We start from the raw sequence: 144179 nt of genomic DNA, 5'->3' as shown, positions 1-144179 counted from the left end.
ATTCAAAGTGAGCTTTGGGGGACATATGTTGCCACTTAGCTAGTTATCCTGTGGATAGGCACTGTTTAATCTTTAGCCAGAACAAAAATGAGGAGTTTGTGAGCTGGTCTATTAAAGCTTTAAGTGTGCTTCATTCACAGTGAAATCTTAAAAATCTGAAGGGCTATTGCTGGCCAGAGTTGTATGGGGTGTGTCCTCAAGGAGCAGCAATGCTGAGGCTGGCGAGATGGGTAAGAGCTCTAGTCTGTCTTTGCTGTTAGGTAGCAACAAAACTTTGGGTCCCTCTCATATCATCTGTCAGATGAGGAGATGTCTAACATGCTTGATTCTCTGTTTATTTGTACTGTGTACAGATCTCACATCTGTACTGTGAGATCAGAATTCTTATGGCAAAATGTATTGATACATGTAAGTAAGGATGTTTTCAAAATATATCTACATTTGGGTGAGTATGAGCCTAAAAGTGAATTTTCCTGGTGACATTCACATCCTCTGCTTCATCAGATAACAGTGTCAAAATGCACTGTGGTATTTTGGATGAAGTTTCACCCTTTGAAGCCAGGACTCCTATCTGTTCATCTTGCCTCAACTGTAAGGCCGTAGCGGCCATCTCAGTTTTTGGTTTTTTCCTTCACTGTCTCAGGATCCATGCCTTGTTCTGGTAACAGCACCATGATGCTTTGGGGGCGACAATCTGCCCTCTGCTCTCAGTCTATTTCCAACAGAGGTTATATGAACCCCGGATTGGTGGATCAGAGCATTATGCTTCTCAGGCCATGGTGACTGGTTCAGGGCCCAGCACAAGATCCTGTTAGAACCAACTGCACTCAATCTTTTTTTTTAAAACTATTGGAAAGGTAGTTTCTATTTTTGTTGGAGTTGTTGGGGACACTGGACATAAGTCTGGAGTTGTAGACAGCCATTGTAACAGTGTCAGGAGAGCTAGACTGATGCTGAAGTGATCATAAAGGAAAAAGCAGGCTGAAATTTCATGAGATAACAAGTTCTGAAGGTTCCACCTGATCTAGCTGTGTGTGAAGTTGGTTATCCATGAACTTCAGTTCCATGAAGTCCTGAATTTTCTTTTCTGCTAAAGCTAATTTGAAGTGGATGTGTTTTTTTTTTAATTTTTGTTTATTTTTTAAAAAATTAATTAATTAATTAATTTTACTTTGCAATATTGCATTGGTTTTGCCATACATTGACTTGAATCCTCCACGGGTGTACACGTGTTCCCCATCCTGAACCCCTTCCCACCTCCCTCCCCATCCCATCCCTCTGGGTCATCCCAGTGCACCAGCCCCGAGCACCCTGTATCATGCATGGTCTGGCAATTCGTCTCACATATGATATGAAGTGGATGTTGTTTCTTGAAATGGACAGAATCTTGATATAAAGATTCTTATCTTCTCCACTTTAACTGACTAAGCAATCAAAATGAAGTCTTCTAAATGAGAAGTCCCACAATAGCAGGAGTATTGCCTGGCCCATAGTACGTGCTCAACAGATATCTGTTACAGTAATTACAGTGATGAGGCCCATTAACCAGTTCAGCTTTTCAAATATCTCTTTTTCTTATTATAGTAGTAAATGTTTGTTATAGAAACTTTATTTAGAAAGATAAAAAGAAATAACTATCAGTTATTGCTTTACCCCTCAGAGATAAGCATGGTTAACTTTAGCCATGATTGTGGTATATATTTCAGTCATAGATCATATATTTTTCAAAATGATATTGTAGTTCATATACTGTTTTGTTCACGAATTTTCCAGTTAATGTATAACAAACCAGTTTACAAGCCACTACATAGTCTTTCGCAGCATACTTTTTTTTTTCCATTTACTTTTATTAGTTGGAGGCTAATTACTTTACAGTATTGTAGTGGTTTTTGTCATACATTGACATGAATCAGCCATGGATTTACAATGTATTCCCCATCCCGATCCCCCCTCCCACCTCCCTCTCTACCCGATCCCTCTGGGTCTTCCCAGTGCACCAGGCCCGAGCACTTGTCTCATGCATCCAGCCTGGGCTGGTGATCTGTTTCACCCTTGATAATATACATGTTTCGATGCTGTTCTCTCTAAACATCCCTTCTTCTGAAACATCCTGTTCTTCAAAACATCTCTCCTTCTCCCACTGTAGCATACTTTTAAATGGCTACATGGTGTTTCAGTGTATGGATAAACTAAAAGTTATTTAAGAAATTTCTAAGTAGGACTTTTGGGTTACTTCCAATTTTGAATAAAATAAACAAAAAGTATTTACAAATATCAATTACTATTTCTTTAACATCGTTTCCTAGAGATAGAATTTCTGAGCCAAGAGTATGACAGTTTCAAACTTCTGATTTAAATTGCCCAATGGGTCTTCACCCTCACTAATCCGAGTATTAAAAAACTTTTTAAATCTTTGAAAAATTGATAGGTAAGAAATATTATCTTTCTATTTATTTTGCTTTGTTGTTAGTACAGTTTATGTGTGTGTGTATGGTGTGTGTGTGTATGTATGTGTGCGTATGTGTCTGACTCTCTGCAACCCCATGGACTGTAGCCTGCCAGCGTCCACTGTCCATGGGATTCTCCAGGCAAGAATACTGGAGAGGGTGGCCATTTCCTTCTCCAAGGGATCTTTCTGACCCAGGGATCAAACCCATGTCTCTTAAGTCTCCCGAATTGTCAGACAGGTTCTTTATCAACTAGCGCCACCTGGGAAGCCCCATGTATATATATATATATATATATATACATGCTGTGTGCTTAGTCACTCAGCCGTGTCCAACTCTTTACGACTCCATGGATTGTAGCCCTCCAGGCTCCTCTGTCCCTGGGGATTCTCTAGGCAAAACACTGGAGTGGGTTGCCATGCCCTCCTCCAGGAGAACTTCCCAACCCAGGGATTGAACCCAGGTCTCCCACACTGCAAATGGATTCATTACCATCTGAACCACCAGGGAAGCCCAAGAATACTGGAGTGGGTAGCCTATCCCTTCTCCGGGGGATCATACACACACACACACACACACACACACACACACACGCATATATTTTGCCATGTGTAAAATAGGAGATTTTATTTTCTGAATATTTAGCAGTTTATTTCATATTCTACATGAAACCTTCTGTTCCAGTCTGTAATGTCACGAGAGGCGTGCCTGTAAGAGTCCAAATACAGTCTTACTAGTAACCGAAGGCAAACATTCTGAGTCCAGAGTATGATGCACACTTTTTTAAACTATCCTCATTGTGCTCTCTTAGCCTGTCTGAGTCAGCTTTAGCCCCCTTCTCCCCTTCCCCCTCTGGACATTCTCCCTCCTCCTTTCTTTTTTTACTCCTCTACCCACCCCATATGCTCAGAGCTGGGGAAACCACTGTTCTGAGGTTTATTCTGGAAGGCAATAAGGAATCAGTATTGGTGGCAATGAGGTTTATATTTTTAAAAAATTTTATAGGTCACTGATATGTCCTTTTTTGTGAATTCTAGGATAGTTCTTTATTTAACCATCTGTTTCTTAATACATTTCTTGTGCTTTATGTTTGAAGATGCTTGCATAATTCCTGTTTTCCCAACAGGGAGTGGATCCATGGCCTTTCCATGAATAGCCATGTCAGCCTTTCAGAAGACCAGTCGCTGTGGACTTTTGTCTTTTAGTTCCATGAACAGTAAAAACATTTTTGGTCCCACTGAGATGCTCATACTGACAGTTCTGCTTGATTTAATCACTTCAAAGTTCTCTTTGCTTATCTAGACCATCAGTGTCAGTAGCATCACTAGCTGTTTCTATTTCTGTTGTTTGAGCCATCATCCCCTTACACCAAATTATTGCAATAGTCTCCTAAAGGTTCTTCCTTCCTTCTTCTCCTTCCTGGGCTAATCTTTCCCCTGCCTTCTTGCCTGGAAAATAAAAACACAATCAACCAAAAAAAAAAAAAAAAAAATCATAGCTTTTATGGCTTTACTGCCTACAATCCTTCAATGATTCCTTAGTGCTTTCTGAGTACAGCCCGAGCTTCTTGTGCTCAAGGCTTATTGTACTAAAGGCCTTTCATGATTGGGTCCCAGCTCACCTTTCCATTCTGATTCTGCGTTACTCTCATAACTCACAAACCTGCCCCATCACCCAATCTGAATTGTCTCTATGCCTTTATTCACACTGTTTTCTTTTCCTTGAATGCCCTTCAAGCTCACCTCTAATTGTCAGAATCCTTGAAGGTACAGTCTGTGTGCCCCTCACCCCTACTGTGAAGTCATCTCCACTTCCTCAGTCAGGAAAGTCTCCCTCTTCTGTGCCTCAAACCCATATTACATATAAATCTTAGAGAACTTACCTCCCCCTGTTGCCTCCTGCAGCTATTTTTATAGATGACTTGTCTTCCTTAACGGGAGGGAGAACACTCATCTAAATATATAGCTCTGAAAGGTTTAAGGGAAATATCAGTCAGAATATTTAAGAGGCCTCTGTTTTTTTTCCCCTTACATGATGAATCTTGTCCCCTATGTTTCCTGGGCTCGTGTGTCAGCGTCCATCTTGACCTAGTCACTTGATTGTTTCGGTAGCTATGACTGCCCCTAATTTTGTGCCTGAAATTTGCACAGTTTTCTGAAATGCACTTCAGGACTCTACTTTGTTTTTCCTCTGTGTTTAGGAGGAAGGGAGGCAGGGGGTTGGTAAACACAGCTTGAACAGCTTCCCCAAACAGGCAGCTAGATACTTTGATCATGAGTTCTGTTAAGTGTCTTCCTTTCTGCCGCCTCATGAGGATCTATTTTCCAGGCCTGTTTGGTGGAAGCGGGAGTGGTCACTCCCCCATAATCAGGGAGCCGCGGGGCTGTTTAATATGATGTTTGTTTCTTGTAAATTTAATTACTTATAGTCAAAATTCTACAGTCTAGAATAGGAGTTACTCTTTCCCTTTGACACTCAGATTGGGTTAACTGGGCAGAGGGCCTAAGCTTCTTATCCATGGTGCCATATGGTTGTGAATCCCCTGATCACCCTGATCTTAAAATGATCATGATTTCACTTGGCACTGTCCTGGTGGAAATCCTGTCTTATGTCACATCGATTTCAAGATTGCTAAAATAAATACTCCTAGAATCACCACACCATGTTGACACAGTAAGAGAGTTAAAGACATTCCATTTCTCCAACCTTCCCCTCAATCCCCTTTTTAACTCACCAAGGCTCACACTGGCAAGATATGGTGAGTGGTTGAAAACAAATTTAATTTCCCACATGGCGCCAAATATGTTTGGTTCTAGCATGGGAAGGCTTGGCTTAAGCTGACATCCAAGTCCTTGGCTTGTGAGGGGAGTCCACAGGGGGTGTGCTCAGGAGCCAGGCATAGGCATCGGCTTCCAAGTGGAAGGTTCCACAGCACACCAGCCCTCACCAAGGAACCTCTGTTAGTGTTTGCTGTCTGTTGTCCACCTGTCCTGGTCTTCCCCACGCTCCCCATCACTTTCCTAACACCTGCATTTCTGTCCACCATTTCTGTTCTGTGGCTGCCATGTCAGTGCCTGGCACTGGGATCCTGACCTGTTGAGGAAACCCTTGGGCCCTACACACAGAACCGCTTGGTGTGAGCATCACTGCCAACTGGGCTTCAGGCCCAGGCAGAAGCTGGGGTGAGTGTTCACTGAGTATCTCCCACCTGGGCACTGAAGCAGAAGGAGGGAAAAACAGACTTCTGTCGTTTAATATTTAAGGAGCCCAGGCCCAAGGATGTGACATCATCTTGACCAAGGGACACCTTTACATCACTTTGAACAGAATGTATATTGTCAGTTAAGCTTACAGATTTGCTCTTTTACCTCTGAAAGGGCTGAGCCAGCTATTCCATCAGAAACTTCTGGTGTCTCACTCCATTGCTTAAGGAACTGCTGATGGTTCCGTGACCATGCCCTGTCATTCATTCACTCATTCATCTTCATTTATCAATCTCTGTGCAACACCCTGGACTCATCACTGTGAAGGAAACACATGAAAATAGTAAATCTCTTCCATTTTTTGATTGGGTTGTTTGGTTGTGATCTTCTTAGAAATCAATATAACAATATGTATTAAGAAGGCTCAAATTTTTTCTTCTTGAGTCAGGAAATTTATTCTAGGGAAGTAATGAAAAGAAGAAAAATATGCTGAAGAGGTACTTTTGAACATTGTTTATAGTCCTGAAAAAGTGAAAACAATATCCTTATGGCCTAAACATTCCACAAATATTATATTTGAACATCCTGGTAAAATAAATATTATGATGGTAAAATGGAAGTATGAAGTATTAAGATTATGTAAAAATGAAGAGAAATATTTATATGTTAAGTGAGAGAACCATGTGTGTGTTAAGTCGCTCAGTCATGTCTGACTCTTTATGACCCGTGGACTGTAGACCTCCAGTCTCCTCTGTCCATGGAATTCTACAGGCAAGAATACTAGAGTGGGTAGCCATTCCCTTCTCCAGGGGATTTTCCCAACCCAGGTATTGAATGCAGGTCTCCCACTTTTGGGGTGAATTCTTTACCATCTGAGCCACCAGGGAAGCCCAAGAATACTGGAGTGGGTGCCCTACCCCTTCTCCAGGGGATCTTCCTGACCCAGGAATCAAACTGGGGTTACTTGTATTGCAGGCAGACTCTTTACCAGCTGAGCTAGAGAGAACCATATGAAACATAAAATTAAAACAAACAAAACATGAAAATAGATGCCTAAATATGGACATTATGGAGTGGGCTTTTTATTTACATTAAAAAAATCAAAGTTAGTATAATATTGTTTTCACAATAAATGCATTTTATGTTAAAATTTACTACCAAATAAAGTATATCCTACTGTCAAAAAAAGTGCCTCAACTATAAAATACCTGATTTTGAAGACTCAATATGAAAAGAAAAGTAAAATGTCTCACTGGTAATGTTCTCAATATTGATTAGATGCTAAAATGGTAATTTTTTGAATACACTAAGTAAAATATAATGTTAAAGTTAAAAAAATTCTTCATGCTTGCTTTCAAGGAACTTCTAGACTAGTAGCAAAGATAACCATTATACTGCCAACCATGAGAGAAAGTCATAGAAAATTAGTATTTATTAGTGGTGTATAATACAATGGGATCCCAGGAGAAGAAGAATTAATTGTACTTGGCGATCTCTGTGGTTGTCTTACAGAGAGGTGAGACTTCACCTGAGTCTTAGAGGATGAGTTGGGTTTTGGTAGATGAAGAACAAAGAGGGCAACCTAGGTTGAAAAAATGGAGTGAACATGGTAATGAGGCTTGAAAATGCAATATACTTGGCTCTTGGTCACTTGAGCTGGGACTTTGGGGCTAGAGTTAAGGTGTTGAGGTAGGGAAACAAGGTCAGTGTGGAGCTTTGGAATATCTTGAATGCTATATACAAGGTCATTGGAGCTTTTATTCTGCAGGTGAGAGAAAACCATTAAAGTTTTCTGAGGAGGACAGTGGCCTGAACTAAGTTGTGTTTTACAGATACCATCCTGGCAGCAGTATAAAGGATGAATTGAAGGGAAGACATTGTGGGCAGAGGAATCAGGTAAGGAGCTTATCCAAACAAGAGATAAGGAGAGCCTAAACAAGGACAATAAAAGGACTTGACTATTTATCAACCTCATCTACTCAATTCTTCCTGTAGTTTAAAAGTGGTTAATTGCCAGAAACACTTGCAGAATGAGGGTAATAATATAATTTTTAAAAAAGCAAACAGAGAGAACACATTTCTAAATTCTATGTTAGACTGTTACTATCTAGACACATTTATTGAACTCCTAAAGTTTGCAAGTCTGCCTAAGGGATACATGGAAGGAAAAAAGACTTTAAAAAAACCACAATTCATGTTGAAGAACCAGACATAGAATCGTAGGAAAATAATCAAGTATATAAAGCACCACATATAGTTAAGGGTTTAGAAAATAGAAAGCACAGGAGCGTGGTTTCCCTGCATCTGTTTTTTTTTTAATAAGAATTCTGTTAATTTTATTTATTCTGATGGCATCAGCAAGTCATGGCTGGATGCCAGAGGCAGGAGAGGTGGTTGGATGTTTCCTGGGGTCCTTGATTGGAAGGTGAGAGTTTGCCATATCTAAAGCCTTTGTTGTGATAAAAAAAAATTGAATATGGACACTCTTTAGTAATACATAGTTTATTCAATTAAATTCAACTAACCTTCATGAGGTAGCTATTATGTGTAAGCTGCTGCTCAAGAGGACAAAGATGGACAAAGAATAATCCTGTCTGCCTGCATGTGGCTGAGGTGTGTCCTCCCACAACCGTATTTGATTCAAACCCTTCTCATTGACGTATTGCGGATGAGATAAAGACCGAGTGAGGGTCAAATGACATAATGCAGTGGGCTATTGTCTTTGTCTTCTTTTTTCTTACGTTGTGGGAGACTTGGCTGAATTTTTGGGCTAATCACTCTGTAGAGTTTATTTAGTCCCTGTTTATTTTCCTCATCCGTGATATATGAGTCATAATTACAAATGTGAACGTGCTCAGGTCTGGACCCTGGGTACTTTATTTTCTTTCCTTTCTCTGTTGGACCTGATTTCTCAGCATCAGCAGTTCACCTCTTTCTCAGATGAACCTATTACCTCTTCCATGGTCATTTCGTCTCCCTCTTTCCTCTTCTGGTCCCTCTTTCTCCTCCCCGGGATGCTTTCTTTCTCTCGGACTCTCTCCTCTCTCAGTTGACCAGCTGCTTATCTGTTCCTGGGCTTCTTGATACCCAGCGTCTATCTCCTGGGACTCTAAGAGGGAAAGAATTTCCCATTTTAAGAGTACATTGTGTTTACCACAGAAACTCTTAAATTTTTTATTCTAAACATAAAAACTGGTGAATTTAATGTTTCTTATTTCTTTCAGGCAAACAAGGAGGTACCTTTTACTTTACTTACTTTTGTCTTTTCTCATTCTCCGTGGAGAGGTGACCCAGGATAGGAGGTCTGGTAAAGATAAGAATTGCCCTCGTAAATTTTCTAAATGGTTTAATCTGTGTCTGAGTATTGTTTAATGTAATTGGCCAGGCCATCTTTGACCAAGGTACCTGACCATTCAGGTTTAACTGTCCCAGTACACACAGGCAGCCAGATTTCAGATCAGCTATTCTGCGCAAAGCTGAGCTCCGGAATAAATTTTGAAACTTCAATTCAATGAAGTGGCTTTGCCTCTGCCTTCCAAGAGCCTGTTTTCTCTGGTTTGGAGAGGCGAACTCGTCTCAGTGGATTTAAAGTGAATCCCTGGAAGTCTATGTCTGTTTCTCTTGCTTTACGTGGAGGATAGTAGCGTTCATTTTTTCATGTATAATGTGTGTCTACATTTAGCCTGTCCCAGCTTCTGTGCTAAATGCTTTATGTTGAACCCTATTTAGTGGTATAGTTCTGTTTTACAGATGAGGAAACTGGGGCTTGGAGATTAATGTTACCATGAGCAGTTCTCTTGAGATTTAGGCCCAACTCTGTGTGACAGCTCCTTGCCTCCACGCTAGGTATGTTGTGCTTAATTTACTTTAACTTCTACAACTAGCAGAAATAAAGATTATTAACCTGTTTCACAGTTGAGGACCCTGGAATAATGGCTTGAACTTAAACCCGGAAGAGAGTACTGTTTTGAGATCGAGTGGAAGGTAAGATTAGGAAGAGAGATCAGGGGCCAGTTTATGGACTTTGAATACTAAATGAAATACTAAGACTTTATCTAAGGGGTAACTGTGAACCCTGAACTTTTTTTGTTTTTATTTTTCAACTTTATTCTTGTATGATAAGTCATATTTCCCAGACTTAATGGAGACCAACAGACTTAAAAAAGTAATTTTATTTATTTTTTTGGTTGTCCTGGGTCTTCAGTACTGTGTGGGCTTTCTCTAGTTGCAGCGAGCAGGTGCTGCTCTTAGTTATGGTGTGTGGGCTTCTCATTGCAGCGGCTTCTCTTCTTGCAGAGCATGGGCTCTTGAGCACGCAGGCTGCATCATTACGGCAAGTGAACTCAGTAGTTGTGGCTCCCAGGGTCTAGAGCACAGGTCCAATAGTCGTGGTGCATGGGCCTAGTTGCTCTGCAGCTTGTGGAATTTTCCTGGACCAGGGATCGAACCCATGCCTTCTGCATTGGCAGGTGGATTCTTTACCACTGAGCCACCAGGGAAGCCTTCTCCACTTTTAAAGCTTAAAAATTATTAAAAAATAAGTGAGTATGTAAGGTTGGATATTTCTCTAAAAACCTTCAGTTGTTCACAGAAAGGAAACTTGTTAAATTAAGAACATCACTAAATTCTAATATTTAAAAAACATGAAAGACATTATTTTGTTGGAATTTATAAATAGAATAAATGAGAAACTGGCTGTATAGACTGATGAAGATTAAAGTCACAGTAAAAAACAAATTGTCAGGAAAAATCAAAAGGAATGCTCAGCAGATATAAAAGGAAAATAAATCTGCTCCACTTAAGGAGGTTTCACTAGAACCAGGGTCAAGGATACCTACACAGTCAGAGTTGAGAATGATGAAGAAGTCTCATGTGATTGAAATTTTACTCTAATCTGAAGACATTTTATTTAATTGGATGCTGTGGGTTCCAAATTCATGAAGTTTACCTTTGTATTTATGATAGAAGGATTGCCAAATAATTTAACAGTCTAAACAAGATGTCATGAAGATATTTAAAGTGCTTGAGACTACAAATCATAATTAAGCACCTCCAAGTGTTTCAGAAAAGCATTTTATGTACAATTTATATACTGCCAACAAATTATTTTTATTATCTGCTAAAATAGTTTCCTAAGGTCATCTTCTAAGCCTTATTTTAGTTTGGCTTTAGTATTTATTTGAAGGTGAAAAGTGGACGTATTAGTTACTTAGTTGTGTCTGACTCTGTGACCCCATGGACTGTAGCCCTCCAGGCTCCTCTGTCCATGGAATTCTCCAGGCAAGAATACTAGAGTGGGTTGCCATGCCCCTCTCCAGGGGATCTTCCTGACCCAGGCATTGAACCTGGATCTTCTGCACTTTAGGCAGATTCTTTTCCACTTGAGCCACCTGGTAAATGTACGTATATAAAATCTTTAAAAATATTAGTTTGTACAAAGTAGAAGGCTTTTCTTCAAAATATACCTTTACTTTTAGCAGGGAGGCTACCTGGTGGCTCAGATGGTAAAGAATCTGCCTGCAATGCAGGGGACCTGGGTTTGATCCCTGGGTCCAGAAGACACCTTGGAAGAGGGCATGGCAACCCACTCCAGAATTCTTGCCTGAAGAAAATCCCCTTGACAGAGGAGTCTGGGGGGCCATAGTCCATGGGGTTGCAAAGAGTTGGGCAAGACTGAGTGACTAACACACTTTAGTGTATTATATCAAATAAACAGGTGAGTTTCAAAAATGCTGGAAAGGTTATGTAAGCCAAGCACATTCATTTGAATAGATTGGCAGAGCCATTACTCAACTTTAGACTTGCAGCCTACTGATCAGAACTAGAAACTTCCTTTTACCAGTGATATTTAGAATATTTTGGAAGGTAAAGGGTCAGAATCTTATTTCATTAAATTTGTTGTATACAATTACATATTGCATATGAAAACAGTTATTTTTATTTTGGCATAGAACTAGGGAATACTGTGATCCAGGCTGAAAATATCCAAAAGGAATGGTGTGATATATGCAGCTGACTTTGACCTTCATTCTTTTTCTTTTGTAAAGCTTTATATATGTAAGATGGAATGGGAATCTGAGGCTATTATTCTAAATAAATAAAACCCTTCATTATTCATTCATTATCTTAAATTATTTTCATATTTTAGGTAGAAGAAATTTTTATTTGCCTATAATTTCCAGATACTTATGTAAATTCTCAATTCATATTTCAGGGATACTTCCTTCCTTCCTTTTGATTTTGAAACTGTTTTCAGACTAGCTCTGGTATTCTCAAGAGTAAAGAACATGTGTTTTACGTACTTTGTATTTCCCCAAGTGCCTTGTACAGTGTTCTGCACATGCTAAAAGCTTAATAAAAGGGCTTTAACTGATGGTGGTATTATGATTGATAGTGATGATATGATGGTGGTGGTGGTGAAGATGATAAAGATGGTTCTACATTGGGCATGTAGCAATCTCAAAATGGCAAAAACATAACAAAGTCCCATTGCAACATGAAGCCAGTCAGTGGGCTGTTTAAAAATGGTTAAACCTTAAATATATTTAGAAAGCATACTCATTTAAAAAATATATAGCATATAGGGCAAGAGTGAGACTCTGGAGTTGAACTGACTGAGTTAAAATTCTTGCTACTCTGCTTATTGGCTCTGCAACTTTTTGCAATTTCCTTAATTGCTCTGTGCCTCAGTTTCTCATTTGTAAAATGGGGATAGTAATAGTATTTATTTTTTAGAATTTTTTATTTTTAGGGTTTTTAAGATAATGTTTATAGGATTAAATGTTAGAAGGTGGAATATTACATATTGATTTAGAAGAGTGCCTGCTATATAGTAACTACTTGATAAGTGATATTATTATTAAATAAAGTTTTAAAATAAAACTTTCTATTGCACATTATAGAAAATTTAGGAAGTACAAAAACAGAAAGAAAAATCACCCAGTGTCCTATCCCCTAGAACAGCTATTAATATTTTGATATATTTTATTTATCTTTGGGCTTCCCTGGTGGCTCAGATGGTAAAGAATCTGTTTGCAATACAGGAGACCCAAGTTTGATCTGTGGGTTGGGAAGATCCACTGGAGAAAGGAATGGCAACCCACTCCAGTATTCCTGCTTGGAGAATTCCATGGACAGAGGAGCCTGGTGGGCTGTAGTCCAGGGGTCACAAAGAGTCAGACAAGACCAAATGACTAACAACATATTTATCTTTATTGTATATTAAGTTAAGCAATTAAGCAGCATAGTCTTAGAATAGATAAGATATATAGCTGACATTACTGATGACAAAATTAGATGAATTTTAGGTAAAAGTATTGTGCAGTCAGCATAAAATGAAATGTTAAGACTATGTGGAAACATGTGAAAATGTTTAGCATAGTTTTAAGTGGAAAAAGACAAAAGTAAAATTAATGTGTATGTGCAGTGTATTCAATTTTGTAAAATTAAATATGCAAAATATAATTAATATTAGTGGGGTAGGGTTATATGTGATTTATTATAATCATCATTATTAGACTTAATATTAGTGTTGTTGTTGTTACTTTAATCTTTCTGTGTCAAAATTTGTTTTTAAAAATATGGTGCCTGCTTGAATTGTAATTATTCCATAGTTGAGTCGTCAGATGATAGTGTGAACTCTGCTGTCTCTTTGAAGCTTGGACCTGGAAGGGATGTGTAGAGGGGGTACTTGCTTGGTACAGGGTGGTACTCACAAGAGACCAACGTGCTGGGTTAGTTTGAAAAGTTATATAGCCTGATGTTGTTCAGATCAACAGCATCAGTTAGATGTGGTGTCGTGGTGATGTGGGGACAAGCATTCCAATGCAGAAAAGTACACTTGTGTATGTGTGTGTGTGTGTGTGTGTTGTGGGAAAGGAGGGAGAAGAAAAGATAAAAGTAGGTGCAGAAGTAACAAGTGAGGGAAGTGACACCTAAGAGAGAAGTTAAAGAGGGAAAAGTTACTTTAGCTGGAATTTGTAGAAAACAGACAGCTATGAATTACATATCTTTTAAAAAATTTATTAATTTTTTTAATTGGATAATTGCTTTACAGACTTTTGTTTTCTGTCAAATCTCACATGAATCAGCCATAGGTATACATATATCCCTCCCTTTTGAATCTCCCTCCCATCTCCCTCCCCATCCCACCCCTCTAGGTTGATACAGGGCCCCTGTTTGAGTTTCCAGAGCCATACAGCAGATTCCCCTTGGCTGTCTATTTTACATACGGTAATGTAAGTTTCCATGTTACTCCTTCCATACATCTCACCCTCTCCTCCCCTCTCCCCATGTCCGTAAGTCTGTTCTCTATGTCTGTTTCTCCACTGCTGCCCTGTAAATAAATTCTTCAGTACCATTCTTCTAGATTCCGTATATATGCGTTAGAATATGATATTTATCTTTCTCTTTCTTACTTCACTCTGTATAATAGTTCTAGGTTCATCCATTTCATTAGAACTGACTCAAATGTGTGCCTTTTTATGGCTGAGTAATATTTCACTGTGTATATACACCACAACTTTCTTATCCATTCATCTGTCAATGGGCCTCTATGTTGCTTCCATGTTCTAGCTATTGTAAACACTGCTGCAGTGAACAATGGGATACATGTGTCTTTTTCAATTTTGGTTTCCTCAAGGTATATGCCTAGGAGCGGGATTGCTGGGTCCATATGGCGGTTTTATTCCTAGTTTTTAAAGGAATCTCCATACTGTCTTCCATAGTGGCTGTATCAATTTGCATTCCCACCAACAGTGCAAGAGTGTTCCCTTTTCTCCACACCCTTTCCAGCAATTATTGTTTGCAGACTATTTGATGATGGCCACTCTGACAGGTGTGAGGTGATATACCATTGTAGTTGTGGTTTCCATTTCTCTAATAATGAGTGATGTTGAGCATCTTTTCATGTGTTTGTTAGTCATCTGTATGTATTCTTTGGAGAAATGTGCTGTTTAGGTCTTTTCCCCACTTTTTGATTGGCTTGTTTGTTTTTCTGGTATTGAGTTGTATGAGCTGCTTGTATATTTTGGAAATTAATCCTTTGTCAGTTGTTTCATTTGCTATTATTTTCTCCCATTCTGAGGGTTGTCTTTTCACCTTGCATATAGTTTCCTTTGCTGTGAAAAAGCTTTTAAGTTTATTAGGTTCCACTTGTTTACTTTTGTTTTTATTTCCATTATCTAGTAGGTGAGTCATAGAGGATCTTGCTTTGATTTCTGTCATTGGGTGTTCTGCCTATGTTTTTCTCTAAGAGTTTTATAGTTTCTGGTCTTACATTTAGGTCTTTCATCCATTTTGAGTTTATCTTTGTGTATGGTGTTAGGAAGTGTTCTAATTTCATTCTTTTACATGTATCTGTCCAGTTTTCCCAGCACCATTTACTGAAGAGGCTGTCTTTTCCCCATTGTATATTCTTGCCTCCTTTGTCAAAAATAAGGTACCCATAGGTGCATGGGTTTATTTCTGGGCTGTCTATCTTGTTCCATTGGTCTAAATTTCTGTTTTTGTGCCAGTACCATACTGTCTTGATGACTGTAGCTTCGTCGTATAATCTGAACTCAGGAAGACTGATTCCTCAAACTCCATTCTTCTTTCTCAAAACTATTTGGCTATTTGGAGTCTTTTGTGTTTCCATGTGAATTGTAAAATTTTTTGTTCTAGTTCTGTGAAAAATGCCATTGGTAATTTGATAGGGGTTGCATTGAACCTATAGACTGCATTTGGTAGTATAGTCATTTTTTACAGTATTGGTTCTTCCTACCCAGGAACACGGAATATCTCTCCATCTTTGTGTCATCTTTGATTTCTTTCATTAGTGTCTTATAATTCTCTGTGTACAGTTCTTTTGTCTCCTTAGGTAAGTTTATTCCTAGATATTTTGTTCTTTTTGTTGCAATGATGAATAGGATTGATTCCTTAATTTCTCTTTCTAATTTTTCATTGTTAGTATATAGAAGTACAAGTGATTTCTTTGTATTGATTTTATATCCTGAAACATTGTCAAATTTACTGATTAGCTCTAGTAATTTTCTGTTACTATCTTTAGGGTTTTCTATGTCCAGTATCATGTCATCTGCAAACAGTGAGAGCTTTACTTCTTCTTTGCTGATCTGGATTCCTTTTATTTCTTTCATTTCTGTGATTGCTGTAGCTAGGACTTCCAGAACTATGTTGAATAATAGTGGTGAAAGTGCACACCCTTGTCTTGTTCCTGATCTTAGGGGGAATGCTTTCAGTTTTTCAGCATTGAGAATAATGTTTGCTGTAGGTTTATCATATATGACCTTTACTATGTTGAGGTAGGTTCCTTCTATGCCCACTTTTTTGAAGAGTTTTAATCATAAATGGGTGTTGAATTTTGTCAAAGGCTTTTTCTGCATCTATTGAGATGATCATATGGTTTTTATCTTTAAATTTGTTAATATGGTGTTTAATAAATACAGTATGGTATATTAATAAATACACCATTGATTGATTTGCATATTTTGAAGAATCTTTGCATCCCTGGAATAAACCCAACTTAATCATGGTGTATGAGCTTTTTGATGTGTTGCTGAATTTTGTTTGCTAAAATTTTGTTGAGGATTTTTGCATCTATGTTCATCAGTGACATCGGCTTGTACTTTTCTTTTTTTGTGTTGTCTTTGTTTGGTTTTGGTATCAGGGTGATGGTGGTCTTATAGAATGAGTTTGGAAGTTCCTTCCTCTGCAATTTTTTGAAGGAGTTTTAGAAGAATAAGCATTAGCTCTTCTCTAAATGTTTGATAGAATTCTCCTGTGAAGCCATCTGGTCCTGGCCTTTTGTTTTTTGGGGAGATATTTTATCATAGCTTCAATTTCAGTGCTTGTAATTGGGTTGTTCATAATTTCTATTTCTTCCTGGTTCAGTCTTGGAAGATTGAACTTTTCTAAGAATTTATCCATTTCTTCCAGGTTATCCATTTTATTGCCATATAGTTGTTCATAATCAGTTCATTTCAGTTCAGTCACTCAGTTGTGTTCAACTCTTTGCGACCCCATGAATTGCAGCACGCCAGGCCTCCCTGTCCATCATCAACTCCTGGAATTTACTCAAACTCATGTCTATCGAGTCGGTGATGCCATCCAGCCATCTCATTCTCTGTCATCCCCTTCTCCTCCTGCCCCCAATCCCTCTCAGCATCAAGGTCTTTCTTTTCCAAAATAGTCTCTTATAATTCTTTGTGTTTCTGCATTGTCTCTTGTAACCTCTCCTTTTTCATTTCTAATTTTGTTGATTTGATTCTTCTCTCTTTTTTTCTTGATGAGTAAGGGTAAAGGTTTGTCAATTTTGCTTATCTTCTCAAAGAACCAGCTTTCAGTTTTATTAATATTTACTATTGTTTCTTTCATTTCTTTTCAGTTATTTCTGCTCTGAACTTTATGATTTATTCCCTTCTAATAATTTTGGGTTTTTTTTTTTTTGTTCTTTCTTTTCCCAGTTGTTTTAGGTGTAAAGTTAGCTTGTCTCTTTGATGTTTTTTTTTGTTTCTTTGAGGTAGGATTGTATTGCTATAAACTTCCCTCTTAGAACTGCTTTCACTGCATCCCATAGGTTTTGAGTTGTTTTGTTTTCATTGTTATTTGTTTCTAGGCATTTTTTGATTTCCCTTTGTATTTCTTCAGTAACCTGTTGGTTATTTAGAAATGTATTGCTTAATCTCCATGTGTTTGTGTTTCTTACAGTTTTTTTTTTCTTTTAATTAACATGTAATCTCATAGCACTGTGGTTGGAGAAGATGCTTGATATGATTTCAATTTTCTTAAATTTACTGAGGTTTGATTTGTGACCCAAGATGTGGTCTGTCCTGGAGAATGTTCCATGTACACTTGAGAAGGTATATTCTTCTGCATTTGAAGGGAATGTCCTGAAGATATCAGTGAGATCCATCTCATCTAATGTATCATTTAAGACTTGTGTTTCCTTATTAATTTTCTGTCTTGATGATCTGTCCATAGGTGTGAGTGGGGTGTTAAAGTCTCCTATTATTATCGTGTTGCTGTCGATTTCTCCTTTTATGTCTGTTAGTGTTTGTCTTATGTATTGTGGTGCTCCTATGTTGGGTGCATAGGTATTTACAATTGTTATGTCTTCCTTTTGAATTGATCCCTTGATCATTATGTAGTGTCCTTCCTCATATCTTGTTTTAAATGATAATTAAAGCATCTCAATGTCTGTATTTCCTTTGCCACCATTTTTTTTTTGATATTTAAATAAACAGGCAGTATTTGAGTTGATATTTGAGGTGGTGTTATATGCCATCTCTATTAGGAATCCTGAGGGGTAAGTGGCATCACCATTTGGCAGAGTGGATTGGGTGGGACATTTGTAAAATCTATAAAAATGTCACAGGACAAATGTCTTTGTTTAAACCACCTGAAGTTTGCTGCTCTGCCAGTGGTAAATTGACCCCTTGCCCAGGGTGAATCTCGGTATTTTCCAGGTTTCAGTGAATTAATACTTCTCATTTATTGTGATTTTGAGAGGGGGAAGTGAGAGGTGCGGCTGGTGAATTTTGCCTTAGGGTGTTCAGAAATACTTATTTGTTGAACTCATTTTAGAAGCATCTCTTAATATAGAAAAATGAGGTGCCTAATTGCTCAGAATGGCTGCCTGCTGCCAGATCAGAATTTTTTCCAAGAAACTTCTCCTTCTGAATAGGGTAGCAACAAGCAAGTAACTCAGACACATTGAGTTTCTCTCAATTAAAAGAAGACCTTTATTTAAAATCAAAAGGACATTTAAATTTTATTAATACTTCTCAGGGTAAAAGAAAATAATAACAATATATATCTTCCCATTTTGCATAGCTTTATGAAACTTTATCTTTGGGACTTTTGTTCTACTTTTAGCTCAGGGAGGGTTACAGTTTCAGGTTTGCAAAGGGCTTCTTTTGGATGTGGTAGCTGAAACTGCCTGGAACCAATGTTTTATTAAAAGTGACATCAAAATGCAGAGAATCATCTCTGTGAGAAGAAGTAGAAAGTGGTTCGTGCTATGACACTCACAGAAATACAAGAGCAGTGAAAATTTAAGACTCAGAAGCAAAAACAGGAAGAGCAAGAAATTCAGTTTCAGGGAGAGCTGGAGGACTTTGGAGGACTTCCTCCCGTAATCCTATCTTCTCTCCACGTGTTTGTGTAACTAATACCTGCCATCTGCGCAAACAGATCAAGGGACATGAGTCTTTTGGGGGTGTTTCTCCGGGAGGCCTTTTCTATCTCTGGGTTGAGGTGGAGAACTTTGGCACTAATTGATTCCACCTTAAAAGCAGAATGGCTAGTTAACGAACATGGTTTCCTTAGCACATTTCAGAATAAATCTGCACAAAGTTACAGGGAAAAAAAAAAGAGTTGAACGTTTGAGGTTTTCTAGCCTGTTAAATTTTCCAGCAGTTTAATCAGGAACCAAATACATATCAGCAAGTTTAAAATCCAGTAATACCAGGCAAATGAGCTTTTGGGCAACTCTGTGGGGACCAAAGGATATAGGGAACTGATTTGAATATTCCACATCCCTTTGGGTGAGTGAGGTGTTGATAGGGCTAGGATAGGTATGTGTCTCCCTGCATATATATATATACATATAGATATATATATATATCTCCTATGACCTGACGATTCCACTTCTGGGTATACCCCCAACAGAAGTAGTGTATATATCCACAAAAATATGTACAATAATATGACATGACAGCTTTATAATTGCCCCCAAATTGAAGCATCCCAAATATCTGTTCACAGAATGGATAAATGGTGCATTCATAAAATAGAATACCACATAGAAGAGTGCATGCTTCTTGATTCCATTTATATACAATTTAAAAATAGGCAAATTATTGAGGGTGGGATGTTTCAAAAGAACAGCATGTATACTATCTATGGTGAAACAGATCACCAGCCCAGGTGGGATGCATGAGACAAGTGCTCCGGCCTGGTGCACTGGGAAGACCCAGAGGAATCGGGTGGAGAGGGAGATGGGAGGGGGGATCGGGATGGGGAATAAGTGTAAATCTATGGCTGATTCATATCAATGTATGACAAAACCCACTGAAATGTTGTGAAGTAATTAGCCTCCAACTAATAAAAAAATTAAAAAAAAAAAAATCATAAGCAATGTGCCCTTACAGTAGAGGATTAATAATAAAATAATTTCCTTAAGGAAAGACTAAAAAAAAAAAAAAAATAGGCAAATTAATCTAGTGATTTGAGGTTAGAATAGTAGTTACCTTTGGGTGGCAAAGTGTTGACTGGGAGCAGGGTAAAGAGAACATGAGGAGCTGCTGGAATGTTTGATGTCTTGATCTGGGTGGTGGCGACAGGTCATACACATATGTAAAAATTAGTCAAGCTATACACTTAAGATTGGTGTGCTTGGTTGTATGCAAGTTGTATCTCAATAAAATAATTTTACAGAATGATTGTGTTAAATCCAGAAAAGAGTGATGTGAAAACGTAGGGGACCATTGACTTTTCCTGAGGGAATGAGATGCACATGTGAGGGACATTTGGCCTACTGTGTTGAGGGTGTTTGGCCCTTCTGGTCAAGGTTTCAAGGATTTGGACATGGGTCAAGAGGCAGTGTTTGTAGTCCAGAGAGAAAGATGCTGCTGCTGCTGCTGCTAAGTCGCTTCAGTCGTGTCCAACTCTGTACAACCCCATAGACGGCAGCCCACCAGGCTCTCCCGTCCCTGAGATTCTCCAGGCAAGAACACTGGAGTGGGTTGCCATTTCCTTCTCCAATACATGAAAGTGAAAAGTGAAAGTGAAGTCACTCAGTCGTGTCCGACTCTTAGTGACCCCATGGACTGCAGCCCACCAGGCTCCTCCATCCATGGGATTTTCCAGGCAAGAGTACTGGAGTGGGGTGCCATTGCCTTTTCTGGAGAGAAAGATGATTGGAACCAAAAGTTGGGCACTGGGAATGGAGGGAGGCAGAGGTGAGGGCATTTCAGAGGTGGAATGAGAAAGGGTCTCAAGTGATTAAAACTGCATGTGTGCATGAAGCAGATGGGGAGAGGGTAAAGGAGAGGGTGAAGATAAGAATGGCTCAGTGTGTTCTCCTTTGGATATCTGGGTTCCCGATGCCATTGCTAACAGAGAAAGGTTGGAGAAAAAAACACATTTGGAAATATCTTAAATCATATGACCAGTTGGTTTGACTTGGCCCCAGTCAGAACCAACATTTGAGTTAATTAATAGCACCTGTTATATGAATTCAAATTCTCCTTTTTCTCTTCTACAAATACAATCTCAAAGCATGGATCCCTTACACTATGTCTGTGTGATGTAGATCCTTTTCAGTAACCTGAAGAGAAGTCTTAAAATGTTTAATCATGGTGATACTCATAAATTGGTATATTTTGGCACATTCAGCACTTAGCTCTCTTCTGTTTCTAAACTCAGGCTTGTTTGGGAGTATTGTTAAATTTTGCAAAGAAATGCAAACAGAATAAGCTGTGGGTGCACTCCCATACCAAGTCCAGGAGGCCACAGTACAGGAATTCATGTGGAAGCATGGACTAGTTTCTCAAGTGACTCAGTGGTAAAAGAATCTACCTGCCAATGCAGGAGCTTCAGGAGACACGGGTTTAATCCGTGTGTTGGGAAGATCCCCTGGAGGAGAAAATGGCTACCCACTCCAGTATTCTCTTATAACTGTTACATTTGCTCGGGGACACTATAACTCGTCTCACTGTTTCTTCTCATTTTGAGTTTTTGCAGCTGAGTGCTATGGGGATGTTCTCCCAGAGGATTTGTCCTGTGTGCTTGGTCGCTTAGTCCTGTCCGACTCTTTGTGACCTCATGGACTGTAGCCCGCCAGGCTCCTCTGTCCATGGAGATTCTCCAGGCATAAATACTGCAGTGGGTTGCCATGCTGTCCTCCAGGGGATCTTTCCAACCCAGGGGTCGAACCCAGGTCTCCCGTATTGCAGGCAGATTCTTTACTGACTGAGCCACCAGAAGATTTTTGGGCCCAGCAAAAGACTTCTGCTGACAGAAGGTAGCTTATCTTTTGCTTGTTCACTGCCACTTGACAAAACTGTCTTCCCTTTTGTTTAAAGCCTAGTAAATGTGCTTTGAGCAACATTCATTTTCATCTCCTCAGTATTAAAGCTGAACGGATGTTATTTGGCTGTCAGGGAGAGTTATAGTGGATTTCAGGTGTCTGCTACCTAGCAGCCCAGGCCTGCAGAACGAGCCATCTTGTTGCCTGGGCTGAGTCAGTGTAACTGATGAGGCTCCTCCCACTGCTTTTCCTGCTCTGGGGCGGGGTAAGAATGGCTGGCAGAGAGCTTCCTGTTTCCTGTTTGCCTCTAGGAGAGCACAATTTGAAATGGCCCCAGTTCGTTGCCTTTGGAAAGGCAATTGTCCTCTGCTGTTAATCAACCCTCCTGGGAAGTCACCTGTGATTCTTTGGAGGACCTAGTCTTCTAGAGATAACACTGTTGTTAAGAATTCCTCACTTGCTGCTTGTTAGAAGAAAAAGTGAAAATAGTAAAATTGCCGATAAATTACGGCTATTGTTATAGCTAATTTGAGGAAGATATTCTGGAATGAAAATATTATGAATTAATCCTTTGAATATTTCTGTATTTTTTTTTAAAATTTTGAGTGTGTAAGAAATTGTCTTTAGTCTGCAAATTCTTAGAATAAATTTTTGATTTTGATTTTTAAAAATAAAAAAATTATTTTTCTAGGTCAATCTGTTAGATTGTGTATTTGAACAGATTAATTTTATGCCTCATGAAATCAATGGGGATGTTCAGTTAAGTATTTTACTCTGTGAAATATGTAAGAAGACCATCAAATTCATATTTGAAGACAAAACTTTACCTGTGATACAACACTTCACTCCAGGCGCTCGATGCTCTTGATTCTATCTGTGCTGTTTTGCTCTAGAAATTCTCTGTCCTCATGAAGTCCATCTACTCATGAATCCTCTGCACCTGCTTTGCCTTTTTCCACACTCTTGGGCAGTATCTCACAATGGTTTAGTATACATTAGAATTACCTGGAGGGCTTGCTATAACATAGATTGCTGGGCCTCACCAGAGTTTCTGATCCAGTAGATCTGGGGTAAGGGCTGAGAATTTGTGTTTCCAACAAACTACCGGCTGATACTGATGCTGTTGGTTCCAGACCACTTCGTCTGGTACAGAATAATGGACTTCCGAGTATGTCTACACCCCAGTCCCCAGAGCCTGCGAATATGTAAGTAACACAACAAAAGCTCTGGGAGGTGGTGGAGGACGCCTGGGGAAGGTGAGGACACAGGGCAAGCCTGCCGTGCTGCAGTCCTTGGGGTCTCAAAGAGTCGGACACAAGTGAGTGACTGAACAACAACAAACACACAGCAAAGGAGACTTTATGCTGTGGTCAAGGCTCTTAAAATGGGGAGATGATACTGGATTATTCAGCTGTGCCCAGTGATCACAGCAGTCCTTGTGAGATGGAAGCAAGAGGATCAAAGGCAGAAAAAGGAGATTTGATGAAAGAAGCAGAGGTTCAAGGGACGCACTCTGAAGGTGAAGGAAGGGGCCACAAACCAAGGAATTCAGGTGACCTTTAGAAGATGAAAAGGGCAAGGAAACATTCTCTTTTGGAGGCTATATAAAGAACAAATCTCTGCAAAAATAATGATTTTAGCCCTGTAAGACTCATCTCAGACTTCTGACCTCAGAGCTATAATATTTAAAAAAACTCATGTTGTTTTAAGCTGCTAGGTTTGTGGCAATTGATTTCAGCAGCTAGAGACAAATATGGGCTTCCCTGATGGCTCAGATGGTATAGAATCTTCCTGCAATGCAGGAGACCTGGGTTCGATCCCTGGGTTGGAAAGATCCCCTGGAGGAGGGCATGGCAACCCACTCCAGTATTCTTGCCTGGAGAATCCCATGGACAGAGGAGCCTGGTGGGTACAGTCCATGGGGTCATAAGGAGTCAGACACGACTGAGTGACTAAGCACAGCACAGCATAGAGACTAATGCAGCATCCTACTCCATATCACAGACTACCTAAGTTCTAGCCACTCTGGCTCAAATGTTAAAACAGAGGTTTACATCAACCTGCATCTTCATGATGTTTTTACATAATGGTTTCAGTCCAAATTTTTCTGTCTTTCTGTGAATTCCTGGAGCATTTATTGTCTTGACCAGTGGTATAAATTTAAAAGACCTCATTCATTTAACAGTTTGCTATGTTGTAGACCTTCGGCTGAGGCTGACAGTGAGAAGTCAGAATTCCTGCCCATAAGGGGTCAATTATTCAGAGTTAATCGGTCAGGATGCTGCTAGTAAACTGAATTGCAGATTAATTCTTCAAATGACAACAATTATAAATGATGGATAAAAATTTTTTAAATGCATATTGAAAGGCATCTGAGAGTTACCAAGACTGAGGTTGAGGGGCCAAGATGCTAGAAAGAAGAGAAACATAAAAATGAACCCAACTTTTGTTGCCAGTTTCTCTCTTAAGACATTGGGTGATTCATAAATGGAGGATGAAACATGAAAAAGCTGAATGGAAAATGGTGGCTAAGAGGCTAAATTTCTACCAGTGTTATAGCTGAAGAAACAATATTGGAATCTAGGGCCTATCAAGAAGGTGGGACTCTTGTGAACGAAATATTCCAGGCTTTCAAAGGATCCCCAAAAGATTGTGTCCTAGCATTATGGATGAAATAAAAGTAGGCAACCTTAACAAAAAGCAAAATCCTTTATCATGCCAGCTCGGTTGGATTAAAATAATCTGTTCTACTCAGAATACCTGGTAGAAGCAAAAGTAAATAATCTCTGGAGGACTGTGATATCACCCAGAGCCTCAAATTAGCTCTATACCTTATCTCCAATTTCTGGTAACTTACCAGGCATACTAGCAGGCAAAACCAATCATCAAAAATCAAGGGGAATAAACCCCAGACAATATATATAGACTGAAAAAATTTCTTGATAGGTGAAGTAGCAGACAAAGGGTTTAAAATAATATATTAAATAGATTAGATTAAAAGGTGGAAAATTTCCATAGAGAACTGGAAACTGTGAGAGAAAGCTATACAGTAGTTTTACAACTGAAATGTCAATAATTGAAATTAAGAATTCAATAGATGGGTTTAAAAGTACATTAGAGCAAGAAAATAAAAGATCAGAAGAAAATAACGGATTAAGAAATCAAAATAAGAAATAATGGAAAATACAAAATTGAATGTAGGAAATACAGTTGTGTTAGTTGTTCAGTCCTGTCCAACTCTTTGTTACCCCATGGACTGTAGCCAGCTAGGTTCCTCTGTACATGGGATTTTCCAGGCAAGAATATTGGAGTGGGTAGCCATTCCCTTCTCCAGGGGATCTTCCCAACCTAGGAATCAACTTGGGTCTCCCACATTTCAGGCAGATTCTTTACTGTCTGAGCTACCAGGGAAAGAAAGCATTAGTCGTTCAGTCCTATCTGACTCTTTGTGACCCCATGGACTGTAGACCACCAGGCTCCTGTGTCCATGGAATTCTCCAGGAAAGAATACTGGAGTGGGTTGCCATTCCCTTCTCCAGGGGATCTTCCTGACCCAGCAATAAAACCAGGTATCCTGCATTGCAGGCAGATTCTTTACTGCCTGAGACACCAGGGAACAACCCCAGAAATACAAAGAATTAATGAAAAGAGATAACATGTTTATGATTATAAATATACATGTATAATACAGAAGTACAGAGATATAATGAAAAGAGAAAACATGTATATGATTGAACTGTCAGGTGAGGACTTCCCTGGTGACTCAGACGGTAAAGCGGCTGCCTGCAATGTGGGAGACCTGGGTTTGATCCCTGGGTCAGGAAGATCCCCTGGAGAAGGAAATGGCAACCCACTCCAGTACTCTTGCCTGGAAAATTCCATGGATGAAGGAGCCTGGTAAGCTACAGTCCATGGTGTCACAAAGAGCTGGACACAACTGAGCAACTTCATTGTTTCACTGGTCAGGTGAGGAAAGAGATAATAGAGCAAGCTCAATATTTAAATAATAATCAGAGTTTCTAAAATAGATGGAAGATGTCAAGCTGCTGTTACAGGAGTTCTATGGACCCCAAGCAGGATAAATATAAAGTTTCACTCTGGGGCCTAGCTTATCAGAATTAGTTACGCTGGCACTCTGCTTGTTTTCCCAGCTAAAATATTACAGTTTCCACCTGAGCTGTAAGCAAAAGGTGTTGATTAGAATTGCCAGAAAAATCCCTTAATAAAATCAGAAACTGTCACCCTTCCTTTGTCCTTGCCCACTTCCTCTTTCCTGCTTCTTGGAATGAGGCATGATGGCTGAGTTTCAGCACCTGCATTACTTCCTTATGCCAATGTAGTGGTTAGTTTTATGTGTCAACTTTTTGAGTATTCTTCCCTTTTCTTCTAAGTTTTATGTTTTACATGTAAGTCCCTGATTGATTTTGAGTTGCTTTTTGATAAAAGTTAGGAGACTTAGGTCAAGATCTCTTTCTTTTCTTTTTTTTCTTTCTTTTCCTTTTTTCTCTTTCTTTCTCCCTTCCCCCCTTCCCTTCTCTCCCCTCCCCTCTTTTCCCTCTCCTTCCTTCCCTTCCTCCCTCTCATCTTCCTGTCCTTCCTTCCTTGAGATGTCCAATTTATCCAGCATCTTGAAAAGGTTATCTTTCCTCAATTGAGTAGTTTTGCACCTTTGTCAAAGACCAATTGAGCATATTAGTGTAGATCTCTGAGCTCTTTATTCTGTTGTGTTGATGTTGATCTATATGTCTGTCTCAGTCTGAGACAGTACCTCTGTCTCTCTCTGTCTGTCTGTCTCTCTGACAGTACCTCACAGTTTTTTACTACAATAGCTATGTCGTGTCTTGAAGTTGAGTAGACTATACCGCCCCCTTTGCTGCCTCTCCCAAGTGTTCAGTAATCACTGTGGCGACTGCCAGAGGACATGGGCAGAAGCCCCTCACCTTAGATTTTCCAGGTGGCTCCGTGGTAAAGAATCTGGCTGCCAGTGTAGGTGATGCAGGAGACAGAGGATTGATCCCTGAGTCAGGAAGATCCCCCGGAAGAGGAAATGGCAATCCACTCCAGTATTCTTGCCTGGAAAATTCCATGGACAGAGGAAACTGGTGGGGTCGCAGAGCTGGACACGACTGAATGAACTACATATGCATACCTCCTACTTTATTCTTCTTTATCAATATGTTTTAGCTATTCTTGTTCCTTTGCTTTTCCATACAGATTTAAAAATAATCTGTATATGCAAATCAATCTTGATGGGATTTTGCTAGGAATTTAATTAAGAAGGTATATTAATTTGGAGAAAATTGTGATCTTGACATTCAGTTCAGTTCAGTTGCTCAGTTGTGTCCGACTCTTTGCGACCCCATGAATCGCAGCACACACGCCAGGCCTCCCTGTCCATCACCAACTCCGGGAGTTTACTCAAACTCATGTCCATCAAGTCGGTGATGCCGTCCAGCCATCTCATCCTCTGTTGTCCCCTTCTCCTCCTGCCCCCAATCCCTCCCAGCATCAGGGTCTTTTCCAATGAGTCAACTCTTTGCATGAGGTGGCCAAAGTATTGGAGTTTCAGCTTCAACATCAGTCCTTCCAATGAACACCCGGGACTGATCTCCTTTGGGATGGACTGATTGGATCTCCTTGCAGTCCAAGGGACTCTCAAGAGTCTTCTCCAACACCACAGCTCAAAAGCATCAACTTTTCAGCGCTCAGCTTTCTTCACAGTCCAGCTTTCACGTCCATACATGACCACTGGAAAAACCATAGCCTGACTAGACAGACATTTGTTGGCAAAGTAGTGTCTTTGCTTTTTAATATGCTATCTAGGTTGGTTGTAGTGGTCTTCTAATCCTTGAGCATGGTATGTTTGTTTATTTAGATCTTTCTTTCATCAGTGTTATGTAGTTTTTATCATGCAAGTTTTGTACATGTTTTGTTAGATTTATACCTAAGCATCTCATTTCATTTGAGTGATTGTAAATGGAGCTATATTTTTAACATCTTAGTGTGTTTATTGGTAGTATACAGAAGTATGATTGAACATAGTTTGCATATCTTGTATCCTGTGACTTGCTGAGCCCACTTATTAGGTCTGGGATATTTTTTGTAGACTCCTTATAGTTTATAGTAAGGCAATGGCACCCCACTCCAGTACTCTTGCCTGGAAAATCTCCTTATAGTTTATAGTAAGGCAATGGCACCCCACTCCAGTACTCTTGCCTGGAAAATCCCATGGATGGAGGAGCCTGGTAGGCTGCAGTCCACGGGGTCGCTAAGAGTCGGACACGACTGAGCGACTTCACTTTCACTTCACTTATAGTTTTTCTATGTTGACAATTATGTCATATGAAAATAGGGGCAGTTTTATTTCTTCCTTTATTGCCTGTTTTATCTTTTATTTCCTTTTCATGCCTTACTGCACTGGCTAGAATTTCCACCGCAATGTTAAATAAAAGTGCAAAGAGTGGACGTCCTGCCTCGTTTCTGATCTTAGAGGAAAAACTTTGTCTTTTATCATTAAGTATAATGTTAACTGCAAGTTTTGGTAGAGGAAGCTGAAGAAATTTCTATTGTTTTTCTGAGAGTGTTTAACATGAATATATTGAATTTTGTCTGATGTTTTTTTGTATTGATTTGATCGTGTGATTTTTCTTCCTCATTTTGTTAATTTGATGAATTTTCAAGTATTGAACTGGCTTTCATCCCTGAAATAAATCCCACTTGGACATGATATATAAGTCTTTTTATATATCATTCAATTACTGATGTTTTGTTAATTATTTTTGCTTTTATTCATGATGGATATTGGTCTATGTGTTAGGTTGCTTTAGTTGTGTCTGACTCTTTGCTGCCCCATGGACTGTATCCCTCCAGGCTCCTCTGTCCATGGGATTCTCCAGGCAAGAATCCTGGAGTGGGTTGCCGTGCCCTTCTCCAGGGGATCTTCCCAACCCAGGGGTCGAACCCACGTCTCTTATGTCTCCTGCATTGGCAGGCAGGTTCTTTACCACTAGTGCCACGTGGGAAAGTGAAAGAAAGTGAAGTTGTCAGTCGTGTCTGACTCTTTGTGACCCCATGGACTGTAGCCCTACCAGGCTCCTCCGTCCATGGAATTTCCCAGGCAAGAGTACTGGAGTGGGTTGCCATTTCCTTCTCCAGGGGATCTTCCTGATCCAGGGATTGAATCCAGGTCTCCCGCATTGCAGGCAGACGCTTTACCTTCTGAACCACCAGGGTTTTTTGCAGTCTTCCCTTATTCTTCTTTCGGTGTCTGCAGATTTTGTAGTGATAACCCTTTATCATTTCTGATCCTTATATTGGCATTTTTGGGTTTCTTTTTTCTTCGTTAGTCTTTCTTTTTTTTTTTCTTTGTTAGTCTTTCTAGAGGTTTGTCATTACTGATATTTTTCAAAGCATTAGTTCTCTGTTTTCTTGATTCTCTCTGCTGTTTTTTTTTTTTTCCATTTTCAATTTCATCGACTTTTACTCTTTTTCTTCCTCCCCATGGACTTCTGCTCTTAACTTTATTATTTCCTTCCTTTCTTTCAATCTGCCTTCTATCCACCTTTCAGACTTTTAATATGTTTTCTACATAATTTCTGTATTTTTAGATATAATTAATGGGAGGGGTAGGGAAAAGTATTTCTACTCCATCTTCCCAGACTTTGCATTTTGCTTTTGTATGGATAATGTCCTTGGATTTTACTGACCTTTAGGTCAAGTTTAACCTTATTCTTTTCTGTATTACAGGACAACTTTTGAAATATGGGCATGCTGGAAAATCGGGTTTTTTTGGTGATGATTTTTCATTATTATTATGGATGTTTAGTAAGTAATTAATGAAAGTAGAGAAGACATAACTCAGGGCAGGGGTGATCTAATATTTACAGTAGATCTGAAACTTTTCCCACACTTTTGCTAGATGGCTGCCACCATCAGGTAGTTGTCACTAAGCTGTGTCTGACTCTTTGTGACCTCATGGATTGTAGCACTCCAGGGTCCTCTGTCCTCTGCTATCTCCCGGAGTTTGCTCAAATCCATGGCCATTGAGTTGGTGATGCTAACTAATCATCTCATCTTCTGCCACTCCCTTATCCTTTTGCCTTCAATCTTTCCCAGCATCTAGGTCTGTTCCAATGAGTCAGCTCTTTGCATCAGGTGGCCAAAGAATTGGAGATAGGCTTCAGCTGCCGTCAGGACTTCTCCTAAATAGTTGACGTCTTGGTAGGAAGGGGAAGGAGCAGCAGGCTCAGAAACCTTGCTGTCAACTTCTTTTTTTCCCTCCTTCTTCCTTTGCTTCAAAATGATCTCACATCTGGAAAGAGAGAAGAAACACCATTTCATGGTAGAGATAACAATCGTGTTTGGCTTTATAGTATATGTATATTTCAGCAGTTTAATTGTATTCATTTAAGGTCTTAACTGTGGGTCTGTTTCATGCTGCAATGGCTTTTACTTTTTGGTTACCCTTTATCATTCTGATGTGAAAATCATGTTGCAGGGGAAATTGTTTTTGCATATAATGAGTATAACTTGCATCCTAGGGGCCTTGAAATTCAGTTTACTAAACTAAATACAAAAGACAACAGTCTAAACATAGATTTCTCCATAGTCAAGCTCTTCCTGTGAAGGCTTAAAAAAAAACAACAAACAAACCCAAAACCTAGGGAATTGTCACACTTCCCATTGTTATTCACATGCTTGTTTGGGAGCTAATGGTGGCAGCTGCTGAAGTCCTGACACTTCAGCAGGGAGAGAAGCAGGACGATAAAGTCAGAAATCTCTGGGTCTGAGTGACACTTTTAAATTTCTTGAAAATGTGGTAATGGTTGAAGAATTTGGATAAATGATTCCTAGAGTAAAACACATTCAGTTACCTAACAACATGTATGAACATTACAGAACACAGGATTAAAATTTCACAGAATCCTATTAGTTGCTTTAAACTCTGCTCCTTAAATGGCTTGCTAGCCAAGTCTGCAAGTACTGTTTATCAAGAAATGCCCATGTGCTAGGCATAGGGGCTGTTGGGGATATGAAAATGAACAAGCCCCATTTCTTGAATTTGAGTGACTCATCTAGAGGGGAAATAAAAATGTATACAAATGACTGCTATAATATGTTTGAAATGAGGCTTTCTGAAGGAGTTGCCATTTTAACTGAATCTTAAAGGATTGTTTAGTGGCTGCAAGCAGCAGAGATGGACTGTGTGTGGCTAGTTGAAAAGGGAAGTGGGAAAGGAAGAGAGGGGAATCTGTTGGGGATTGTGGGAGTAGCTCCTGAATTAAAATAAAAATTAAAATAAGGGAACAGGCATTGTGGGATGATGTGTGGAGATTGGTGGCCGATGTGTTTTTTTGGAGCATGGTCTGTATGATGAGTTACCTCCAACACTGTTGGATTGAGTCACTCCTCTTAAGGTACAAATTTCAAGGTAACAAGGCCTAGTAGGTGTAACTTGGATCCTGTATCCACCTCTTGGCCAGTGCAATGCCAGGGGAGTCATTCCTTAAAGGAAGATCGTGAGCTCTGAGCTCTGATCAAAGATGCAGGGAGCTCAACCCAGTGCTCTTTGACAACCTAGAGGGGTCTGATGAGGTGAGGGGTGGAAGGGAGTTTCAAGAGGGAGGGGACATATGTATACCTGTGGCTGATTTATGTTGATGTATGACAGAAACCAACACAACATTGTAAAGCAATTTTCCTCTAATTAAAAAGAAAAATAAAAAGGCCAATGGCTTAGATGTTGGGTGGCACAAACCACAGACAGGTGGATAGAATGGCTGAGATGCAGAGGTCAGGGAATAAAGAGCATGTTTGAGCATTGCAGAGAATCTGGTCTGTTGGGAGCATCAGGTCAAGGAGGGACTGAAGGTGGAAGAGTTGAGAAAGGAGAGGCTGATTGGAAGTGGTCAGTGGAAGGCCTGGGTCACCATGCTTGAAATTGGAGGTAGAATGGCTGGGAGTGGGAAGAGCAGATCTGGTAAGACCTCTTCTTTAAGAACAGTTTTCTGGAAACAGATTTGGGTTGTGAAAAGAGAAGACTGGCTTAAGAAAGATCAAAAAGGAGGTTGCTTAAGTGAAAAGAAAGCAAGAAGGCTTATAATTATAATTATATTATATTTCACCTACCGTTAAGCCACATCAACGAGGCTTCCCTATGGCTCAGGGGTAAAGAATCCGCCTGCAGTGCATGAGACGTAGGTTCAAGCTGAATCTCCAACACGTTGGCCACCTGATGCTAAGAGCTGACTCATTGGAAAAGACCCTGATACTGGGAAAGATTGAAGGCAGGAGGAGAAGGGGACGACAGAGGATGAGATGGTTGGATGGCCTCATCCACTCAATGGACTAGTTTGAGCCAACTCCAGGAGATAGTGGAGGACAGAGAAACTTGGCGTGCTGCAGTTCATGGGGTTGCAAAGAGTCAGACACGACTAAGTGACTGAACGACAAACTATATTAACAATGAAAACTTTCACAATTTTATTTTTACCCAGCAAAGAAGACAGGGCATGCATTATTTACCCCCTTTACTACCAGAAGCTGGAGAAGCTAAGGACCTGTTCTAGATCCCGTGATGGGTAAGGGGGAGACAGGGCTCACCTTCAGGGCATCTGCTGGGACTCCTCTGGCATGTGAGACCCTGTAGGCACATCTAGCCCACTTTGCTTTACTGCACTGCAGGCCGTGTCTCCTTTTTTCCCATCACCAGGATGATACCCTTTTGAGGCTGTTGCCCTTGAATAAACAGCTCAAGTCCATCTGAATCTTCACTTGTGCCTGACATGCTTATGTGGCCTGAATGGGGTTTTTCTTCTTCCTCTTTGAGAGAGGATTTCCCAAGAGGAGTTTCAAATATAACCTGTGGTCATATTGAACCTGTGCTCAGCAGCTGAGTGACCGGATGATGATAGCGTGGGAGGAAGCAGAACAGTGGTAAGAATGTTAGGTTGTGGAGAGTCCGGGTGCTTTGATAAAAATCCCTGCTCTGCTTCTATCTAGCCATGCAGACTTGGTCAAGAGAGTCGCCTCTCTGAAGCTCAGTTTCTTCATTTGTCACATAGAATTAATAAAAGATAGACCTCATGGAGTTGCTCTGAGGATTAAATGAGATAATGCTTGTAGAAGCATGTGCTGTGCTGAGCTAAGTCACTTCAGCCGTGTCTGACTCTTTGCGACCCGACGGATTGTAGCCCGCCAGGCTCCTCTGTCCATGGGATTCTCCAGGCAAGAATACTGGAGTGGGTTGCCATGCCCTCCTCCAGGGGATCTTCCCAACCCAGGGATTGGACCCACGTCCCCTGTGTCTCCTGCATTGGCAGGCAGGGGTTCTTTATCACTAGTGCTACCTGAGAAGCCCTTGTAGAGGCATAGTAAGTGGTTAACAATGCTGCTACTATGTTGTCATTATCTTAATTAAAATATGGCTGGAGGATTCCAGTTTTGTGACATTTGAGCTTCAGTGCCATCTAGCGGCCAGGACGTTTCAGAATGTGCAATGGGCGTGAGTGTTGCACCCATAGCTGACAAAAGAGCCTCCTGTTATTCTGTGGCTGAATGAGTTGCTGCTAACTGCTTTCAAAGGTGAGTCTTGGGCATGCACACCAGAACTGGGAACCTTGTGTGACCTTATTGCTTGCCAGAATTGCATCTAGAGGATAGTTTGGTCTCTGTAGACAGCAAAGGAAGGCAGAGCTTGGAGCCTCTCTTGCCTTGCCTTCCTTGGACTGACCGCACAAGGGAACTCTGTTTCCCGCAGGTGTAGCAGCCTCTTGGGGCATGCAGACTCCAGACTGACTTGCTGGTGGAGTGGTGAGGAATGTGATGATGGTGGTCATGTGGTCTGTGACACATAAGCAGAATGACATCAGTAAGTTCCTTAACCTCTTTAAGCTTCTAGGGCTGTGGTGGGAAATAGTACCTACCTCACAGGGTCTCCTGGGAACACATGTCTGTGCTTAGCGCAGGGCCTGATGCAGAGAAGGTGCTCAGTCAATATTAGCCATGCCTAGTTTTCAGTTTTTTAAACTGAGGTATAGTTGATTACAATATTTTTTTAATTGAGGTATAGCTGATTACAGGTGTATAATGTAGTGATTCATAATTTTTAAAGGTGATGAGTATTTGTGATTATTATAAAACATCGGCTGTATCCCCTGTGTTGTGCAAATATATGTATGAATATATCCTTATTTATTTTATATATAATAGTTTGTACCTCTTAATTCCCACCCCTATCTTGCCCCTCCTCCTTCTCTCTCTCCGCTGGTCACCACTAGTTTGTTCTCTGTATCTGTGAGTCTATTTTTTGGTTATGTTCACTAGTTGGTTTTATCTTTCAGGTTTTACATATAAGTGATATCATATGTATTTATCTTTCTCTGACTTATTTCATTTAGCACGTACCCTCCACATCCATCCATGTTGTTGCAGTTGGCAAAACTTCATTCTTTTTAATGGTTGAGTAGTATTCCATCGTATAAATACCCCACATCTTTATCCGTTCATCTGTTGGTGGACACTTAGGTTGCCTCCATATCGTAGCTATTGTAAACGGTGCCGTCATGAATATTGGAGTGCATATATCCTTTTGAATTAGTGGGTTTTTTTGGGGGGGGGAGTGGATTTTTTTTTTTCCCCAGAAGTGGAATTGCTGGGTCATATGGTCGTTCTACTTTCAGTTCTTTAAGAAACCTCTACATTGTTTTCCACAGCAGCTGCACCAATGTACATTTTCCTTAGGTTTTACTTTTTTAGTAGATTCTTGTGTTAAAGGGGGACCTTTCATTTACTCATTCATTCATTCAATCGATATCAAGTCATTCAATTCAATATTAAGAACCTATTATGTACCTGGAACTGAGCTAGATGAAGCCATACATAAAACAGACACAGCTCCTCATGGTTGGGGTGATGGACATTAAACAAGTGATTCCCAGGGGAGCTGTGTGTCATTGCACTTGAGTTGTAGACTGAAAAAAGTACCTTCTGTGTTGCGTCATTCACATCATAGACATCGTAGATTTGTGCAGATTTAAGTAGATCAGTCCTGGGTGTTCATTGGAAGGACTGATGCTGAAGCTGAAACTCCAGTACTTTGGCCACCTCATGCGAAGAGTTGACTCTTTGGAAAAGACCCTGATTCTAGGAGGGATTGGGGGCAGGAGGAGAAGGGGACGACAGAGGATGAGATGGCTGGATGGCATCACCGACTTGATGGGCATGAGTTTGAGTAAACTCAGGAGTTGGTGATGGACAGGGAGGCCTGGCGTGCTGCAATTCATGGGGTCGCAAAGAGTCAGACACGACTGAACGACTGAACTGAACTGACTGATGAGATGCTTTTTAGGTAGATGGGAATTGTTTCTTTTAAAAAAAAAATCAGTATAGTACAATGATTTTTCAGAATATGAAAGTAAAGTGCTTTTAGGAAGGGCTGTGCTCTCCTAATTTGTCTAAAGGCACTGTGTGGGCTGGTAGTGGGCCTGGCAATTACATTAAAATATACTTGGATTCACCCATTATTAAGACTTTGGTGGCTTAGGTGAACACTTTCATTTTGTTGAGGGGATAAAGAGCAGCCTATGTATTTTTTTACCTGTCCATATAACTAATCTAACCCTCTTCCCCCTTTCCTCCAACTTATTCCCACATTAGCCATGTTTCTGGATATTTTCTGCCTTCAGTTCACAGGAATTTAGCAAGCTCCTGAAGCCCTACTGCTTTCAGAAACCACTCTGCAATATGTATTAGAAATGGAATAGTTCTCCTAGTCTGAGTTCTAAAGCAGTGATTTTTATGAAGGACTTAGTGAGAGGCACTAGGGAAAGGAGAAAATAGCTATGTATACTTGGGAAATCATATTCAGTTTGAAAATGTATTAGGTAATATATTAAGCCGTATAAGACTTGTATACATGAAAGATTCTGTGTTATAATGAACAATAGAAAATGTGGATTCTTTTTAATTATATAATCAACAGAAAAGTAAACCTCGACAAAATTTTCCTGCCTGGAAAATAGATAGGCTCTTTAGGAATTCTTAGGGCTCTTCCCTTAGAGGGGAACATACTACACTCTAGTTGAGTCAGCAAGGTAATATTTTTTCCATTTATTGAAATGGAACATGATTAAAACAAAATTGGCAAAAAAATAAAAATCCCAAAGATTGGAAAATATCTCCTTATCTGGTTTCAATTATCTTCTAACTGGACATTGCTTGGGAATTCCCAAAAATATAGCAACAACCATGACAGTTATGACACTGATTTTTGTGCCAGATTCTGTGCCAGGGACATACCACAGTTCGTTTACTCCCTACCTTGTCAAGGAGGAAGGTAAAAATGTTTTTGTGGTAAGACTGCTACTTTTGATATTTCAGCCAGTGACTTTCCTGGGGCCAGTTACTCTTGTCTTTCTGGGTCCTGCTTGCCTGCTTTGCTGCTGCTTGCTTCCTGAATAGCAAACACCTTCCTTTTTCCTACTTGGCAGCCTTTTTCATAAATTCATTTCCCTTCATTATAGTGTATTCTGAAGCCCCTCGAGGATAATTGAAAAGTTAATTTTATGATAGTTAATATTAGTGTAGCTCTTCAAGGTCAGAATTTTCTACCAAAATCCCACTTCTTTTTTATTTCTTTTTTAGCTTCCATTTGTCGAGAGGTTCTGCAAAAAAGATTTCTGTTTACACAGTGCTGGCAGGGAGAGAGTGGAATCTTTCCTAGGTTGTTGTTCTTTGACTTTAAAAAATTTGGCTTAAAAATGTGTTTTTGTGGGATCTTCTTTTTCATTTTGTTTTATGGAACTGATTTGTTGCTACTGAACAAGTTTTGCCTACAAGTTACTATTACTGAATAGGATATCCAGTAGCTCTTAGACTGAGATGACAAACTTAGAATTATTTTTAGGCAGTTAAATTAGGGAAAAAATAGCCATATAATTAAAATAAAGGAATTCAAGTGTTGGTCTTTAGCTTGTGTTCTCCAAAGCATGATTGTCTGAAATCTCACTCCTATTTGTGCTCTAAATGGGGACCTTCAGTTGCATCAAATGGCATATGCTCTATCTACCATCCTGAGCTCTTGTTTCTTGATACTGTGTTATATCATCTCTTTATTCTGTAAAGGCTGGTGTTTTAAAGGACTGTATTTGAATCTATTTCTTGGTGGTGGAGGTGGGAGTAGTTAATGTTCCTACTTCCCCTGATGGCTTACACAGGAAGCTTAAGGCATAATCAGACTATAAAATCCCTACCAGAGGCGAGATCGTAATTTCAGCTACAGACTAAGCAGATAACAGACGATGGCTATTCACTAATCAGAAAGATAAGGGAATGAGTTTGATTCCTCATTAAAAGCTTCATGGTTTAAGTCTTTAAAAAAAGAAAGCTCTGGGTCTTTGCTTATTAAGTTACATAAACAGAGTGAAGTGCATGGGGGAGAATGGAAATTCTCGGTGTGACCTATAATTAGAAAATTTCCACACAGAGAATAAAAACAGAGGCTCTGTGCCACTTCCTGACCCCACTCACCCATAGAAGCTGAGCCATTGGTGGGAGACAGATAAGAAAACACCAAGGAAAGGAAACCTGAGTAGTCAGTCGGCCAGCTTACAGTGATGTGAGTCGGCCTGAGGTCTGTGCATGGAACATGCCCTTGTAGTTTAAATCACCTCCAGGGCAACAGTAAGAAGAAAGGCTTCCCAATGCCGAGCTCTCCCCTCGGGAAGAGCAGTTATTGTGTGATTCCTGGATGCAAGGCAGGGAGTTGGAATCCTGCTCACCCACTTACTCGTTTTGCGACTTTGGGAAAATACGTTCACTTTTCTGAGCTTCCATTTCTGCCCATGTATCTGCCCCCTAGGTATCACCCTAGATCCTGGAGTGGCACAAGGACAGAGATGATTGCCTCCCAAGCAAATAACACAGTGGCTGACATGTAAATATTTAATCAATATTAACTGAATAAAAATATATTTTAAAAAATCCTAGTGTGTGTGGAGAAAAGGGAACTTGTTGTGCCTTGGTGGTGGGAATGCAACTGGTGCAGTTCCTGTGGAAAACAGTGTGGAGATTCCTCAAAAAATTAAAAATAGAACTATCATACGATCCAGCAGTTCCACTTCTGGGTATTTATCTGAAGAAAACAATAATGCTAACTTGAAAAAACACCTGGAGCCCTATGTTCATGGCAGCATTATTTACATTAGCCAAGGTGTGGAAGCAACTGAGTATCCATCAATTGATGGATTGATAATGAAGATGTGGTATATATGTATACATACAATGGAGTATTACTCGGCCATAAAAGGAATGAAATCTTGCCATTTGCAACAACATGGGTAGGCCTAGAGAGTTTATGCTAAGTGAAATAAGTCAGACAGAGAATGACAAATACTGTATGATTTCACTTATATGTGGAATCTAAAAAGAATGAACAAACATAATTAAGTGCAAACAGAGTTATAAATGCAGAGAACAAATAAGTGGCTGCCAGAGGAGAGGAGGTTGGGAGGAAGAGAGAAATAGGTGAGCGAGATCAAGGCACAAAGCTTTAATTACAAAAGAAATGAGTCACAAGTGTGAAATATACAATGTGGCGAGTATAGTCAATGATTATATAATATCTTTCTATGATGACAAATGACAGCAAGATTTAGCATAGTAATAATTTTGAAATGTATAGAAATATTGAATCACTATGTTGTGTACTAGGAACTAACATAGTGTTGTAGGTTAATTATACTTCAAAATTAAGCAGACTCATACAAAAAGAGATCAGAGGCTGGGGTTGGGGAGAGGGGAATTAGATGAAGGTAGTCAAAAAGTGCAAACTTGCAGTTATAAGATGAATAATTATTAAGGATGTAATGTACAACATAATAAAATAATTAACACCGCTGTACATTATATGTGAAAGTTATTAAGAGTAAATCCTAATAGTTCTCATCACAAGGAACAACAATTTTTTTTTCTATTTTTTTAATAGTGTATCTTATGAGATGATAGATGTCCACTAAACTTATTCATGGTAATCATTTCATGATGTATAAATCAAATCATTATGCTCCATTCCTTAAATTTGTACAGTGATAGTAAAGAATCCACCTGCCAATGTAGGAGACTCAGGCTTGATTCCTGGATCGGGAAGATCCCCTGGAGAAGGAAATGGCAACCCACTGCAGTGTTCTTGCATGGGAAATCCCATGGATAAGGAAGTCTGGTGGGCTACAGTCCATGGGGTCACAAAAAAGTCAGACACGACTTAGTGACTAAAATAATAACAATAATGTCAATTATATCTCAGTAAAACCGAAAAAAAAAATAATCATAGTGTCATGAGTGGTGCTGGTTAGAATTTTGGTCCTATTTCCCCATACCTTTTTCTTTTTCCTTAAAAAAATATGTCATTAATTAACTAAATGACCTTAAATAGGTTTCATAACCTGTCTGGGCCTGATTCTTCATCTGTAAAAAGGAATTAGATTTAAAAATCAAACCTACTTCCCACAGAGGCCAGTTTGTCTCTGATAGAGAAATTGTGGCTTTGGAGCTTAGCTTAAAAGCAGTTGGCGTGACAGAGAAAAGCCATCACGTTTTAACTGACAAACTTTTGTATGAAAAGTTCTCTATTCCACCTTAGATAGTCTTGGTTTCTCCTTATCCCATCAAGTTAGTGCACTTTCCACTCTCAAAAGTGTTCAGGTTTAGAAGAGAAAGTCACAGGACGATGAATGATGAGTGAACCTGGCCGCCTGGCACATGAGTGGGCGCCTAAGCTCCCTGGCAGGAAGAGAGGCATGACCTCCCGTACTCTATACCAGCCCGGCAGCTGTCCTGGACATGCTGTCTGGTTCTTTGAGGTTCAGAGAAGCTCCAGCATATTTGGAGGTTTCTAGAACTGTGTTCTATGGCGAACACCATTAGGCACTTGGGATGCTTAGCTTAGAGAAAGCTCTCGTGTGACAGCTGACTTTAAGTGCTTTAAAACCACTAAGACTCTTCCAAGTGGCACCAGAAGGCCAAACAAGGGCCAGGGAGGGGCCCATTGATGAGAAATCGATTAGATTAATCATGACCCGTCCACACAGTGCTGTCAATTCTTGTGTCAGGATATGGGACTACATCTATAATACACTGCTGACTTTTTAAAAAGCTGGTGGCAGAACTATGTATAGAGTTTGATCTTATTTACATAAAAATGTATACCTATATAACTGTGTATACATAGACAATGTCTGAGTAAGTAGAATGGAAAAACCATTGTTAAGAGGAGATACTTTTGGAGAGTAGAGTTTGGCAGAATGTAGTGGGAGAAGCTTCAGTGTAGAATTTGGCAGAGTGTAGTGGGAGAGTTTTTCTTTATAAACTTTTGTAATGTTTTATATTACAGACTGCTGTGTTGTTTGAATTATCATGAATTTTTTTAAAAGAACAAATGAGGGGAAAGTAGTAAGGAGAGGAAGTAATGCATAATGTAAGGAAGAGGATTAGAATCATCAGAACTCGAAAAAAGAACATCATTTGCCTTTGTTAGTGGCGAGTTCCCCTTCTCTGGAGATAAACAAGGTTTACTTTAATGGTTACACTTAAAACCTTTTTAAACCATAACTCTGGGCCCCAAAGCAGGCTTTAGGCTAATACTCTTACTCCCTATTACAAGATTTCCTCTGCTGATGCTTTGTTACTCTCTCTGGCTGTAGTATTATTGTGGGGGTATTTCCTGAACAACTACTATGCTGTAGACATCATATTTTACAAATGCAGTCTCACTGAATTTTCACAATAATGCACCATAGCATGATTAGTATTTCCATTTTATGGATGAGGAAACTGAGGCCGAGAGAGGTAAAGCAACTTGCTCAATGTCACAGAGCTAGGAGTGTGGTGAAGACTTGGGGTGTCAGCCCTTTAACGTCCATTTTTTAAAGCATCTTTGACCTCTCCCCAGTTATATCCAAAAATGTGGCCTTGGTAATTACCTTCTCTCTAAAGACAGTTTCTGATTAGTCTAAGCCAGCAATTGTAATAAAACATTTTAATTAACATTTTTCCTCCTCCTCATAGCTGGTATGATGATTGGGAACTTCTTCATGTGCTTTTTAATGCTCATCTTTCTGAGGAAATAACCTTGACCCTGGTGGGACAAGCAGGAGATTCATCTGCCTTGGTGGGTGGGGGGGAAAAACACCAGGGGAGGGTGTGGATTAGAAATCTTACATAAAAAAATATAAAGACAAAGGTGCAAGTAGCAATCCCTCCTGACGTTGCAAATAAAAGATATCTGTTGTTTTGAGGAGGGCTTTTTTAAATTTCATTCCCCCCCTAAAATACTCAAAGGAAAAGGCCTTGCTTTCTTGACTAGGGGTGAGAAAGCCTGGTTAGTAACTCTGCCATACAACATGCATTCGTGCTAAATTGCTTCAGTCATGTCCAGCTCTTTGCAACCCTAAGGACTGTAGCCCTCTGTCCATGGGATTCTCCAGGCAAGAATACTGGAGTGGGTTGCCATGTCCTTCCTCCACCAGGGGATCTTCCCGACTCAGGGATCGTACGCACATCTCTGGCGTCTTCTGCATTGGTAGGTGAGTTCTTTCCCACCAATGCCACTTGGGATGCCCCTGTCACAGGACACTGGGTTGTAAATGAATATCCCACTCCTTTCCAGCCCCAAGGAGTGACAGGAAGAAGAGAAATGGGCGGAGAGGAAAGGAAGAGAGTAGAGAGGAGAGAAACAGGAACCTGTCCCACTCTGGGCTGAAGCTTCTGTGGGAGGATATATGTTAAATTCAGCCAGAGGAGTTTTAGGGCGTCTGAGGGCTGGGGCCCTGCCATGGTTTGTGAGCACAGCCTGAGACCATTGTAGTCTGCCGAGAGAGAGTTTGCAGAGAGACTACAGTTTCGTCTCCTCAGTGCCTCAGACTCTGGAAAACCTGGGCAGCCTTCGGACTTAAGATCTGGGGGAGGCTCTGGTGGAACAGGGCTCCCACTGAGTCTGGAGTGGTGGGAAGTCCAGAAAGTTCCATGGACCTGGACTGCAGAGTAGGTCACGGAAGGCGGTTAACTGAGACGCTAGCAGGCTTCCTCCTGAGCCCTCTCAGGCCTCCTCATGGGCTGGAGGATCGTGTCAGTGGAAGGAACAGAGGCTCGGCCTCCGTAGGACTCTGAAATCAGGAAGGTGAGTTGGGGGGATGTTTGTATGAGCATTTGATGGCTGCTGAGGGACCCCACAGTCGACACAGCCTGGGCTCACTGAAGACCAGCTCCAGGTCACAGGCCTGGAGGAGGAGAAGTCACACCCCTTGCTCCATACACGCAGACCACCTTGAAACCTCACCCAGACCCTGTCCAGTCAGGGAGGCGCTGAATGACTGAGAACTCTGAGCCTGAACATTGTCTGGAGTGGCACCGTTCAACAGAACATTCTGCAGTGATGCAGACATTCTAAATGTCCAGTATGGCTGCCATGAGCCACATGTGGCTATTAAACACTTGAAGTGTGGCTAGAGACTCTGAGGAAATGAATTTTTTTTTCAATTCTAACCATTATTTTTATTGTTAAAAAAAACAACAATATAAATGGAGAACTTAAAATAGGTAACAGTATGATTTAAAATCCTTATACCCGAACATAAAGTTATTTGTGTATAATCCTTGAATCTTTATTATTTTGTTTATTTTTTTAGCTTCCCTGGTGGCTTAGCAGAGAAGAATCCACCTGAAATGCAGGAGACAAAGGTCCGATTCCTGGGTCGGGTAGGTCCTCTGGAGAAGGAAATGGCAACCCACTCCAGTATTTTTGCCTGGAAATCTCATGGACAGAGGAGCCTGGCGGTCTACAGTCCATGGGGTTGCAAAAGAGAAACAACTTAGTGACTAAACAACAATGTATCTAGTTTTACATTTTAAAAATCATTGAACACATACAAGATAAAAATCAGCTTTTAATTATTTTATCTCTAAGGATGTCTGGGAAGAAAGCCAAAATATTTCTGAGTAAAGGGCAGTGAAAATAAACCTTATTTTGTAGTTTTGTGAGAATTATTTTAAAGAATTAAAAGGGAAATCAAATCATACAGTGGTGTGGGTGACTGAATTTTAAATATGAGTTAATTAACACTTAAAATTATGCAGCCACCCATGGCTAGTGACTACCATACTGGACCATGAGTATATTGAAGAGGCTATTTAATGTACTGAATGAACTATATTTTAAAGTAGAAAGGATGAAAAGGTAATGTTTCTCTTCTAATAAGTGGTTATTTTAAAGAATTAGTTACAGATCGAATAAGGAAATTACCTCTTCTCTGTATATCTAAAGGCTATGAGGTACATTTCTGACCCTGCTTTATATTGTTGTTAATGAATGTGTCCTCATTATTGAAATATCTGGAAAATACAAATGATCTAAAAGGGAAAATTGACATCTAGGTTCCCACTTCTTCCCTTTTTAATAAATATCTGTCCAGTCTGGTCACATGTGCGTGTGTAGGTGTATATATCTGTGCATGTAGAATTATTTTTGAGTGGAATTACAATGTCCTATTCTATAATTTGCTTTCCCCCTGAATTATTCCACAAGTAATCCCCGTATGAAAATACTGGGGTGTGTTTCCCGGTCATGAGCAAAGCCTTGGTAAATGTCCTGGTGGCTAAGTCTTTGAGAACAGCCATAGCTGTCTTCTTGATTACTGCTTTCCTGATCCCATGTCCTCCTGACTTCTGTGAAATCCTCATGGCACATCCATTGTCCCCTTCCTTTCAACCCACCAATCCACCCTATTCTGTCTCTCCCCTGGTTGCCCCACAGTGAAGGAAGTGAAGGGGTGTTATTTACCTCACTTGAATCTAGTTGAGTATTTACCAGGCTAAGCCAGACGGAAGAAGTCAAGTCCTCTCTCCTGATTGGAAGTGGGGTTCTCGGCTTGTCTCCACATAAGATTTAAGAGGTAAAGAGGCCATACGGTTGTTTCCTGTTTATGGAAACCTCATCTTTCTTCACCTGTCTTTCCTGTTCCCTTCTTCCTGTCTTTGCCTTCATGTACCCCCCACGATTTCCTGCTCTGTGACCTGCCGTGAGGTTTCTCTGAACTCATAGTGAGCTTGTTTGAGAGAATCCCCACCAGGTGGATTATTGTGAATTTCACTTACTAGGCAGTAAATTAGTAATAAACCCCCCTTTCTAATTTGACTGACTTCCACACTTTAAAAATATTTCCCAGCCTGACACCATTCTGTTAGTAGCAAACCATGGCTCTCCTGTCACCTCTCTGACAGATTCTTTAAATTGCTAAATAATGACAAGAGGGAAAGGAATAGGAGTCAGTCATCACTGATGATTGTCTTCATGTTGTATGAATCATCTGTCCCTAACTGTAAGCCAGGGTGATTAAAAAGTTGCTGTAAAGAATTACTGTAAAAATTTACTTTATTTGTTTTATTCTGAAAAAGCCATACATGCCCAAGGCATGAAATTAAGAAAACATGAAAAGGCATAGAGTGAAAATTAATTTTCCCTTTCACCCCCATTCCCAGAGAGGTTCTTCTTTCCTAGAGGTAACTGTTGTTGTTATCAGGTGATTTGGGAGGTAACTATACCTGCAATGTCCATAAGGACATGCTGCTGTGTGGGTCAGTGTGTGTGTAGCTGTGCTGAGCGCAGGAAAGGTGGCTAGTCCGTGTGTTTAAGGGTAGAACCCACGCCACGATTTAGACTTAAAAAGAGAGCATGCAAAATACCTCATATATAATTTTTGTATTGAGTGCATTTTGAAGTGATCATATTTTGGACATTCTTAAGTGCATTTTACCTGTTCCTTTTTACTTTGTAGCAACTAGAAAATTTTAAATTAACATATATGGCTCACATTTGCAGCTTGCATTATATTTCAGCCCTAAAGTGGTGGACACTTGGGTTGTTTCAAGTTTTTTCCCCCAGTTTCTACAGATGATGCCATAATAAGTAGCCTTTTATATTACCACACTGATGCAATTGGATAAGCTAGATCAAAGCATCTTTATTTGCATTTTTAATTTTGACAAATGTCATTTGTCTCCTCATAATGTGACTATTTATACACCCATAAACTTGCTCATGCTCCTTACCTCCCCAATATATGTAATATCAAACATTTGGATCTTTGTCAGTCTGATAATTGGCAAACTACATGCTTAGGTTAGACTACCTGGTCAAGTATCTTTGTTTAAAATATATCTAAGAATAATAATTACTAATGTTATATAGCAAGTTATCATTTCCAAGGCATTTTTGTATATTTTCTCATTAAAATCTTACAATAGCCTGGTGATGTAAGCATTTTACCTAGAAGCAAACTAAAGTTGGGAGCTTTCCCAGTGGCTCAGCAGAAAAGAATCTGCCTGCAATGCAGGAGATACAGGAGATGTAGGTTTGATCCCTGGGTCAGGTAGAGCCCCTGAAGGAGGGCAAGGCAACCCACTCCAGTATTCTTGCCTGGAGAATCCCATGAACAGAGGAGCCTGGTAGGCCACAGTCCACAGTGCTGCAAAGAGCTGGACGTGACTGCAGCATGCACAGAAACTAAAGCAGAGGTGGGGAGAAATGCACCTCTGTGTATGGTGAATACTTTATACACACAAATTCCTTTCATTCTCAACTCAATACGGAAGCAGATTTTATATGCCTTATTATTCCCATTTTACAGATGAGGATGCTGAGGTTCAGCATGGTTGGGTGACTCACAGAAGTCACACCACAAATAGAGGGGTTGGTGGTGCAACTTTGCTATCAGACAAGTGTGAGTCAGCTGCTTTACTGTGTGAACTTAGACAAGTGTGTTACTATGTAAAGCGGGGAGGATAAAAGTGCCTACCCGATGGGGGGATGTAAAAATTAATTGGGATGGCATATATCTCAAGCCCTTAAGCAAGTGTGTGTTTGTGTGCATGTGTGTATATGTATGTGTGTGCGCGCGTGCATGCCAGGATTCAAACCCAGGTTCTTGGTTTCCTGAGCCCCCACCTCTTCTTTTTTCCCCTCCCAGTGACTCAGTCCCTCCGGACAGTGAGACTTAGTTTTCTGACCCAGTTATTATCTTCGTGTGAGTCGGGGGAAGGGCAGGAGCAGAGAGGTGGGGAGGCATTTCCAGGTTTTCATGGGCCTGCCACCTCCTTTTCAGTCAACAGAGAGGTTGACCCTTTGTGTACCTGATTATCTTCCTCATCAAATGGGTCAGGGGGTTGTATTGATAACGTGAAGTCTCTTACAAGCTTTCTTTGACGTCTTGGAGCAAAATCAGTTGTAAGCCACATGAACTTGTGAATTTTTGAAAAGGTGATACTTGTATCAGGCATTCGTGTGGCAGTTGACCGTGGCTCAGACACTGTTGATTAGGGTAGGCTAGTATTGGTGTGTTTAGATGGCCAAATCAAGTAAATAATTATAATCCAATGAACTATAATTATGAAATTGAGCAGAATCCTCTGATTTTAGAAGGGGCTTTATTCTTTCCCTTCTGAAAAAAAAAAAAAAAAAAGACGGGAAGTAAGTGATCAGGAAGTAAGGGAACAATAGCCTTTTCCTGGAAGAGTGGCTCTGAAGTGATGACTAAACGTTCAGACGCGCTGGGCTTACCCGGCAGAGGCCAGGCCATGGCCACGGTGGAAAGAGGGGCCAGAGGTGACTTAGGAGAGATGGACAGTTCAGCTGAAGGGTATTACTAACCACTCCCTATCTGGTGAAAATAAGTGAGCGATTAGCGCAGTTACATTGGACCTGGAGACCATCAAGTTGTTAATTGGTGAAAACTGCTGCCTGACTTGAAGCCTTTAAGGAGTTCTTAGTATCAGAGAGAATGCTTTCATCCGTTTTGGTGAAGGCAACATCCTGGAGGTTTTTGAAACATCTTAAAAATGATAGCAGACAGCGAAGGTCTGTTGACCTGTTGGTCTTCCATCTTTTAATCCTCTGAATTCTGTGTTTTGAAAGACTTTGTATGACTAGCAACATTTATTCAGCCAAGAGTTGTTTTTATAATTAATCATAATTTGTAAAGAATAAAACGACCCCTCTGAATATCTCATCAGCCTGATGTAATCAGTGTTATCACGCTGAATTAGTATAATTTGGGGCGGAAGCAGAGACACACGATGCTTAAGCTATACTAAGCTGCCTTCCTACTGGCAAATGCATAATTTTTCCTGGACTTTGTGACATGTTTGACCAACTCCTCTGGAGCCCCTCTTTCTAGCTCCTCAGACCCTTCAGAGAACCAGAAGCCTTAGCATCTGTTTTGCAGTGTTCCCATATGAAAGGAGGAAGTTCCTTTCCAATGGAGCAATAGATTCAGGTAACATTAATGGTTTTATTTCTTTGAAAAATATTTAAAGACGATAAAAAATTACTCATATTCTGACCACTTAAACAAACTCTAAGAAGAATGTCTTCTTCAGCTTTCTCAGTCCATGTCCCTGGGGTAACATTGTCAAGAAAAAAGTTGTATATTCCTCTCATTTGTTTTGTTAAGTGTGCAATTACACACACACACACACACACACATCTACTTTGTTAAACAGAACAGGATGTAATTTGCTGTTTTTTAACTCGATTTTCTATATCAGCACTTGGAATTATTCTTTTTTTAAAAAAGAAAGGTTACAAAGTGACATTTAGCAAATTTTATTGTTTATTTATTGTTTTATGAGTATTTATTCTTCTAAGCATTTTCAAGAATTAACTATAATCCTCACAACAAGCTCTGGGGTAACCACTTATTCCCATTTTATGGAGGGAGGAGCCTGAGGCCTTGAGAAGCTGTGTGATGTGCCCAGGTTCATAAACATTAGTGCATCCAGGACCCCAGCTCAGGCAAGTCAGCTCAGATCCCCGCTCAATTTGCAGCCACTGTGCCATTGATGGACCATGACTTGTCGGCCTTTCTGATTTTTTACTTCTTTGTAATTTCAACACTTAATGAGCCCTTCTGTGTTCATCTTTATGAACCTACATCTTTATGTCCTTTTGCTTTTCTATCTGAAGCTTATCTCCTACAAGTGGATTGCTGGGTCAGAGAATAGTGTATGTCAGATTTCAATTAAATTTATTTTCTGAGCACTTAGAAGTTGGTAGCATATTTTCCCTTTCACCATCATATTGAACCTTTACAGCAACCTCATGCATGGGTATCATAGTTGTCCTCATAACCGGTAAACGTTGGGAGATGTGTCCTGAGTCCCACGGCTAATCAGTACTTGAAATTCCTGGATCCATATCTTGTATGAATCCCACTGCACACTAACTTTCAGTGCTGTGATTGCAATGGCTTTGTGTGTGCATGTGGTTTCTTCTCGGGAGTCAGAATTTAAGCTTAAATCACCAGGCCAGTCACGTCATGGGGTCTCTGTTCGGTCTCAGATAAGAGAGGGATTTGTGCTCCTAGGAAAAAACCCAGTATTTCTTTGGAATTCAGTGTAACTAGAATATGCTGATCCTGAAAAATGATTCCTATAGGATTTTTTCTTCTAGTCTTTGCTGTTTAGTCACTAAGTTGAGCCTGACTGTTTTGTGACCCCGTGGACTACAGTCCGCCAGGGTCCTCTGTCCATGGGACTTCCGAGGCAAGAATGATGGAGTGGGTTGCCATTTCCTTCTCCAGGGGATCTTCCCAACTCAGGGATCAAACCTATGTCTCCTGCATGGGCAGGTGAATTCTTTACCGTTGAGCTACCAGGGTAACCCTTCTAGTTTTATTGAGATATAACTGACATATGGTACTATATAAGTTTAAGATGTACAGCATAATGATTTGACTTACATATATCATGAAATGATTACTACATGTTTAGTGAGTATCCATCATCTCATAGATACGAAATAAAAGAATAAGAAAAACAATTTTTTTCCTCATGATGAGAACTTTGAGGATTTTCTCACCTAAGACTTCCATATGTCATATAGAGCAGTGTTAATCATATTAACCACATTGTACATTACAGCCCTAGTATTTATTTATCTTAAAACTGAGAGTTTTTACCTTTTGACCACCTTTATCTAATCCCCCCTATAGTTTTACTTATTCCTAATGTTTTAATAAGACTTACATCAAAGAATACAGTCTATACAATATTTTATCAAGTATTTGCTTAGTGGACATTCTAAGAGGATCATAACTGTACTTAAAAATATAATCACAGTCTGATCATGGAACAACCAATTACGTAATACATAGATTTTCTAGGTTTCTGCTTTCTTCTCTCCATTTTTGTGTATTGTTACTGCCCTCTCACTTGTTAATAGATTAACCTTGGGCAAGTTAAGAAAATTTCCTCATCTGGAAAATGGGGATAACAAAAGTGTCCCATTCTGTGGAATTACTGTGAGGATCAAACCAAATAATTCATGCCCCGCATCTGACACTGTGCCTGGCACACAGGAGGCCTGAGTCAGTATCGGTGGGGGCAGTGGCCCCGCACAGACCAGGACAGAGACGGGACAGTGTGTTGGCAATTAAATCGGCTCCATGTCCAAAGGCTTCCAAAAGAGAGCAAGGAGAAGGCTTCTAAATGATTAAACAAGGTTGTCTGGCCCTTGGAGTGAATGGAGTAAGGAGAATCTTAACGTGAAATAACACTGACCACTAAGTGGGACTCCACAGGCAACCCTTCTGCGTTGCCTTCCGCTGGAAAATCCCGTTCACATCCCATGCAGCATCTCTGGCCAGTGGGCTCCTCTGCATCCTCCTGCCTCAAGTTTCTCTCTTCTGCCTTTGCCATTTCTCATCTACCGCCTCTCCCTGATGGTCAGTTTATGCTTTGGTGGTTACAGAAACTTGGGAAATAATTAAGGCCAGAGGAGAAAGGAGTGATTTTCTATTATAAGGATGGGAGGAAAGAGGGTTGGGAATGTAGGAGATGGGGGTAGGGCAGGAAGGAATTCAGTTTAAAATGTCACCCTTTGGACTTGATTTTCACTATTGGCTTTTTGAGTCTCGGTTAATTGAGTCTTTTTGCCAAAATGATAAAGTGCTCCCCTTTTGCATTGGGGGTAAGTTGATAGGAATTAATCAGACTCTGTGAAGTGTGTCGAGGAGTGGATGACTTATCTAGGTATGTGTGGGAGCAGTTCCACCAGATGCGAAAGTCAAATTAGTCAGTGCGGTTGCTCCCTGCAGCTGGGGTGAAGGTCCATCTGGGAAAGAGGCTGAGGCTGTTGGCTAAAACAAGACTTTGGGTTTTATCCATGGTTTCTCATATTCTATGCATTTAATAATAAAGAGTTGGCTCTGTATGAGTAATGTGGAAGCCTCAGAATTAATATGTGGGAGTTTGGGTGAATAATGTTTTGATGCTTATTATTACCTGGAGATAACTTTTGGGTCTGTAAGACTAGCCAGGAAATCTTAGGCAAAGAGTTCTTTGGTTGATATATTGGCTCTCATTTTATTATATTTGGTGCAGTGATCTAATGAAAATAATAATTTTTACTTTTCTGGTTTATTTGTGGGTTGGACTAAGAAGCTAAGGAACTCAATATTTGAGAGAGGGACCAGAGGAAAAATGAATTAATGAAACCTCTCCAAGCCCTGAATGTTATAGAGACCATCTGTGGTCCGCCTGCCCAGTGCACTTTTTCTACAGAGTGTCCATCTCCTTCTTCAAGGAAATCACATGTCCCCGACCCTGCTCTTATGGTTTGGATGGAAAAGACACAACCCTCTGGCTTTGGTGGGAACTCAGATCCAACCAATGAGAACACTGCATCCCTCGGCCACGGTAACTAATACTGAGGTTGACCCTTGACTGATGCCAGAGCAAACAGAGACAGCCCTGGACCTCTTGCTAAGATGCTTGGGAGAGAGATCGTTTCTCTCTGCTAGGATTGCTAAGCTGGCGGCACGCACGCCCAGAGCTGCTGGAAGTCATCTTGCTACCACGGGAGGAGAGCCTGCCAGAGAAGACATCCAACATAAAGGAGAACAGAGCCAGGGATGGACGGATACTAATTCCTGATGACACCACACAAGTATCGGGATCCAGCCGCACTTAAAGCCAGAACTACTTGGATGTTTGTTATATGAACAAACAAAAAGTCTTCTGTTGTTGTCCAAGTCAGTAATAAGTTGAATTCTAAGGATGCTATACCCGGAAAGGAAGACTACCCACATACAAATTTATAGCCTAGAGAAATAAAGTGTCAGAATATTCTGTTAATTTTCATAGTGTTGAAAAAAGGAAAATATCTCAACGATGAGACTGTTTCCCTATTGGCTTGTTTCCAAAATGTGTCAGGATGAGGAAACTTATTATTTTTTTCTGGCCCCCAAATCTGTTTCTGACAGGCACGTGGTGTTCAGATAGCCAGCATTCGTGTAGAAATCCCCTGTCTGTCCAGCCTTATCATGTTTAGCGGATCTCTGTTTTGCAGAGACTAGGTGTCCCTTCTCCCTCTTTTGTCTTTGCTCAACACATCCTAGGTCTTATCTGGAGCTCTGTGGAAGCCAAGTTTCTCTTTTCAGATGAGTACCTCCCCACGTTAGCACATGAATCATGCTGACAGTACAGAATAGCCTTTACCCCTCCCAGTTCTGAGGAAAAGAGAAGGCCTGGAAGGCTTACGTATCTGTATGGTGACAGTCTACAGAGAGAGAAATAAGACTGCCGAGCCCACACATGCAAAAGGAGGTTGACTTTAGCCCTATGTTAGAGGAATACTTTTCCCCAGAGAGCAGAGTTAGTGCCATGCATCTGTTGCCAGGAGCCATCCCCTAGACTCTTGATGTGGGATTGTAAAATAGAGTTGGCCTAATGACAAAGGGGCACAGAAATTGGAACTTCCTCACTCCAAATGTCTGCTATATAATATTTCCTACTATATAGTAGTAGGAAACTATGCCCAATTGGTAAGAAAGTATTTCATATTCTGCTTGTTGTTGTTCAGTCGCTAAGTCATACCCAACCTTTGTGACCTCACTGACGGTAGCATGCCAGGCTTCTCTGTCCTCCACCCTCTCCCGGAGTTTGCTCAAATTCACGTGATGCCACGTAACCATATCATCCTCTACTGCCCTCTTCTCCTTTTGCCTTCAATCTGTCCCAGCATCAGGTCTCTCCCAACCAGTCAGCTTATATTCTGCACCAGTTTGCAATGGTCACTAGTACCATGAAACAGTACTGGCCTGAGCATCTCTAGGTTAAGGATTGGGAACTCAAATGCCTACAGGTGCCAGGCAGCTGGCAGAGCTGGGTGAAGTGGACTGGGAAGGACCTGAGTACTAGCTTGCATGATTCAAGGAAACTGTCACTCTTCAGCCCCACTGGAGGGCCATGAGCACATGCAGCATGGGCTTTGTGCTGTTGGATCTTATGTGCTTCACCAGAGGGCCTGGAACGCAGAGTCATCCGTTTGTAACCGCTGACTTGATAATAACATAGGTGACAGTTCCAGGTGGCTGGGACTTGGGTTGTGTTTAAACCTAATTTAGTTCACTTTGAATAGAACCCAAAGTGTCATGGTTTACAGCACAGAATCTGGTGTCGGCTGACATAGGTTTGCGGCCTCACTTTGACACTTACTAATATCATGAACTTAGCCAAGGAATTTAACATCTTAGAGATTCAGTTTCCACATTTGTAAAGTGGAGTTGCATCTAGCTTGTGGGTAGGCTTAGGGGATGCAGACTTTGAGGTTAAGTGACATGACACTCTTAAAGCTCCTACTCAGCAGTTTTGTAAAAGTGTGAGGCTTTCATAAGTGCTAGCAATTCTGTGACTAGAGCTGATAGAAATTAAAGTGAGATGTTTTATGTTCTCCAGAAGCATAAAGTCAGAGAAACAATATTGGGTGGTGGTTAAGAGTGGTACAACCCCTAGAGTCAAATCTTGCTCTTTCTAGCCATGAGTCTTTAGCCTCAGTTTTCTCATCTGTAAAATGGAGATATAAAGTTGTCTATCTCCACAGCTTCTGAGGATGACATGATTTGAAACTTATAACTGAGTTAGCATTCCTGAAACATTTAGAATAGAGTCTGACACACAGTAAGTGCTGTGGGAATGAAAGTTTACGATACTATGACTACAATGAAGTTTTAACAGCTCATAACTGTCATTTGAGTAAGACTGTATACATATCCTGGAACTTGTGGTTTACACTATGCTAACTTTAATAACACCTGATGCAATTATTTTTAACTCAAAGAGCTGCAAAAGTTTACTTACTATTGTAAAGGTCACTTCAAATCCACAGTGAAAGGATAGAAGTGTAGAGTATAAAAAATGAATGCAATTATGTCACGTTCTTTAAAAGCAGGTTTTACAAAACTCATCTAGGTAAGAGTCACATAGCTTTGAAACAAATAATTTGTTGAGAGCCTGTTTTGTGCCACGCACGTGGTGAAGCCTAGAAGCAAAGCTGAAACAATAAATGCAGAAAGGTAAACACTTCTTCCATCTCACGTCCATGTCCACACACACTAGCATATGGTCAGCATGGGGGCATTCCCTGAGGTCCTTTTCTACCCTCAGAGGTTACCTGGCAGCGCTGGTGTTCAGGGGATAAAAATCAGAGGTGAGTGCTGAAGTCACGCAGACTTCAAGAGATTTTGATCTGAATTTCGTGGATGTCTGAAAGTAGGCAAGACTGACATCTGTCCTGACTGGGAACTCGAGCAAGAGGCCCGGGAGAAGCGGAGTGATGGGGTGGCTGGGAGACTAGGCTGGTGGAGGAGTTTTCATCTCCAACGAGGGCCACAGGGTCCAGTTCTCCGAGCCTGGGCCCCCAGCTGCCTGGGCATCGCAAAAGCCACATGGGAGAGGTGCGTTTCCTGGACCGCAGTGGCACTCTGCCGAGATCAGACCAGGCTTTACACGCCCGCCTGGGGCCCCCTGGCAGAACTTGCCCTTGGCACCTCCCATTGAGGCGTCCACAAGGCCCTAGCAGCCCTCCACCCTGCTGGCCCACGAGAGGGGATGGCCACGCCGCCGTGCATCGGCAGGGCTGCCCTCTGCGCCCCAACACCACGCCCTGGGTTACCCTTCACTGCCTGTTCTGGGAAGGAAGGGAGCTAGCCGAAATGAGACTTCATTAACTAAAAGGGGGTGAGACATTAGGGAACTGGACTGAGATGTGATTAAAGGACATGCTTCGTAGCTGGGAAAGGGGGTGGAGGTAGTTGTCCGCAGAGCAGTTGGTGACAGTTATTTGGAAAGGTTGAAAACATTTCATGTACGTGTGCTTCTGATGAACTGAGTTACACAGGCACAGGCGGGGTGGCTTTAGCAGCTCAGCAAGCCCTGGTGGTGGTTCCAGCCAGCCCGTTTACACGGGGGCGACCTCAGGGGAGCAGCCATTTAACTTCCCTGAGACTCAGGTTTCTTCTTCATTAATGTGAGGCGGTAATGACCTCTTAATCACCTCACAGGGCTCTGTAGGGGCAAGTGAGGCAATTTCTGAGTGAAAGTTCCTAATAATCAACTATTGCTTATATAAACCTTAGCTATTATTAAATGAATTTCAAATGCACTTCTGCATGTGCTGTCTGATTCATCTCATGATTTAGGGTATAACTGCTTAAAGTGGAGAGTTGAGTATTCAGCTCAATTTCATAAATATTTATTGAATGACTCCTGTTGTAAGGAGCTGTCTGTAGGATTTGATCAGTGTGGACAGCTGGTCTGAATAACATGAGCCTCCTTTACGACTGTGTCAGTGATTTTTGGGAGGGTTGGGTATATAGTTTACTACCACATCATCTTCAACTGTTCAGTTCATTTTCTCTATGATTGCTTGTTGACCTTCCATTTTTTCTGTAGAAAATGGCTGTTAGAATGATGAATAATTGGCTTTGTTTCCATGTTACTTCCTATATCTAATTTAACCTTATTTAGAACTGTAATTAAACATTATTAAATGGTTTAATGTGAGGCTTCACAGTTCAGCTCAAACTGACTTTGTTCAAGGGGGAGAATACAATTTTATTATTGATGTTATTTCAGGTTAGATTATTTTCAAATAGTTGAATAAAGTTAAAGATATTAAATATGTACTTGAAAACTCTAGAGAGAAAGAAAAATAAAACCTTCCCCAAACAATTAAATAACAGTTTGGAGGAGAAAGAAAGCCCAACGTTGTATTTTAAGATAAAGAAGTATACTTTATCTAGAATAATTTATAATTTAAAGGACTGAGCCTGTAGCTTGAGATCTACATGATAATCTCATTGCAATGATCAAATCCAAAGAACTGTTTTCTTTCTGAAGGAAGTCTGATTGTGTGTATTGTTTCCGCATTGTTTTAAAAGTGTAATCATGTATTGCCTCATATTACTTCATTTTATTGCCTAAGTATTATTCTAACAGGAAGGTCAGTCCTTAGAGCAGAGAGATCATGTACTTCTTATGCCCCTCCCCTCAGGGTCCTTCACAGAACTAAGCCTAAAATAATTTTGTGATATATATATTTCTTAAATCTGAATTTGGCAATAAGGAGTTCATAATCCGAGCCACAGTCAGCTCCCAGTCTTGTTTTTGCTGACTGTATAGAGCTTCTCCATCTTTGGCGGCAAAGAATATAATCAATCTGATTTCGGTGTTGACCATCTGGTGATGTCCATGTGTAGAGTCTTCTCTTGTGTTGCTATAAGAGGGTGTTTGCTATGACCAGTGCGTTCTCTTGGCAAAACTCTGTTAGCCTTTGACCTGCTTTGTTTTGTACTCCAAGGTCAAATTTGCCTGTCACTCCAGGTAGCTCTTGACTTCCTACTTTTGCATTCCAGTCCCCTATAATGAAAAGGACATCTTTTTTGGGTGTTAGTTCTAGAAGGTCTTATAGGTCTTCATAGAACTGTTCAACTTCAGCTTCTGCAGCATTACTGGTCAGGGCATAGCCTTGGATTACTGTGATATTGAATGGTCTGCCTTGGAAACGAACAGAGATTATTCTGTCTTTTTGAGATTGCACCCAAGAACTGCATTTTGGACTCTTTTGTTGACTATGAGGGCCACTCCATTTCTTCTAAGATCATGGCATCTGGTCCCATCACTTCATGGCAAATAGATGGGGAAACAATGGAAACAGTGAGAAACTTTATTTACTTGGGCTCCAAAATCACTGCAGATGGTGACTGCAGCCATGAAATTAAAAGACGCTTGCTCCTTGGAAGAAAAGCTATGACCAACCTAAACAGCTTATTAAAAAGCAGAGACATTACTTTACCAACAAAGGTCTATCTAGTCCAAGCTATGGTTTTTCCAGTAGTCATGTATGGATGTGAGAGTAGGAGTCTAAAGAAAGCTGAGCACCAAAGAATTGATGCTTTTGAACTGTGGTGTTGGAGAAGACTCTTGAGAGTCCCTTGGACAGAAAGAAGATCCAACCAGTCCATCCTAAAGGAGACCAGTCCTGGGTGTTCATTGGAAGGACTGATGTTGAAGCTGAAACTCCAATACTTTGGCCGCCTGATGCGAAGAACCGACTCATTAGAAAACACCCTGATGCTGGGAAAGACTGAAGATGGGAGGAGAAGGGGACGACAGAGAATGAGATGGTTGGATGGCATCACCGATGCGGTGGACCTGATGTCCACCGTCCATGGCCATCACCATGGACATGTTTGAGTAGGCTCCAGGAGTTGATGAGGGACAGGGAAGCCTGGCATGCTGCAGTCCATGGGGTCGCAAAGAGTTGGACAGAAAGAGTAACTGAACTGAACTGAACTGAATATATATATCTCTGGCCTTCCCAGGTGGTGCTACTGGTAAAGAAGACACCTGCCAATGCAGGAGACAAAAGAGACTCAGATTCTATCCCTGGGTTGGGAAGATCCCCTGGAGAAGGAAATGGCAATCCACTCCAGTATTCTTGCCTAGAGAATCCCATGCACAGAGGAGCCTGGTGAGCTATAGTCCATGGGGCTGTAAAGGAGTCAGACATGACTGAGCAACTAAACAACAAGAACAACCAATATATATATCTTCGACTCATTTAATTGTCCAGATGCTTTTGTTATGCTGTGATTTTTTTCTTTCGGGCCAGATATTGTTATCTCTAATTGAGCTAAACACTCCATTGTCAATGTATACTTTTTATAAAGTTAAACCTCTCATCAATTACCTTGGGCTGTCAGGCTTCTGTAACAATATCAAGGTGGTTATCATTTCCCCTTTTTTAATCTAGAGAAGATTAAGAAAATAAAGTCTCTTGGTTCAGAATGGCGCTCATTATGAGCAACTTTGAAGAAATAAAGCTGGAGAAATGCCTTACAACCTTGCCCAGATAACACATCCACTGTCCTCTGCTTTGGGTTTTGGTTTGATGATCTTAGAAAGTCATCTCCTTAAAGGGAGAGCCATGTTGGATGATATTTGGCCTCTGGTTTCAGTCTAAGGAAGTGGCGGGGAGGAGTAAGAATGATGCTTCTTTCATCACCGATCACTTTGGTGACATCAAAGGATTAAGGGAAGTGTTTTCCCTAGGCCTCTCACCTGTTTCTTTTGTCCCTTCCTCTTCACTCTCCATAAAGCTTATCTTGGAAGCCAGGCAGCATTCGCCATGCGACAGTAAGGTGTGTGTAATACTTGCTTTGATGGGATTGTGTTTATGACATAAATACATGGAGTTGTCATTGAGGCAGGAATTGTTTGCTATCAGGAGGTACATCCTGATTGGGAATTACCAAGGCTGGCCTGTGGTCAGATCATCATCTTCACATAGCTTTCTCTCTCCCTTCATATCTAAACCCTTAGTTTTGTTGCCTTTGTTTTTCATTTTATTTTCTAATCTCAGCCTTTCTATGCATAAACTTTTGTTTCATCCTGAGGAAAAAAAAAATCTCTTCCAATTTCAGTGGGGTAGAGGTGAAAACAAAATGAAACGGAAAGCTGTTCAGATAACCCAGGAGGATTTTAAGACCCCTTTGTTATAACAATCCTTTCATGTCTGAAATATTTATTGGGCCTCTTCCTGGTCACAGTCGGAAGGGAAACCTGAATTGGTGCCCTCTAAGTTGCTCGGGCAGACAGAAGAGTCCGTGTTTACAGTCAAGATGGTGCTTGATCTTGGAACGACAGGAAATGATTTTGCAAATCCAGATAAACTATTTTATCCTAGAAAGCATGAATGCCAAACAAAGTTTAAAGTAAACACATAAGAAGCCTTGCGTTGTGCCCCATGGGTAGGGTGTTGGGAGAAGCTAGCACTTCTCCAGATTAAGGATAATTTGATGTGACAGTTGTTTCTAAGTGACTTGTTTAGCCTGTGGTCCTCCTGTGGGTATAAATTTTGGATTTCCATAATGTAGCAATGCATAGCAAAATAGCAGAATTTGTTTGAACTAATGAATGGGATAGCTCTTCTTTCCCCAACAACTTCTGGAGTTTGCATTCCATGCCAAAAGTTGAGGGTGCCTTCAAGTAGAAGTAGATAGACTTGATCTCCACTCTTGGTAATAGTTTTGTACTGTTTGGTACTAGTTCTTTTCCAGACAGGGTGAAGCTGGCATCTTAGTTCTGTTCTTCTGTCCAAAATTATTTTTAAAATGTTTAAATTTTCATAGATGAATATTACAGAATAATATTGTTTTAAAGTTTCTATAGGTAAATACTATGTAAATAATCACTGAGAAAGTTTGAAAAAAAAGATTAGGGAGAGGGACTTGCACCACCAAATTAGAAAATTTGCTGTAAAGGTAATAATGAAACAATACAGTATTCATATATAATTGATGGAGCACAGAGAATCTGGAACAGACCCAAGTGTATACTTCATACTCCATATGTATACTTCATATGTTTACTTCATATTGCTAAAATGGGCATTTTTAATTGAAAAAATTGTTTAGTAGATGGTGGCAGGATTTTTCAACTGGGTCAGTTAACAGCTAATGTTTAGTGAGCACTTACTATGTGCCAGATACTAGTCTAAGATATTTTCATGTATTAACTCGGTCCTCAATACAAGCTTTTGAGGTAGAAACTGTTTTTTATCCCCTCTTGAATTAAAAAAAAAAAGAAACATAGAGGCGTTTAGTAATTGGTCCAAAGTCACGCAGCTAATAGAGTGTGGTAGAGTCAGGATTTGAACCCAGGCCATAAAATCAGATCATTACCTGGTTTATGCTATAGTATGAAAACTGACATTCCAGATGGATTAAGTCTATCTGTATAAAAGAGCATCTTTGTAACATCATTACACTGTAAAAATATAATCCAGAGGAATAATTAGTCTATTAGAGAGACTTTTGTAAGCAAGATAGAAATTCCAGAAAAAAATAAAGAAAAACATTCATTTGACAATATTAAAAACAAAACCAAAATTTTCTGTTGACAGGATATCACAAGTAAAATAAAAAATGCAGTGTTTACCAAAGAGGAAATATATTCAATACATTTGACAGAAAAAGCATTTGTATCTGTACTATACAAAGAACTTTTAGAAAATGACATTTGTTTTTTAAAAAGTCAGCTTGAATAGGATATGTACTGGCTATTCACAGAAGATAAAATGCAAATGAACAATAAATAGATAACAGTGGCAACATGTATGGTGCGAATAGGCTTTTAGGGAAATCCCAGTTGTTTTGTTTGGTTCTGCTTTGGTCAGGGAACTATGGTTTTCCTTTGTCTTCCTCCCCACCCCACTTTCTTTTCTCCACCATCCCACCTTCCACCCCATTACCTCTCATGATGTTAAAGTTCCTCCTGACCCTCTGTTCAGAGAGCCCAAGACTGCTGGGTGGAGGGTTGTCAGCAACTGGGGACTGAGATGTTGTGAGAAAGCAAACACTTGAGAGCTACCTGGCAGCGATTCCCTGCTGCTCTATTTCCTGGTCCTCTTAGCAAAAGATATTTCCCCTTTCTACTTTGTGATCTGGAATCTTTTCCATCTCTTTCTCTGCCCCCAATTAGGATGGATCTTCTGCCTCCAATTTCCATCTTCATGCCAGAGCCTTTGGGAGAGGAAAAGCAGGCATTAAACTCTTCCTGTTCTGCAGTTGGGCCTGAGGCATCTTGGAGCCTTTGTTTCAGTTTAGAGTGTGGTAGGGGGTGGGGTGATAGAAAAATAACCATCCGAGATCAAAGGTACCAGTGAGAGAACATGGAAAACGCTTTGATTAACATTTTGATATATTATCTTGCCAGAGGCCTGTGTTTTTTAACTTCTCCAGTACTCAAGAAATGGAAATAAGAATGAAATGGCCTTTTTTTTTTTAACCCATTAAATTGGTCAAAGCTTAAAATATTGATAACATCCAATATAGGCCAAAGCTGGGGAGGGGGAAGGGAAGATACCCTTATATGTTGTTGTAAGATGAATTGCTGAAATTTCTAGGAATGTTAAAACATGTCTGTACTCATTAAACATTTAAATTGACATGTTATGACCTAGCAGTACGCAGCTATGCACTGAACCCAAAGAAACCAAAGCGCCAGATGTATGGATGTGCTGACAAGGTGACATATTGGAGAATTATTTACCTAGAGGCTGTAGACAACCCACATGCCTATCGAGGAATAACTGAATAAATTATAGCACATTCATAGAATAGAATATGATTGTTATTGTTTAGTTGCTAAGTCATGTCTAACTCTTCTGTGACTCCGTCGACTATCGCCCACCAGGCTCCTTCTGTCTGTGGAATTTCCCAGGCAAGAATACTGGAGTGGGTTGCATTTCCTTCTCCAGGGAATCTTCCCCACCCAGGGATCGAGCCTGCATCTCCCGCATTGGCAGGTGGAATCTTTACCAGTGAGTCACCAGGGAAGCCCATAGAATATGATACAGCACCTAAAAAGAATATCTTAACTCCATGATCCCTTTTATTTTGTAGAAGAACAATATTAAGAGCTTTAAATATGGTAAATATGTTTATATTATGTAAGTGTAAAAGTATGAAGGATATACACCATTACTATTAGTTTAAGGTGAGCATCATAAACGTAAGTGACCTCAGGGGCCAGGCAGAAAGTATTAAATGCAACAGAGTGGACAATGAAACATCTGTAGGGGTAAGATCAAGGTAATTCTCAAAATCCTTCAAGCTAGGCTTCAGCAGTATGTGAACTGAGAACTTCCAGATGTACAAGCTGGGTTTAGAAAAGGCAGAGGAACCAGAGATCAAGCTGCCAACATCTGTTGGATCATAGAAAAAGCAAGGGAATCCCAGAAAAACATCTGCTTCATTGACTATGCTAAAGCCTTTGACTGTGTGAATCACAACAAACTGTGGAAAATTCTTCAAAAGATGGGAATACCAGACCACCTTACTTGCCTCCTGAGAAATCTGTATGCAGGTCAAGAAGCAACAGTTAGAACAAGACGTGGAACAACGGACCGGTTCCCAGTTGGGAAAGGAATACGTCAAGGCTGTATATTGTCACCCTGCTTATTTAACTTCTATGCAGAGTATATCTTGCGAAATGCTGGGCTGGATGAAGCCGAAGCTGGAATCAAAATTGCCGAGAGAATTATCAATAACCTTATATATGCAGATGACACCACCCTTATGGCAGAAAGTGAAGAGAGAGTAAAGAGCCTCTTGATGAAGGTGAAAGAGGAGAGTGAAAAAGCTGGCTTAAAATTCAACATTCAAAAAACTAAGATCATGGCATCTGGTCCCATCGCTTCATGCAAATAGATGAGGAAACAATGGAAACAGTGACAGACTTTATTTTCTTGGGCTCCAAAATCACTGTGAATGGTGACACTAGCCATGAAATTAAAAGATGCTTGCTCCTTGGAAGGAAAGCTATGACAAACATAGACAGCATGAAAAAGCAGAGGCATTACTTTGCCAACAAAGGTCCGTCTGGTCAAGGCTATGGTTTTTCCAGTGGTCATGTATGGATGTGAGAGTTGGACTATAAGGAAGCACACAGAGGCCTGTGTTTTTTAACTTATCTAGTACTGAAGTACTAGAGTGCTGAAGAATTGACGCTTTTGAACTGTGGTGCTGGAGAGTCCCTTGGACAGTAAGGAGATCACAGCAGTCCACCCAAAAGGAAATCAACCCTGAATATTCACTGGAATGACTGATGCTGAAGTTGAAGCTCCAATACTTTGGTCACCTGATGTAAAAAACTGACTCATTTGAAAAGACCCTGAGGCTGGGCAAGATTGAGGACAGGAGGAGAGGGGGTAACAGAAGATGAGATGGTTGGATGGCATCATTGACTCAGTGGACATGTTTGAGCAAACTCCAGGAGATAGTGAAGGACAGGGAAGCCTGGCATGCTGCAGTCCATGAGGTTGAAAGAGTCAGACACAGCTGAGCTACCGAACAATAAATTGTTAGTATTAAGGTCCTAAGAAAGTGGCAGAGGATGGGTTCCAAAGCATAGAAGAAGAGATCATTTTGGGGTCAGAAGAAACAAAAATAGGATAGGAAAAGATGTATGTAGGTTGGCATGGTAAATAATGGGAGATGAGGCATTCCAACTGATCACTTTTTCCCCCCTATAGTGTTGGAATAAAGGGTTCCAAGGAAGGCTTAGAGAAAGTTTCCTTGTATTCTTGCCTGGAGAATCCCATGAATTTCCCTAGAAGGAAAGAAAGAACTGAACAGCCAGTGTTGAGTGATGTTTTATCACCAGCTTCAAAGGTTTGGCCATTGTACTCTCTTTAAAAATTAAGGAGCTTCAATTAATTTCCTGAGAGTTATGTTTAACTATGTAAATTAGTTAGTTTTATAGAGACCTCCTTTAAAGAGTTTTGTTCCTCCTAAAAAAATCCCAGCTTGGTGATATGGTTGGGTGATGGTGTGGTTAGGTGACAGTGTGGCCAGGTGATGTTATGACCAGGTGATGGCTGGATATGAAGTGAATTATTCTGCAGAGGACCTGGGCAACCTGATGAGGCAGAATGATAGGTCCAGAACATAGAGATGAACAGGATGTCATTGTCAGCTAATCCCATGTGCAGGTGACTGCCCCTGGACAGAAAAAAAGGGGCAAGGGTCAGGAAACATGTGGACCCTGAGGAGAGCAGAGAAAGTACTGAATCTAAACCACTTTTCCTGATTTTATTCAAGCCAAGAGGAAAGCAAAGGGCTGCGTCATCTAACTTTCTCTGAACTGGTGCTTCAGCAGAACGGGCTGAGCCTCTCCCACTTACCTCCTGATCTCACGCACAAAGTTCATGGCCATCCAGCCGCCCTGTTTGAGTTCCAGCAGGCGAAGGAGGAGAAAGGCCACTTGGATGTCCGGACGTCTTCAATCTTGCTCAAGGCTGGCAGCTGTCACAGAATGTCACCAACTAGGCTAGCATCATAGCCACATGCTTCCCACTTCTTAAACCCTTACGTTGTTCTGTGGTTAGTTCTTTTCTGAAAACACGTGCTTTTTCAGCTATAGGATTCAAGCTTATGAGGCTTTGAACTATTAAATAGCACCCGAAAATCAAATATTCATCCATCTATCCATCAGATTTACTTGAGGAAGATCTAATTTTCTGTGAGGGAATGACCAACACACTGAAATAAAAAAAAATCTGTGTGTAGTGACCATTCTTCATGCCTGATGGTTCATTTTTATGGACCCTTTTGTTAATATTCTGCCTCACTTTGAGTGGATGTCTCTAGCTCATTCATTTGCAAAGCAGAATATCTGAAAAACAAAAATGTCAATATTATATATGTACATGTAGATTAATTAAACTATTTTAAAAGTATAATTGTGATACACTTTAAAAAAACTTCACCAGCACAGAAAATAATAAATAAAAACAAAAGTCAGCTACTGATGTCACAGTTATCACATTATTGACGATTTCTCGCATTGCCTCCTAGAATTGGTTGGAGGATGAGGGGCAGTCATGAGGTAACAGGTGTCCTTTTTTGTTTTAACTAAGTGGAATCATATGAGACATTACTGCTTGGCAGTTTTATCTTCTCTATTTGCAATATGTTAAAATCCTCCTTGTTGATGGATACTAAGGTTGTTTTCAAAATCTTTTAATCGTCTAACATTGCAATGAATATCCTTGTTATAGGCAGCTTTGCAGATTTGTGTATATATGTCTTCAAATCATTACAGTTTGGTAGTCATTACCAAAGTTTTCAAAAGCAAAGTTTTGAAAACTAGAAAGAGAGCCTGGAGGCAAAAATAAATGGTATGACATGTCCCTATATTTATCTCTTTGGTCTCTATCCTCAACTGCTACAGATAATTGAAAGCTGACTATAGGAAGAGAAGAGGAGCAGAAAAGTATATCTATGAAACAGGGACAGGGATTTTCTTGGGTGTCATCTAGTTCGGCTCTTAGGAGAGATGTGACTTGGTAATTTTTATCCTGGTAAACTATTTAGAAGAAAGTGATTTCATTTGTCACAAAATAAATTATGTTTTTCTTCTTCAAGTCTTAGCATCACTGAGGTTTTCCTATCCTTTCCAGCCGTCAGTTTTTGTTCCAAGAAATGCCTGTGATATTTGCTGCTTGTCTTGTAAATTTGACATGCTCATGTACTTAACCTCACAGATTTATTTTCTAATGTATGTACTGTGACTTGATTGTAATCTTATAAACCCCTTCAAAGCAAGCTTGGTCCTATGTCCCTTATAGCACCTCTGAAGCAAAATGCAATGCTTTGAAAATGGTAGTGAATACTTAGTCACTTTATAAATTGATTTCTCTAGAGTCCTGCCTTATTTTTTCTATCCAGCACCATCTGATGAGTAAGGGAAATATTTTTTCCTCTGCCCCTTCCTAAGGTGGCCCAGTGCTTGGCATCTCATATCCCAATCTGTGTTTCCAAGGTCTGGTTGGACCAAAACACGACGTTTCGGTAGACAATGACCATGAACCCTTGTTTTGTTTCCTTTCATGGGTCAGGTGGCCTCAGCTGGCACATAAGTAGAAACAGATGTCGAAAAGGGTAAGGAGGTATGCGGTGCCAATGTCTCAATTCTGGGAAAAGGAAACACTTCGCAGAGAATAGGTGCCACCTGTAGAGGTTATAGTTTGCCAAGTGAAACCAGTTTGGCTAAAGATAGCTAAAAATAATTCCCAAGGGTATAAGGTAATGTTTGTTTATATGTGAGACGGAATGAGGGTGTGTGTGTGTGCATGTCTGTGACTGTGTATGTACCTGGTGCTCGACTCCAGCCAAGCTTGTTGACCCATTTATGAATTCCAATTACTGAAATCATATTTTGATTTAATATTTGACCTGTTCAGAAGAATAGAGTTTTTAAATTGGTTTCTAACAGGCATAGATGAAAGAGTTTTAAATTTCCTTGTTTTCAACTATCTCACTGAGATTTGTTAAGCTATCCAGAAAGGATTTGGGGCTTTGAAGAACTGTGCAACTTTACACAATGATTAAACATTATTTAAATTTTCCTCCTAGCAGAATTTAATTATAGTTGGGGATTCATTATAGTCAAGGCCATTAGATGGAATGTAAAACCCCCTGGAGAAGGAAATGGCAGCCCACTCCAGTATTCTTGCCTGGGAAATCCCATGGACGGAGGAGCCTGGTGGGCTATAGTCTATGGGGTCACAGAGTCAGACAGGTCTCAACAACAAGTACAAAAGCCATGTCTCTTTGGACAAGTTACTGAACTTCTTTGTGCTTAAGTTTCCTTGTCTGTAAAATGGGTATAATAATTGTACCTATCTTGTGGGGTTATTGAGAAGAGTGAATGTTCTAAGAAAGTCAGAGTAAACGGCACACGAGAAGTCATCTATTACTGCTATACTTTACTACAACTACTAATGCTATTATGACGCCAGCCATCACTACTCCAGTCTTTCATCTTTTTCTGTCCACCTTTTCTCCTTTAATTCACAAAGATTGTCAATAATTTAATGTAATCATGAAAGTCCACTGAAATTTGTGAAATATTTCCTAAATATAGGAATCTATAATTTTCCTTGATGTTGGAATTTAAACCATGAGGCTAGATGTCTTAGGAAGGTCACCATGTTTGGAGTTCAATGCCTTGGATTTTCTAGTTCTGTCACTTACTAGCTTAGTGACCTTGGGAAAGTTGCCACATTTTTCTGGACTTTCTGTTTATTCAGCTGTGAAATGGAGGTGGTGAATGAATGAGATGATTTCTAAGGTTTCTTCTGGAAGAAGCTTGGGAAGACTTAACTCTGAAACCAAGATATAGAAAAAAAACACTGTAATATTTTATACTACCAGTTGAACTTAAGTAAGTAAGTAAGTAAAGTCGCTCAGTCGTGTCCGACTTATTGTGACCCCATGGAGGCTCCTCTGTCCATGGAATTTTCCAGGCAAGAGTACTGGAGTGGGTTGCCATTTCCTTCTCCAGGGGATCTTCCTAACCCAGGGATCAAAACCAGCTCTCCTGCATTGCAGGCAGATGTTTTACCATCTGAGCCACCACTTAACTGTTAATTTAATTTACCAAGACAAATTTAAAAGCAGTCTACTATAAATGAAAAGCTTAGGTAACAATTGAACAAAATAGTTATAAAATTTATAAACAGGTTTAAGGATAAGGATACTGGACTATAAAACTTCAATGGCAGGGACAGTGCATTAATATGTATCCTTGTATCTCCAGAGGCTAGCAGAAGACCTGGTACATGGTTAATATTCAAAGTTTGCCAAAATGGAACAAACAAAATTTAGAGTCATTGAGGCTTGTGATCTAAATAATATTCTACTTGGATTGGACTCAGGGTTTAAACTGTGAGAAAATTGGAATTTCTGAAATCTGAGGCTTTATATTAAAGGAGAAGTTCTCTTGTGGTTGTTGGGTCAACATCATCATTATCACCCAGGAACTTGTTAGAAATGCAGATTTGGGGGCTCTCCGCCACGTCTATTGCATGAGAAGTTCTCAGGATAGAGTCTAACAACCTGTGTTTTTGGTTTTGGTTTTTAATTAGAATTTATTTCCTTAGAGCGGTTTAAGGTTCACCACACAACTGGGCAGAAAGTACAGAGAGTTGCTATATATCCCTGTCTATCCAGCCTACTCCTCTATCAATAGCCCCCACCAGAGTGGTACATGTGTTAGAGTCAGTGAAACTGCATTGACTCATCATTATCACCCAAGGTCCCTAGTTTACATTAGTCTCATTCTTGGTGCTGTATACTCCACGGTTTTTGACAAATGTGTGACATGGATCCACCATGACAGTGTCACATAGAATAGTTTCACTGCCTTAAACAGTCTGTATTTTAAGAAGCCCTCTAGGTGATTCTCATGTACATTAGATTTCGAAACCATTGCATTACAGGATAGAATTTTTCAAAGCTAAATGGGAGAAACAGCCAAGAAATTAAGACTTTTAAATCCTACTTCTAAACTGAAGCTGTAATTGATTTATCCTACTCTCCTCTTAGCGCACATTTGGATGTTCATGATCAGTACAGTCTTTATAGGACTTGGGAACTCTCAGTGTCTGAGTTTCTGCTTCACTCTTTGCTGAAACTGTGGGGGCACCCTTTTGTATAGCATACTCATTGGAAAGTGGGGGAGAGCTGTGGAAAGGACACATTTATTTCTAAGAGAAAATATTTTATTATTGAAAATTTCAAACATATACAGAGGAGCACAGTTTAATAAATCCTTACATACCTGTTGCTAAGCTTCAGTAATTATCAACTCCTAGCCTGTCTCATTTTATCCATATTCACATTCATCCCTCCCTTCCTTCCAAATTACTTTTAAGCAAATCCAAGATAATGGTATCATTTCACCTATAAATATTTATGGTCCAGAAAAATAGAAGAGAAGGGAACACTTCTCAACTAATTTTATGAAGCTACCATTACCATGATTAAAGAAAAAAAAAAAAAACAAGAAACACCCAGAAACTGTCATTACAAGCAAAGTAAACTATAGACAAATATCCCTCCTAAAAATGGATTTTAAAATATCCTTATTATCAAACCAAATCTAGCAAAATATGGAAAAGGTAACACATCATGTCCAAGTGAATGCAAGGAATTGCATTTTTATCCAAGGAATCCAAGGAATGTTGGTTCAACATTCAAAAAAAATCCATAAATGCAATTTACCAGAACAACCATAGGATTGTCTCAAGAGATTCAGAAAAAGCATTTGACAGCATTCAGCATTCATATTAATTTCTAATAAATTAGGACTAGAAGGAAACTTCTTCAGCCTGATGAAAGGAATCTATGCAAAACTTACAATTTCATAGTAATGGTGAGGGACTGCTTGCTTTCTTCTCAAGCATGGACTTGAGGCAAGAATGTATACCCTCATCACTTCTATTTGACAGTATATTGGAGATTCTAGCCTATATAAGAAGCCAACAAATTAAAAGCATACAGATTAAAAAGGAAAAACACAAAATTGTTTTTACTCACAGAAATATGATTATCTACAAGGAAAAAGAAAGTCCCAAAGAATCTACCAAAAAAGCTACTTAGAACTTCTGTGTGAGTCTAGCAAGGGCACAGGTTACTAGGACAATACAAAAAATTAATTGTATTTTTATATAGTGGCAAAAACCAATTGGAAGTTAGAACTTAAAATGGCATCAATGAATATGAAATGCTTTGGGGAAAATCTGTTAAGATATAGTCAAGATTTGAATGCTGAAAATGATGCAACACTAACAAGAGAAATTATAGCCAAATTCTTAATGATCCCCAATGACCCCTGTCTCCTGTATTTAATCCCTGGGCATTAATGGCCTCAGACTGTGAATAAGGCTGAACTGCTTAATAGAATATTGTGGACGTGATCATGTATGACTTTAAGATCCAGGTCATGGTAGACTCCGGGACTTCCACCTTGCTATCTTGGATCACTTGCTCTAGGAAAGCCAATCTCCTTGTCTGAGGACACAAGTAGCCCTATGGAGACTCCCAATTTTCAGTGAGGATCTGAATCCTTAGCTACAGTCATGTGAATTTTTTTATCCCCAGTTAAACCTTCGCATGACTGCATCCCAGGCCGACATCTTGCCTGTAACCTTATGAGTGACCTGAAACTAGAACAACCGGGCTAAATTAACCCATACTGCTGAACCACAAAAACTCTGCAATAATAAATGACTATTGTTTGAAGCCATTAGGCTTTGGGATAATTGGTTATGTGGTAACAGAAAACTAGCGTAGCTCTTGGTACCTGGAAGTGCGGTGTTGCCACAACAAACATTTAAAAATGTGGGAGTGGCTTTCAAATGTGGTGGCTGGAAGAGGCTGTCAGGATTTTGAGAAACTTGTTAGTGAAAACCTAAGGAATATTGAAGAAATTATCTTGTGATTTTCATCCTTCATTCTGTTAATGTGGTGATCACATTAATTGATTTTCATATGTTGAGCCATCCATGCATCTGAGGGATAAATCCCACTTGGTTCTGTATGATCCTTTTGATGTGCTGTTGAGTTGAGTTTCCTAGTGTTTTGTTGAGGATTTGTGCATCAATGTTCATCAGGGATACTGTCCTGCAGTTTTCTTTTCTTTTTTGGTCTGACTTTGGTATCAGAGTTAGGCTGACTTCACAAAATAAGTTTGGAAATGTTCCCTTCTCTACATCTTTTGGGGAAAAGTTTAGAAGGATTAGTGCTAATGCTTCTGTAAGTGTTTGGCAGTATTAAGTTTAAGTTATGCAAGATGAATAAATTCTAGAGATCTGCTGTAAGCATTGTGCCTGTAGATAATAGTACCATATTCTATAATGAAGAGGATAGAGCTCATGTTAAGTGTTCTTACCACAATAACATTTTTAAAATAGAATAAAATTTGAAAAAGAAAATTGGGGTTGAGCACGGTTAAAATTGCTCACGTAGCAGAGCTGAGATTCTAATCTTGGTTCATCTGGCACCAAAGCTCCCCCTCCTCCACTACATCATTGTACTTCCCCTTCAAACAAATATGGGAAACTGGAAAAGGAAAATATCTTTGGAACAAGCCCTTTGAAACTAAATACAGTATGTTACTCCATAGGAAACTGATGAAAAGAAACAATGGCAGCCTTTACACGTAAGGTATTATTATATATATTATATATATGTTCATGAAAAATCACCTATTGTATTTTAAGGAGTCTCCTCCTTCACAGTTATGGGAGATGTATTTTGAAGGATTTCCCCCTTTTCAGTCCTGGGGATCGTTATTTAGGAGCTTGTTATGAGGAAAGGACCTAGGCTGAAGAATTGAACAGGGATCAAAACTTGCAATCAGTCAATGTAAAACTTTTAAAAAGTAATATGGACCAAACCTAGTATCTTGAAACTTTTCCACAAAATAGATTTTTAAACTATTACAATATGTATGTATGGGAGGAATTATCTATGTAAAAAATAATATTGAAGTTGCTAGCAAAAGCATGATGACATTTGAGAAGCCTGCTGGTGTGGGCTAGAAGGAAAATGTCACTGGACACCGGAGGTAGCAAGTTTAGCAGAAAGGCCAAAGGTGTTCAGGATTATTCAGTCAAACAGTTGAATTTCTAAGAAACTTGGGGCCGTTGCCCCCCAGCCATGTCAGCAGAAGCCCAAGGTAGAGAAACACTTGCCTCAAAGAGATCTGTGGTTGTGGGCTTTGACTGATGGAGTCAAGGAGTTGTAGGAGAACTACAAAGTTTTAAGGAGGGTTATATTAGCAGAAATGTTACCAACTTTGGCGGAAATCCACTTACTGTTCAAATTTCCTGATTGTCTCACAATTTTAATTTCTCTCCATTTTAGGACACTGGTTTGTGAAGCCAGAAAGGTGTAAATTTATACTTTTTATTTATTTATCCACTTATTTTTATTTTTGGCTGCCCTGGGTCTTTGTTGCTGCACAGACTTTTCTGTCGTTGTGAACAGCAGGGACTGTTTCTCATTGTGGTGCATGGGTTTCTCATTGCGGGGGCTTCTCTTGTTGCGGAGCGTGGACTCTGGGGTGTGTGGGCTTCAGTAGTTGTGGTTCTCGGGCTCTAGAGCACAGGTTTAATAGTTGCGGTGCATGGGCTTAGTTGCTCCACAGCATGTGGGATCTTCCCAGACCAGGGATCAAACTCATGTCTCTTGCACTGGCAGGCAGATTCTTTACCACTGAGCCACCAGGAAGGCCCAGAAAGATAGAGATTTAAATCCTGGCTCTTCCATTTACTAATGGTGTGGGCTGTCAAAGATACCTAAAATTTCTGAGTCTCACAGGATTGTTTTGAAGAGAAAATGTGATAATGTGTAAGAAACATTTTGTATAGCAGGTACTTAATACATTTGAGCTCTTAAAATGAATTATTATTGATAAATTAGGGCTTCTCTGAGATCAAGTTCCTGCTTTGGCACCTCCATGAAACCCACAAGGAAGCAGGGAATATTCCAGGAGAATTGCTCCATGCCCTCTAAGCAGGAGAGAGAAGGGTAAGCACTTCTCTTCATATTCTCTTATCCACCTGGGCAAAGGAGATGTTAACAAAGACACTTCCAAATTACAGAGGATGAGGATGGCCTTTAAGAGCTTTCTAAGAACCCAACACTTGTTATGTTTATTATTATTTAAATTGTGATTCTAAATTATCAACAAAAATACTAAAACATACAAAAGAGGATAGAGTAATACATGTAACTGCTTCTATCTACCATTCCCATCCTCGTCCTCAGGAGTAATTATTTTTAAGTTTCATATGTGTCCTTCATCAGTTTTCTTTTCTGCATATGTGAGTAAAAAGTACTCTGTGATTCTTGAAGATCATTTAAGTTCTCCATATTTTTTCTTGAATAACCTCTGTTAAATTCAGACATTTTCCAACATTTTCATACATTTTCCAACTTTTTGAGTTTGCTAAGAATAATTTTGTTCTCCTAAAGCACAAGCTGGAATCAAGACTGCAGGGAAAATTATCAATAACCTCAGATATGCAGATGACACCACCCTTATGACAGAAAGGGAAGAGGAACTAAAGAGACTCTTGAAGTAAGTGAAAGAGGTGAGTGAAAAAGCTGGCTTAAAACTCAACATTCAAAAACCTAAGATCATGGCATCTGGTCCCATCACTTCATGGCAAATAGATGGGGAAACACTGGACACAGTGGCAGACTTTATTTTTGGGGGCTCCAAAATCACTGCAGATGGTGATTACAGCCATGAAATTAAAAGATGCGTGCTCCTTGGAAGAAAAGCTATGACCAACCTAGACAGCATATTAAAAAGCAGAGACTTTACTTTTCCAAAAAAGGTCCATCTAGTCAAAGCTATGGTTTTGCCAGCAGTCATGTGTGGATGTGAGAGTTGGACTATAAAGAAAGTTGAGCACCGAAGAATTGATGCTTTTGAACTGTGGTGTTGGAGAAGACTCTTGAGAATTCCTTGGACTGCAAGGAGATCCAACCAGTCTATCCTAAAAGAAATCAGTCCTGAATATTCATTGGAAGGATTGATGCTGCGGCTGAAACTCCAATACTTTGGCCACCTGATGCGAAGAGTTGACTCATTGGAAAAGACCCTGATGCTGGGAAAGATTGAAGGCAGGAGGAGAAGGGGATGATAGAGAATGAGATGGTTGGATGGCATCACTGACTTGATGGACATAAATTTAAGTAAGCTCCGGGAGTTGGTGATGGATAGGGAAGCCTGGGGTGCTGCAGTCCATGGGGTCGCAAACAGTCAGACACAACTGAATGAGTGAACTGACCTGAACTGAAAGCTCCTGAAGAATTTTAGAGATGTTTGTAGTCCAGGGTCCTCATTGTAGACCCTGAAGAATTCTTGTAACTGGTTATCAGAGCTAGTGTTCCATATTACTCCAATTTATTGGAATCTAGCTTATGATTTTAGGAGTTAAAGAAGAGTTAAAATGATGTCACAAATTGCATTGTGTTCAATAGTGTTTCTAAATCAGAGAAAGTGATTTAGATAATTCATCTTTCTTGAAACTAAATTTTGGTGTCTTCCTCATTTCTAACCTCCCCCAAGCAGTTCTTTCTCTCAGAATACCACTTATCAAAAAACATAACTCAGAAAGAATGGAAGAATTGCCTCAATAAGCATAAAAATCTTGTCTTCTGTTTAAAGCTATAATTCTTTGTATCAAAATGAATGGTTGTTGCCATACTGTTGACTTCAGACTCTTTTACTTCCTTGATATTTTCTTCAGCAGTAGATAAGAATATTTCAAGCTGTAAATACTGAATTCTAATTTGAAATACTCTATTAAGGAGGATTTAAGGTCTCTTTATGTTGTAAATGCTCTTACTTTTGGAAGATGCACCTGGAATCATGGCAAATACATTCAAAGTTACTGCCATCTCACATTAGATGTTTTTGGTTGAAAAATATTTAAAAGTCTTAATAATTTTGAATTTGCTAAGAATAATTTCATTCTTTATGAGTTATACTTTTAAACTTTCTCACAAATCTTTATACTCTTTGGAAAGCTCACTATGACTATAGTACCCAGTGCATGAAATAGTCCTGGAGTCCTGTAATTAATGTGTTAATTTCAAAGTTTGGGGATCTTTTCTGTTCTCATGAACAAGAATTTAACATGATGTTTCTGTACTCTGGCTACATATTAGAATCACATTAAAACACACAAAAAATCGGTTGGTCAGGTTTTATTCCCAGAGATTCTGACTGGACTGATGTAAGATGATTCTAGGTACTGGTAGTTTTTCAAAGCTTCCCAGACCCAGGATATTCTAATGTGTAGTCAGATTGAGAACCACTGTTTTGTTGTTAATAAGTAAATTTTCTAATAAATAAAAATGTAATTTAAATAATTTAAAAGCAAAACTAAAGTAAGAACTATACAATAAAGCCTCTAATAAAAAACATGAACTGTATATCTAGTTCAATTACTTTAAAAAAGTCTAAAATTCTGGTGTTTGCCTATATATGTCATAATTCCCTTGCTATGAAAAAGGAAGTGAATAATTTGCTGAGTGAATAGGGATTTCCCAGAAGCCTGCCATCTGTACTCAAGGAGCAGACCTCTGGTACAGTGGGTTTCTGGGTACACGGTGTGAGGTGAGACCTTATTGAGACCTTCTGGTGTTGACATCTTGGGAAGACTCTGTCACTATTACATGATAGAAAAGATTCTGTGCTGCTGAGTGTGGTTATAGAGAATCTTTTCAATACTTCTTCAAGAGAGAAATAATCAAGACCTGTCTTTAGTGGCTCATGGCTCTTGACTGAAGACAGGAGACTGAGTTAAATAATCTAATAAGGGCCCCTGTAATTCTGAGTTCCATTTCATGGGAGGGACAGCATCAAGGAGTTAGTTGACAGGCAGTCTCATAAGAATTATTGTCAGAAGCAACTCCAAATATAACCCAACATCAGTTCCTCATGCTACATGATTATGAGGTAGCATTTTACACTACATGCTACATGATAATGAGAAAAACATTAGCTATTTGATATTGGAGATCAAATCAGGAAGAAGAGTGTAGAGACTAGGAGGATAGTTTGGGGTCAACACACGAGACTGATTTTCAAATATATTATTCTAAAAGTTGAGGCAAGAAATGGTTAGAACTTGATGGTCAGCTTAATATAAGAGTAAATTAGGAAGCACCAATATGTTAGGAAAGGAGAATTGGCAATACTGAGTGATACTTGGAAAGGGAGGGCCGAAAGACAAGAAGTGGCTTTTTAGTGACTTTTATCAAGAGGTGTGTTTTACTGAGAGGTGAACTAGCACAAATCTGCTTTATTAACTTTTGAAAAAATATTTATTTATTTATTTGGCCGCATCGGGTCTGAGTTGCGTCATGTGTAGCCTTTCATTGCAGTGCATGGGCTCTCTAGTTGCGGCTTGCAGCCTTGGTAGTTGCAGCCTGCTCGAACTTAGTTGCTCCATGGCTTAGTTCTCCATGTTCTTAGTTCTCAGTTCTCCAAACAGTGATCGAACTCAAGTCCACTGCATTGCAAAGTGGATTCTTAACCGCTGGACCACCCCATGAATCTGCTTTAGAGTACAGCTTTAGATTCATCCTGCCTTTGCTCATATCCTGGCTCCACCACACGCAAACTATGTGGCAATGGGCAGGTTCCTTAACCTCTCTGAGTCTTAGTTTCCACATCTATGAAGTGAAGATAATAATAGTGCCTACTTTGTAAGACACTAGTGACGATTAAGGGAGTCAACACATGTAAAGTGTACACAAGAAGACCTGATTTAATAAATTTTTATTAGTTATATTTATGATACATTTTGATGATAACATTGGAAGACGGTGGAATGTTTCAGAGGAGGACTAAAAAGGCTTGTCTTCAATTAATTGGAAGGTTAGAGAAAATAGCTATGAAAACTACATTGAACTTGTCCTCAGTCTCACAATTAAATGAAGACAGATACAGACCCACTAAATATGATATAAAGCAGGGTATCACATGTGCTACAACAGATATAGAATAATGGGTTTTTGGAGTATGGAGGATATAGCAGTCCTTAGTTGGTTGTCTCCTTAACGTTCACATCCCCTTACTTTCTACAAAAACCTTTAGATTTTTCTTTGAGAAATAGTTCCTACCCCATTCCAGTGTTGTGCTTTTGACATTATCGACCCCCCACCCCTTAATTGCATGGGCTTCCCTGATGGCTCGGATGGTGAAGAAGAATCTGCCTGCAATGCAGGAGACCCAGGTTTGATTCCTGGATTGGGAAGATCCCCTGGAGAAGGGAATGGTTACCCAATCCAGTATTCTCGTCTGGAAAATTCCATGGACAGAGGAGCTTGGTGGGCTACAGTCCTTGGGGTTGCAGAGAATCAGACATGACTGAGCGACCCACACACTAGCGCCACCAGACTCTGATTAACGTCACCCTGTTGGCGTCCTTCCTGGTCTGAATGTTTGTGTCTCTCCTCCCCAAATTAATATTTTGAAATCATAACCCCCAAAGATGATGTATGAGTAGATGGAGCCTTTGATAGGTGATTAGGTCATGAGAGTAGAGCCCTCATGAATGGGATTAGTGTTCTTTCCAAAGAAACCTCACAGAACTCCCCAGCCTTTTCTGCCCTGTGAGGATACAGGGAGAAACCTGCAACCCCAAAAAGGGTCCTCACCCTTATCTCTGACCTCTAGCCTCCAGAGTTATAAGAAACAAATTTCTGTTGTTGGAATGCTACCCAGCCTTTGGTGTCTTATTATAGAAATCCAAATGTACTAAGATACTGCCTCCTTGTAACTGCTATGCTACTGCTAAGTCGCTTTAGTCGTGTCCAACTCTGTGCGACCCCATAGACAGCAGCCCACCAGGCTCCCCTGTCCCTGGGATTCTCCAGGCAAGAACACTGGAGCGGGTTGCCATTTCCTTCTCCAATGCATGAAAGTGAAAAGTGAAAGTGAAGTCACTCAGTTGGGTCCGACTCTTAGCGACCCCATGGACCGCAGCCTACCAGCCTCCTCCATCCATGGGTTTTTCCAGGCAAGAGTACTGGAGTGGGGTGCCATTGCCTTCTCCACTGTAACTGCTGTAGGGATGAGCAAATGAGATGCAAGAAGATGTTTGCTGAAGATAAAGAGTCTTTCTCATTTTTTTTTTCTCAAGAGCTCCTGGCAAAGAATTTTTTGTGTATACTGTGGTATGAAGATGTACAGCTATTTTTTTTTAACAGTAAGGAGAGCCTGATGGCAGAATTGAGCAAATTACACAGAAAAATAGCAGGATGACACCCTGAGATTCTGGATAAAATTACCTGAAATCAGCTCATAACTTAGAGCAACATGATCTGATACATTTAATCCAGATTGAGTTGGTTTATTTCTATTGCCTACAATCCAAGGGGGCTTCCCTGGTGGCTCAGCCATAAAGAATCCTCCTGCTACTAGAGGAGACATGGGTTTGATCCCTGGGTCAAGAAGATCCCCTGGAGGAGGAAAAGGCAACTGACTCTAATATTCTTGCCTGGGAAATCCCATGGACAGAGGGACCTGGCAGGCTACAGTCCACAAGGTTGGAAAGAGTTGGACACGACTTAGTGACTAAACAACAATGTATATACAGTCCAAGGACTTCTGACTACTGCAGGTGGGGAACGAATAATTCAGTTAGATGGGGGTACAGCAGTGGGAGTTGAGGAGACTTCTTAGTGCCTGGTTTTGAAGGGAGGCCAGTCTCCTATAGGCAGATTTTGAAATAAAGTATATTCTAAGCAAAGAGAATTAACATTGGGCAAAAGCCTGGAGACCAGAGAGTATAATGCATTTTTTTTGTAAGTGATCAGTGAACTCTATGGCTGGATATAGAGTATGTCTATGGTATACTAGAAGATAAGCTGGAAAAACAGGAAGTAGGCAAAGAATGAAGCTTTGAGCACCAGGCTTAGTATTTGGGACTTTATGTTGTATGCAAGTGCCAACAGTCAAAGATAAAGGACAGATGAACCTGGTGTTTTAGGAAGATAACTTTGACAGCAGAGTGATGGATGGATTGGAAAATTCCAGAACAAAGGCAAATGGTCATGAATCAGGGCAGTTTGTGAAGCAAAATAGGGCTTAGATATGAGAGATATAAAGAAAGTAGACAAGATTGGTTTGGGTGGAAGAAAAAAGGCAGGGGAGTAGCAAGGCTGCAAGGTATGGAGTACAAGCATTTAGATGGACTCTGTGCTTGAGAAGCCTGCATGAGGCAATGCAGGAGTGCAGAGACAAGTGTTCAGTTTCATACACTTTTTTTTTTTTTAATTTTTTTATTAGTTGGAGGCTAATTACTTCACAAAAGATTGGTGGGACATACACATGGATATATCCAGGACAGACTGGAATTAGAGTCTGGAGCTAGAGTAGATGTCAGAGCTGGAAAGCACAGCTTTACATGCTATCCCCATAAAGAGAGGTGAAGGCACAAGGGAAAATGAGATTCCTGAGAAATTCATGGGAGAAGAAAAGGGATGATCACCCAGAATTATTTGGGAAGTCTCTATATCTAGAGTTGAGCAAGGGCTTCCCTCGTAGCTCAGTTGGTAAAGAATCTGCCAGCAGTGCAGGAGACCTAGGTTCAATCCCTGGGTTGGGAAGATCCCCTGGAGAAGGAAATGGCAACCCACTTCAGGAACCTTGCCTGGAAAATCCCATGGACAAAGGAGCCAGCTGGGCTGCAGTCCATGGGGTGGCAAAGAGTTGGGCATGACTGAGCGACTAACATTTCACTTCAGAGTTGAGCAAAGGAGCTTAAGCTGATGAAAGGCATTGGCTGGAGAGGTAGGCACGCATAGTGGAATGAGAATCAAGCCAACACAGAGCTTCAAGATGGGCTTGACCATGGACAGACGTGGTCGAGGTGCTGAGCAGAGCCAAGTCTGAGAAGAAGCTACTGTGTTTGAGAAGGGAAGATGAGGGATGGCCTTTCTCTTTCCAGAACTTTTAGATGAGGAAAGGTAAAAGCAACCAACAACCAAGTAGCCTTAGGGAGACTCAAGGTCAAGGTCCTTAGGATAAGGAAATGTAAGTGTTTTTGTGTACAATCCAAAGATCATTTTGTCTAATATTTTCGATGTGTTGCTTTGTTACTAGACTCATTTTCTCCACATCTGGAACTTCTATTTATATTATGTGGTCAGATGCGTGAAATGACTCCCTTATGGCCTTTCATCTGCCTATAACCAGCCTGACCAATTTGGGGATGATTATCAGTTAGATCTGAAGTTGTACTTTTTATTTTATTTAAAACTTTCCCTCTGTGTGAGGTGTTCCTTGCTGAGTTGTTCCACTTGGTTTTATTACGTACACCAAACAGTGACGTGTGAGAAATGAATGTTCAGAAACACACGGAAAGAAAATTGTTATTTGTGCCTCAAGGGATTCCTCATCAGTGTTTTGGAAACTCTGGAAACTAAATTTATATACAAAGAACGTAAAACTTTTCTGCTTTTATTGATTAGCTCTCATTGTTGGTGAAGCAACATTACTGGGAAATGCTGTCTTTATTCTGTAGAAATGTGAAAAGCACTGAAAACTAATATAACTAATCTGGAAGTGGGTATATTCTTCCTGTGAGGGATGAGTGACTTATAATTATTCTCTAGGAGATAAAGCATTTGTTTTTGCACTATTTAGTTCTTTGAAAGCTCGATAAGTTTTTAAGAGGGGAGATGGCATTAATTCACTGGAAAATGGTTACAATCTGCAAAGGGCACAGATATGAAATTTGGGTTACATATCTTTTGTATAGCACATGCAAATCTTATAATGCTTTTTTTGTTACTCAAAATAAAAAACAAAACTCCATTATTCACTGATTAATAAATTAAGAACTTTTTCACTCTGTGTCTGTTGATGTTGTTTAGTTCTACTTATTCCAGTAAGTTGCTTTCTGTAAAGGTCATGGTGATGGATACCCAAGAGACACATGTTCTGAGGAGGGAAAAAAGTGAAGAAACAAAGAAGAGCAGAAAACAAAATAATAAAATTAGTTTGAGCTTCATCAGTGTATTAAGGAAGGATACACAGAGATTGTGCTAGGTGTTGAAAATACAAAATAGATTTGACTTGATTCCTACTTTTGAGGGAGAAACATTCACACCAACATAGTCATATTATCATATACTATGTAAGTGCTTTGTGTATATAAGAAAAAGAAAGTAATTTCTTAGCTCTGTGCATAACAAAATAATACAAACTAACTTGTTCTAGGGTAAAGTATAAATTCAGCATAGCTTTGGATATATTTATGTTTTTATATGACTATTATATAAGTGTGAATTTAAGAATGATTTGTAAGGTACATTTTATATAGCTAGCACATATAATTTGAACCCCACAGTATTTTTGACAATAGCTCTATTTAATCAGACATACCATGATAAGTATGTAATGTTCAGGGTACATTTTATTAAATAAGCATCAACATCATGCATTTCATCATTCTTATTATACCTTAATAACCATCCTGCTAAACTCAGCTACCAGCTCAGGTAAGATTTAACCTCTGCCTATTTCTTTGGGGAAGATCTCAGTTGAAGAAGGCAGTTGAATAAAAAACGAAACCATTACTTGGGAAGGTCATTTGAACTGGGTATTGAAGGACAAATAGAAGTCCTGGAAACTAAAGAACCCCCAAAAAACCATGGTAGAAAACAAATGCTCCAAATGGGCAAGTAATTATGTACACAGGAGTACCTGCTTTTCTTTGAAGGGTAAAGTGAAGATCCAGTTGGGATGGGGTTTCTGGAGTGGGAGATGGAGAGATCTAGTGATGTGTCCTTAATTCTGCCTTGATTGTTCACCCAGAGTGATTCTCCTAGTCACCCTTGGCCTTCTATCCACCCAGCAAAACAGAAGCCATCATCATGGAGAGGCTGAGGAAGCCAATGACACCTACTGACTCAGCCTTATCCCCTGAAGGAGACAAGTCCTTCAAGAAACTGTATGTATTTGGAAGAGTGCTTCTTGTATATTTACTGCCTGTCTGCTTTGAAGTCCTGATTCCACCACTTAATAGTTGTAAGACTTTGGAAAATTTCTTAAACATGCAAATCTCTTGCCCTCACTCCCATATGAAAATAATTATAGTATCTTCTCCACTGAGTTATTGTAAACATTACAATAAGATAATTCAAGGGAAAATACCTGGCACATATAAAGTGCTCCAAAAGTTGACTTATTATTATTGTTATTATTTTTATTTTTAAAAAGCAATGAGTCTCTTGGCTTTTAGCCAATCATTAACTAATTGTAAGAAAAACTATGCGTGGATTGTTTGCCGAGAGATGGAACAACTTCTGTCTTGGAAGACTTTGAGGAAGGCAAAGGAACATTGATTTAAGGATGGTGATTTCTCATCACTCTTCTTCACTGCGGATGGCTAACAGTGCTTGCTGCCTTCACGGGATGTTGCAGCAATGACGTGAGCGACGCAGTGAAGCGCCCACAGCGGCGCCTGCTCACAGAGTGTACACAGTGACTGCTGGCTGCTATTATTATCTTCTAACATCCTTCTCCGGTGCCATGTGGATTTTCAGTTGATTATTTAAATTCTCTGCATGCTTTCCACTTTTTAAAATTGTTATATTGATCCTTGAGTGATATAACAAGAAAGTATATGGGTGAGCTTGGGGAAGGCACATAGGCATGCATATTTATAGTAATTGAGATTTTTCCTATGCAGGTGGCAAGTAGTGAGGTCTGTTTCATAAATATATTGCAAACTCCCCAAAAGGATGGGGAGTTTGCAATATATTTATCGAAATGTGAGACTTTATGAATGAAACCAAACACTGATAGAAATATCCAAGGCAAGCCTGGCTTTGTGGTAAACATCTTCTTTTCCTTGAACATACAAATAGGTTTTAAATTTAAGTTAAAAATAAGTCACATAGAGAGTAAAATACACATGGGTGTGTAAGGAAGACGGATAAGGAGAGATAAAGGGTGCTTGTGATCTCCCAGTGCATGAGTGTCATGAGGACAATGGGCTGTGAAGTCCAGCCAACATCTGGCAAGGTAGTCAGGGCTCTGGTAGGTTAGAGCAAAAGCAAATGTTGGAAACAAATTAAGTGAAGTAAACAGGGGCAAGTGACATGCAAATATGTGATCAACAAATGGCGATAGCTGAAAAATTCAACAGCTGCGAGAAGAGAGATCTTGATTTATATATTTTGTTTGTACAAGTCACACTTTCTCATTTTGACAGAATGTTGTAGAAATATATGAATTAAAAAGTGCAAGTTCCCATCCATCTGCTTCTCTTCTCCAACCTTTTCCCAGAGGTAATGTCAAGATAACTGACTGTGGAAGAGTCAGTGGTATTATACAAGACCAGGCAGTACTTTGATTATAGTTACTTAAAACAGATTTTTTTTAATAATGGAAGATTTTAAATGTGTAAATGTGGAGAGAATAGTAAAATGAACCCTTTTTTACTCATCATCCAGCTTCCACAGTTATTAATCTTTTGCTAGCCTTCATACTTTCTAAGACATAAAGTCCAAAATACTGGTGGTGATGGAACCAAAGTTGGCCCCATGGAGTGTAACTGATGCATTATGCTTTGGTGCTATGAACCATTTATATTCTTTGTGCACAAAGTCCAATGAAACAGCTGGAGATGCAGAGCACACTGTGATTAAGTTAAATTTGCCCTGAGTGGAGCTAGTGTGGACTGCTCACTTCTGTTCATGTTGTCTGTATCTTTACCTTCTGTACCCTAGTTCCTCATGTAGTATCTAGCACATAGTAGGTGATGAGAAATTGTTGTTGAAGAAATAAGCCTGATTTACCATTCAGATCTTAGCAACATGAAAGAGACTGGGCATTGTAGTGTAATTAACCTTTGCAGAATGCTTTCTAATGGGCATTGGGTGCTTATTATGTGCTAGGTACTTGTACTTACTAGGTGTTAAGTCATGCTTTATTACAGTAACTCATTCAACTCCTGCAAAAACCCTTGGCAAAAGGTACTATCATCATCTTTTAGTTTCTTAGATATGCAACCAGTGAGTTGGTCAAGATCATGTGAATAGTGAGAGGTAGACCTGGGAGGTAAGGCATCCAGCAGCCCATGTGTACTTAGCACCACTCTTGGTTCCTAAAGATGTTTGAACACCATTTATGGGAAGCTGAACACACTTGCGTACTTCGAAAGGTAGTGATCTTACCTTCCTGCCTGATTAACTCACAAACCACTCCTTTGCAGCAGTGCCAGATAATGGGAGGGTATTGCACGTGGAACAGACTTAAAAAAGAAAAAAACAGACTTTGTCATTTTTCATGAACACAAGGCACTTCTTTGTGCTGTGTGGGAGGGAATGTGGTAGACTGATTTCATTGAGACCCTGCCAAATTCTGGTCTTGTGGCCATCAAAGACGCATCATTTCCTCTAAGACTTCTAAGGGGGCTATTACCATGGGCCTGCAGGTTCTGGTTTGCATTCAGAGGAGACACTATCTTCTAAAGTGAGACGTGGAAGAGGAAGTGTCACGAATTGTAAATAAAGTTGAGAGAGAAGAATTGTTTGGAGATGGAGAAAAATTGCCTGCTCCAAACCAGGTTCCATCTCCCTCCCCCTTATCCAACTTTGCCAGAGCGCATCCTGTTTTCCTTGCTAAGTTTACTTTCAGGAAGAGAAGAGTTTCTTTTAAGTATACCTCTGGCCCTGACAAATAGCTCCTAGATTAAATATTAGTGTATTTATATAGTGCAACACCATGCCACTATGAAAAAGAACAAGAAGGTGCCTTAAGTCTTGATGTAGAATGATCTCCAAGTTTTTTTTAAAGTGAAAAAAGTCAATACTCAAATGGTATTTATTCCAAGGCTACCCTTTGGAAGGAGGATCATGATATACCTTTATTTGCTTCGAAAAATAGGAAAGGTAAAAATGCTTGCCTCTGGGACTTCCCGGTGGCTCTGTGGTAAAGAATCCGCCTATCAATGCAGGAGACAGGGGTTCAATCCTTGGGCCAAGAAGATCCCACATGCCTGAAGCAACTAAGCCTGTGTGCCACAACTACTGCAACCTTTGTGCCTAGAGCCTGTGCTCTGCAACAAGAGAAGCCACGGCAATGAGGAACCTGCACACTGCAACTCGAGAGCAGTCTTTCTACCCTCTGCTCACCGCAACTAGAGGAAGCCCACACTCAGCAACCAAGACCCAGTGCTGCCAAAAATAAATAAATAAAAATTAAAAAAATATGCTTGCCTCTGCTGAAGGAAAGACTTTTCATTCTAAAACTTCCCATATGAAAAATAATTTTAACCATATACATGCATGACATTTCAAAGTTAAAGTATTTCAGTTGTCAACCTGGCGAAGTCGAAGAGTAGATACAGTAAGGGCTTCCCTGGTGGTTAAGACAATTGGATCCCTCGGTTGGGAAGGTCCCCTGGAGGAGGGCATGGCAACCCACTCCAGTATTCTTGCCTGGAGAATCCCCAGGGACAGAGGAGCCCGGTGGGCTGCAGTCCCTGGGGTCGCAGAGAGTGGGACATGACTGAGCACAGATATAGTAAGCATAAAAAAAATAGAAGAAAAGGAAGACTTTACATTAACTGTGTATTTCAGGAGGAGGAGCTTGGATTAGATGTAGAAATGAAACATTTCTACCTCTCCATCTTCCTGAAAGATGGTCCTTTAAGTTGTGTGTGGTGCACTGGGAAGACCCAGAGGGATGGGATGGAGAGGGAGGCAGGAGGGGGGATCGGGATGGGGAACACATGTAAATCCATGGCTGATTCATGTCAATATATGGCAAAAACCACTACAATATTGTAAAGTAATTAGCCTCCAAAGAATAAAAATAAATGGGAAAAAAATAATAAAGGCACCAGGGAAGTGAGAAGTTGCTGTGTAGCACTGGGGGCCCAGTCTAGCTCTGTGATGACCTGGAGGGATGTGATGGGGGGAGGGAGGGAGGCTAGGGAGGGAGGGAATGGATGTATAATTACGACTGATTTGCATTGTTGTATGGCAGAAACCAACACAATATTGTAAAAAAAATTTATTTAATTAGAAAAAATAGGACAAAGGAAAAAGCTCCTGGAAAGTAAGAGATGGAGGGATGTAGAAGATTCTATTTAATGAAGTTAGAGGACATGTGCTGTCACATTTGGGGAGAAATGGAGAGAAAAGAATACATGTGGTTAGAAAGGAATCCGAGTTCTCCTCTAACAGAGCCGCGAGGAGTCTACACCTGCCCAGAGGGTCGAGAGGTTTGGCACAGACCGTTCCGGGTGCCCAGGGTCGGGAGCTTTGCTTCATTGCCCCTGCAGTGAAGCCCGCCGCTGCCGGCCTCCTTCCCCTCCGCCTAAGGGGATCCTGTCTGGAAGCTGTGCTCTTGAGAAGGCCTGAGAAGCGTCACGCTAGGGACTCCTGGTCAGGCCACACGGTGGCCAAAAGCTCCTTTTCAAGGAGACACTCACACACGCCCAAGGTACGCCAGAGCCCTGGGTACCTCTGGCTCCCGGGAGGCCCGAGGTAGGTTTTTGGTGAAAGGTAGGTACAGGGGGGAGGGTCTCAGATTTAAATGCTTTAGGGGGCGAGACAGGTAACTTAAGAACGTTCGAAGCCATCAGGTGTAAGAGGAAATCGTGGGAACTTTGGAGAACTGGGCAAGTGAATATTCGGACTAGAGGCATTCAGATTCAGATTTTTACAACCGTGCTGGCCAAGCAAAACACTCTGGAGTCTGCCTGGAGTCACCACCAGGTTGCGATCCTGCGTTCGCCTCGGCTCAGCATCCGATTCTTCCGGGTTGCTTCAACCTGCCGCTGAGCCTCGGCCCGTCCCCCAGCCACTTCGGGCGCGCGCGGAGCCGACTGTCCCACACTTTGGCGCGCCTCCTGACGGCGCAGTGTCCCCTCGCCGCGCTCCCGGTGTTGCTCCCCAATATCTAGGGGTTCTGGGGGAGGCAGTGGCCAACCAAATCTTGGAGTGCCTCAGAACCCGCTGCGGGCTACATTTTCTTTCTGCCAGATATGGGGTTGTTGCACCCGGGACGTTCTCCCTTGGGCCACTCTGGGCCAGACGCAGTTTTGGGCAAGTGGGGGAGATGCAGAGATGGAGTGGGCGTGGGAAAGCAGCGATCCACGCACCGAACCCGGCTGAGGGGCGGCGCTGGTCTCGAAGGGAAGCCCCGCCCTGCATAGCCCCGCCTCCGCGCTCTAGAGTTTCGGCTCTGGCTCCCACCCAGCACTGAGTCCCGGGACTCCGAGAAAGCCGGAGGTGTATGGTAGCGTTTCCTCTGCCCGCGCGAGGCATCACTTGCGCGCCACGGAAAGCCAGGAGCTGTCCGGCAGCCGGGATCATCCTCTCCGACTGGCACCGCAGACGCTCCTGCAGCCGCGGCGGGACCTGGGGCACCCTCGCCCTGAGCGCCCCGAAGCCCTGCGCGGCTGCGCACGTTCCATCTCCGCGCCTTTTTCGCGGAGCAGAACCAGAAAGAGAACGGGCGCCTGATTCCTGGGCATTGCGCCCGGCGCGAGGTGCGGGATGGAGAGCAAGGCGCTGCTGGCCCTTGCTCTGTGGCTCTGCGTGGAGACTCGGGCTGCCTCTGTGGGTAAGGAGCCCGCTTCCTAGAGAGAAAACAGAGATCGGGTGCGGGCGGAGAGATAGGGATGAGGAAGCAGGACCTCATCGGGACTGATAGAGCGGAGAGGTGAAAGTGACTTGACACTGTGTTCTTTCATTTACCAAAGAGGAAACTGAAGCTCAGTGACTGACCCAAGTTTACCCAGAAAGTTGGTAGTCTCTTGAGCCTAGTTCCATCTCCACGACTCTGTTTTCCGACAGGGACCTGGGCTGGAGAGTGTCCTGCAGAAGCCGATACACCCTCGGGCTCTTGGGAGGCGGGAGTGGGAAGGCGCCCCGGGCTGGCAGGCAGGAGGTGCTCCCGCAGGCGGGAACAGGCGGTGAAACCTTGTCCGGTTGCGCGCAGCATCCTCGCCCGAGCGCCGGGAAGGAAGCCGTCTGGGAGCCAGGAGCCAGCTTGGCCGGAGGGCACCCTGCGCTCAGCTCTGCCTGACCCCGGTCTGATGGTCGGATGTTCCTTTTTGGTTCGAGCTCATCTATACACACCCACTGTATGAGGTGGGGTCCAGGGGAGAGCGAAACTTTTCCTTCTTCCTGGTGCAGGACGCCACTCTCTTCGCGGAGAGAAAGGGGAATGGGGCCTTGGACCCGGGGCTGTGACAGCTTCCCAAGGTGTCTCCAAGTAATAGACACCTTCTTATTGTAAAACAGTTTAACATCTTTCAGACCGCTTTGGTCTTTTGGGTAAGCACATGGTCAGAAGTTCATGTTCTGAAAACTCTCTGAGCGATTTGGTACTTAGATTGGGTGCCACTCGCCACTCTCCTTGCCGTCTAAAATTGCTCTCCTTCAAGGTTAGGAACACACATGCCCTTGTTGCAATAAATTTCCTCTCTCTCTCTCTCCCTCCTTTCTCCCCCTTTTCCCCTACCCCGCCTTTCTCTCTCATCTCTCTGTAGCCAGTTTGCTGGTTTCCAGATTTTCACTCTTCGGAGGGCCAGAAGGAAGAGGGTGAAAAAGCAAAAAAAAAAAAAAAAAGCATAGTTCAGGGGAAAAGTCTTATAAAATTAAAATTCCGTATAAATTAAAGTATCACCTGTCTTTTTTTTTTTTTAGGACACTCACATGCATATACAGTAACAGGATCATCTGTCTGTAGTTACTGAATTTTCTTAATAATGACTTGGTTCATACATGCCAGCTCTACCAGGGACACTCATTTGTCCCTGACAGGACCTCTCTCTGTCTCCCTTTAGGGGGAGAGAGTGAAGTTCTGGAACTTGTGGTTTGTTCTGCATTCCCCAAAGATGTGAGTTGTTTTTAAGCCCAGGGTGTTCCATAGCACAGCAGTAGGAACTGTAATCTGGTTGCCCTGAATATAATGATGAGGTTGCCCTTTTGGAGTGTGTGACATGCTTAATTGGATTGGGCTATAATTGATGCCATCAAATTTTAGAGACAGAGGCACTGTTGTTTTTCCTTCCTGTCTTTGAGCTGGAAGGGTAATAGTGCACAAATGAATTAATTTTGGTTATGGGATTTGAACATAGAAGAGCTTTTTATTGAGTAGCAGTGTACGTACTTCTTAGAGTTATTTCTTTAGAACTTTCTGAAAAGCAGAACTCAAACCTGCCAATGAAAATGAATGAAGCTTATTGGAGCAAAAAGAAATTGAGCGTTGGTGTACATGTATGAGTTTGAAGTTACCATTATTGATAGCCTTGTAGAATAGTTTTTTGTTGGAAATATGTCTCTAGAATAGTATGATGTTGTTTTGATTCCCTATGAACGGAGAACTTTTTTTTTTTTTTTTGACATAGGAAAGTGTGTCCAGAGTGTGTGATAATCTGTGGAGGTGATTTACAAGAGATTTTCAGGAATGTTTTATTTTGGTGATGGTGGGAGCATAGCTTATTTAGAGCTTACTCTTTACTACCATTTTTTTCTCTTGTGAATGTGCACAAATAATAGATTGTTTCTCATTTGGGTCATCATCTGAATTGTGTTAAGTTACTGTTTTTGACACAATTCTCAGCTGAGTGTTTCTCAGTCACACTTGATGTCTGTGCTCATCCAAATGAATTGTTTTCATTTTCCTTTTCTTACATGCAGCAGGGCTCGATTATTGGAAGACTTTTCTTTTGCTTTTAAACATTTTGCTTTACTGTTTGCCTTCTTTGGGGGTGGTTATTTCCTTCATGTTGGAAAGTGCTCTGCTGATTAACTGAACGCCACCCCCCAGACCACAGGTATCCAAGAGTGGCCGATCGACCATGTATGCCTGCCTCACCTGAAATGCTTGTTAAAAGGCACATTTGTAGGCCTCGTCATATTCTGATACATGCTAAACTTTAAGACTGCTGCCCCTGAAACATGTCAGGTCCAGTGCCTATTAGCTTCTGAGATTTATTGATATAACAATTTCCAGTTTTTAAAATAAATTTTGATATTGAGCAACAAATCTACTAACAACGTATTTTGCACATCTGAATGAGTGTATGAGAACAGTGTGATCAGTTTTGCCTGCAGCTGTTCACGCTGGGGTCCACAGAGTTAGTGCTCTGCACATTTACACTAAATATTGGTTCATTCTTGTTTATTCATACTTTTTCATATTTGCTAATACCCTTTTATTTGCTCAACAATTTGAATCCCAGTGTAGGCCTATAGAGTCATTTGTTCTTAGTGGATGTGAGTTAAGGGTCATATGAAGCTTGGGTGCTTACCTAGGATCAATCACTTTTTAAGGTGATGTTTTGAAAACCTGGATATCAATTAAGACCCTAGCATGGTGGACAGTTTTTCTTTTTCTGATGCCTTTTTAAACACCTGGTAGCTCTTTGCATTTAGTTGGCAGAGAACTCAACTTTCTTGCTGTGGAGTGACCCATGGCAAGGAAACTGTGTGGCGTATTTAGGTAGACACTTTTCCTGTGTTGCAAGCTTGGTGTCAGGACAAGCTCAACACTTTGATCAATAAGTTGAGATTCCCCAGTTGCAGTTCATTAGCATTATCCTTTTTAAAGTCCTGTTCCCTGAGGAAAAGTACATGCATGTTATATGACATTGGAAAATGTTTCTTTTCTCAATTCCTCTCACCTAGTTTTAATGTACGATTGTTCAACCTTGGCAGTTCAGTTACCAGAGTAAGTGCATTAGAAAATCGATAAAGGAGAATAAGACAAGGTCATGGACATCTGCGCCCCCACCAAAGTACATCGATGGACTAGGTAGAACTCGCTGTATGTAGTACTCATTAATCAGCAGTTTGGTCAAATGTGTGCATCCTATGTTTTATAAAAAAATGTCCGTGGGTCCTTTCCCAAAGGAGTGAGGTCATCCGATGAAGGTTCATTTGGTTTCAATGTCCCATATCCTTTTGTAAGACCTTGAAGTTGGCAGTGCAGGAAAACAGGAACTCCACCCTCGCTCCATGAATTGCAGAACTGTTGTGTTGGTTTATGACCATCTGCCCATTCTTCCTGTTATGACACAGCTTGTGAACTTTTACTGGGAATGGTGAAAAGTAAATTCACAAGTTTTGCACAATGAACTGCTGAAGAGGCCTTTTAAAGTATAGAGTGTGCATTGTTTATGGAAGGTGTTTCCTATTGGCCCTGACTCAGTGGCAATTACATTCATTTATTTAATTTGTTTCTAGGTTTTTCTAGTGTTTCCCTGGATCCACCCAGGCTCAGCATCCAAAAAGACATACTTAGAATTATGGCTAACACAACGCTTCAGATCACTTGCAGGTAAGGATGCCTTTTAGATTCAGATTTCCTGTGTCAAATATCTCATTGTTTATTAAAGAAAAAATAATTTTCGTACAGCAGAATTGTAATAGAGTCGTTGTAATTGTTTATAAGTAGTGAGGTTTCTAAGAACTAATGTAGTAATGAAAACATGAGAAAGGTTTTCTCCCCAAAATTCTGTGCAATTTTGCTGATATTTTTTTCCCCTACTATCCTCTACCAACACACACACACCCTACTAACCATTATTGATAGCACCTGGCTTGTGGTATGTTATACCAAGGATGTACCCTTGGAGTTAAAGAAGTTTTGGGACATATTTGTTATTCTCAGCATGGCTCTTGGACATCTTGTTTAACATTTTTCTTTATTTTATGATAAATTCTGACTGTGGTAGCAATTTGATATTCGGTCATTAATATTACTGAGTGAATCTCATGCTCTGGCTTGAGGTTCTGACATGTCTGTCACTCACCAGCTAGCAAGAAGTCATGCTCTTGATTCTTACTCACTGGGAAACTAGGTCTTCTTGACAAGAAAAAGAGGCTTTTAAATTTTGCCTTCCAGCCCCTACTGCAGGAAGAAAAGTAAGAGACCTTAGGGTTTAATGTAGTGATTATGCTTGTCAGACCCAGAGGCTTCTCGGGACCAGGGTGGCTTTGGCAGAAATGATGGGTGGAGGCGACCTTGCCCTCTGAGAAGAGTGCTGAGGGTCCACAAAGAACCTTGGGGCGCTTGTGGCCATTGTTTCTGCATGATGACGTGAAGTGTTCAGCACGGTGACCCCGATCTATTTTAGCTTGCCGAGTGTAAAGGATACTCTAGTCCCCTTACCAAGGGTAAGTCACCAATACCCAGCCTTTGGGGAAAAAACATAGGAAGAGGTGCTATTGGCCTAGCTTTGCTACTTCAAGATGCATTTCTCCATAGATTTTCCTCTTAACCACCCTTGACAAGAAAGGTTACTTAAAACCCCTGAGATTCTGTATTCGCTTTATGTCGTGAAAAAAATGATGGGAGTATGTTAAAAGTAACTTCATTAATGTCGCTGCAACTTGATGTCAAGTTCGCTAAAGAAGGATCAGCAATATTACATTTGTCTTCACGTTGACCGTCTTCTTTGGGGCTTTGCAGAGAAATTCTGCAATGAAAGTAGTTTGTGCTTTAATGCTGTCCTTTCAACGTCCTGTGAGGCCCTGAGACAGTTGCATTCCCTTCCATCCTAGCCTCACGTCTTACTCTCCCGACTGCCCACTCTTCTGTAGCTACTCTGGGCTCCTTGCCATTCTCCTAACACTCCAGTTAGAAATCCACCCCAGGGCCTTGACGTTGCTGTTCCCTTTGCCTGAAACTCTGTCCCCCTCAATGTACCTACGGCCCACTTCACCAAGTTGCCTCCCTCCAGAACTAACTCTTCACTTGTTTCTTTGCATCTTCTAAATTTTCCTCATAGTACTTATCACTACCTTTTATACATTTTATTCACTTTTTGAACATTTTAGCTTTATTGAAGTTTATTTACTTTTTTTTTTTTTTGCCAGTGTCTTTCAGTTAGACTGAGGTTCCATGAAGGCACTGATTTTAGTTTGGTTTCTTCACTGCTGTATTCTCAGTCTTTACCAATGTTTGGCGCTTAACACATGCTTAATAAATATTTGTTGAATGAATGAATGAATGAGTTAATTTCTGAAATTAAGGCTCTGCCTTTTTGTCATTTTGTCCATAATATCCTGTCATCACAGGTAAAAGGCTGTGAATCGGTTTGTTGAGGAGTTTGTATAAGTTGGAGAACTAAACCTTCAATTTTCTTAGAAACAGCCTGATACGCATTTCACTTAAATACTTGTTTGAAATGAATTTTTCAGGGGTCAGAGGGAGTTGGACTGGCTCTGGCCCAACAATCAGAGTGGCTCTGAGAGAAGAGTGGAGGTCACAGATTGCAGTGACAGCTTCTTCTGTAAGATGCTCACAATTCCAGAAGTGATTGGAAATGATACTGGAGCCTACAAGTGCTTCTACCGGGACACTGACATGGCCTCCGTTGTTTATGTGTATGTTCAAGGTAAGTGGTTAAATGCCGTTCACTTCTCAAAGTGAGTTACCAGTTATAAAGCGCAATAGGTGCACAGGATTGAGGACAACAACGGCTCACTCTGAAGGCTGTCGGCCAACAGGAGTCCATAGAATTCTTCTCTCCCAAGGCCTCCTCTGAGGACAGGATTCAGTGATTTGTTCTGCAGCTTGGGCCCTGTTACACCTCTTTTACCCAATTAGTTCAGTTCTGATCTTTGTTTCTAAGGGAGGTCTGTGTTCACAACTGGCAATGGAGATTTATAGGAAGCCTTCTGATGTTTGAGGAAAAAAACCCTGAAATCCTTGAAAAGGAAGATTCAGGGATGAATTATGGAGCAGTTTCTGTGGAGAGATAGGTTATCTACAGCAGATTCAGAGATTTCCCCAAGAATGCACAGGGAATCAGCCAAGGGCTCTGGAGCTTTTTGTTCATAAGAACTTTTTTCCCCCTTCTTACACTTTATAAAAAACAAGTTTCCATACACTCACGCATATGAAGACACTGACTCAAAGAGCCTTTTGAAGACAGGATTTCTTTCCTTTGCTTGTGTGGTCTGAGATCTTGGATGACGTGCCCTGTTATCCTAGAGTCTGCAATTTGGAATTTACACTGTGGAGGCCAGCTTACCATCCACGTAGGGTAAAATACATGTCACGTGTATTTAGTATTTATAATCTGAATTATTCTTTCCTTTGTGTTTCAAAAATCTTATATTAACTTAATTTTCCTGGGAAAACTGACTTAACTAGTGAGATACCAATCATGTAACTTTGGTGAATGTTAATTGTATAGTGTAGTACTTTGCTTAGGTATACTAAATATTTTTCTTTTCAGTAAAGATGAGCTAAATTTTATTTATACATTTGTATACCTCTGTACATCCCAGAGAATCTGAAGCAGGTGAAGATGGCTTAGACTTTTTTCCAGAAGCATCTTTTACAGAACAGGGATTTCATCAGCTTTGGGAAGCACACTTGCATATTTCCATTTACATTTCAATAGTGCAATATGGTCAGTGCAGTGGAGAACCATCAAATAATGTATGTCACTCCTGGATTGCACAATATTTGAGAATTACTTTTGTGCCGGGTAAGCACAATCCAGGATAGATTCTGTGTCCTCCTCCCTTCTGCAGAAGCTGAGAGACAAGGCTCAGATCTCTGAGAATTTCTGGCTCCTTTTGATCTGGCAGTCTTGGGAGATCAGGCTTTCTCAGAAGATTGCAAGGATTTCCTGCTTTCAGGCTGTCTGGAAATACTACTAGATGAACCTCTCCCATAATATCTCGTTATTTCCTTCTCCCCAAGTCAGGAAACCTGGAGACATGCGAAAATTCATTTCATGAGTTCCAGTAAATATTTTATTTTGAGAGGATGGGTGGTTGTTTGGGTTTCTTTTGTTTATTTCCTTTTTGGGGGGTACTGAAATAGAATTGATGTACTGAATAGCTTTAGTCTTACGTCAAGGGGTTAATTTAGCTTTCAAAGACTTGCTGTGTAAGCAAGCTATGTAATATTTCATAGCATGTAGCTGAAAGATAGGTAATACTAAGAAGTAGCCATCTCCAGCACTGTTTATTTGTACACTGCCTGTCTTTGAGAATACCATCAAATTCTACTTCCTTTCTAAGCCTAGTGTTGTAGGAGGTGAGTTGTCCAAGATTTAGGTCATGAAGTTTAACAATGGAAAAGAAAACATTGAAGTATTCCCTATGGATAGTCCTTTAATATCCCCTCTGGTCCCCACCTTACTTCCTTAGTCTTCTGACCCCATTCCCTCCAGCAATGATGGAGCCAGGAAGTGGGTCTTGGCCTCGTAAGATAATGGCTGTGGCATGTGGTGGCCTGGATTGGCTGCCTTTCTGTGTTTTCCAGCTGGGAAGGAAATCAAACTTCTGCTGTTGCAGGGAATTAGCTGCTTTTCCCCCTTTGGTTTAATTAACTCTTTCTTCACTTGGACCAGCGACCCTGAAGAGCTCTGAAAATGCCTGGTCAGGTGTGTTGGGGGTATTGGTATGACCCATTATCTCTCAGGGATTTCAAGCATGACTTTACCCCAACTCTGTCCCTGGGGAAAGGAGTGATTTCCCAGCAGCATGCTAACATCATATGATCAATGTTTGAACAGCATTAAAGTCTCTTTTGTCTTTTTCTCAGTCTTTGCCATGATGGTCTTTCGTGTTTTGGTCACTGAAAATATTAATGACTACTGAATCTTAAACTAAGTGCAATAACTATTAAACATTACCTTATACAGGATCTTATATTTACTCTTCACAATTTTAAAATACATAAGCTTTCTCCTGAATTAAAAATGGTCAGTTATTTCTTTATTTTAAAGATCCTTTGGGAGCCATGAATCTGCTTTCATGACACATTATTTGCTTAAAGAGAAAGAACATGAATTTTTTTTTAATATTAATAAAACTTGATAGGCAAACTATACAGATTTAACTTTAAATTTACTTTAAAATTTATGTATATGAGAGATATATAATGTATATGAAAATGTTTATGAAAATAAAGACATGCACTCTTTCACTTTGAAAGAACTGTAGTGATCACCCTGCCAGGTTTCTACCAGACGACCTACCTCCAGATTCCCTCGCCTAGTGAGAAATGTCTTTCCCAGTCATTCATTTCTCTGGTTAGGGTTTATGAACCTGAAAGATGACCAGCTTTTCTAGTAAATGCCATTAACGAATGAAATTACATTCTCATCTAGATTACAGGTCTCCGTTTATTGCTTCTGTTAGCGACCAACATGAAGTTGTATACATCACTGAGAACAAAAACAAAACTGTGGTGATTCCATGTTTGGGGACTGTTTCAAACCTCAATGTGTCACTTTGTGCAGTAAGTTACATCTTCCTCCATCATCTCTTACCTTTAATTTTTAGCTAATATTAAGATGATTAGCCTGTTGTTTATATTGTAATTATATATATTACATATAGTATATATTATATAATATTAAAATCAACAATGAATTTTAAAGGAAACTTTAGGAAGGGTCAACATGACAATAAATAAAACCAATTTGTAATCTTAAAATAAGATAAATTCTTTAGTGTTCATGGTTTTCACTTTTGGATAATACAATTAAATATTTGATATTGCTTTTTCTACACAGAGGTATCCAGAAAAAAGATTTGTTCCTGATGGTAACAGAATTTTCTGGGACAGCAAGAAAGGCTTCAGTATTCCCAGCTATATGATCAGTTATGCTGGCGTGGTATTCTGCGAAGCAAAAATCAATGATGAAAGCTACCAGTCTATTATGTACATAATTGTGGTTATAGGTAAGAGGACAATTCCTTTTTAATCTTTAATATTAGATAATAAAAATTAGCTTCTTATATTAAGATCCTAGAAGACAGAAGATATTGAGAAATATATTAATTCAAGATTTAGTGTTAAGCAGTTCATTACATTCCCTCTTTCTCTATCCAATAAACCTATGTGCAATTGAGGTTTTCCTCCTTTCTTATCAGGAGCAAGGATAAATAAGAGTTCTCTTATAGGAGCATATTTTATGAAAAATTCAATGTTCCGAGCATTGCTTGGCATCAATTCTTTTTAAGTATATCTATTTTATGGAAAGTGCAGTAACTTTCTAAAGCTGGACCCAGTGACTATTGACTTCTCAGATTTTACTGCTTTTCTATCCACTGGGCTACAACACATTGGAAATCCGTTTAGAGCTTCTTTGTGAATCTCTGTAGACCATTTTTCCTGGGAGTTACCAAGGTTTGGGGAGGCTCTCAGGGGAAATGATGTGATACATTTTGAAGTTGCATCATTTCTGAAAAAATGTGAGCCAAGTTATAGATTTGGTTTCCCTCTCACTTTCCCTTTTTCCAATTTACTCGCTCCAGGGTACAAGATTTATGATGTGGTTCTGAGCCCCCCTCATGGAGTCGAGCTGTCTGTTGGAGAGAAGCTCATCTTAAATTGTACAGCACGAACTGAGCTAAATGTGGGGATCGACTTCCACTGGGAATACCCTTCTTTGAAGGTAACACTAACAGCTCAAAGCCAGACCTCCAAATACTTTGATAATAAGCTCCACCGAAGTTTGCTTGAGAGAGACAGGGACCTCTTTGACCAGATAAAGTTGAAGGGCCTTAGCTCACACTAACACACACACACACATACACATACCTTTTAAAAGAACTACAGGACATACATCTCCCATAGAAAGAAAGAGGCAAAATCAAGAACTCTGTCCAAGCTGTGAAGATTAGTTTTCTTTTGATGATTATGTCTTTCCAGTTTGCATTATTCCTCTGTTCTCCAAAGTCCTTGATCTATTCCCTTTAAGGAAATCTTTTGCAAGAAGTGGCATGAGACATTCTTCTCCTTAGACTGTGGTCATATTTCCTTGTGTTTCTGCAGTTTATATTTCTCTCATTCCTGTTATGTGAGGTTTTAAAATTCCTAATTCAGTTGATTCTATTTATTTCTCCTAAAACCAAATTTAATTGTCATCTGCATAATGTTAAAAGTTCAGAAGTCTCTATTATTAGCATTAAATAGTGTTCACCAAGGGCCAAGACTTTTGTGGGTATCTAGAAGCTATTGGGGAATGTTATGCTGGCCTTTGGAAGTTCAGTAACCTCTTTTTCAGCATCAGCATAAAAAACTTATAAACCGGGACCTAAAAACCCAGTCTGGGACGGAAATGAAGAAGTTCTTGAGCACCTTGACTATAGATGGTGTAACCCGGAGTGACCAGGGGTGGTATATCTGTGCAGCTTCCAGTGGGCTGATGACCAAGAAGAACAGTACGTTCGTCCGGGTACATGGTAAGCCAAGATTGCCTTGGAAATTATGCTCTGCCTTGAAAAGTGAGGTAATTCAAAGAAGTTTAAGCTAGTTAAGTTAAGTTAAGTTAAGCTAGTGAATCCTATTTTGTTCATTCAGAAGATGTTTTTGAGCTCTTGCTAGGACCTCAGGGTCAAGAACATAGCTTGGGTTCAGAGCCCAGCTTTAGAGATGAAATGAGCTGATGCAGTAAGTGCTCACTAAATATTACTTGTTGCTGCTATTCTTATTATCACTATAACAAGCAGAGGGTTTTTATCTAAGATCATTTTACAAGTTTTGTTCAATAACAAGGCTGAGAGTCTTCCTTGAATTGCAAGCATAAAGCCTTGCAATTGGTGAAAGCTATATTTAGTTAGTTTCTGTGGGGCTTTGAGAAAATAACTTGATTTCCCATTTATTCTCTTTCACTCACATAAATGTCTCAGTTTAGATGATAATTTGTATGGCATCTAACTTACAGGCCTTTGTAAGAGCTTGGATTTTATAATATGGGAATGCAAGACGGGTTTTGAGCAGAGAGAGATGCGCTCTGGCTTATGTTTTAATAGGATCACTGTATAAGTTTTTTTTTTTCTGATGTGAAATACTTTAGGGAAGTAAGGGCAGAAGTAGAGAGGCTAGTTAGAACGCTAATTGCAGTCATCCAGCTGAGAGATGGATGGTGGCCTGGACAAGGTTGGTGGAAGTGGAGGTGGTGAGAAGTGAGCTGATTCTGGATATAACTTTGAAGATAGAGCCAATAGCATCTGCCTGTTGATTCCCTGCCTGTGGGAGGTAGAGAAAAGAAATAGAAGATGACCTCTGAGTTTTTAGTGTGAGCAACTGAGTGAATGGTAGTTTTCTTAACCGAGATAAGGAAGGTAAGGAGGGGAGTAAGATTTGGGGACCCAGAGTTTGGTGGCTTCATTTGGAGATGCCTGTTAAACATCCAAGTGGAAACTTTAAGATATTAACCTAGATCCCAGAGAAGTTGGGGCAGGAGATGTAAGTTTAGGAGGAAGGTAATGGACGAGAGGAGATGTCGACAGAGAGAAGAGGTCTGAAGACTGAGTGTGCATGGGGTTATGTGCAGGGTGTGAAGGGACCGAGAAGGAGCAGCCAAGGGCTCCTGGGGGATGCAGAGAAAGCTTCCCGGAGAAGCAGGTGCTTGGACTGAGTGAGATTGGAGTGCTCAGTGGACTTGCAGAGCAGACTGGAGACCAGGGGTGAGAGAGAAGCTGGAATGGGACCTGTGGGAGTGTGGGAACCGCAGCGACTCAGACCCACAGCTTTTGACTCTTCACTTGAAACTCTTCTTAGAAATGGCCATGTCTAAGAAGTTGCCATCTGTGAGAAAAAATTATCTTTATTTTCTTCCAGAAAAGCCTTTTGTTGCTTTTGGTAGTGGCATGGAATCCTTGGTGGAAGCCACCGTGGGGGAACGTGTCAGAGTCCCTGTCAAGTACCTTGGTTACCCTCCTCCAGAAATAAAATGGTAACGACTGGAAATAAATGCAGAGCCTTGTGCCACATGAAAGCAAATGCTCAGATTGGACTAATTGCTGGAATTTTTTCCCCCATAGGTATAAAAATGGAAGACCCATTGAGTCCAATCACACAATTAAAGTGGGGCATGTGCTGACTATTATGGAAGTGAGTGAAAGAGATACAGGAAATTACACTGTCATCCTTACCAACCCCATTTCAAAGGAGAAACAGAGCCACATGGTATCTCTGGTGGTGAATGGTGAGTCTGTTCAGTTTTCCTTCTCTGCCCCAGTTCTGTTATAAATAATTTGATGATGTCCTCCGGAGCAGCTGGGCACCTGGGCCTCACTGGAATCACGAGTCGGCTCCTGTGTATAAAAATGATCCAGAACAGTGTGGCTTGAGTGTGCTTTGGACACTTTGCTTACGAGGCCAGGTGATCGAACCTTGGTCAAATGTGAGAGTAAAGTAGATGGCTAAGTACTGTGGGATAAAAGTACCAGCAGGGACCGTTATCAGGCTCAGCTGCAGTACCTTTGAATTGTGCTTCTGGCATGCAGATGTTTAAGATTCTTCTTGAATTTTGTGGGAACTTTCTAGTTTGATTTGGGGTTGATGTATCAGTGATGCACAGGTAGGCTCCAATGCAGAAGGCTTTTCTAGATGGACATTGCTTGGAAATGTTTTAATCTATTTTTCCACAGATGTCTGGGACCTAACTCTGAGGCTGTAAAGGGGACATATTAAATTTTAGATTTGAGGGATAATTTGAACTTTATTTTTCCAACCTGAAAGATGCTTATTTATAATAAGTCTTCTGGGTGGGAGAAGAAGGTCATCATGGTCAAGCAAATGCAAGAGATGCTAAGTTGATGGACATCATATATTGCCATCTTCCAGTGGGAGAGGGCAGGAAGACAGAGTAGCCGAGGTTTAACAAACATGTGACTAGTACCCCCTCCGTCATACATCCGTTAATATCTTGCTCCAGACACAGGTTGGGAAATACCTGTCTGTTGTAATTCTTTATGCTCTCTGCTGGCATAACAGATTAAAACTTCAGAACCTTCTCATGTGATATTAAACCTTCTCATGTGCTTCCTTATATATCCTGCCTGAATGTTTCCATATCTGTATGTCTACTGAGCTTGGCTTCATTTCTTTGCTGGCACATCAGCTTCAAGGAGTATTTTAAAGATAACAGGTTCCAGAAATGTCATTTAGGAGCCAGTTGGATATAGGGGTTTGGGAGCGGAGAGAAGCTGAGAAGCTGGTAGGAAGGATGGGAAGAAGGAAATGAACAAGAAATCAAGATGTAAGAATGGATGGTGAATAACCATCTCATTCATCCAGGAAGTCACTCCACATTTGATTCACCCTAGCATTTACCCTCCTCTCTAAAACAAGCATTAAAAAGAAGTCAAGTTTTGAACGTATAATCGTGGGCCTTAAGTTGGTAGTGATGACAAGACAGTTTCACATTAATGACTTTGGAGCCAAAAACAGAAAAATGGGAAAGAAGGAGGTCAGGCAGGGAAGGAATGGAGGGAGGGTGGCAAGAAGATAAGAAAGGATAGGAGAGAGGAAGGAAGGCAGGAAGGTGAAGAAGGAGGGAGAGATGGAGAAGGAGGCAGGGTGGTGACCTTGTCAAGTCATTTCACTTTTAAATTTTTCTCATGTGTGAAGTGGAGAACAATAATAGTGGCTGTGAGGATTAAGTGAATAAATTGGTGTAAAGCACTTAGAACAATGTTCAGCACATAATGCATCTGCTTACTGTATTATTCACAACTGCAGTATTTTTTCTGGAGGCTTGCCCAGTCTTGTGCAATTGGAAGGGCGAGGAGAGCTCTCCTGCGGATGCGGATGAGAAAAGCGAGTCACGGGGCAGTGAGACTCCACAAAGCCACCCAGCTTACTAGTTTATTGTCATTATCGTGAGCATCACTAGAAGTCAGGTGTCCTGCTTCCAAGTCTAAATGTTCTTTGAAAAAGCAAATGGGGGCAAAAACCCTATGCTTGGCAAAACACAGGCTTTGGTTGGTGAAAACTGCAACTTTCCATCCTCAAAGCTGATTGGCAGTTCAGAAGTTGTCTTTCTCATCTCCAGTCCCACCTCAGATTGGTGAGAAGTCACTGCTGTCTCCCGTGGACTCTTACCAGTACGGCACCTCCCAAACGCTGACGTGCACGGTCTATGCCGTCCCCCCCCCAAGTCACATTCGCTGGTACTGGCAGCTGGAGACAGAGTGCACCTACCCGCCCGCGTGAGTAGGACCACGCCCTTTGCCCCTGCTTTTTTGCACCTAAAAAAAAATTTATTTATTTGTTTTATTCTTTAGATTCCATGTGTAAGTGATAACAGACAGTGTTTGCTTTTGTCTGGCTTACCTCACTTACTCTGATAATCTCTGGGTCCACCTGTGTGGCTGGAAATGGCACTATTTCATTCTTTTATGTGGCAGAGTAGTACTCTGTTGCAAATATGTACCACAACTTCCTTATCCACTCCTCTGCTGGCGGACATAGCCATGCTACGATACGATTCTATTCTAAGCCAAGAAGGCTATCTCTGAGGTTATTCCTCAAGCAGTACTCTTCATCTCCTTCCATGTTTCTCTGTGCTATGTCCTTAGGAGATGTCATTCCTTGGGGTATCCTGCTTTGAGATTAGCTCTCTCTAATTAGCCCTTATGTCTACCTCCCTGAATGCACTTTCTTTGCCACTTTGTTAATTGCCAGTCCTTGGTTTTTCTTCCTATACCAGTCAGCCAGTGAATATCCCAATCTCCTTATCTGTGAGAAGGTCCATCTCAGAGGAAGTACTGATGTTTGCAAGGGAGTGATAGACCTCAGAGTCTCAGGTCCGGCTTATCAGGTCCTAACACACAAGTCCAGACATCCTTAGGAAAAACAGCAACAAGTCACCCACCACCACCCTAAGCAGTGCACTTCCTGTTGTTGTTTTTGAGATGGCCTCTCTAGTTTCTTCCTCAGATGCTGACCGTTTCCTACACAAGGATATAGTCCCAGGGAAATTACTTTAAGAAGCCCAATGGCTTCTTAGTTTCCTTGCCTTCCTTTGAACTAAATTAGCTTGAATTGTCTTGTCGATCCAATTTATGAATGGAGGTTTGTTCCCAGAATAGCTGCTTCCCTCCTGTATCCTGAATGAATCTACCTAGAACCTTTTCCTCCATTGCGGAGGCCTATTTTTAATTGGCGCCAAGTCTTGTAACTTGGTGGAGTGCATTCGAAGTTATTTCTAAGAATGTAATAACCAAAGTCTGACTCCTTTCCTTGATATTGATTTGAATTAAAGGAAAATTAAGTCATGACATCATCTCTTACCTCTGTCTTACAGCCTCGCTGCCTTAACAACAAACCCATACACTTGTAAGGAATGGAGAAACGTGGAGGACTTCCAGGGGGGAAACAAAATCGAAGTCAACAAAAATCAGATTGCCCTAATTGAAGGAAGAAACAAAGTGAGTTTTAAGTTTTTGAATTTGAAAATCTGTCTCTCTTTTATGGAAGGATGGACTGAAAGCAGGGTAAAATAATAGGTGAGGAAGATTGGAGATTGACTGTCAGATAAATGGGAAGATAAAATACTAGCATGTTAAGTCAGTTTGAAAACACCATTGACTTTTAAAAGCACTATTGACTTGCTGTTACTGAATCAGAGAAACATAAATACATATGCCATTAACTCTGTACATCAGTTGTATGGTAATTCTGATTTTATAAACATGAAAGTGAGAAAAGGTATGTAGTGTTGTGTTAAAACATTTTTAATTTTATGGTTCCAAAGCTCATTTTGTATGATGTGTGAGTAGCATCAGCATAGTTCTAATTGCATGGATTTGAGTGCAGTCGGTACTGGAGGATGAATGGAGTAGGCAGGTCGCAGCAGTGAGGGGACGCAGAGTTTTAGTCTGAGTGCATGTGCATAAACATAGGCTCCATTGTTTATGGCCTGGGATCTATTTTTTTCACAGACTGTAAGTACTCTTGTTATCCAAGCAGCCAATGTGTCCGCTTTGTATAAATGTGAAGCAGTGAACAAAGCTGGAAGAGGAGAGAGGGTTATCTCCTTCCATGTGACCAGTAAGTGCTCTCAAGGGGGGGGGGGGGGCTGGCTGATAGATACTCTGTCGTCCTGACTATTCCCATGAGCGGCAATGGCTTGAGGAAGGGAACTTGGGTGGGTAATCTCCAGGGGCTGGGCTGGCTGATAGATACCCCATAGTCCTGACTATTCCCATGAGCAGCAATGGCTTTAGGAAGGGAACTTGGGTGGATAATCTCCAGGGGCTGGGCTGGCTGATAGATACTCTGTCGTCCTGACTATTCCCATGAGCAACAATGGCTTTAGGAAGGGAACTTGGGTGGATAATCTCCAGGGGCTGGGCTGGCTGATAGATATTCTGTCGTCCTGACTATTCCCATGAGCGGCAATGGCTTTAGGAAGGGAACTTGGGTGGGTAATCGATGCTTTTGTTCGTAGATGAGAACTCCTCAGGTAGCTCCTGGACTCATGTGAAGTCAGTGCGTTTGACTTCACAGGGGACAGAACAATTGATTTTGACCGTCAAGTCCTGCGCCATGCCTTTTGTCTCTGTCATCAGAGTCTTAGCACGGCGCTTGGCTTACCGAGATTCAGTCAGTATTTGTGGGCTTGCTGTTGAAGAGCTGACAAAGTTAGGTTTTGGGGAGACAGTTGTGATGACATGGGAGTGGTGCCATCCCGATGCTGCCGATTTTCTCTGTTCATCTTAATTTACGGTTTGGCTTTAGCTGACTGAGATAAAATATTTCAGTCTGGGCCAATTCATGGTAATAAACATAGCTTTCCTGTCAGTGAGTGTTACATATCAATGAGGAATTAAGTTTGTAAATCTCATATTATAATTATCCTCTTTCAGTTTGAATTTTTTAATCTTAAAACCATACTTAGACTCCAAGTGGAGATTTTATAAATATCTGAGGGATTCATTTACATTTCCAAATAATGTGTTTTAGCAAAACAATACATTCTGAAACCACCTTGCCCAGTTTGGTTGTCTCCTTGTATTCTGTTGTCTGGGAATGCCAGGGCTTCACTTTTCTTGGTGCTTCATTGAAGACTGCAGGCAATGTGAAAGCAGTGGCAGAAAGCCCAAGGTAAATCACCGTCTTCTAACTGTGGGTTTTACATTTCAGGGGGTCCTGAAATCACGTTGCAACCCGACACCCAGCCCACCGAGCAGGAGAATGTGTCTCTGTGGTGCTCCGCGGACAGAACTATGTTTGAGAACCTCACGTGGTACAAACTCGGCCCACAGGCCCTGCCCATCCACATGGGTGATTTACCCACGCCTGTCTGCAAGAACTTGGATGCCCTTTGGAAAATGAATGCCACCATGATCTCTAACAGCACAAAGGACGTCTTGATCATGGAGCTGCAGAATGCGTCCTTGCAGGACCAAGGAGACTATGTCTGCTTTGCTCAGGACAGGAAGACTAAGAAAAGACATTGTGTGGCCAGGCAGCTCACAGTCCTAGGTAGGGCGATCACTCTGGACCATCCAGAGAGGCAGTTGGGATGCCTTCAATGTAGTGCTTTCAGGGCCCATGAGAAGATTGTCCTCTCATATCTGACTCACTGAAAGTCCTCAAGGCAGAAGGAAGCTAATCATGCTGAAGTGGTATATTAAAAAGAGAAAATAATCCTATTCTTTCCAACCCTGATGGTGGGGTCGCTCACTGCTATCTTCAGGGGATTACCCTAAACCAGGGACATTTCTGCCTCATTCTTGGGCATTCATTTATTTTAATAGACATGTATGTGTGAATGCCCACCGTGAGCTTGGAGGGTGCTGGAAGGTCACAGTGGTGGCTAGGTGGGTAGGATGAGAACACAGACAACCTGTCATAGTCCAGTGAATGCTCTGTGTCCATGAAGACTGGGCTTGTTTTCTGCTTTACTCCTTGCTGAGCTCCAGACATAGAACACAGTGGCACATATTGCTTGATAAGACATTTGTTGCCTGGAGAGTGTGGTGATGGGGTTGTTTAAGACCTGTGAGAGCCCCTGTGAGGCACTGTGTGTGTGCCTCTGGGGCACAGCTCAAGGTCAATGAGATGATCATTCTAATGAGCGAAAGGCTTTGTCAGTGCCACATGAAGCCACTCTCTGCACCTCCTCTAACATTTCACCTTGCGCAAAATCTGTGCAGCCGCGGCTCTGTCTCTGGGGAAATCAGGCAAATTTAGAGAGTTTCTCTTTGTACCCTCTCTCCTCATTTTCTCATCTCCTTAGTGTCCCTTCCTAGTTTCTAGGATGCATATGTTCTGTTTTGTTAAGGAGAACTGCCCAGATAAGCTAATTTATACTGCAGTTTCAGACAAATAATATTTCAAAGGCCTTGACATATTTTCAGGCAGGCACTAGGATAGATTTTGCTGGTGTCAAAAGAAGAGATTTTTTGAGTGTAGTCATCCCAAGGCTCTTCAGATCACAGCCCGTATATGAGCATGGTTTTTCTGTTCATCTTGGTGACTGGTCTGGTTTCAAGCTAATGAAAAACTTCAGAAAGAGATGTAAAGGAGGCTCCCGGCTTGCCATGCCCAGGAAACACTTGCTCACAGTGGGCTGGTTTGCTTCCCTACGAACTCCCAGGTTGTTTTCCAAAAATTATTCTTGGAAATAGACCAGAGTCTATTTGCTTAAGCCCCAGTGCAGTTCACTGTTGAGGTACTGTCATTTTGCCAAATGTTGAAGTGGATTCGTTCAGCAAAATTCCTTTCGATATTCAGTTGGTTTGGACAAGTTATTTCCATAACATTTTGCTGATTTGTAGGAAAGGTTAAATCTAAAGTTGTCCTGTACATTTAAACAAGTACCAGTGGGCTTCATTTTTTAAAAAAAAAATCTTTGACTTTTGTTAGAGTATTATTATTTTGTCTATGCTTTCCCGGAAATAGTATTGAACTAACCTTTTAGGCTAACTAGATTCTGAATTCAGCTGTTAACTTAGTTACAGGGACGTGGACAAGTTGTTTAACCCATTTCATCTTCAAAATAAGACTATTACTCCCATCATAGAGTTGACAGTGAGCAGCAGAAGTAGGACAAATGAGTTTTGTAAAAAATACCAAATAAATATAAGGTGTTCTTTGTTGAATTGCACTGAAGTTATATACTTTCCAAGAAGAACATGGCAGAATTCTTGGATATCAGTGGCTAGAATTTATCTATCTATCTATCTATTTGATAGGAGGGAAGTCCATAAGAAAGATAACTTTAATTTTGTGTTGATTACCAGGTCGAATCACTAGTATGAATGTTCAGAGATGCAGTAATCTGTCTGAACTGACTTGTTTCATTTAACTTTGCTCAGTGACCAACACTTCTGTTGTCCACCTCTGTGTATTTTCAGCCTAGTAAATTAATAGTTTACTAAATGGCTTAATAGTTTACTGATATGAAAACCGCTTCAAAAGTCATAACTAAATGTCCTGTGATTTTGTGTGTGTGTGTGTGTATACATAGAGCGCATGGCACCCATGATCACAGGAAACCTGGAAAATCAGACGACAAGTATTGGCGAAACCATTGAAGTTTCCTGCACAGCATCTGGGAATCCCTCTCCACAGATTACGTGGTTTAAAGATAATGAGACGCTTGTGGAGGACTCAGGTGAACAGAGCATGTCTATCTCACTTTGGCTGTATAATTTTCCTAGAGATATTGACTAAAGTCCATATTATATCTTTTTAAAAAATTATTTACTTACTCATTTATTTTTATCAAGGTATAGTTGATGTACAATATTATTTAATTTTCAGGTGGACAATATAGTGCCTCTCAACTTTTCAAGATTATTACTCTGTTTATCATTATTGCATAATATGGGCTATATTCCCTGTACTATGCAATATATCCCCATAGCTTATTTATTTTATACATAGTAGTTTGTTCCTCTTAATCCCCTACCCTTTGGTATCTTCCCCCACCCGCTCCCCTCTCCCCACTGGTCATCACTGGTTTGTTCTCTGTATGAGTCTGCTTCTTATTTGTTATATTCACTAGCTTGTTTTATTTTTTAGATTCCACATAGAAGGGTCATACAGTATAACATCCATGTTGTTTCTTGATTTGTTTTAGGCAGAACAAAAAGCAATATTAGTGTCCATGGTCTGACTCATTTTGTAGACTCAGAGCCCAAGTATCCAGAGACTGCTGAATTCTCATGGAAGCCACGGGTGCTGAGACAGCAGTTGACCCTGACTCTTTGGAGTCAGACAGTAGCCCAAGATAAAGGGAAACATGTATATTAATTTTTTTTTCCTGGAAAGCTCCACCAGACCACATCATAAAATAAAAACCCTACTGTATAGCACGGCTTCCCAGATGACTCAGTGGTAAAGAATCCGTCTATCAATTTAGGAGACATGGGTTCGAACCCTGGGTTGGAAAGATCCCCTGGAGAAGGAAATGGCAATCCACTCCAGTAATTCTTGCCTGGGAAATCCCGTGGACAGAGGAGCCTGGCTGGCTACATTCCATGGGGCTGCAAAAGATTCGGGCCCACCTTAGCATCTAAACAACAACAGTTGTCCAGCACAGGGAAGTCTATGCAATGCTCAGTGGTGACTTCAATGCGAAAGAAATCCAAAAAAGGAGCAGATATATGCATGCACATCACTGATTCACCTGGCTGTACAGTAGAAACTAACACAGCATCATAAAGCAACTATATTCCAATAAAAATTTAAAAATAAAACCCAAACTGCATTTTCCCCCTTTCTCAGGCATTGTGCTGAAAGATGGGAACCGGAATCTAACTATCCGCAGGGTGAGGAAGGAGGACGAAGGCTTGTACACGTGCCAGGCATGCAGTGTCCTTGGGTGTGCGAAAGTGGAGGCGTTTTTCATAGTAGAAGGTCAGTGGGGATTCACAGACAATCAGATCGCTTTTAAAAATTAGCTTGTACCTGTACTCAAGTACTTTGGGTGGGAGGGTTATGGCTGGTTTTTCATATTCTTTGTACTTTGTAAGTTTTCTACTATAAATATATATTATTTTAACCAGAAAACATAACTAATGTTATTTTAATTCTGCTTGCATCATATTTCTATCCCTGCAGTTCTCATTGTAGAAAAATTCTTAGCTTGGCAGGTGGAATGTCTTTCTTTCCTTGATTCTTTCTTCATATGACTGGCTCAACTAACTAGTTATGAAAATTAAGCCCCTATATTTATTGGGTAGAATTACTACCTAGTCATGAAAATCAGTGCTATCTAGATAGTCATAAAGGTTCATAGTTTTTATTGGACTGGAGATAATTAAGACTGAATTGTGAACAATGGACCATTGCTTCTCTGAAATGGAAAATTTGGGGTTCTTATCTAAATGAATATGCAGGAAGGATGTGAAATCTAGCATTTTTCTCAGATGGGAAAGGTAATTTGTGACAGAATACTTTATCTTCAAAAGTGTATTCCTATCTTTAAAAAAAAATAACCCATGAGTGGGACAATGAAACTGTATTATGTGGGTGAAGGAATGGTATGCAGGGGGAAGGAGAGGAGTGGTGATAGATGGAGGAATTGACAGATTTCTATGAATGCATCCTAATTTGTCTCTCAAGGTCTACATTTTAGTCCCTTTAGTCTGTCTAATCTGTGTTGTCAAGTATTACATCTCAATACTTTGACTTCTTTTCAAATCTGTAGGTTTATTGCCATTTTATAACCTGCAAATAGATTTCAAGTGTCATGGCGGTTGGTCACATTCAAACTGCTTTGTGCTTTAGGGCAAATCCTAAGGGAGATTTCCAGTTCTCTCCCATGCCCTGCCTCGACTCTGTCAGCTTTCTGCAGCTGGTTTCAAGGAGGCCTAACTAGGTAACAATGGCACTGAGATTATGTTTACTTTTCACCAGGAGAGAATATTGAGAAAGGATGAGGTACATATTTAAGGCTCCTGCTAGTTTCCCAAATGTTCACATGGGAATATTAATGCACCAACTTATATAGACAGTTGTATCTTTGCACTTCCTACTCTGAACAAACAGACATTTCAATCTCTATGTATAAATAGAGAAATCCTTCAGTAAGACCAGCAGAGAAACAAAAGCTGCTTGCATGCAAGCAGACTTGATGCTTGTCTCTCAACTGTAGCTCTTATTTTGCTAACTAATTAATTACTTGTCTTCCTGTCTTCTTGAGGCTGCCTGAGCCACGCTCACAGCTTGTGGCCCAGTTTGATTCACATTGCACTCCTCCAACAGGCGGGTGACCCTAAGTGATAATTGCTTCCTTATCACCACTTTGCTAATCACTCTTAGTTGAAAGCCTCCTCTGGGCTTAATGTTCCCCCCTCAGAGCGGTCCTCTGGAGTCTTGAGCATCTGCAGCTTCCTTGCTGACCTTCAGCTTTTTCTCTTCTCTGTCCTTTCATGAGTGATTGTGCACTCAAGCACTCGCCTCAGCTCTCTCTCTTTCCGCACTGAGGCTACTACCACAGGAGGATGGGGTAATGTAATGTTAGCCAGTGTTCAGACAGACCTTGTTTAACTCTTGACCATTCCAGCAACTTGTTGTGTGCCCTTGATGAAATACCTTAATTCTCTCTGAGCGTCTTCTCCATCTGAAAACTGAGGGTTATTGAGAAGACTTCAGTGGCATGACATATTTACAGTGATGGGCACCTAGTAGGTGCGTGGTCACCAATGGTTCTCCGGCCAAAGGAATACATTTATTTCCCTACTTGTTTTCTTAAACAGTCCTCCTCAAACTCCATAAAGATCAAAATATAGACTGTCAGCACAAAATCAGACATTTATTTTCTCCAAACATAATACTTTTCTTCTCTACAGAACATGATCTGTTTTCTTTCCATCAAAGTCTTCTCTTCTTACAAACACTTTGTTTGTCTTTTAAGATATTAATATCTCTCCTTTATTACTTTATAATTTTATTGTTGGAAGTTTTCATGAGCAATATTTTGCAAACTTTAAATTATCCATTAAGAATATTATAAGCTCCATCCAAGTTAGAGAGTGTGACTATTAGTGCCTAGGATTTTTCTGAGTTCATGAGGTTGAAATTTTGCTTTAGTGATTGAACTTTATTATTTTATGTCAAAAAGTATGAGTTTCCAGTTGTTGACGTTCATTCATTTGTGTATTGCCAGGTGCCCAGGAAAAGACAAACTTGGAAGTCATTATTCTAGTAGGCACTGCAGTGATTGCCATGTTTTTCTGGCTACTTCTTGTCATCGTTCTACGGACCGTTAAGCGGGTAACAGAATAATTTTCCTTCTGTCCCATTCACATTGGTTTTCATGATTAATGAAAGCTGACTGGAGTTCTTTGAGTTGATTCTTTCCATTGTTATTGGCTCAATAGGCACAATTTTATTTCTATACAATAACGTTCTTACCCAGTTACTTTTGGCTGGGCCACTGGGCTTTAATTGATAGAAGCAACTAGAGAAGAAATGGGCTTGGACTGTCTAGTGTAATTAAGATTTGAGAATTAAACTCTGAGCTCATTTGGGGGTTGAGGGGACACTGGGAACAGAATTATACTAGGACAACCCTCACACTCCATGAACCATTTAGAAAATGAGACACCAAGAACGGGGCTTCTATAAAACAACAATAACAAGCTCACAAAACAACAGCCAAACAACAGAGTGTGTGTGACTGGAAAGAGTAATGCTTTCCAGGCCAATGGAGGGGAACTGAAGACGGGCTACTTATCCATCGTCATGGATCCAGACGAACTCCCCTTGGATGAGCACTGTGAACGCCTGCCTTATGATGCCAGCAAATGGGAATTCCCCAGAGACCGGCTGAAACTAGGTGTGTTTTCAATCGATACTGATTTGATATTGGGTTTACCAGGCCATCTCATCCTCGTTTAGGCTGATGACAGATCTAGTCTATTCAAATGTTAGACTCTGGTTTAGAAAATTCATTTCATCTCTTGAATTTGAGTAATCATCCATTTAGTCACTGAGAAGTAGGCTCCTTGTATAATTGCTCAGAGCAGGACATTTTGAGAGTGAAGATGATGAGGACCTGGGAGAAGCCCAATGAAGTGAAAGTCTCTCAGTTGTGTCTGACTCTTTGCCCCCCACATGGACTATAGCCTGCTAAGCAACTTCGTCCATGGAATTCTCCAGGCCAGAATACTGGAGTAGGTATCCATTCGCTTCTCCAGGGGAACTTCCCAACCCAGGGATCGAACCCAGGTCTCCCACATTGCAGGCAGATTCTTTACCATCAGAACCACCAGGCAAGAGGGAGGTATTAAATCACTAAGCCAGGACAAGGGGGTTAACAGGACCGTCCATGAAACTAGGATGTTTCAGAATCTCTGCCTGTGGTTTCGGTAGTGATACAGTCCACGTCTGTTTGTTGTTGACTCTAGGTAAGCCTCTTGGTCGTGGTGCCTTTGGACAAGTGATTGAAGCAGATGCCTTTGGAATTGACAAGACAGCAACCTGCAAGACAGTGGCTGTCAAAATGTTGAAAGGTAAAAGCAAAACTATGTGGCGATATGTCCCTCTATCTGTTTCATCCCATCCTTTAAACGTGATGAAGGCTTGTTATCAGTGGCTTTGTGGCTAGATGGCCCCACTAGACAAACTTGCAGCCAGACTATTTAATGCCTTTGGGCAAACTGGATAAAAAGTTCCTCTCATGCCAGAGTCCATGGCCTGGCAGGCAAAGTTGGGATAGATTTCAGCTACCCTACCGCCCCACCTTGCCTGAGAGCCCTCATACAAGAAACAGCTTTTACAACTCTCTCTCTAGGTATACTTAGTTGCTGGGCCATAGGAAAATAAAAGCCAGGTTACTTCAAAATTGCTTCTTAGTGTACTGTGGTGCATTAGCAAGATAACTATAGACAATCAAGAAGCAAAAAAAAGAAATTTGATCTAAGAAGTAAAAATAGTAGCCATGTTCCCTAGAATTGGAGTATATAAACGATAATAGGCAAAAGAATGGTTGTGCTGGGGAAAAAAGGATTATGGGTGACCTTTTAAGAATTAAAAGTTTCATAAGCAATTGTTAGGGGCTTCCCTGGTAGCTTAGAGGTAAAGGATCCACCTGCTAATGCAGGAGACACGGGTTTGATTCCTGGGTCAGGAAGATCCCCTGGAGAAGGAAATGGGAATCCACTCTAGTATTCTTGCCTGGGAAATCCCATGGACAGAGGAACCTGGCAGGCTACAGTCCATGGGGTTGCAAAAGAGTTGGACATAACTTAGCAACTAAACAATAACAGCAAACAATTGTTAGGCCTGATAGTAATGGTATTCTGGTCTTCCCATTTTAATCTGGGGAGGTCATGCCTACAAAGCTCTGCGCTAGAATTGTGATGTGCTTTCCCTGATGGAGACAGTGCTGCTGATCCTTTGCCAATAGGGCTTGTGCATTTTGAAGCCATCTCTCTCCTTTTGCGTCTTCTCCCTTGTGGACAAGGCGGGTGTGTAATCATTCACCTGATGAGGTGGCTCATCAGGGTCTGAGGTGTGGACCACGTCTGTGAATCACAGTGAAGTGTACCCGTCTGGACAGGATCAAACGCACAGTCTTAGCCTCATCAGCCTCATGTGCCAACTGGCTTTGCCAGCTGGCCCTCGTTAAGCTTCCTGCTTAGCACAGATTGATGGGAACTTCAGCAGAGCCCATAACACATGAGGATATTTAATACATGATGTTGCTTCCTTATGAGGAAGCACTGAAATAATCAGGCCCTAAAAAGCTTGGTAAACCTGATATGTGAAAATCCACTTTTGTAAAAGGAGAAAACCTGGGCATGATTTCCTTTGCAGATGTATTTCTCCACTTTGCAAGAAGGCCCACAATGGCTTCCTTCAAATATCAAGCATTGTGGGTGCATTTAAAGAATCTCATCTAGAATTATAAAATACAACTTATATTTGTCTTTTAATGTAGCTAGTCTGTCATTGGCTCATAGTTATGTTATCCCTGGAGGGAGGGGTGCACAGATGCATGCAGTGTGGCATTCACCCTCCTAAGGTAAGGCCCGCATGTTTGGTTGCCTTCTTTGTTCTGTATCTGCAGAAGGAGCAACACACAGTGAACACCGAGCCCTCATGTCTGAACTCAAGATCCTCATTCACATCGGCCACCATCTCAACGTGGTCAACCTTCTCGGTGCCTGTACCAAGCCAGGGGGTGAGTGTCTGTGGACGGCTCTGGTTGTGGGATTTCAGCATATACTTTCCTGCTGGCATTGGAGGGAACCACCCAACTCCCATGGCCTTGGTTTCCTTAAGTGTGGCAGATTCCTAGATATAAATGTATTCCGTGGAGATTTAATGGGAACCATAGATTATTCTAGAACTTCCTATGAATTAAAAAGTGCCATATCACTATAATCCAGTTTGCTTCCTATGTAAAAGGTGTTCAGAGGACAGGAGTAAACTTTTTCCCAAATTTGAGAGCAAAGGAATTTAAGAGTAGTTCCCCCTAAAATGAAATCAGCTCAGGTGTTGAAAAGCAAGTGGGTGGATTTTCTTCTGAAATTTTGACTAATCTTTTCTGGAGTTGCCTGTTAGAAAAAGAAAAAAATTACAATTTAAGGGAATGGCAAGCAGCTGATTTCTATGATCCTGCTTCCAGTGAAAGGTTGTAGCCTTGTCTATGATGTTTTCTGACTCATTGATGTATTAAACACTTGGTGAGAAACATGAGTGAAAACACATTTTTCCTTCTTGGTATGCTGTGCTGTCTGCAGGGCCACTCATGGTGATTGTGGAATTCTGCAAGTTTGGAAACCTCTCGACTTACTTAAGAGGCAAGAGAAATGAATTCGTCCCCTACAAGGTATGTCATTTTCTACCTCAACTGTGGCCACATTGTAAAGCAGAGGAAAACTCAAAGTGGTACAGATGAATTGTTTTAGTAAAACTCTGCGAGGAACTTGTGAGGAATCTTTTCGTGTTCCTTTCTTGGCTGTTGTATTTGTCTCTTTTACCTTCTGGAGGACACATCTCGTATTTTGTTTTCGTGAGTGTAATCTACTGACCCATTATAGGTGATGCTGAGTAGGGAAAGGTGGATGATTAAGGAAAAAGAATGAGAAGGGGAGGACAGCTCAGGATTATTCTGTCTTCCTTGGCCATATTTGACCCTATCGAGTATCAATCTCACTGTCAAAGTGCCCTAATGTTGGAAGTGTGTCTGAGGGAAACTGGAAGCAAGGCCTTTATCTCTAAGTTAAAAAGGAACCAGGCTTTATGGAAGAAAATGTTTTATGTAGCACACCTGCCCAGAATTTCAGCCCAGAGATTTCATTATCCTGAAATTGATGTCCCTCATCTTCTAATAGTTAAAATTGCTTCTGTAGTTTATATTTTAGAGATTTCCTGGTATTCAAGGAGTTTGTTCATCTGTTTCTTTATAGACCAAGGGGGCACAATTCCGGCAAGGCAAAGAATACGTTGGGGAGATCACCATGGATCCTAAACGCCGCTTAGACAGCATCACCAGCAGCCAGAGCTCAGCCAGCTCTGGGTTTGTTGAGGAGAAGTCCCTCAGTGACGTGGAGGAGGAGGAAGGTACCTGCCATTGCTTCCTCCATGCCGAATACATGCTCTTGTGGGAACAGACCAGGTGACGGGATGTGACAAAGAATTTTGTCCTGGAAAAGTCTTACCCAGTATTTGGAAGAGACCTGAATTTCTAGAAGGCTTCCATTCAGTTTCTCCAAAAGGGAAGGGCGGAAGGTCTAGAGAAGCAGTGGGCTAGGTTGTGAGTGGAGCATGGCTAGCCTGAGAAATCTCGGTCTTCCGGGAGAGCTAAGCAATTGGCAACAGTCAAGCCAGTGCTCCTCAAGAGTTGGTTTAACATGTGTCAGCAGGAGCGGCTCGGTGCAAAGGAGACAACCACAATGGTGGTTGACCAGCCTCCCCATTGTCCACAGGGGTTTAGCCCCACCCTGTCTGCTTCAGCAGCACAACACAAGTCCTTCAGTTAATCACACCCAACCGTTTCCAAGGCAGTGTAGGCATCTGTTGTTTCTACCCCATCCCAAGTGGATTATCAAGTCTTCCATGCTTCTTCAGAGGAGTCTTGGCAAATACCTGTTTCTTTATCCACTTATGCTTCCAGTGATATTTCAGTGCTCTTTATGAGTGGAGCTGTGCTCCCAGCCTAACTTCCAGAACCTCTTCCAGCTTCAGGATACCCTGTATATCTGCTTCCCTCAGAAGGAGCAGAGACAGCCCCGTGGAGGAAGAGATGGGGCTTCTTGACATCTGGCTCTTCTTGAGACGTGAGCATAGAAGAGTTCTGTTATGAAATAGTGGAAGAAACCCACTTCTGTTCCCTTTGACATGAGGCCGCAGAGCATAAAACTAACCTCTTTCCCATAGAAGCCACGCAGGCAGTGTGAGGTAGAATGTGGTCTAGAAAAGCCTGGCGAGGTGGTCTAGACCCAGCGCACACGAGTGGGGCAGTCTCTGCCCCGTCTTCTCTCTCACAAGATGGTGGCCGGTAAGCGGGAGACCCCAGAGCTTGAGGGAATCACTGGAGTAGAGGGGGTGTTGGCCTGGAATTTTGCCTTCATTTTTTTGGAAAAGGAAGAGGTTTTCACTCATTATTCATGGAGAGGCCTCTAGCCCTAAAGATAGAAAGTCACTGAGAAAAAGGTTCAAGTGTTTTTAATACAAGGTTAGTATTACATCTGAGTTTTCATTTACTCTGGTATTTGTCTCCAGGAGAGAAGCCACGTCTTATCTTATCTGACCAAAGTTAAGAGATCGTGTTGAAACACCCAGTAATGTCTTAGTGTTTATTTGTACCACTTGCCCGGAAGTAAATACCATGAGTTTATATAACTTTATCTTTCTTTCGATGTTCCTGTCATCTCTGGTTCATATCCTTGAAGGAAAAAAAGCATCCTCACAGGCCTGATTTACTGTGTTTACAGCATTTTCTCAGCTTGAAAGTGAGAGAAATAAATATATTTTTGGTATTTTTAGTTATCCGTTGTAGATTATAATTTGACCTTTAGTCTTTATCCTAGGACAAAGCTTGGAGAGAAAAGATTCAATGACCCCGGAGATTGTTGTTTTATTTTTAGAGTTCTTGATATGAAACTATTGTTTATCCCTCTGGGTACATGAAAAAAAACAATTTTAAAACAGCAAATTTGTAAAAGCCCTCTTTTACCTCTGTTATCTATGCCAGTTTCACCTCCATTTTGTCTCCTGGATTTGTTCTCCCAATTTGGCTAAAATGGAAAAAAACCAATATTTGGCTAAAGGGTTTGATGAAGGCTATTAATACACCATGATTCAGCATACATACAGAAGAGAGAAGCATTTTTTCTCTGCTTCTATTTCCTGAAATTTAACTCCCGATTTTTAAAATGAAGATTACTCTATCAAGCTTAGAAGCAAATACTTTCTGACTGAAATACCAATCTCTGTGCTCCTGTATCTTCTGACAGTTTCTGAAGATCTATACAAGGACTTCCTGACCTTGGAGCATCTCATCTGTTACAGCTTCCAAGTGGCTAAGGGCATGGAATTTTTGGCATCACGGAAGGTGAGACAGAGTATCTCTTTACGTCACAGATTTGGAAATGAGATGTCCAATGCCAGCCATTCATGTTTGTCTGGAACTGTAATTCATTCACCACTCCTGAGACTGTTAAGAGAGTCAATTGGGGAGGTTCCGTTTCTGCTCATTAAAGAGATATTAGGAGCTCATGAAATTAATTCATGTGATAAATAGCTTCCAAGTGCCAGCAATCTTCTAGGCCTGGGGTCCCCACCCTCCGGGATCTAATGCCTAATGATCTGAGGTGGAGCTGATGTAATAGAAATAAAGTGCCCAATAAATGTAATGCACTTGAATCATCCCCAAACCATCCCCCCACTCCCAGTCCATGGAAAAATTGTCTTCCCTGAGACTGATCCCTGGTGCCAGAAGGTTTGGGGACCCCTGTTCTAAGCACTAAGGATGCTGTGTGGGCAAGTCAGCAGACTGTCTACCTGCGTGGAGGTTGTGTTCCAGTGGGTGGAGCAGACAACAGAAACGAGTGAAATACCTAGTGGTTTAGGTAGGAGTAGGTACTGTGTAGAAAAATAAGCAAGAGTTATAGAGTCTGTAGGAGCTGTGTGTTATGTACATCTGCTTCTCTCTGTGCACTGATTTTAAACTAAGTGGGCATGGCTTGAGGGAAACATGGAATTTGAGCAGTGGCCTGAGAGAGGTGAGGGGCTGAGCCTTGCAGATATCTTGGCGTAAGAGAGTCTATTTTTCATTTCTTTTACATTCATCACCATCCATCAAGAAGTATTTGTTAGTAGTATAATTAGAAACCAGGAAGGACAGACTTTAGAGAGAGCAATTGAAAGAGCTAAAATTAGAAAAGTAGGCTGAACAAAGGCTGAGGTGGGTACGTGACAAGTCACAAGCATTCCAAAGGTTGTAAACATCGTGGAGGTGGTGAGGTTGAAGTCACCACTCTGGAAAGGGTAAAGTGGCTGGTTTTACATGAAACAAGACAAGTTCAAATCAAGTTTCAGGAAAAATGATCACTTGACAGAATGCATTTGCTGCAGCCTACTTGGAGAAGAAGGACTTAACATTTTTATTTTGTTATTTGTTTCTAAATTAGAGTGAAATCCCTCAGCTGTGTCTTTTTCTGGTGTTTAAATCTTGTCACAGCTTTCAGAGCCTCAGGATCCCAGAGGTTTCTGCCTGGGAAGTCTTGTCTTCTCGCTCCCAAGAAGAAGGGAGAGAAGTGGAATCTTAGAGGATTTTTGCAAAAAGAAAGGCTTTCTGCCCTTCTTGATAATTTTATTTTATTATGTTTTAAAGGCCAGAGCCTGCCATTTAGTCAGGGCTCCTTTCACAGGGAAGGGAATGGGGGTTGGAGGAGAGAATCCTTTCATTTTTCCCTGCATCTACCAGCTGATTCTTGAATAACACCTGGTTGCTTCAAAAAAGGAAGCTCTTTGGTAGGTCGTGGGGGAGGAAGTAGGAAGGACTGTGTTTTTTGGAGTCTCCTAGCTTGCTTAATCATACTATACACTGTGCTTTGTAAAAAATTTTTTTGAAATTTTTATAGAATTTTTTTCTCCATTTACAGTTATTCCAAAATACTGGCTCTATTCCCCGTGTTATACAATATATCCCTGTGCCTTGCTTGTTCAGAGGAAAAGTGCTATAGAGATGCAAGGTGTGGGGTCCCTCATGCTTGGCTCACACATCACTGTTCCACGGACCTAAGAGTTTCTCATCTGAGCCTTTCATTCATTTCTAAATGTTCTCCAAGGCTCTTGTTCCGTCACAAATCTGTCCAGTAGAGATAGAACTGCTTAGTGTAGGAAGTTAGATGAAGTTAGGAGATGCAGAGAAGAGAGAAACTGAGGTACAGAAAAGAGTAGAAGGAAAGCCAAGGAGAATTGGCTTTTCCTTTTGTGTGCATCAGAGAATCTCCTTGATGGGCGAGAGGCTGGGAGTGCCTTCATTGGCCTCTGTGATAAGCCAGCACTTTGAAATCAGGGTGAGCCCCACTCAGAATTACTTCTCAGAGCCGGTCCAGCTTTGGTTACATATGAAATGGGGAAACCAACAAAGGGCCCCAAATCAAGGAGAGCCCCTTGTCTCTGATTTCCGTGTAGTCATTCATTCCAGGGCCTCCTCAGAATAACGCCTTTTAACCGTATATGGTGCCAGGCCAAAGGGATGTGTGGATGTGACCAGAAACACATTCTTAACTGTGTCCAAGAGAAGTCTATTTATGACTCCGTCAGCATGCTATAACTTAATTAGTTAGTTCCAGGGTCCGAGGCTGTTTATGGAATAAGCAGATGTGTGTCTCAGTGAAACTCAGACTTTTTTTTTCCCCAAGTGTTGATAAAAGATGTTAACCCAGTGCTTGTTAATCAGTTGGTTTTCTGATGTGGGTTTTGTTTTTTTTTTTTTTTAAAGCATGAGGTCACAACAGATGTAGAAGAGATCAGCGAGGCTGAACTCTAATGCACACAATTCTTTTTGCAGTGTATCCACAGGGACCTGGCAGCACGGAACATCCTCTTGTCGGAAAAGAACGTGGTTAAAATCTGTGACTTTGGCTTGGCCCGGGATATTTACAAAGACCCAGATTATGTCAGAAAAGGAGATGTAAGTTCCAAAGGTGCACCCTGTGATCTATTAAGTTGCAGAATCCAAACTTCTGGGCCAGCCTGAGAAGCTGTGTGCAGGGATAATGGAAGTTTTTTCTTCAGGTTTTTGCTAAGTTGGGTTCTCATTCTTTGTCTTCTACCCCTATAGGCTCGCCTCCCTTTGAAGTGGATGGCCCCAGAAACGATTTTTGACCGAGTGTACACAATTCAGAGTGACGTGTGGTCTTTCGGAGTCCTGCTCTGGGAGATATTTTCCTTAGGTAAGTTCCTTCTCCTTGTTTCTCCATCCATACTGCAAAGAAAATGATAAAAGTCAGTTACTCCCATATCTCACCTTCACTGGATGAAACTTACTTGGAAGCTTTGGGTTATAAAAAATCTTTTTAAAAAAAAGAGAGAGAAAGAAAGGGGGAAAAAAGATATACATGTGAAGAAGGTGTGAGTCAGGCTCATATATATGTGAATTAGACTCAGGGATTTCTGCAAGAGAAAATCTAATCAATTATGTCCCATTCCTGTTTTCTTTCAGGTGCTTCTCCATATCCTGGAGTAAAGATTGATGAGGAATTTTGTAGGCGACTGAAAGAAGGAACTAGAATGAGAGCCCCTGATTACACCACACCAGAAATGTAAGATTTTTCACGTATTTCTCTATCCTCCTTCTTTACTCACAAAAATTCTCCCTGCCTAGAAGACTTTCCATCCTGTGTACCTTTGTGGCCCAGTGTGTGTCTTACTTGTCCCCTGAAGTCTTCCTTGATCATCTCAAGCACAGAGTCATCCTTCTTGAAATGACAGCAGTTTATCTGTACGAACCAGTCAGTTTTTACTACATGTTGATTTATGATGTTTCCTTCTCCATACACACTTCATTCTCCAAGGCCAGGGCTCTATGTCTTACATAGTTTCATCTCCCTATTTAGCATCTTGGCTCATGGTGGACTCTTTATAAATGTTTACTCATTCAAGTGCTTATTTTCAGCATCAGATCAGGAGGAAAGAGACAGTTGATGACATCAGTGTTTTGCTTCCCTAGGTACCAGACCATGCTTGACTGCTGGCATGGGGATCCCAATCAGAGACCCACGTTTTCAGAGCTGGTGGAGCACCTGGGAAATCTGCTACAAGCTAATGCTCAACAGGTCTGTGACCTCCATGCAAGAAGCTTCTGCAGAAAGGACTTAGGTGTCCAGGGCCCTTTTGCTGCCTTCGCATGGCCTCCACGCGGTCCTCTCAGCCGCTGAATAAGGAGCCACGTTCCAGATCCGAGCAGCAGTGCTTTTCTAAAAGTCTTAATTGCCCCTTTAAGCAGATGAGATCCCAATTCATAACCTGGCAGCTGATGACTTTTATTTTTACTGATGTATATTTTGGTGTCTTTGGGTGCTCTTACGAAGTAAAAAAAGCAAACATAGACAACAAACAAAACCCCGAAATTGAAAAAAACAAAACCTCGTTGATTAAGTGAATATCAACAGTGGGTGAATATCAACAGTGGACAGAATTTCAAGGAATTTTAAATACATTCTTCAGGCAAAAACACATCTGAATCCTGCAAAATAAATGTTTTGTTTTTTTTCCCCTCCATGAAATCCCAGGCCCCCATAACTTCCATTGGAGGATTTTATTGTAGTCTTTACCCTTAGAAAGTTATTTACTCTCCAGTCAACACCTCTTACCGCAGTGAATGGAAGCCAATTTCCTCCTACTTTTCTTCTGAACAGCTGGGGGACAATGGGTCAAATCTGTCTTTATCAATAAACCTCCCAAACATTGAGAAGTATGAAATTGCCCTTTATTTATTTCTCTCGATGAAATAATGTTAAGCTGTGTAACCTTTTCTCAGAAGACCCATTTTCCTGCACGTATATTGCTTTTCTTTCGACTGTCACCAGTTTTTCCGTTGCCTTGAAGTGTAGAGGCTAAAATTGGACGACATGCCCTTTAAAGGACCTGGCTGGTGCAGATGGGACTTTGTGAAGAAATGATTTCTCAGCCCTGCGAGCTCTGCCTGTTCCGTTGCTGCATCTGTAACCACAGCCTGCTTCGTCTTCATTGTAGCCGGCCTTCTCTGTTGCCCCCTTGCCCACCTCCTGTTTCGTTAGTTCCTTAAGTATGCTCTCGTATACACATCCCTTTCAAGTGCCCTTGTGTTTTTGACAAGCCATTTTTAAAGTTGTCTTAAAGTTCTGCCTCCAGATATGAAAGCCACGTCCCCATAAACAAGAAGCCCCCGTGGGCTTTGTTTTTCATGTAAAGGCTCTTGAAGGACTGAAGCCATAACAACGGCCCTGTGTGTTTGTTGTTTCAGGATGGCAAAGACTACATTGTTCTTCCCATATCAGAGACTTTGAGCATGGAAGAGGATTCGGGACTCTCTCTGCCTACCTCACCTGTTTCCTGTATGGAGGAAGAGGAAGTATGTGACCCCAAATTCCATTATGACAACACAGCAGGAATCAGGTACGGTCTAAGGTCAACATCCCCTGGGGGGAAGGGGCTTCAAGGTCATCCTGGGGAGGCGGAAGGACGTTGTATGAAGTTGCTGCATCTCACTTGCGCGTTCACCCTTGGCTCTGAGAGGTCCCCCTTGAAAGGGCGCCTGGGTAGGTGAACCTCTTCCCATCTGTGGTCCACATTGCGGCCGAAGCTCTTCCTTTCAGAATCCTAAGCCCTGCAGCTGCAAATAGCTGGAATGCCATAGTTTGTTAATCTCCAGAAAAAGAGACCGATTTTACAAAGACATCTGTATTTAAATTATCCCCATGTACTCTTTTATTAATGTGAATTAAACAGCTTAGGAAAGCTTCAGGAAGGAAGAGTTCTATGCGTTTATGAAAGCACACTTTTGCCTCTCTGGCTGGGATACAGTTGCCGTGGGGATGCGTCCTGAATTAGACTGGACAGCACATCTTCAGAAGCCCCTCCCAAGTCTGATTTTCAGCATTTTATTTGCATAATGGGACTTCTGGGCTTATTTAAAACACATGCGCTGCAGTATTTTCCTGATTTGTAGAAAGGTTCCAAAGGCAGCTTTCTTTTTATTCTCTCCCAGCACCTGTGCATGAGGAAAGAGTTGATATGGTTTCTACAATATGATATTAAAATTGCCTTTTCATAAGCCTGGGACTACTTCACTTCACTTTGTTCCCGTTCCCACCCCTTTGGGTGTTTTCCTCCTATAACTTCACCCCTGACCATGTAGGCCCAGCCTGCCTGCTTGAGCATGAACAGGCTGCAGTGGGGGCCTCGAAGCTCGGGATGGGGGGAAATGGAGCTCTAGCCTGTGGCCAGGGCGCCAGACGGCAGGTGGGGAGTCGCCCTGGTCAGTGGGCCCTGTAGACTTCCACGGGGGTGCGGGTAGCCGGGGTGCTGCCGTGGGAGAGAGGAAAGCTCAGAGTGGGTGGGAGCCAGCTAGTAAGCTGTCCATTCCATCTGTGTCAAGAACTTCTGGCATTTTTGAAAGAACTTTTTCTTACCAGGTTTTGCCAGAGTTAGACAAAGTAGATACTATTATCTTTTGATGTAAATGTTGAATATGAGACTCTGAGCAATTACCTGGAAGAATACAATATTGTGGTTAAAGATCCAGATTTTAGAGTCAGATAGAATTGGGTTTCCCTGGTGGCTCAGATGATAAAATCTGCCTACAATGCAGGAGGCCTAGGTTGGGAAGATTCCCTGGAGGAGGGCATGGCAACCCACTCCAGTATTCTTGCCTGGAGAATCCCATGGACAGAAGAGTCTGGAGGGCTACAGTCCAGGGGGTCGCAAAGAAGTCGGACATGACTGAGTGACTAACACTTTGACTTTCATAACTGGGTTGGATTCCCAAGTCTGCTCTTTGCAGCTCTGATGTGGGGCAAATTTTCAGTGTGACCAAGGCTGGGACACTGGTGGTGTACAAAAATGATGACTTTGAGAATTACATGGCATAATGAGTTTCTAAGTGCCTGGTACCTGGAGAATACCCAATAAATAATAGCTATTATGTGAGCTGCTTAAAACACATTGTGGGGATGAATCCCATTCCTCTGATATCTAACTCAGGACTGTTTCCTCCCATACCACGGAGGGGGCCTCAAATAGAAGGAGTAATGAAATGAAGATCTGAAAATCCATAGTTCCACCCCCGTGTTTAAAAAGTCCTAGTTCAAGTTTAACTGGCCTTCTGGTGTGGTAATTATTCCTGCAACACTGTTGCCTTCTGCCTGATCGGAAAGCCATTTGATCATGAGCTGTGTTCCTTGGGTTTTCTGTGACCAGGTGGGGTGAGGACCTAGCCGGCAGCCTCTTGGCTCACTTGGGCGCTTTGCATATGGTGCTGAGGGTTGATGAAGTCATGTATGTGTGATGGAAGTGCCAAATGCGATGCTGGATCTAAAGCAGGGCTGCTAACATTTATCCCCAGAAGCGTGGACAAATGTGACACCACACTCCCAGCGCAGGCCTGGCTGCTATTTGCTGTCTGTGCCTTTTGAATTGGTCTTTGCAGTGCAGTTTCTCTTTTATCCAGCCATAATTTGAAAAATAAAATGGAAATTGGAATCTCTTGTCTGCATTCCCACTCAACCCCCTCCACCTTTTTCCCTTTTCTAAAAATAAGACACCACAGTCACATTCTAATCATTTAGGTTAAAAGCGAGGCAGAGTCCAGGCGTCTACACGCAGCACACTTCATTTCGATGCTCGCTTGTGGTTCTGCTTCCCTGGGGAGCAAGAGGAGAGGTTGGGGCACCTCTCAGGGGACTTGTTCTCTTATCTTCATGTTGCCAGTTAAGGAGGAGAGCTGAGGTGTCTTTCTCACTTGCTTCCTGCTTATAATTTTCAATTTCATTGTGTTATAAATAGAGCAGGACAGAGACATCCCTGTGGGAGCCAACCTCCTGATTTTTTGCCCCATTAACTATTTTAAAAAATATTTGTTCAGCATTTATTTAGCGAAGAGGCTGAGAGGTATGTGGGGGAAGGGTGAGGAGGAAGGACCACTAGTGTCTAGACTCTGCTTTCTCTAATTTCCCTATGGATCAGCTCCGGCCCCCAGTTTGCATGCTTCCTGCAAGAAAACACATCTTAATTGGGCTCATCTTCCTTACAGGGTAGTTTGGGGACCATCTGCGGTTGCTCCACTGTTTTCCCCGGGGAGTTTCACCTCCCACTCCAAGCGGCTTAGCAAAGATTTCTTTTCAGTTCTCTCCCAGAGAAAGGTTCTGGCACATACTTTTTTTTCTCTCATTTTGGTTAATTGCTAGTGATGATATAAATGCGCCTTGTAGATTGATGCCAGGGACAGCCTGCTGGCTAGATGTTCCTGAAATTGGCTCTGATACTAGACTGCTTGAAAGGAACCTGTCCTTTCTTCACCTTTTGTCTGTCTCACAGCCCACATTCCCCCTCCTCCACCCCACATCACTGCACGCTCAGTGCACACGTGGAAGTGAGCAGGGCTGCATGCATATCAGGTGCTTAATGAAGAACTAAACAGTCATATCCACTGCCCTCTTCTCCCTTCTCCTTCCTAATGCTGTTCCAAGGGTGTCAATGTGGAGTGAGGTCAAAACAAACAAAAACAACCCTGCATGGGCTCTAGAAACCTAAGTTTGAGCTCCAATTCTAGTTATTTCCTCCCTAAGCCATCACTTCCTCTTTTCCAAATAAGAAATAAGAAAATCCTACTGTGTAGATTTGTTAAGAACAGATGCAACAATGTATATGAAAATGCCTTGTCAACTGGAACTGGCTGAGCAATGTTTGGAATTATTGGGCTCAGAAATCAAGAAAGTGGCCTTTCTAAGGCAGCTGCATTACTGCCCAAGCTCACCAACTCTACTTGATGCTACAACCCAAATACCTCTGGAATCTGTCTACTTCTCCAGACCTGTGGGCATCACCTTTTGGTCAAGCTGCCCTTCCTTCTCCTAGATAAGTGGAACAGATCCCTAATTGATCTCATGATTTCTGGTCTTACCTTCCTGAACCCAGGGTCATCTTTCTAAAGGGTGTATCTGACTTTGTCAATCTCATGCTTAAAATTCTTCAGTGGCTGCTCATTGCCCTCAGGATGATAATCCAGGTAGTCTAGTTAAGTGATTTTGGACAAGTTCCTTAACCTTTCTATATCTTAGTTCCAAATCTGAAGTTGGGCTAATGATACCCACCTAGAGAGGTACCATGGAGATGCCATGAGACAGTGGTTGAGGATCATTTGACACAGCGCCTGGCACATGGGCATCTCAATAGAGGGTTCCTGAAGTGAATGAATGAATGATTGACGATGGTACCAGTAATTTGGTAGAACTACCACTTTTTGGGACTGGATTTAGGAGAAGTAGGCTTTTCAGTCTCCTTATTTTTAATACATCGTGTCCTCTTTCCCGTGGGGTTCCCTGAGTGAGGCTGTCACTGGTGAACCTCATTCTCTCTTTGTAGAGGAAGAACCAGCCTCCTCGGGCAGGGGGGCGGGGGAAACTTGGTTTCCATTATACTCCTTTGCCCAATTGAGTCCTCTCTCCACTTGGTCACAGAAAACACAGGGAATATGCAATATATCTAGAAGGCTGCTAGGGTGGGAAGTACAGTGGGGTTCAAGTGAAGACTGAGTTTGCTGTCCCTTCCTGTGAAAAAGACTGCTTCTCTCCACTTGGGTTTTCACAAAATCACTCAGACTCATCCAAAGTCACATGGTAGGGGAAGAAGCATCCCTAAGGGACAGGTGATGTGCTGTCTGACAGGTTCTGTCCTCTGGACTCTTGAAAGAAACTGGTAGTCTTTGGAATTCAAAGGAGGAAAACAAGCTTTGGTTGGTGGATCATAACTCTTTCTAAGATCTTTACCACCCACCACTGATCACCTCATTCATCCTCCAGATATCTTTGCGAGTGAGGGAAGGAAAGCTTTGGCCTGTACATCTTAAAGATGGGGAAACAGGGACATAGAAATATATTCGTGGCTTTCCCAAGTCTGTGTAGTCCATGGTATACTTGGAAATAGACGGAATATCTCATGATTCTCAAACTACAGCCCCAACTCTGTGGGCCAAATATAAGAGATCATGAGATTCAGCCTACCTCTACCCATTAAACCTGTATTACATATAGCAGGAGAAGGTGGTTTCCAGAGTCTGTTGGGTTCAGCATCTTTTACTGAACCCAGTGAAATCTGGGAGTGTTTCCTCTGCCCATCTTTCATGGAATGGTTGCTCTGTGGACATTGTCTAGATAACTTGCCTAGAAGATGGCCAGAAAGATGTGAAACACTCAGCGATATGCTGAGAGCTTAGTGGAGGAATCGCAGGCAATCAGGAAGTCAAGTAGTAGGCAGCTGACCACTGAGTCTGCTATTATTGTCTTCAGTCCAGCCCTGGACCTCAGAAGTAAGATTCAAAGGAAAGGGGGCTCATCTAGGCCCCTCTGTTATATTATACTTTTAAATGGACTTTCACAGGAAATTAAGCCTTTGGTGTGTGCTAGCAGAGAAAGATTTTTGTTTTGTTTTTCTTTTTCCAGAGGATGTTTTGAAGGTCGCTATTAAACTTGTGGTTCAGAGATAATGAACTTAGGTATCACTTGTGGAATCTGCAGTCAACTATACCACCACTAAAATATAAATATTTGTTCTTTTGCAGTCAGTATCTGCAGAACAGTAAGCGAAAGAGCCGGCCCGTCAGTGTAAAAACATTTGAAGATATCCCGTTGGAAGAACCAGAAGTAAAAGTCATCCCAGATGTAAGTACATCTTTTAAAAATAGTCTTAGAAATAATACCAAAGATGAAACATTAGCTAGACAAATATTAGCCTAAGCATTAGAGTCTTGGAGCCTCATTATGAGGCTGCCCTTGTGGGTATGTGTCTTGGGGTCATTATAGCAATGGAACTTATTGGGCCGCCTTGTTTTTTCCATAAGTGAAGCCCCTGGTTAAGGTTCAAGACAACTGAGCTTCATGCCAAATTCCACTGAAGTGTAAATGATATTACTGTGGAAAGAGGGATAGAAATGGGTCTCCTTAGCTTCTTCCTAAATTCCTCTCTTCTTCCAGGCCTGGGTCTCTTGGGGAAGCAATTGCTTCCTCTCATAGCCAGTACAGTTTCTGGCTATAATACCTTTACCTCTCCTGAACATGGAAATGCTGTCTCAGAGATGGGTTAGGAAATCAGTTTGATTAAGTGATTGGTCAGTATATACACTCAATCAACTGTGCCATCTCATTGTCTCTTAAAAAGGACAGCCAGACCGACAGTGGGATGGTTCTTGCATCTGAAGAGCTGAAAACCCTGGAAGACAGAACCAAGTTAGCCCCACCTTTTAGGTAAGGTTCAGCCAAATAGAAAAGACAAATTTCAAGGGGAATTTTTGGAAGGAACTTAGGACTTTGAGCATAAGTGCAGAGTTTTCCTTTTTTTGTATCTTTATCTGTTAGGCAAATTTGCATCAACCTAAGTAATAAAGAACAGAAACAAGCACATTACCTGGCAAGTCTAAAAAGAATCTGAAATAAGAGGATTTGGTGGTTGTTTTTTTTTTTTTTTTTACCAGATTTTATGTATACTAAGGAATTTATGAGCATATTTGCTGTGGTCAGTGGTTTGTGTGATATTGGCTAAGTGACAAAGAGGTCATTGGCTTGATCTTTAATAAAACTTTTGAGATAGTTAAAATCTTTGTGGACTCCATAGTGAAGAATTTTCAAACCTGAACAGAAATGGGTGCACCTGTCCTTAAGAAGTATGATATATAAGTAAACCACTGTCTACTTGCTTAGGATATTTAAATACTGTTGGCTGAATTATTGAGTATTTAATTGTGGGGAAAACAGTGAATTTGATTTTGAATATAATGTCTTCCACATAGTTCTATAGGAGTTTGTAGTTGCTTTGAATAGACGTACTTGCTTTTACAGTTGGCGTCCTTTAGCTTCCCTGGTAATTCAATCAGTAAAGAATCTGCTTACAGTGCAGGAGACCTGGGTTCGATCCCTGGGTCTGGAAGATGCCCTGGAGAAAGAAATGGCAACCCACTCCAGTATTCTTGCCTAGAAAATCTCATGGACAGAAGAGCCTGGCAGGCTATAGTCTTTGGGGTTGCAAGAGCTGGACATGACTTAACGACTACACCACCACCACCTGCTTTTAACTTAAGAAATAAATAAGAATCTCTATATTTATAAGAGTAGTGGGATGCAGAATGGTTATTTATTTGCTGACAGTTTCACTCTAGGTATGAATTGAGAAGATTTTGAGCTACTTACAATCTAACTGTTGGATAAAATGGGAACCCCCTTGCATTATTGAGTGATGCTCATGTTAAGAAAAAAAAAATTAAAATGTGCCATTGTGCAGTTTTCTCATTTGCCCTAGGCCCATGATGAGAAATTGTGAGAGCCAATTATATGTTTTATTCACTGATTCAAAGTATTTTATTTGCTTAGCAATGATTATGTACCATTCCATTGTCTGAGACACTAAGTCCATTTTGTTGAGGTTGGATTGAAAGAAAAGATGCATTTCTAGTTATTTGAAATAACTTTTAAACCATATATGAACATAGAGTTAATAAAATCCTTTTTTCTTTTGGTTTGTAACATGCATAGATTGGTAAAACACCTAGTAAGGGGGAAAAATCACTGTACTTCAGAATGACTTAAGCTCCACACAGCCTACACCCAGCTACAAAAGGCCTTTTTAAGCTTTTTTCTAAGCTTTGACATGATTACCGTTGGTCACAATTCCACACCATTGAAAACATTCTCTCGTTGCTGCCGAGTGATCCCGTCCTCCATGCTTCCAAAGAATGTGGTTTTGATGAGTAAAAAGCAGTTTTTGACATGTCTAGCTTGACTGTACACACACGCTTCAGCTTACTAAAGTTTAAAGTTGCTCAAGAATTTTATTAACACCATGCACGGGCCTTGTGATCCCCTACTTGGCAGTGTATGACAAGTACCACTGGACTTTCAGAGCATCCCAGTTTCCTCCCACATCATGAAAGAGTCCCTTTGGCTCCTTTTCTTGTACACAAACTTGTCAGTCTGCAAGGCCATAAAAAGGTTCCATTGGTTGGAGCCTTTGCATAATCCAAGAGAATGGCCTTTCATCTCATCTCAGGCTTGAAAGTCTTGGACCCGAATAAGAGGACTTATCTGAAACTCAGATTTCATCTTAGTACCTGAAAATAGACATTGTCTGAGTAAGCCTGCTATGTTGATTAACAAACGGGAGGGATGGGCCGCGTCTCCAGGAAACTGACAGCCCACAGCGGGTAGGGGATGGGGTTAGGATAAGATGCACAAGAACTGCCTTCTCTCTGCCAACTTATTTGGATGCCATCTCTTCCGCAGTGGACTGATGCCCAGCAAAAGCAAGGAGTCTGTGGCATCCGAAGGCTCAAACCAGACGAGCGGCTACCAGTCGGGGTATCATTCTGACGACACGGACACCACTGTGTACTCCAGCGAGGAGGCTGAACTTTTAAAGCTGATGGAGATTGGGCCACAGGTCGGCAGTGCAGCTCCGATTCTCCAGACTGACTCTGGGACCACACTGAGCTCTCCTCCGGTTTAAAAGGAGACACCCGCGTCCCCCAGTCCTGGAAATCACACGAGAGGTGCTGCTCCGATTTTCAAGTGTTGTTCTCTCCACCACCAGGAAGTAGCCACGTTTGATTTTCATTTCAAAAAAAGGACCTCAGACTGCAGGGAGCCAGTCCCCTAGGCATTTCCTGAGATGCTTGTGACCCAAGAATGTGTTTGTGTCTTCTTCCCGTGTTGACCTTATTCTTTTTTTCATTCATTTAAAAAGCACGGTGGGTGCGCCCTACCCTGGGTTGCCCCAGGGGTTGCAGCAAAAGAAGTTCAAGAAATGACTTCACCCTCAGAGAAGCAGCAGTGCCTGGGGAGCGGACATCTCCTAAAACTAGGAGAGAAACCGGGCAATGGAAGTGCTTTAGGTGTTGAAGACGGGAAAGACCTTTAGAGCTAAATCCATCTAGGAAGCTTTGCTTGTTGGAGCCACGTCTTACCTGTGGGGTTTGGACTGATGGAAAGGAAGATGCTGACTTGCTTTGGGGGTGCCCTGGAACCTGCGCATGTGTTGTGTTGGCTCTGGTGGAGGTGGTGGACATAGGGTTTGTGGGGAAATGTAAAGGCTTCAGACAAGGTGACTGGTTTTAGAAGGTTGCGTGCTCTTCCCATTTGGGCTAAATGAGAGTTCCTTGTGCTGTTTCCGACTCCTAATGAGAGTTCCTTCCGTTCTCTTACGTGTCTCCTGGCCAAGCCCCAGGAAGGAAATGATGCAGCTCTGGCTTCTTGTCTTGAGACTGATCCTTTACTCAGGATGCCACAGAAAAGGACACTCAGATGGAGGCTCCCTGTCACGTTGAGGATTTCTGACTGTGTGAACCAGCTTCTGGTTTCTTCTGGATGGACACCCACCTCTCTGTCTGAGCCTGAACGCAGTAGATTCGGTGTGGAGCTGTGGTGTCAAAGCTTCAGGAAGGATTTTACACTCTTATTCCTTCTCCCCTGTCCGTGTGTTCCCCCTTCCCTTCAGTATTTTCCTGACTGTCCCTTCCCCACCGCCCCGCTCCCAGCCAGTCAGCATTCTCGTCATTTGACCTGTACGCCTTAGTAAAATATGATTTGGTTTGTTCACTCTCTGAGTAATTCTTAGCCAGATTTCAAAATTACCTTGTAGCCCAAGTTATAACAATACCTATTATATTATTTAGACTTTTAACATGTAAAGCTCTTTCTACTGGTTCTGCCCTTGTTCTTTTCTTTTTAAAAAAGATATATTTTCTGTTTGGTACCATAGTATGAGAGGCTGGGAGCAATGACTATAAAACATGCTATGGCACATATATTTATAGTCTGTTTATGTAGAAACAAATGTAATATATTAAAACCTTATATTATATATAATGAACTTTGTACTATTCACATTTCATATCAGTATTATGTAGCATAACAAAGGTCATAATGCTTTTAGCAATTGATGCCATTTTATTAAAAAAAAAAAAAAGTGAAAAACTTGAAGGAATCCTTTGCAGGGTTGCATCACTATACCCATCATTTCTCTCACTTCTGAAATGGAGGCGGGACATTCGGACAGCATTTCTTGTGGCTGCTTTTTATTTTTGCTTGTTCTCTTACTCTTCTTATAAAGAATGTTTTCATAAAATGCTTATATACTTTATAAACAAATGTATTCTTAGTTTAAAAAAATACAATGGTATAATACTCTCACAGCTGCCTTGAGGGTGAATATTTCTGGCTTGAGGTATAATTGCTTCTCCCCCTCTTCTTCATAGCACAAATAATTCACACACACACATACTCTTGTTAAATTCTGAGCACTTTTGAGATTCTTAAAACATGGACTGAGAGATATGTGATAAGTACTCTAACAGTATTTCTGGCTCTCTAGTAACCCCCGTGCCTCTCAGACCAGCCAACCGTGAAAATCAGGGATCAAGATATCTGAGACAGGTGACCAGACCCAGCAGTGCCGGGAAGCATGGAGCATATTTATAGTTTTCAATAACGCTTTACTCTGTCCTTACGGGGCTTCCCTGGTGGCGCAGACAGTAAAAATCTGCCTGCAGTGCAGGAGACATGGGTTTGATCCCTGGGTCGGGAAGATCCCCTGGAGGAGGGAAGGGCAGCCCTCTCCAGTATTCTTGCCTGGAAACTCCATGGACAGAGAAGACTGGTGGACTACAGTCCGTGGGGTCGCAGAGTCGGACTCGACTGAGCGACTCACACACTCCATCCTTACAGTGTCAGAACCTCTGCTCCAACATTGCCATTTTGAGTGATTACTTTTGCTTGAATTCAGTGAGTAGAGTTATCTAAAGATTATTGGCACTGAAGGGTAGTCCTATTCTTTGTGGGGTTTTTTTCATAAAAGATTTTAAAATGATTATATAGTCAAAAGATATGCCTATGTATATTTTTAAATGTCTTCTAAGTTTTTAAAATCAAATTGAGGAAGATCTTCCCAATTCTAAAAGAATGCAAAATTCTAAATTGTCTTTTTTCTTTTATTACATTGAAATCCTTTGGGGATTTGGGAGTGAGGATGGGATGGTTAGGTAGCATCATCGACTCCACGGACATGAATTTGAGCAAGCCCCAGGAGACTTGAAGGACAGGGGAGCCTGGCGTGCTGCCATCCTTGGGGTCACAAAGAGTTGGACCTGACTTAGCTACTGAACAGCAACAATGATGGACCGAGATAGGGATCTAGCTTTGTTCTCTTCAAGCAGTTGTAGCAGAGTCATTTATTAAATACACCTCTTTTCCCCTGTGGTTGGGGAAATACACACTGTACCATTTTTCATACCCTATCATTTCACTCAGACGTTCTGTACAACTTTATGATGGAAAGGAGGGCAGTTGCAGGTTTGTGTGGCTCCTGGGCACTGCACTCAGAGATTGAGCCATTGGCTGGAGTTAGTGAGGCAGGGTCTTCTGAGAGATGCTAAACTGTAGGTCAGGTCTGGTCTTGTCTTTCCCATTGTTACAATGTTGTCCGGTAAATGAATGGAAGGAGAGTCTAGGCTATTCAAGATGGAGAAGACCTCACAAAAAAACAGAATTTTCTTCATTTTAAGAAAAAGATTTTGTTTCTCATGAGCAGCCCCTGGCATTGTTTCCAATGCCAGGGGTTTGGATTCAGTTGAAACTTCGCACTTTATAAAGAAATGCTGTCAGCACCTCAGACAGAATAATTCGGAGGGGAGGTTTAGCCCTCCCCTTCTTCCTTCGGTTTCCCATGCCCCTTGTTCTTAGCTCCTTTTCTCTCCTCATTTGCCCCTGTATTGAAAAGAACCTTGTAGCTTTTAAGAGTGCTTCCTGCATGGCCTCATTTTCTAAATTTTCACTGGAGACATTTGGTGTGTTTTAGGTGAGGCCACACTGTCTCCCCTTGGCTCCTGGCCGCTCTCGTTTTCTCCCCTGACTTACTTTGTTCTCCTCCCTCCTCTCAAACCCCCTGTCCTTTCGCCTTCTGCTTCTCTCTTCCCCCTAAACTTCCTCTCCTCTCAACCCTCCCACCTCCCCCACCACCAGCAGCCTTTCTCCCCAAACACACCATAGGAGAGAGGAGAGTGGTGGGAGGTTTAAGTTCATTACCCATAGAGTAGCTTTTCTTATCAATGCATATTCCTTTGTTTCAATGAAAGAAGAAAAGTAAAAATCTATAACCCACCACTTTGTAGTAGCCCAGTTTTCCTGTCTCCCCTAGTATGTCTTAGAAGTCCCACTTAGATATTTATCACCCTGATTGTAAAATGTAGCAAACCCAGAAAGCTAATGCCTTTCAGGGAGTAGCTCCTTTTTAAAAACAAATTTCTCTATTTTTGTTTAATTGGCATATAATCAGAGAGTAGCTCTTAATATACAGCTTTTCACATCTGTGTGCCCTTGTCCCGTAGGGGCAGTAGGCATATCATGCCCAGGCTTTCAGGTAAGGAGCGAGCACAGATTAAAGGGGCTTCCAATCTGTTTTTTATAAAATTGTGTTTTCTACATGAGTCTCTCCCACAAAAGGGTTTAGACATAAGTGAAAATCTGGGCAGTCTTTGTGAAAGTAATTTTAAGCCTGATGTTTTGGGGGGAAAGTTACAGAATGCTCCTACGTAATAGAGATTAAAAAGGTAAACTAAAGACATTTACTCTGGTTTTGATCAGAATGGAAAGAAGAAGAGAAATCTGAAGTAGCAACTTGGAGAGAAATATAACAGTCAGGTTAGCCTGAAGTTCTGGAGCTGAAGTGGTAGAACATAACAGACTCAGCTGATAAGAAAGAGCTCTGAATTAGGAAAGACTTACTCTAAGGAAGACTATTGATAAGACGAGGGTTACAGTAAACTGTGACAGATATGTGACGAGTGAATGTTAATGAGAAGACATCAAATTGAATCTTAGATTTTTTTTTTTCACAACACAGCATATGACCTTTCTGTAATTCCTTGATACCTGTAGAACAGCATTACATTCAGTAGTTTCATTCATAGTTTTTGGTTTAAAAATAAAAGAATGAAACCATATGGTTTGATTTTTTTATGTTAGTCTCACGTTTTGTATATACTAAATACTTTAGAACCTATGACAGCATACTTGCTAGTAACTGGTGATAGTGTACCCCCATACTTGAATTGTTTGAAGGTCTCGACTTTTAGATGCACTCCAGAAAGAAAAAGGCAGGGAATGAGAAGCTGACCTCTGCTCCAGTTCTGTCCCATTCCTTGCTCTTTGTCCTCTTCTTTCTTTAAGGAGTAATGTCTGGGGGGGAATAAATCCTGGAAAGGGGATTGAGTTCTTCAGTGGGAAGGACAGTAGCACTGACTGACTCTGATCCCATGTGCCTTTCACAGGATGTGGGGTAAGAAATGACTCATCAAGAACCCTCTGAGCCGTTGTCAGGGAGAGAGATTTCAAGGGAGCCTGGTGCTTTGCATAGGGAATCTCGTTAAGCCAAAATGACTTATCATGACAAAGGGGATTGAAAACATTCCGTTCATTGTCACAGAAAGGGCAGAAATGGACTTATGAAAGCCTGGACCCAATGTTGAGAATTCAGGCTGGATGCAGAGTGGGCAACAGCATTCCACATTCATTGCCTAAGCTAACGAGAAAAGTGGCAGCCTGTAGTGGCAAAGCAGGCCTTCCAGAGAAATCAGGACCAAAGACTCAGCCCTTAATACTCAATTTTAAGCAAGTAATATTTGTTTGTTTGTATTTAACTGTACTTTAAAAATGCTACATTGTGCCAGACACCTTGTTGAAAAGAGTTTATTAATATTAACCGATTTAATTAATAGAGACTCTAAAGCAAGATATAAGCATCACAGTGTAGATGGGCGGCAAGCCCATATAGGAGACATTAAAGGAGCTCATTGATGGTTTCTATAAATGTTTGTTAGGCATTTACTATGTGACAGGCACCTTAACAGTTAGTGGTCAGAACTATCTTCTTAGCTGCTTGAGTTAAAAGTTATTAGCAGAACCCTGGAAAGGAGGAATTTCAATCTTATCCCAGAATTCTCTACATATTCTTAGGGTATCCCTTTAACCAATTGAGCATATTTCTCATTATTGGCTCATTCTTCTTTCAGTCATTTTTGAACAAAGATCTGAGTTCAAGGACATTTCTAGGTTTTATAATACATAGATTCTACTGTGGGGGTACTTAACCTGACTTTAGAGTCAGAATGCTCATGGCAAAAATCAGATAAGAAGCCCTTTGACAGCAGGTTGAAGGGAATGAGGCTTTTCTTGGTCTGGTTCACCTCAAGTTGAAAAATTTGCATTTCACTTATATAGCAAGAGGAGATTCTGATAATGCATTCAGAAGAATTCCATGTTGGCAGGCATTGTATGGCAACACAAAAGGAATCTTTTGTTTTGTCATAAGTAACATTGTTTGACCTTTATACTACTCTTACACACTTTAAACTTTTCCAGTTGGTGAACATTCGAAGTACAGAAAGAGTAAATTCCATCATTGCCATTAGTTTTACTAGGAATTCTTCAATAGGGATTGCTGTATATAATGACTTCCTCTTGGGTATTTCAAAATACTATCAGGTAAGGTGCAACATTTCATAAATATATCTGTTTTACAAATCAAAGTGTGTTCCTGTATAAACCAGCTTGAGAATCTTTTAAGCAGCATATACTTGAAGTCAATAGAAATAGAATTTTCTTTTAGTTCAGTCACTGTGAATAGATCATGATACATTTCTGTACCATTTCCCCCCCTCTGCTGTCTAATATGGTTGGCAAATTGCCTTGAGGACCTGTCATGAAGACAGAGAAAAAGATCCTCCTTCTTCCCTTATCACCGCATTTATCAGTAAATTTCATCGTTCTGCCCAGCTTTCACTCTTGTAGTCTTCTGCACTGCAGGAGAGCTTATTGCTACTTTGACTGATGAACAAGACAAGAAGATGTCATGCCAGAAACCATTCCTGAGTCAGACTTAGCATTAGCAATGTTCACTTTAAAAGGAAGTACCAATAAGTATTAATTTCAGATGACATATATATTAGAGCAAGTTTAACAGAGTTTTTAGATAAATATATACTATAGATTCCACTTTCATTATGTTTCTCTGTTTCATGGTGATAAACATTTCAATTAGCTCTGCAGTCATTCAGACCCAAGTAGCCTGAAAGAGAAATAACCTTGATCATTGATTTTCTACCGTATGCCAAGCATTGACCTATTCATTCCACTTATACTACCTCATTAAATCCTTGTTATGGCCCTTGTGTGAGGTGCGACCATCACCAGGTTACAAGTGAAGACTGGCAGTTAAAATTTGAAGCCCCAGGAGGCAAGATCATGCCAGGATTAGATCTTGTCTACTTATATCTTGAGGACATGCTCATATTTGGGATGGGAATCAGGATGGAATCCTTTCTCTTGATGGAAGGCAGTGCACTGACTTGTCTTCTGATAAATCAAAACCAAATAAAAGATGCACGTGAAGGTAGTCTGGTGCCTTTAAGTGTCTTGGTTTTTTAAATAGAATTGTATTTATCTTTGGCTGTTGGGTCTTTGCAGCTGCACGAGCTTTTCTCTAGTTGAGGTGCTTGGGCTTCTCCTGTCGCGGAGCACAGGCTCTTGGGCCCGAGGGCTTCCGGGGCGGCAGCACCTGGGCTCAGGAGGTGCATTTCCCAGCTCACGGCTCAGTGGTGGTGGCTCATAGGCTTAGTTACCCCGCAGCATGTGGGGTCTTCCTAGACCAGGGACTGAACCTGTGTCTGCCGCGTTGGCAGACGGATTTGTTACCACTGAGCCGCCAGGAGAAGACTGTCTTAGTTAATACATGGTTGCCTTCAGGATTCCCATCTTTCAGGCAGCTTTATCTATAAATTAAATTCATTCTGACTAAATGTAAAAGCTGAGTGTTACCAGAAACATCTGATTGCCAGAGGGAAGAAAGTGCGTTACCTCCTAGCTGTGTGGTCTCGTGCAAATTACTTAACTGCTTTGAGCCTTCCTTTCCTCAGCCTGATGAGGATTAAATGATGTATGTATATAAAGCATCCACCATACTGATAAGTGGAAAGTATTCAATAAAGGTAATTATTTTCCTATGATGATGCTGGGGATAGGGAAGTTAAGTTTATAGCGTGTTGAATGATTCAAAGATTGCTAATTAACTTACCATTGACAAACTGGATGGAAGCCTCCAGTGGAATTTTCTGCCGTCCCCGGATTTGAAGACTGGCATAAGGACTCAGCATGAGAAACAAATTCCTGGATGACACTGCCTGGGAAGACCGAAGTGTGACAGAGTCAGGACTCAGAAAAACTCACTGGTCAGAGACTCAAATAAATTAATGTGATTTTTCTGCACATATTTTGGGATGGGGCACCATAGTTTAACAATAACTTTACATTGGTTTACAAATATTAGTTTGCCCCAAATCAGCTAGCCAGTGACCAATTTGCTAAGAATTAGTTTGTCAGATACTTGGTTTGCCTAATAATTAACTCATCAAATTCTATCTATATGTATGACTGAGTCCCTTCACTCTTCACTTGAAATTATCAAAACATTGTTTGTTAATCAGCTATACTGAATTAAAAAGTAAAAAGTTAAAAAATTATTTAAAAATAATGGAAGAAACAGCACTGGGGGATGGGGTATTAAAGAACTCTCTTCTTTCTATGCAGTGTTCCTGTAAATCTAAAGCTGTTCTAAAAAATAAAATCTTAAAAAAGTGAAGAGAAATGATCAATAAGCCCCAAAATTTAAAGAATTATCAATAAAGTTTACATTAATTTGTACTGAAAATTTCTGTGAAGTTGCAATGGATTGGTTTTCACTCTGTCTTCATAACAGAATTTTATGGAAACTTCAATTTTTCAGAAATTGATGGACATAGGCTTACATTTCCCATGAATACATTTAATCATTTTCAATGATTCATTCAAATTCATCCATTTTAGCATAAAATTATAATATTTATTTGCCATTTATATGTAAATTCTGTAAAGGGACCCAAACTAATCACACTGATATGAAATGCTCAATTTTTCTTTCTGACTGCTAGAAATACTAGATGAACGCTCATATGCCCATTGAGGCATTGTGAAATGACATTCAAAGCAATCAGAAGAACTCAAAAGTGGCTGGAGCAATTCCATTATATTAAAAATGTTAGCTTCATCAAGACAAGAATTTCTATTTTGTTCATTGCTTCCTCTCCAGTGTTTAGAACAATGTCCAGACAATGGTAGGTACTCAGTATCTGTGGAATGCAATGATACAATCTATCATTTGGTACATAGAATTTTAGTCAATTGGCTCTCTGCAAATTGACTTTTGGCATTTTAGCTTGCTTTCCTAGGCATCAGCAAGGGCAAAACACCTTAAGGACTTTTGTTGACTGCATTTTCAGGGTATGCTGGGGTTTCCAAAGAGGTGAGGAAATTTTAAGTTGTATAACTAGGTGAGTGTGGGGAGATAAAGAAGGGAGGGTTCCCACTGTCTCCAAGCTGATCAGACCAACTTAATTCTAACTCTCCATTCTTGTAACCACACTTAAGAGTTAACAGGTTGCCTGATACCCAGAGGAGGGTGCCCGCTACAGCCTTACATACAGAATGGTTGGCAAACTGGAACTAGTTAGACTGGGGAAGATGTAAGGGACTAAGCAAGGGCTCTCTTTTCATATATGAAGAGGTATCCATGGAGAATATTCTGACTTTCTTCTGTGTTCCCAAATGGTGAATAGACCAATGGATAAAAACCACGAGAACGGCAGACCCTGGGTCATCTGATGCCCAATGCTCTTTCCTTTGTGCATCCCAGGGTCTTCCATCCCTGTAGTAAGTAGAGACTGTTCTGTGAGGTTGTTGGAGAGCAGTTAAGGAGTTACAAGAGGTGAGATCAGAGTTCCAGTTGACTCAGCTGGTCTCCAAGTTCCCTTTCTGCCCAGAATATTAGAGACAAAGAAGCTGAGTGCTTGAATAAGACAGACCCATGTTTGGATCCTGGCTCCACCATGTAGCAGCTAAGTGATCACGTACAAAGTACATGTACAAGGCTCTCTGAGCCTCCGTTTCCTCAATCATGCAATGGAGATAACAACAGTACAGACCTCAAAAGGTTGTGGTGAGTATTAAATAAAGTAATAGATGTAAAGCATTTAGTACAGTGCCTGGCACCTAAGTGCTTGACAAGTGCCTTCCTTATTACTATGAATCAATGAAAAAGAATGTACTAGGTCTTCTTTTTTCAAGAGATGATAATCAAGGTTTCAGTCTCCAATTGTTAAAGTAGACACTTCTAAGAGCTCACTAAGTTCTTCTCAGGGTAGGGAAGTTATTTTCTGTTTTCAAAAGAGCTACTTCCACAGATGACGCCCAACTGTATACACAACACTTCAGTCCTTGCTGTGGATTCCAGACTTCTGCTTTGTTCAAGGGCCTGGGCGGAATGGAGACAGGAAGAGGCGCTGAGACACAGTGGCCGAGGAGCAGGAGTCCAGGCCAGGTCAAGTAGGGAAGTAGCCCCATGAGTCACAGGCTGGAAAACTCCAGCAGGGCCTCTCTGGCTCCAGGCTCCTCTCACTGGGAGACATTTCCTGCTCTTTGCGCTCTGCCCACCCCCCTCCCGCAGGAGTTCCTTAAGACAAGGTCTCTCACTGAATTGTTATAACCCAGGGGAAGGAGCGTTTTTAGTGTCTGCCAAGGCCAGGAATCTCCCAAGACTTGTGATAACTGTGTGAAACAAGTCGGTTCTCCGGCTGGAGCCCATCTTGCCATCTTGGCAAAAGGAAGCCATTAGTGTTACCTGGTTTTCTCACGGGTTAGAGGGGTTAGCTCCTGAGTGAGTTAAAACGCCGTGTGTTACTGCTTCCACAGCACCTCGGGGATGGCCAGAGGCTTCACTGTGATTGCGCATGAGGTGCTCACACAGGAAATCACCTGCAGAGAGGAGCTGATATGGGCCACCCCGGCCCTGACTGGCCTTCTACAGGTTTATGGGGGGCAGAAGGCAGGGAAGAAGCTCCTCGCTTGCCTTGGGGCTCTGAGCTGGTTCAGGTTGCAACTCTGTTCAGGCCTCTGGAGCCTGATGAGGCCCCAGACTCTCTTGGGGTCATTTGGAAGCAGCCCAGGCCCTCTAACACATGGCCCTGATAAGGATCTCACTCTCCAAGATAAGGAGCTGTTTAGGGGAATCTGAGGAAGCCCGGGGTTCGTTTCCATAAAGCTGCACAATGTAAAGTGTAATCCCTACACAGATGCAATTAGCTGTTAAACATATTAAGTTGTGAGGAAGGGGTGCTCTGCTGGCTCATAAATGACTGTGAGTCTGTCCTGGGGGACTGAGGGCAGGTATATTTCCCTGCCAGATCATTAGAATGGTGACAGATAATGGATCAAGAGGCCCAGCTTTCCGCAGCTTCAGCAACCACAAAGCCCCTGAGGAGGAAGGACCTTGGGGAGCCACGGCCACCAAGGACCAATTTGTTTCCCTTATATTGACAGGGTGAGAGTCTTTGAGAGAGGCTTTGAAGTCCCATCCCTGTCCCGTGTGGCAGCCAGCTCACTCAGCGTCTCCCGCTAACACAGCCTTCTGCACTGTGGCATGAGGTTGCCAGGTGATCTTGGTGAAGGTCGAGTGCCCTCCAGCATGGCCGCTGTGGATGCTTGGCAAGGCCATTAAAGCTGAATCTGGGTGCTTCTTGGTGGTCCAATGGGCTAAGACTCCATGCTCCTAAGCCAGGGGGCCCAGAGTCCATCCCTGGTCAGGGAACTGGATCCTGCACGCTGCAACTAAAGGTTCATGTATCGCAACCAAGACCTGCCACAGTCAAATAAATAAATAAAAATAAATGTTAAAAAAAAATAAGTTCCCTTCTGCCAAAGAAATAAAGCTGCATCTGTCGGAAGGAGATTCAAAGTCTCATTTCTGGGCAAGTAGCTACTAAATGGCCCTCCCCTCAAATACCAATGGCACCTCTTCATAACCTCCATTGATTTCATAGAAATCACAGAAACAATATTAATCAATAAATTATTAGGAACTTAGTTTGTGCTAGGCTGGGTACAAAGCAGTTTATAAAAATATAGTTTTCATAACAAGCCTATGAGCCAGGTACTAATATCACCAGTTCACAGATGAGGAAATAGAAGTTTTGGCAGGTTCACAGATTTGTACAGAACTGTACAGTTAGGAAGAAATAGTGGGTTTAGGTTTTAATCTCAGAAGCTGATTCAAGTGTGGAAACTCATAGTAAATATTTTAGGACACATTAGAAACATCTTCCACTAGGCTTGTGGAGAAATTTGCCATTCCTCAGACTCCAGTTGGTATCAAGACCAACCCAAAACAAGATGTATTACAAAAATGTGTTGTAGAGTGCTCACTTCAGCAGCACATATACTAAAATTGGAAGGATACAGAGAAGATTAGTATGGCCCCTGCACAAGGATGACATTCAAATTCATGAAGCGATCCATATTTTTGGATGAAACTGGAGCCTATTATACAGAGTGAAGTAAGTCAGAAAGAAAAACACCAATACAGTATATTAACACATATATATGGAATTTAGAAAGATGGTAACGATGACCCTATATGCAAGACAGCAAAAGAGACATAGACGTAAAGAACAGACTTTTGGACTCTGGGAGAAGGCGAGGGTGGGATGATTTGAGAGAAGAGCATTGAAACGTGTATTATCATATGTGAAACAGATCGCCGGTCCAGGTTCCATACATGAGACAGGGTGCTTGGGGCTGGTGCACTGGGATGACCCTGAGGGATGGGATGGGAAGGGAGGTGGGAGGGGGTTCAGGATGGGGAACACATGTACACCCATGGCTGACTCATGTGAATGAGTAACAGCAACTGCTGTTACTGCTGCTAAGTCACTTCAGTTGTGTCCAATTCTGTGTGACCCCATAGACAGCAGCCCACCAGGCTCCCCCGTCCCTGGGATTCTCCAGGCAAAAATACTGGAGTGGGTTGCCATTTCCTTCTCCAATGCATGAAAGTGAAAAATGAAAGTGAAGTCACTCAGTCGTGTCCAACTCTTAGCGACCCCATGGACTGCAGCCTACCAGGCTCCTCCGTCCATGGGATTTTCCAGGCAAGAGTACTGGAGTGGGGTGCCATTGCCTTCTCTGGAATGTATGGCAAAAACCACCACAATATTGTAAAGTAATTAGCCTCCAATTAAAATAAATAAATTTAAAAAAATGTTGTGGAGCCCATAGCAGTATGCTCTTCTCCACTCCCTGCTTTGTCAGCCTGATTTAGCCTGACCTTCAGAAACTCACTTGGGGCTCAAAAAAAGTCATTGTTTATGTTATTTGGGAACTTTTTAAGACGGTGTAAGAACAAAGCAATCAGTGAAAACACTGGTAATTATTTCTTTGAGTAGCTTCATATTTTATAGCTACAGGGTTTTTTTTTTTCTTTTCTTTTTTTTGCAAATAACCTGTTTTTCAGGTGGGATGCTGGGGAAATCATTGCAAGTTAAGATTTTGGACATTTAAGCAGAATCTAGGAAAGCCTCTTTCCTTTGAATTAACTAACTAGCACTCCAACTGTCAGGCTTTCTGGAGTTTGTGTGCCTGGGCAGGATAAGATGTTTAAGGGTTGGCTGGGTGGCAGATGACAATTTCTGAAGTGACATTCTCTTTCTCTTCTGGTCTCCTCTATGCAGCTTCCAATCAGAAATATTTGAATACTGATGATGTCTGATCTGAGAATCCAATGTGCATTCCCTGCAAAGCAGGTTGTGATGTGATGGCTTATTGATGTCACTGCTCTCTTTAAGATGCTGGCTGGATCTTCTGTCCACTAACTTGTGATGGGAGATTCCTAGAGACTGATTCACTCTAAGTGGAAGGTTTGTCAATCTCTCTTAAATGAGGAGAGAGTCTCCCACTAAGCACTTAATTAAAAGTCTCCGCTCACAACCGACCTTCCCAAGCTTCTGGGGTTCTTAAGCCATGGTCTCCCTCAAACTCTGCACAGTATGTAAAATGCTAAGTCCACAGAGGAGGACAGTATGACTGCTTTGAGCATTTAATGCACCAGATGACAGGAGTTTGTGCAAGAGACTTAGGATGACAAGAAAGTAAGTGGCTCTGTGGTCCACAAGAACCAGGTGGGACTGGAGTGGAGTGACCAGGTCAGCCAGGCTATGCGGAAACACAAACACTGCTTACTCCATATCTTATCAACTGCCATTTGTGTGACTTCAGTAAGCCCAGTATTAATTTTTTTAAAAAGAGTGTGTGGGGGTGGAGTGGAGCAGGCATGGACGGAAATCTAAATGCCGTCGTACTCATTTCCAGAGCTTTCAGGAGATAACATCCCACCAGGAGACATGTGGGGGCACTTAGGGTAGCCTTGCCCTAGGGCGAAATAATAATCGCAAAGTGATCTTTACATTTTCTGATAAAGCTTTGCCTCTTGCTACTAGCAAAGGCTGATGAACATCACATTTGAGTTAAGCACTAAAAGCAGCAGGGAGTGTTGAGATAAACCACTACAATTATTAACTTCCTTGCTGTTTAATGGCATGAAAACCATCAGTAGCGTGGTGGGTCTGCCTGGGCCCCACAGGGCTCCCGCCATCTTGTGGGGCAAGCGTGCCATGTTTTATTGGCAGCCCACAGGCGTCCGTGCGTGCGCAGCCGTGCGCAGCCGTGCGTAACCGTGCGTGCGCAGCCGCGCATGCTCAGTTGTGTCCGACGCGTCGACCCCTTGGACTGTAGCCTGTCGGGTTCCTCTGTCCATGGAATCCTTCAGGCAAGAATACTGGAGTGGGTGGCCATTTCCTAGTCCAGGGGATCTTCCCAAACCAGGAATGAAACCCACGTCTCCCAAGTCTTCTGCATTGGCAGGCAGAGTCGTTACCTCTGCACCACCTGGGAAGCCCATTGGCAGCCCACGGCTTGTGTTGACCGTACAGCCATCCCTATGAAGGGTTAGTCCCTGAAAGGTGCAGGGTTGGCCCTCCTGAGACGAGTTCGCCTTCTAGGGCCTGGTTAAGTAGAGTAGTGGGTCGGTTTGAAATTTGTCATTCTTATTTATGGCTCTCTGATTTTTTTTTTCCCCACCATGTATGTCATGATACATACCCCCTCCATTGAACCAACCAACTGTTCAGACACGGTGCTTTTGATGGTCCGCATTGAGAATCGATGCTCTGAAAGACTTCATCTTTAAGACCTTGTTGAATTCTTTTAAGCAGGTACTATTTATAACAGTTTTCTTGCTAAGATTGATTTTATGAATGTACTTGCATGAAAAGTATTTTTGAGGCTTATTGGCAATTTATAAAAATAGAATATATGAAGGTTCTAGCATCCTATACCTTCCACAATGTACCACCCATTGTGGAGCCAACCAATGTACCAAAACATAAGATGTTCAAATATCATATTCACTTGATAGTTAAACTCAACATTTGGTAAAACATCGTGTAACTACTGTGTTAAAGATGTGTGCGTGCTCATAGTATACACATTATATAATTTTAGTTATTATTTTTATTTAATAAGTGATTGATAAACCCAACATTGTAATATGTATTTGGCAAGATGTGTATTGATATTGATTTTTTTGTCTAAATTGTTACCATACATAACCTGAAAATGACTTCTAGATTTTGAAATGAAAAAAATTAAAAAGGACCACATTTTCTGAAAAAAAAAAAAAAAAGATGTGTGCGTGCTGTTGTTTCAGTCATGCCTGACTGTTTGTGACCCCACAGGCTGTGGCCTACCAGGCTCCTCTGTCCATGGGATTCTCCAGGCAAGAATACTGGAGTGGGTTGCCATGCCCTTCTCTGTGGGATCTTCTCCATCCAGGGATCAAAACTGTGTCTTTAACATCTCCTGCATTGGCAGGCAGGTTCTTTACCACTAGTGCCACATGGGAAGCCCAGTCTTCACAAAATATTTTTTGAAAACATAAAATAAATACTTTTATGGAATGCCTGAGTAGATTCATCCACATCCTTGATCCTTAACATGTTACAAATATGGAAAGTCACATGGAACAGGCATTGGATGGGTTTGGTAGGTCCGCAAGAAATAGACGTTAGTCATGGGGCACTTTAGAGGAAAAAACCCCGGCCCAGGAGGAACTGATGTGAGAAAATCCCAAAGTAAATCCCTGACTTGAAGGTTTAAGGAAAATAGCAATGGAGGTGTCTGCAGAGGTGTCTTCATCCGTCAAAATGCTTTCAGGTGTAATGAATAGAAAACCCTGACTCAGATGGGTTTGCCCCTGAAGACCTTGACTTAACCTTGGAATAACCTGGGGATCAGTAGTTTCTAAACTCCCTAGAGATTCTGTTACACAGTGAAAGTTAAGAAACACTGATTT

At 41.2% G+C, this 144179-nt stretch overlaps 1 protein-coding gene, 1 long non-coding RNA gene and 1 other non-coding gene across 4 annotated transcripts; all 3 read left to right on the top strand.

The window, feature by feature from the left end:
* The first annotated feature begins 53138 nt into the window (after positions 1–53138).
* On the top strand, positions 53139–82969 carry LOC122428194. Its single transcript, XR_006265666.1, has 3 exons — positions 53139–53214; positions 79770–79905; positions 82918–82969. It is a non-coding gene; the product is annotated as an uncharacterized LOC122428194 (long non-coding RNA).
* A 2190-nt stretch (positions 82970–85159) lies between these two features.
* Positions 85160–130045, top strand: KDR (kinase insert domain receptor). 2 transcript variants are annotated; one of them, XM_043447752.1, is made up of 30 exons: positions 85160–85535; positions 89168–89261; positions 91127–91323; positions 94060–94190; positions 94468–94636; positions 95213–95352; positions 95965–96142; positions 97524–97638; positions 97727–97890; positions 99742–99898; positions 100996–101119; positions 101633–101741; positions 102837–103178; positions 105169–105315; positions 106431–106562; positions 108817–108923; positions 109353–109488; positions 110060–110164; positions 111724–111837; positions 112400–112488; positions 113069–113222; positions 115118–115215; positions 117682–117804; positions 117955–118066; positions 118336–118435; positions 118843–118948; positions 120118–120269; positions 125431–125530; positions 126027–126112; positions 128141–130045. In XM_043447752.1, exons 1-30 carry the CDS (start codon positions 85469–85471, stop codon positions 128361–128363), a joined length of 4071 nt encoding a protein of 1356 aa, XP_043303687.1. In that variant the 5' UTR covers positions 85160–85468; the 3' UTR covers positions 128364–130045. The 2 variants fall into 2 exon arrangements, with proteins under 2 accessions (XP_043303687.1, XP_043303688.1); XM_043447753.1 differs by lacking the exon at positions 126027–126112.
* Positions 130046–140189: 10144 nt separating this feature from the next.
* LOC122428541 lies at positions 140190–140296 on the top strand. The gene has a single exon (XR_006265759.1). It is a non-coding gene; the product is annotated as a U6 spliceosomal RNA (small nuclear RNA).
* Positions 140297–144179: the final 3883 nt, after the last annotated feature.

The sequence above is a fragment of the Cervus canadensis genome, chromosome 26, assembly GCF_019320065.1.
Source record: "Cervus canadensis isolate Bull #8, Minnesota chromosome 26, ASM1932006v1, whole genome shotgun sequence".
NCBI classification, from domain to species: domain Eukaryota; kingdom Metazoa; phylum Chordata; class Mammalia; order Artiodactyla; family Cervidae; genus Cervus; species Cervus canadensis.
The sequence above is the reverse complement of the archived record's forward strand: the minus strand, read 5'-3'. Positions and strand labels throughout refer to the sequence as shown.

What these genes read in the sequence shown, in the direction of transcription:
- KDR (XM_043447752.1), top strand. Translation starts at nt 85,469, where the DNA reads ATGGAGAGCAAGGCGCTGCTGGCCCTTGCTCTGTGGCTCTGCGTGGAG. An exon ending in TAATTGAAGGAAGAAACAAA is followed by an intron (nt 101,120 to 101,632) that starts GTGAGTTTTAAG and finishes TTTTTTTCACAG; the next exon opens with ACTGTAAGTACTCTTGTTAT. An exon ending in GACGCTTGTGGAGGACTCAG is followed by an intron (nt 105,316 to 106,430) that starts GTGAACAGAGCA and finishes CCCCTTTCTCAG; the next exon opens with GCATTGTGCTGAAAGATGGG.